Source organism: Hemiscyllium ocellatum, chromosome 27 (genome assembly GCF_020745735.1).
Source record: "Hemiscyllium ocellatum isolate sHemOce1 chromosome 27, sHemOce1.pat.X.cur, whole genome shotgun sequence".
NCBI classification, from domain to species: domain Eukaryota; kingdom Metazoa; phylum Chordata; class Chondrichthyes; order Orectolobiformes; family Hemiscylliidae; genus Hemiscyllium; species Hemiscyllium ocellatum.
The window spans coordinates 8,420,382-8,530,601 of NC_083427.1; the positions used below are offsets into that span (position 1 = coordinate 8,420,382).

The 110,220-nt window shown below is 46.1% G+C and overlaps 2 protein-coding genes, 1 long non-coding RNA gene, 1 other non-coding gene and 1 pseudogene across 4 annotated transcripts; 2 read left to right on the top strand and 3 right to left on the bottom strand.

Annotated features, from left to right (window-relative positions):
• Nucleotides 1-1,966: 1,966 nt before the first annotated feature.
• LOC132828659 (zinc finger protein 664-like) lies at nt 1,967-10,463 on the top strand. Its single transcript, XM_060845711.1, has 5 exons — nt 1,967-2,466; nt 2,583-2,685; nt 4,618-4,707; nt 8,047-8,098; nt 9,499-10,463. The coding sequence occupies exon 5, from the start codon at nt 9,600-9,602 to the stop codon at nt 10,260-10,262; it is 663 nt and encodes a 220-aa protein (XP_060701694.1). The 5' UTR covers nt 1,967-2,466; nt 2,583-2,685; nt 4,618-4,707; nt 8,047-8,098; nt 9,499-9,599; the 3' UTR covers nt 10,263-10,463.
• Nucleotides 10,464-23,941: 13,478 nt separating this feature from the next.
• Nucleotides 23,942-70,579, bottom strand: LOC132828645 (zinc finger protein 721-like). The gene is made up of 11 exons (XM_060845696.1): nt 70,507-70,579; nt 68,335-68,497; nt 61,296-62,687; nt 55,779-55,990; nt 51,435-52,541; nt 47,302-47,323; nt 42,299-42,491; nt 38,681-38,993; nt 38,255-38,474; nt 28,839-29,031; nt 23,942-25,606 (listed from the first exon to the last, which is right to left on the bottom strand). Exons 3-11 carry the CDS (start codon nt 62,585-62,587, stop codon nt 24,383-24,385), a joined length of 4,776 nt encoding a protein of 1,591 aa, XP_060701679.1. The 5' UTR covers nt 62,588-62,687; nt 68,335-68,497; nt 70,507-70,579; the 3' UTR covers nt 23,942-24,382.
• On the bottom strand, nt 35,089-42,571 carry LOC132828727 (uncharacterized). The gene is made up of 3 exons (XR_009646146.1): nt 42,436-42,571; nt 41,186-41,264; nt 35,089-37,700 (listed from the first exon to the last, which is right to left on the bottom strand). It is a non-coding gene; the product is annotated as an uncharacterized LOC132828727 (long non-coding RNA).
• On the top strand, nt 59,372-59,468 carry trnai-uau (transfer RNA isoleucine (anticodon UAU)). Its single transcript has 2 exons — nt 59,372-59,409; nt 59,433-59,468. It is a non-coding gene; the product is annotated as a tRNA-Ile (tRNA).
• Nucleotides 70,580-99,052: 28,473 nt separating the features above from the next.
• On the bottom strand, nt 99,053-99,161 carry LOC132828747 (5S ribosomal RNA; annotated as a pseudogene).
• Between the last annotated feature and the right edge of the window lie 11,059 nt (nt 99,162-110,220).

A 110,220-nucleotide genomic window follows, 5' to 3' on the forward strand; every position in this document is an offset into this window, starting at 1 on the left:
TGATGAAGGGCTCTGGCCCGAAACGTCGAATTTCCTGTCCCTTGGATGCTGCCTGACCTGCTGTGCTTTAACCAGCAACACATTTTCAGCACCCGTTTACACTCCCCTTGCCATTCCCTCTCTGACATGTCCATCCTCAGCCTCCTCCATTACCACATTGAATTAGACTGCAAACTGGAGGAACAACACCTTCTCTTCCGCCCGGGCAGCCGACCGCCCGGAGGGCTCAACATTGAGTTCTCCAATTTCAAATGACCTTCCTTCTCATCCGCCGAGTCCCTTTCCAGCCCCACCACCTCTTTTCCATTCCACCGATGGACCCTTCCTTCCAGCTACCGACCAGGTCATACCCACCACCTGTGTTCACCTATCACGACCCCACCATTGCACCCCTTTTGCCCTCTGCCCTTTACCTGCAGCTCCCCTCAACCCCCACCTCTATTCCTGAAGAAGGGGTTACACCTGAAACGTTGACCTCCACCACCTGATGCTGCCTTGGCTTGCTGTGTACTTCCAGCCTCAATTGGGTCTACTATAAAACAAAACACGGCGGTCACGAGCAGGGTTCCTCCGAAATCTACCCCGAAAGATGGCCTTCGGTCAGACAACTCATTGACCATTCCTCCCAACAAGACGGCGGTCACTCGTTCGTACCGTTGACCATTACTCTCAACAAAGGTGGCAGTCGCTCGTACGTCCCGTTGACCATTACTCCCAATAAGGAGGGCAGTCGCTCGTGCGTCCCGTTGACCATTACCCCCACCAAAGATGGCAGTCGCTAGTACGTACCATTGACCGTTACCCCCACCAAAGATGGCGGTCACACGTGCGTCCCGTTGACCGTTACCCCCACCAAAGATGGCGGTCACACGTGCGTCCCGTTGACCGTTACCCCCACCAAAGATGGCGGTCACACGTGCGTCCCGTTGACCGTTACCCCCACCAAAGATGGCGGTCACACGTGCGTACCATTGACCGTTACCCCCACCAAAGATGGCGGTCACACGTGCGTCCCGTTGACCGTTACCCCCACCAAAGATGGCGGTCACACGTGCGTCCCGTTGACCGTTACCCCCACCAAAGATGGCGGTCACACGTGCGTCCCGTTGACCGTTACCCCCACCAAAGATGGCGGTCACACGTGCGTCCCGTTGACCGTTACCCCCACCAAAGATGGCGGTCACACGTGCGTACCATTGACCGTTACCCCCACCAAAGATGGCGGTCACTCATGCGTCCCGTTGACCATTACCCCCACCAAAGATGGCGGTCATTCATGCGTCCCACTGACCGTTACCCCCACCAAAGATGGCGGTCATTCGTGTGTCCTATTGTCCGTTACCCCTAACAAAGATGGCAGCCGGTCGTACGTCCCGTTGAATATTACGCCTAACAAAGATGGCGATCGGTCGTACGTCCCGTTGAATATTACCCCTAACAAAGATGGCGGTCACTCGTACGTCCCGTTGAATATTACCCCTAACAAAGATGGCGATCGGTCGTCCGTCCCGTTGAATATTACCCCTAACAAAGATGGCGGTCGATCGTCCGTCCCGTTGAATATTACCCCTAACAAAGATGGCGGTCGGTCGTACGTCACGTTGATCGTTGCTCCGAACAAAGGAGTAACGTGGGCCTATCACGGCCTGGCGCCCACAACCGTTTGCGGCAAACGCGAGACGATGAGTTTCTAATTCGGGTAGTGGAGGGGAACAAATCTTTCCAATTCGTAACCAGTCTCCCGCCCTCCGCTGTTTTCCTTTTTCTCCTTTACCCTTACCTCCCGAATCCGTTCAGGCTTCAGTGCATTCGGCGGCATGACGTGTCCGACCTCTGACCCCAGCCCCTCCTTCGTTCCGATTGGTTGGAGGACCAGCTGCTCACGCTCGGTCCTCCAAGGCCGGGCGCCCTTCCTATTGGCGCAGCGCCGCCCTCAGTCACGTGGGGCCTCTGGGCGGGAACTGTGCTTCTCCTCCCTCCCCCTTTCCAAGACTTGTGTCCGCGCTGATCATCCAGCAGGCAGAAGTACAACGATGGTGGAGGGACCAGGCGATTGCACGGAGATGTGGCGGAAGGCACGGTGGCTGGAATGAGAATCTGTTGGCACGAGTCGGGGACGAGAAAGGACTCCGGATGTCTCCCGAGCTCGTGGTGCCGCCCGCCATCTTTGTTAGGGGCACTGAGGACCTTGTGGCTGCGTAGACGCCATATTTATGGGGGGCAATATGAAACATGGCGCATGCCTAGTGTGTTATTTTCTTCCTGTGCATTCATTGTTCATATCTACTAGTGCCCACCCTGATCAGTTTTCTGTCACTGTTTAACCCCCTCTGTCTCTCCTAATCAGTGCATTTTAACTCTGTTACTTCTCTGTACATTTTTCTTAGAGGTTTCTACTGCTGACCCTCCCCTGACCATGTAATGTTGCTAACCTACCCAGCAACATTACCTACAGCATTTTTCACAGTTAAGGCTGCTTTCCCTGTATACTTCTCTTTTGCTTCTGAGCATACACTGACCATCAAATTGACCACGATATTATTCATAGTTCATTCACTTTGTTTTGTTCTCTCTCCCCACAGATGTTTTGTCAACGCACAGTTGGCCAGGAGATGACCTTCCTGAATCAGCGCAGTTTGTGAGGTGAAGCTGCCCTCCCCCCCCCCACCACCACCATGCTGTTAGGTAAAGAAGTACAGGTTGCTCACACAGTGATGATGAAGGATTGTGATGCATGTTTAAATGAACAACAGTTTCACAATCACAGAATTGTTACCTCGCAAAGGAGGCCATTCAGCTCATCATTGAGTGCACTGGCTTTCTGAATGAATTTCACAACCTAATGCCATTGTCCTGCCTTTACCCCATAACCTCGAACATTGTTTCTATCTAAATAATGTTCCAAGATCATCTTGAATGCCTCAATTGAATCTGTGTCTAGATTAGAATGGTGCTGGACAAGCACAGCAGGTCAGGCAGCATCCCATGAGCAGGAAAATGGATGGCTTTTGCCTGAAGAGTGCTTGTCCAGCACCACTCTAATCTCGACTCTGATTTCCAGCATCTGCAGTCCTCACTTTTGCCCTCAATTGAATATGTGTTCAGGAAATGTCCCGACAGTGCATTGCATAGTCGAACTACTTGCCGTGTGAAATTGTTTGCTGTCATCTCGTTTTTGCTTCATGTGGAAACCACGTTAAGACTGTGGTTCTCAATCCTTTTATGAGTGGGAACAATTTGTCCCTTTGTTTCACTATAACTATATTTAATACAGTTTGTACTATATTCCACATAATAGAACCAGACAAGGCAAATCACCAAAATATAAAAAAAAAACCTTTTGGAGGAACATAAGAAATTTTAAGGCTGGGGCAACCAATCACTTTGCTGAAGAGGGAGTTGTAATGAGTATTTTATGTCAGTGAAATGATGTGGAGAGACAGAAAGGTTTAGCAACTGAAAGAAAAATCACCAATGAATAATCTGTTTAAATCTGGATTGTTTGTGACGCTGGAATTAGATCAGTACAGAAACCTCAAAGGTTCAGAGGCAAAAAGAAATTACCAAGGAGGATTGCAGCCATAAAGGAGTGTGACGTTGAGGGGTTTCAAATGTTTGGATCTCTCAAACTGAAGCCAGTTGCGGGTTAGTGAGCTATGGGGTGATGCGTAACAAGACTTCTTGCAAGTAAGCACAGGGACAGCAAAAGTTTGGATGACCTCAGGATTGCATAAAGGTTGAATGTGGGAGACCCAAGAAGTGCATTACGGTGGTTAAGTCTAGAGTAACAAACGAATTAACCACCTGTATCTCCTACATGTTCCTCTGTCTCTGTCTGCCTCACTCCTTGTATCAGTCCAGACCAGGTTGCAGTTTCCCTACAGTGAGGTACAGTCAGGAACTAATTGATTAAAACCTCCGGTATCTGGGGCCAGAATTAGATAAGTTGCAGAGATCTCAAAGGATCTGTGGTTTGAAGAGAATACAGAGATAGAGATGAACACAATCAGGATGGAAAACAGGTATGAGAAACTTAAAATGTTGTTGCTTTACAAACAGGAAACTTTGCAGGTTCGTAAGTACAAGGACAATGGGTGAACAAGATTTGCTGAGTGTCTTTAATGGCCAGAGTTCAGGATAATCTCGAGATGTATGAACAGGAGGGGCTGTTTGGCAGTGTGTTAGAATAGTTGAACCTAGAGTTGAGAGTAGGCTGGAATCGGGTGATGTTATCCAGGTGGAAATACGCAGCACAGAAGGGACAAAAGGAAGCAAATACTGCTTTCTGGTGGCCACCATCTCATGGGACGTACTGCCCCACGTCCAAAGCTCTGTGGCCCTGCTCAGTCGCATAAAAAGTCAAGGCAGAACCTCGTCAATCTGAGGAACTGCCAGCCATGACAACTTGCAGTGGCAACAGCTTATCTGCAGGATTATCCTGGGCCAGGAGTAGGGCACGTTGTGAATTTTTCTCCTGGGCTGACCGTGATGGATTTTGTAAACGGGTTTTACAGGACAGTTGAAAGGGGCAGCAAATGGAAAACAAGAGGAATGTATGGTTCTTCTGATTGCTGTCCTGGACTCTCCGTGCATAACTTCATAAACTTATTTTTACAGGGTATTCCACGCAGCTGTACAAAAAGAAAACTCAATCCAAACGCTGAGTAGGAGCAAGAACAGGCACGGAAACACTGCTGAAAAGAGCAGGTGAGGTGGTCTGAAATGCATGTGTTTCAGGGCGAGAGGTATAGTAGGCAAGGTCAATGAAATTAGAGCTTTGGGGAGTATTTGTAACTATGGCATTGCAATTATGGAGACTTGGCTGCAGGAAGGAGTGAGATGAAAAATGTGGTGCTGGAGAAAGCACAGCAGGCCTGACAGCATCTAAGGAGCAGGAAAGTCGACATTTCAGACATCAGCCCTTCATCAGGAAAGAGGGACAGGACTGGCAGCTGAATGACCCAGAAGTTAGAAGTTTCAGGTGTGAAAGAAGTGGATGTAAAAGGATTGAGGGGAGTGGAATTACTGGTAAAGGAGTATCTCACAGCTGTACTGAGGGAGGATACATCTGAGGACTCATGCAACAAGGCAGTATGGGAAGAATCCAGGAATAGGAAAGGTGAAATCGCAATGCTGAAGGTATATTACAGCCCTCCCAACAGTCAGTGGGAGATAGAGAAGATGGCGACAGATTTTGCAAAGAGTAAAAATGGCAGGGTCGTTGTGGTGTTTGATTCTAACTTACCCTATACTGACTGGCTCGATGGAAGGAAGCAGAAGATGATAGTTGGAGTTTGTTTCTTGGACTGGAGGCCTGTGACTAATGCAGTGCCACAGGAGTCGATGCTGGGACCTTTATTAATTATTTTTACTTGAATGACATCGATGTGAATGTACAAGGCATGATTAGGATGTTTGTGGATGATTCAAAATTAGGCGGTATCGTTGATGGCGAGGAAGGTTATCAAAAATTACAGAGGGATCTTGATCAGCTGGGGAAGTGGGCTGAGGATTGGCGAATGTAATTCAATACAGATCCGTGTGAGGTGTTGCACTTTAGGAAGTCAAGCCGAGGTAGGATTTATACAGTAGGTGGTAAGGTCCTGAGCAGTCATCATAGAATCCCTTCAGTGTGGAAACATACCCTTCAACCCAACAATGTGACTTCATAATGGTTTATACGATCATGAGGGGCATGGATAGGATAAATAGACAAAATTTTCCCTGGGTTGGGGGAGTCCAGAACTAGAGGGTTTCGGGTGAGAGGGGAAAGATATAAAAGGGAACTACGGGACAACTTTTTCATGCAGAGGGTGGTGCATGTGTGCAATGAGCTGCCAGGGGAAGTGCTGGAGGCCTGTACAATTGCAACATTTAGAAGGTATCTGGATGGGTGTATGATTAGAAAGGGTTTAGAGGGATAAGGTTGGCAAATGGGACTAGATTAGGTTTGGATATCTGATCGGCATGAACAAGTCGGACCGAAGGGCCTGTTTCAATGCTGAACGTCTCCATGATACTAAGTCCACACCAACCCTCCAAACAGCAATCCACCCAGATCCATTCTCCTACATTTACCCCTGACTAATGCGCCGAACCTACACATCCCTGAACACTATGGGCAGTTGAGCATGGCCAATTCACCCTAACCTGCACAGTTTTGAATTGTGGAAGGAAACTGGAGCACCCGGAGAAAATCCATGCAGACACGGGGGAAACGTGCAAACTCCGCACAGACAGTCGCCCCAAGGCTGGAATCGAACCCGCATTCCTGATGCTGTGAGGCAGCAGTGCTAACCACTGTGCTGCCTGTTCCACAGTGTCGTGGAACAGAGGAACCTGGGAGTACAAGTACATAGTTTGTTGAAAGTGGTGTCATAGGTAGACAGGGCGGTGAAGAAGGTATTTAGCATGCTGGCCTTGATTGGTCAAGGTATTGAGTAAAGGAGTTGGGACATTATGTTACAGTTGTATAAGTCATTGGTAAGACTGCACTTGAGTATTACGTACAGTTTGCTCACCCTGTTATATGGTTCAAAATCACACAACACCAGGTTAAAGTCCAAGGTTTATTTGGAAGCACACTAGCTTTCGGAGTGCTGCTCCTTCATCAGGTGGTTGTGGAACAGGATCATAAGACACAGAGTTTAAAGCAAAGGATTATAGTGTCATGCAACTGAAATGATATATTGAACAAACCTAGATTGTTGTTACGTCTTTCATCTTTTGGAATAGGTTGCAGGTTTTGGGTTCATTAATGCGTCAACCCCAGAACTTCTTTTAAGTCACATTCTCAAGATAACTTAAGGTTTTATAAAAAAGGTGACATCTCAGCTCAGACAATGCATTAAAGGTGTGAGGTTTGAGTCTGTATCCCAATCTTGAGTCAGACTGGTTCTACTTCCAAAGTGGAATTCATAAAATATTACATAAATCGACTACCTGCGGATTATGCAAATATAATTCTGCAAATGCAAATTCACCCCAGAGCCTTGTATGTGTGTGCATGCCTGAGAGAGAGAGCCTATTCAACCAGTGGGATCATCCTCCACCCTCCATCACCACCCACTGTCTTCTACTTTTGAGCCAGTTTTGTATCCAAATGGCTAGTTCTCCTTGTATATCCATGAGTTCTAACCTTGCTAACTAGTCTCCCATGAGGAACGTTGTCTTACTGAAGTTCATATAGATCTCGTCAACCACTTTGCCCTCATCAATCCTCTTTGTTACTTCTTCAGAAAACTCAATCAAGTTTGTGAGACATGATTTCCCATGCACAAAGCCATGTTGACTATTCCTAATCAGTCCTTGCCTTTCCAAATGCATGTACATCCTGTCCCTCAGATTCCCTCCACCGAACTTGCCCACCATCGAAGTCAGGCTCACTGGTCTGTAGTTCCCTGGCTTGGCCTTACCACCTTTTTTAAACAGTGGCACCACGTTAGCCAACCTCTAGTCCTCCGCCAACTCACCTGTGACTATTAATGATCCAAATACAACAGCAAGGGGCCCAGCGATCGCTTCCCACAGAGTTCTCAGGTACACCTGATCAAGTCCTGGGGATTTATCCACTTTCATGTGTTTCAAGACATCCAGCACTTCCTCCTCTATTATGGACGTGTTTGAAGATGTCACCATCTATTTCCCTACATTCTATATCTTCCATGTCCTTCTCCACAGTAAACGCTAATGTAAAATACTCATTTAGTATCTTCCCCCATCTCCTGTGGCTTTGCTGATCTTTGAGGTGCCCTATTCTCTCTCTAGTTACCCTTTTGTCCGTGATGTATTCATAATTTAATGGGAACACCTTTCCCTTTACCTGCCTTATCGAAAGTTACCATAAAATCAAAACGTCCTCTCTGGGATCCTCCCATCCTTCCCAATATGTGGTGATCTCTGGTTTGCACCGATGCAGATGCACTTTCTTCCTGTCGGTAATGTCTTCACGCGTTGACCGTTGCATGGTGACCTCACCCATTTGCTGGGGATTTCCTCAACTCTTCAGCTTTTCCTCTGACTCCAGTGTTTCTGTTATCTTTTCAGCTGTGAGTGCCAGCAGGAGATTTTACATTAAAACAGTAAGATTGTTTCAGAGGTGAGTATTTTAAGTAATTTACCCACACCTTTGAGCTTCTTATGCTGTACTCAATTATCTGGTTCCATTGGCTCTTCGGCTTGTGTATCACCTTGACTGTGGATCAGAATCCATGTCCACCTATTGCTCTGTTTCAACACTACCCTCCCTCCTTAATTACTTTCCTCTAATAATGGGTCCATTATTAGTATTTTACTGTTACTTAGATTAGATTCCCTATCGTGTGGAAACAGGCTCTTTGACCCAACCAATCCACACCGACCCTCTGAAGAGTAACTCACCCAGACCCATTTCCCTCTGACGAATGTACCTAACACTATGGGGATATTGAGCATGGCCAATTCACCCCATACCTGCACAGCTTTGGACTATCGGAGGAAACCCACGCAGATACACAGGGAGAATGTGCAAACTCCACACTGTCAGTGGCCCAAGGTTGGAATCGAACCTGGGAGCCTGGCGCTGTGAGGCAGCGGTGCTAACCACTGAGCCACCGTGCCGCCCCAAACAGCCTAAGGTTGTGAGTCTGAGCGAGATCCCGGAGGTAGGGAGGGGTTGTGAGGCTGGAGGAGATGACAGAGACTGGGAGGCTTTCGAGGTGAGAGGACTTGATGACAGAATGAGGCTGGAGGCTGAGTCTGGAGAAGGTTACGAGGCGACACAATATCACGAGGGACTTGAGAACGAGGACAGAAATTGTAAACGTCTCGTGCTGTTCACCCAAAAAATGTTAAGCTCAGGTGATCAAGGCTTGGTGTGAAGAAGCACTTGGGCTGAATGACCTGACGATTACAGGGAGTTTGAGTGTTGATTCGGTTAAGAGTGTGTTTGAATAGTAGAGTCAAGTATCTCCCACCTGTCCCTTTGTACAGAGACCAGAGTCTTCTATCAGTAAAGACCTGGCAGCAGTTTTCCCTTTGCAGAGTGAGAATGATGAACCAACTGAGTTGAAATCCCAGCATTATCCGTGATTACGTTTTGCCAAGTGCTGGCCACGTCCAGATTCATTCAGCTCCGTCTCACTGCTTTCACTTGTTTTCAGATTAGATTCCCTACAGTGTGGAAACAGGCCCTTCAGCCCAACAAGTCCACACCAACTCTCCGAAGACTAACCTACCCAGACCCATTTCCCTCTGACTAATGCACCTAACCCGATGGGGCAATTTAGCACGGCCAATCCACCTAATCTTCACATCTTTGGACTGTGGGAGGAAACCTACGCAGACACAAGGAGCACATGCAAACTCCACAAAGACAGTTGCCCAAGGCTGGAATCGAACCCGGGACCCTGGTGATGGGAAGCAGCAGTGCTAACCACTGAGTCACTGTGTTGCCCTGTGGCACTGTTTTCTTGTGTGTTGACTCTCACTCCATTTGTCTGTTTTATATCGGTTTCACAGGCTGTTCGATGGAGACGTTTAGCAGCCAGGGACAGGAAGCCAAACCAACAAAGCTGGGTCTGACAGAGTCACCCCACTGGTCATGACTTTGGAGCTTGGGCATGGAAGGGGAGAAACTGGACACGGGCTGTGTTTGTGAACACGGCTTCGGCCAGTCATCTGGGCTGTCCGAACATAAATGTAGTCGGAATGGAGAGATGTACGGGGAATGTGGGAGAGGATTCGGATCCCTGGAAACGCCTCAGCCCAGTCACGCCGAGGAGAGGCCGTTCGTTTGCTCAGACTGCGGGAAGCGATTCACTCAGTCGTCAGACCTTCTGAAACACCAGCGAATTCACACCGGGGAGAGGCCATTCACCTGCTCCACGTGTGGCAAGGGGTTCACAGAGTCCTCCACCCTGCTGAGGCACCGGCGGGTCCACACCGGCGAGAGACCTTTCAAGTGCCCGGACTGTGGGAAGTGCTTTAAATGTTCTGGGGACTTGATGCGCCATCAACGCATTCACTCTGACGAGAAGCCATTCAGGTGCTCCCACTGTGGCAACGAGTTCAGGCAGTTGTCAGGCCTCACGAAACACCAACGGGTTCACACCGGGGAGAGGCCGTTCACCTGCTCCGTGTGTGGGAGGGCATTCACTCAGTCATCCACTCTGTTGATACACCAGCGAATTCACACTGGGGAGGGACTGTTCACTTGCTCCGAGTGTGGTAAGAAATTCACTTGTTCGACTGCCCTGCTGAGACACCAACGGGTCCATGAGTAACCACAGTGATGGACTTTCCTATGAGTCCGATCCAGGACTGAACTGTTTACATTGGCGTCTGTTTCTACTGTTGTTATTAAACACCACCTCATTTGTAGGTATTAATATTTTGCAAAAACATTCATGACTTCAGTTTTGTGCTCATCACAATGTGTTGTATCTTTTCGACTTCTCAAACACATTTGTTCCTTTTGACAATCTGAAACGTTGGTCACTTTAGTTGTTCATATTAAAATGTTTGAGGAAAAAGGATATCAGTGTGAAAATTTGCAACTCGAGATTTTGATTTGAATTGAATTGAATTTATTGTCACATGTACCGAGGTACAGTGAAAAGCTTTGTCTTGTGAACAATACAGGCAGATCACAGAGTTAAGTAGTATAGATAGTAAATAATAGGGAAACAGCGGCAAAAACAGAAACACAGGTACGGGCGAGTGAGTTTGTGAGACCATTCAGCATTCTAACAACAGTAGGGTAGAAACTGTTTTGACACCGGCTGGTGCGTGTGTTCAGGCTTCTGTACCTTCTCCCCGATGGTAGAGGTTGTAGAAAAACATTGCCAGGGTGGGATGGATCTTTGAGAATGCTGGTGACCTTTCCTTGACAGCGGGCCTGGCAGATGGATTCTATAGATGGGAGGTTGGCCTTTGTGATTGTCCGGGCTGCGTTCACCACTCTCTGTAACCGTCTCCGACCTTGAATGGTGCAGTTAATACATCCACAGAATGCTTTCGATGGCGCACCTATAAAATTTGGTATTCGCCGTCATGCAAAATTTCCTCAGCTGCCTGAGGAAGAAGAGACGTTGTTGGGCCTTTGTAACCAGTGCATCCACATTTGTCCTCCTCTTTCTGTCTGACGACAATTCCTATTTATTTGACCTCATGAAATCTCTCAAGGTTCTTCTTAGGGACATATTAGGGAAAGTGAAAAAAGGATTGGGCAAAGATAAGGCTCAGGCAAAGACTGGGGTTTTAGGAACTGTTCTAAGGTGGGTGGGTGGGAGAGATGTCAGTATTGTATTCCAGCTCAAAGCAACGGATGTCATTGGCTGAAGGAGTTGCTTGCGTTCGACTTAAACATATCATTTTGTCAGAGAAACTTGCCTTTGGTGAAAATAATGGAAATAGAAAGGGTAAAGCTAAGCGTGAACATTTAGAGGCAGCTTCCCTGGTGCTCTCATGGTTACATTTGATGTAATTTGTCTTTGCTTGGGTTTGATTCCTGGTCTCAGTCGATGAAGATTATTTAATTTGTGCAAATGTTGACATTAACACACCTTTCTTACTGATTGAAAATTTAAGAGACAACAGTTTGAGGAGAATCGGTCGAGTCAATGTTGAGGCTCAACACCAGCCGCAAATTTGGAATCACTTTGCAGTCCTGGTGTTGCAGTTCCAGTGATTCAGTAAAGCAGCTCCCCCTCACTTTCTCCAGGGCAACGAGGGCTGAGCAAGAAAACACTGGCCTTGGCCAGTGATGATCATGTCCTGTGAAGGAATAACAGACTAGAGATGGAATGAAGAAGTGAAAGGAAAAGGGAAGGGTTGTGAAAGGTTGTGTGCACAGAATATAGGCGGCAGTGGGCACTGCAGATGCTGGAGATTAGAGTCGTACTGGAAAAGCACACTAGGTCAGGCAGCATCCGAGAAGCAGGAAAATCGACGTTTCGGGCAAAAGCCCTTCATCAGGAAGCCAATGACATCCATTGCTTTGAGCTGGAATATGATACCGACACTTTTCCCTCTTTAGGACAGTTCCTAAAACATAGTCTTTGCCTGAGCCCTTCCTGATGAAGGGCTTTTGCCCGAAACATCAATTTTCTTGCTGCCTGACCTGCTGTGCTCTTTTCCAGCACCACTCTAATCTGCACAGAATAAAGACTTACTGATGCAGGACAAACAATGGATGATGATGATGGGAAAGATTTAACTTCCAGTTGTTTACACTGCTACTACTATCACACCTGATCAACCAATCACAACTACTTTGTTCAAAACTTTGCTGAATGACTGCTTTCGGTGCTCGATCGCTTCAAGTTTCCCAGCAGCACGATGGTTTCACTCACAGCCATTCTGACATTCGTCATTCCCACTGCAATGAAATAAAACAAAACTTCTTAACTCCCACGTTCCGCTTTTGAAGTCATACCGCACAGAAACAGACCCTTCGGTTCAATCTGTCCATCGCCAACTTATAATTGCAACTAAACTAGTCCCAGCTATGTCTGCTTGGCCCCTATCCATCCAAATGTCTCTTATTCATCTATGGACAAGTAATACACTGAGTGTTCTTGACAGGAGATCGTCTTGGGAACATGCGCTTAACAGGATAGAAAGTGAGTTACAGACTGGAAGGTGGAGGTTTCCTTGTGTTCTGAAAGATGAGAGAGAAGTAAATAGATACACACACAGTGACCAACAGTCAGGAAGGGACTGAGGGAGATTTAGATCGGGCCGAGCACACACTCAGTCTGTGACAAATTCTGATCAAAGGCTGCAGATCTACAATGCAGTGGCGGAGCTATTTCAGGTTTTGTATATTCGAGTCTCCGATATTTGGAGCTTGGAAGGTAAGGCAGGCATTGCTGGAATCTGACATTGTCTCAGGCATTCACTGTAAACAGGTTCTGGAATTTGCACTGTAATCACCTTCAAAGAGCTGTCTCCCATTTTCAACCGCTGCAAGGATCGATGAATGGAAATGGCTTTTGACACATTACCCCCTCACCCTTGCTGGCAAATGAGTCAAGTCAGACATCTTAGATTTGTTCACAGCCACCATTTTATTTTAGGACAGCACTGACATTGACTTCATAAATAGTGAGAAGTAAGAGAGATTGGCAACACCTATACTCAATACACTTAGAGCACTGCGTACAGTTCTGGTCACCGCATTATGGGAAGGGTGTGGAAGCTTTGGAGAGGGTTCAGAGGAGATTTACCAGGGTGTTGCCTGGTCTGGAGGGAAGGTCTTACGAGGGATGGCTGAGGGATTTGAGGCAGTTTTCGTTAGAGAGAGGTGACTGAATTGAGACATGGAAGATAATTAGAGGGTAGGATAGGTTGGACAGTGACAGCCTTTTCCTCGGATGGCGATGGGTAGCAAGAGGGGGCATAGCTTTAAATTGAGGGGTGATAGATATAGGACAGATTGCAGGGGTAGTTTCTTTACTCAGAGAGTAGTAGGGGTGTGGAATGCACTGCCTGCAACAGTAGGAGACTCGCCAACTGTGAGGGCATTTAAATGGTCATTGGATAGGCGTATGGATCCAAATAGTGTAGGATAGATGGACTTCAGATTGGTTTTACAGGTTGGCGCAACATTGAGGGCCGAAGGGCCTGTACTGCTCTGTAATGTTCTATGGACATATCCAAGTGACATTTAAATGTAACTGTATCAATCTGTTCCTCTGGAAGATAATTCCATACACTAAACACTCTCTTGTGTAAAAATCGTCGCCCCACGTATGTCCTTTTTGAATTTCTTTCTCCTCTCAAATGACAAAATATGCTGCCATCTTGAAATCGCCCCACCCAGGGGAACGATTCCTGCCATTCACATGACAAAAATGAGGTCACGCCTCAACCTCCTGTGTTCCAGTTTTGTTTGTCAAGAAAACACATTTAGTAAGATTGCAGATGACCCCAGAATTGGTGATATAGTGGACGGTGAAGGTTATCAAAGATTACAGAGATCTTGATTGATTCAGTCAGCGGGTTCCAGTCAGAGAGGTCCCAGTTTATCCAATCTCTCCCTTCTGGGCAACGTGCTGCAAAGTCTTTTCCGAACCCTCTCCAAGCTTAATAATGTCCTACTCCGGAACTTCAACATGATTTCCCGATCCCCATACTCAAAGGTGTGAGCAATGAAGGCAAGCATGCCAAACACCTTCTTACCCACTCTGTCTACATGTGATGAGAGTTTCAATGAATTATGAACCTGAATCCCGATATCTTTGTTCTGCAATACTATCCAAGGTTAATTCTCGAAGCCCTGTCTTTGTTTATTTTACCAAACGGCAATTCCTTGCATTTATCCGAATTGAAGTCCATATGGCACTCCTCAGCCCGTTGACTGAATTGATCAAGGTGTTTGTAATCTTTGATAACCTTCTTCACTGTCCACTCTATCACCAATTCTGGTGTCATCTGCAAACTTACTAGCTGTGTTTTCTATGTTCTCATCCAAATTATTTATATAAATGACAAACAAAAGTGGACCGAGCACCAATCCCTGTGCTACACCACTGGTAGCAAGCCTTCAGTCCGAAAAACATCCCTCCACCATCCTCTCTGTCTCCAGCCGTTAAGACAATTTGTATTCAATTGGCAACCTCACCCCGAATCCCATGTGATCTAGATTAGGTTATATTCCCTATAGCGTGCAAACAGGCCATTCGGCCCAACAAGTGCACACCGACCCTCTGAAAGGTAACCCATCCAGACCCACTTCCCTCTGACGAATGCATCCAACGCTATGGGGCAATTTAGCATGGCCAATGCATCTGACCTTCAATCTTTGGGTTGTGGGAGGAAACCGGAGCACCCGGAGGAAACCCACGCAGACACGGGGAGAACGTGCAAACTCCACACAGGCAGTCGACTGAGGCTGGAATCAAACCCAGGTCCCTGGCTCTGTGAGGCAGCAGTGCTAACCACTGAGCAGCCCTCTAGCTTTACTAATTAGTCAAACGGCGAACGACGTTACTAAACTCCAACTAAACAAAAGTACACCACTCTGGTCTCATCAATCTTTTTGCTTGCTTCCTCAAAAAAACTCAATCAAGTTTGAGTGACATGATTTCCCTCACAGAAAACCATGCTGACTATCCCTAATCATTCCTTGCCTCTCCAAATGCCTAAAAGTCCTGTACAGAATCACTCCAACAACCTACCCACCACTAAAGTCAGACTCACGGGTCTATAGTTCTCAGACTTCTCCTTACTTCTCTTCTTTCCAGTCATCCGGTGCCTCAGATCATAGTTATAGATGGTACAAATATGTCTGCAAGGGGTCCTGCAATTTCCTCCCTAACTTTCCCCAATGACCTGAGATACACTAGATTAGGTCCCAGACATTTACCCAACTTTGTATTGACTAAGACATCCTGCACAGCCTTTTCTCTAATGGGAACTGTTTTCAAAACATCAACATTTGTTTTTCTCTGTTTTAAAGGCAAGAAGACAACTGAGTTCAGGGAAATGTGTCCCCATCATTTCTTGCATCCGATTTGGTATCAGACTAATTGAGTGATAGTTTTGCAAAGTTTTGAGGAGACTTGTAGCACAGGTTGAGGTTCTGGGTGTAAGTTTGCATGCTAAACTGTATTGCTGTCACTAGTATACTTACACACACACACACATGAGGAAGGACACCACTTCAATTAGGTCAAGCCAGAGACACGCATGAGAATTCCTCAAAGCATGGCATTCCAACCAGAATTCTACCAATAGACACATTGATTTCGACCCCATCTACCATCCTCTCAGAAAATGAACAGGAAATAACATCACCAATGCAGGAAATGACATCACCAATCCAAGGAACCTTCAACACACAAATAGCAAGTGGGACATAACACCAGCACTTCACCCCAGACTCCTTGATGATGTTCCTTCCAAAGCCGCCACAAATTCACCTGCACCTCCACACACATCATCTATTGCATCCACTGCACCCGATGTGGCCTCCGCTATATTGGGGAGACAGACCGCCTACTTGCGGAACGTCTCAGAGAACACCTCTGGGCCGCCCGGACCAACCAACCCAACCGCCCCGTGGCTCAACACTTCAACTGCCCCTCCCACCCCACCAAGGTCATGCAGGTCCTTGGACTCCTCCATCGCCAGACCATAACAACACGACGGTTGGAGGAAGAGCGCCTCATCTTCTGCCTGGGAACCCTCCAACCAGAAGGGATGAACTCAGATTTCTCCAGTTTCCTCATTTCCCCTCCCCCACCTTGTCTCAGTCAAATCCCTCGAACTCAGCACCGCCCTCCTAACCTGCAATCTTCTTCCTGACCTCTCCGCCCCCACCCCACTCCGGCCTATCACCCTCACCTTGACCTCCTTCCACCTATCACATCTCCATCACCCCTCCCCCAAGTCCCTCCTCCCTACCTTTATCTTAGCCTACTGGACATGCTTTCCTCATTCCTGATGAAGGGCTTATGCCCGAAACGTTGAATTTCCTGTTCCTTGGATGCTGCCTGACCTGCTGCGCTTTTCCAGCAACACATTTTCAGCAGCCCTGATGATGTTACCTAGTATGGTGATGAAACATCTGAAAAACAAACCTCCAGCTCAGCAAGCAAACTTACACCCTGAGTGATAGTTAAAACAATGCCAACACTTCACTGAAGCTCAGCACATCTATACAGGAACTATGCTGTAATGTCCTGCAGTACAGGGGCTGTGCAGTGTGAAGTTACTGCAGCTCTCCTTCACATTGAAGTCTTGTGTGAAAACTTGGCACCATTGCACAGCGCAGTAGTGTACACAAGAGAGGAAGAAGAGACTTCCTCTGGGAGTAATGGCCATGGTACACCTTTCTGGAACCAGTACAGGAGATCAGGAGTATGACATGCTCGTGTCTTTTTAACCCGTCATCTGCAAACACCTCACTTCTCAATGCCTTGCATTTTCGATATCTGCTCCCACATCTCAAGGAAAGTTTGGGATTAGGGCCTGTCTTGATTTATGGCAAGCAATTCATTGACCCAGAAACTGAACAGGAAGGAGGAGGGGAGGAGAAGTCAAAAGAGATGCAACGTGTAAATGGTTCGGATTTGCCACCTGTCAATTGTTTTTGGGGAGGAACGTCCATCAGGCAACGACTCAGGAGATTGACAGGAGCGACGGTAAGTTGCTTGTTTTACTGCATTTGTCTCTGCCATGTTCAAGCTCACAGCAACACATGGTGACGTTGGCTGCACAGGTCATTTGTGCGTTATTAACCAACATTATTTGACAGCAGAAGTTTGTCTCTGGTGCAAGTTATCTCAAGTGAAGACACGGTGGAAGTCGCAAGGTGAAGGCAAAGGCACAGCAGCACCACTGGTGGTGAAAGCAATGTCGATCAGGAAACCTACGAGATGGCACAGCAACGTGCCCGCTCAGAGCTCATCACGTGCATGGAGACCCAACATGTTTATCCATTTCAAACGCTAACCGTTCATTTGACTGTTTTCACTGGCATGAACTCAAATTTTCCTGTCCCTGGAATGATCAGACATACATCAGGAGGTGCGCATTACGACTCTGTGCAAGTCCTGACCAACACAAACACAAGTAAGCTGCACAGGAACGTCAAGCCTTAGGTGGAATGATCCCCTGCTGTCAAGGAACCTCTGCAAATGTCTCTGAGCCAAGGCCAGGTTAAAGACTATGATGTGACAGGCCAGACTAAACTGTGTGTTTACCAAGGAGGTGTTAGACTGTTTAATAAATGTTCAAATAGGTGGACAACTCAATTAAACACAGTAACAGACCCCGCACAGCAGGTCAGGCAGCATCCAAGGAGCAGGAGAATTAATGTTCCGGGCATAAGCCCTTCATCAGAAACGGCAGTTCTCCCACTCCTTGGATGCTGCTTGACCTGCTGCGCTTTTCCAGCAACACACTATTCGACCCTGATCTCCAGCATCTGCAGTGCTCACTTTCTCCACAGTGACTGACCCCACAACTGCACACCAGTTAACTCTTCCTGATCACGGAATAAGCCCACAGCGGACTATACCTAGAATACTCACTTCCCTGGAAACCCCACTTCCCACTCACCATTTACACATCCACTGATGTTGTGCTTTTAAAGGATTCCCTCAGGCAGAGAAGCTAATGTTATAAAAAGTGGAGCTTTACTGTCTTCTTTCATAACCCCACTTACCCAGGACTCACTGAGCTGCCCAGTTCTCCATTGGCTGGGACTGGGGCATCCTGGATCAAATGGATGGTGTCACTGGGTCAGTTAGACAAAACATATTGGCTGTGGCAATGAACTCAGCATTCTCCCTGATTGGACAATTTAGTCTGTGTTACGTCACAGGGTCAACCCTCCTGCTAAATTTAAAGCAGCAACACAAAAAAGATTTATCCCGTGCAGTAATCTGTGAAAATTCGAGAGGCCAAGAAGCTGTTCAAGTAAAACTTAACAACTTTATTTCTTAAATTATAACAGAGAATAATCAACTAACAACTGCTTACAACTCCTTCCTCTAACCTATCTTTCACTTTCCCTTCTGTAATACTCGTCCGATAAAACCCCCTGATTAAGATTAAGATTAGCCAAGAATTCAAATTTTCAAAACCAGCCAGATGTCGAATCTTCCCGTTATGTCTTCCTGTGTCTTCTTTTCTTCTTCTTAGGGATTTCTGCTTCACAGGTTATTGATCGATCAAGGCATCTTTAAGAGGGCTATTTTTCCCGGCAGTCTGCAGATGCCGATGGGTTAGCAGTTCATAGAACATAGAACAGTACAGCACAGAACAGGCCCTTCAGCCCACGGTGTTGTGCCGACCACTTATCCTCATGTGAGGTAAACCTAATGTATGAACCCTCAAATGTCTGCGACCATATGCATGTCCAGCAGTCTCTTAAATGTCCCCAATGACATCGCTTCCACAACTGCTGCTGGCAACGCATTCCATGCTCTCACAACTCTCTGTGTAAAGAACCCACCTCTGACATCCCCTCCATACTTTCCTCCAAACAGGTTAAAACTATGACCCCTCGTATTAACACTTTCTGCCCTGTGAAAAAGTCTCTGGATATCAACTCTATCTATGCCTCTCATTATCTTGTACACCTCAGTTAGGTCCCCTCTCTTCCTTCTTTTTTCCAATGAGAAAAGTCCGAACACAGTCAACCTCTCTTCATAAGATAAACCCTCCATTCCAGACAGCATCCTGGTAAACCTCCTCTGAGCCCTCTCCAAAGCACCCACGTTTTTCCTATAAAAGGGCGACCAGAACTGGACACAGTATTCCAAGTGCGGCCTAACCAAGTTTTATAGAGCTGCAACAAGATCACTTGACTCTTAAACTCAATCCCCCTGTTAATGAAAGCCAAAACACCATATGCTTTCTTAACAACCCTGTCCACTAGGGTGACTATTTTAAGGGATCTATGTACTTGCACACCAAGATCCCGCTGTTCCTCCATACTGCCAAGAATCCTGTCTTTAATCCTGTACTCAACTTTCAAATTCGACCTTCCAAAATGCATCACCTTGCATTTATCCAGATTGAACTCCATCTGCCACCTCTCAGCCCATCTCTGCATCCTGTCAATGTCCCGCTGCAGCCTACAACAGCCCTCTATACTGTCAACGACACCTCCAACCTTTGTGTCATCTGCAAACTTGCTAACCCATTCTTCAAACCCCTCATCCAAGTTATCAATAAAAATTACAAACAGTAGAGGCCCAAGGACAGAGCCCTGTGGAACACCATTCACCACTGACTTCCAGGCAGAATACTTTCCTTCCACTACCACTCACTGTCTTCTGTCGACCAGCCAATTCTTATCCAGACAGCTAAATTTCCCTGTATCCCATTCCTCCTGACCTTCTGAACGAGCCTACTATGGGACACCTTATCAAATGCCTTGCTGAAGTCCATATACACCACATCCACCGCTCGCCCCTCATCAACTTGTCTAGTAACATCCTCAAAGAACTCAATAAGATTTGTGAGGCATGACCCATCCCTCACAAAGCCGTGTGTTGACCGCAATCCTATCCCTCAGAATCCTTTCTAACACCTTGCAGACGACAGACATGAGACTGGTCTGTAATTGCTGGGGATTTCCCTATTTCCTTTCTTGAAGAGAGCAATTACATTTGCCTCCCTCCAGTCCTCAGGTACGACTCCGGTGGAGAGTGAGGATGCAAAGATCTTCGCAAGCGGTGAAGCAATCACATTTCTTGCTTCCCAAAGCAGCTGAGGACAAATCTGGTCTGGCCCTGGCGACTTGTCAACCTTAATGTTTGTCAAAATTTTCAGCACATCAGCTTCCTCAATCTCTATCCGTTCCAGCATGCTTACCTGCTCCTCAATGGTTTCATTCACTACAAGGTCCTTTTCTTTAATAAAGACAGAAGCAAAAAACTCATTTAGGGCTTCCCCTACCTCCTCAGACTCTATACACAAGTTCCCTATGCTATCCCTGATCGGCCCTACTCTTTCTTTGATCATTCTATTATTCCTCACATACGTGTAAAATGCCTTTGGATTCTTCCTAATTCTTCCTGCCAAGCCTTTTTTGTGCCCCCTCCTGGCTCTCCTCAGACCATTTTTGAGCTCCTTCCTCGCCTGCCTGTAATCCCCTAGAGCTGAGCAAGACCCTTGCTTCCCCCACCTTACGTAAGCTGCCTTCTTTCTTTTGACGAGAAGCTCCTCCACTCTTGTCATCCAAGGTTCCTTTACCTTACCCCTTCTTGCCTGTCTCAGAGAGACACATTTATTCATCACTCGCAACTGTTCCTTAAACAGTCTCCACATGTCTATAGTGCCTTTACCATGGAACAATTGCACCCAGTCCATGCTTCCCAACTCACGTCTGATAGCATCATAGTTTCCTCTTCCCCAATTAAATATCCTCCCATTGTGCTCCTCCCAACTGTTCAACTTTCCCCAGTCTTATACCCTCAAAGTATCGGATTGTGTCATTGGCTTTTAAGATTGTCAATATACTAAATTCAAACTTGATTGGAGTTTGGTATTTCTCAGGTTATACTTTGAACCGATTGGCCTAATTCGAATCTGTTTTAGCAACCCAGCTAATCGAGTTGTTAGACCAAATGTTACATTGTATCTTGTTCAGAACACTTGTTGCTGTCAGGTAGTTCTGCTAGCTTTTAACTCTCATACAGGTACAGTACACCCACATCTTCATAGCACTTGTCATTGACACTTCCCACTCAGTTAATAATTGCAGCAAAAGAGCATCCAAATCAGAAGCAGAGTGGACCAATCAGCTTCTTCAAGTCTGTTCTGTCATTCAACAAAATCACGGCTGATCGAGTTGTGACCTTGATCTCTCTTTCCGGTCTGCCCAAAACCTTGGACTCCCCAAACATCTGCCTAACTCAGCCTGGAATATATTCAATAATGCAGACCTCACACCTTCAATGTCTTGGGCTCGATTATGTGAAAAGACTGGTTTAGTCACAGACACTTGGGTTACCTCTGATTACAACGGGATCTTGATCGGATGGGCCAATGTGCTGAGAGTTGGCAGATTGAGTTTAATTTAGATAAATGCGAGGTGCTGTATTTTGGGAAAGCAAATCTTAGCAGGACTTTTTCATTTAATGGTAAGGTGCTGGGGAGTGTTGCTGAACAAAGACACCTTGGAGTGCAGGTTCATACCCCGTGAAAGTGGAGGTGCAGGAAGATAGGATAGTGAAGGCATTTGGTATGCTTTTCTTTATTGGTCAGTCTATTGAGTACAGGAGTTGGGAGGTCATGTTGCGGCTGTACAGGACATTGGTTAGGCCACTTTTGCCATACTGCATGGAATTCTGGTCTCCTTCCTATCGGAAGGATGATGTGAAACTTGAAAAGATTCAAAAAAGATTTCCAAGGAAGTTGCCAGGGTTGCAGAATTTGAGCTATACGGAGAGGCTGAATAGGCTGGGGCTGTTTTCCCTGGCGCGTCGGAGGCTGAGGGGTGACCTTATACAGGTTGATAAAAACATCAGGGGCATAGGTAAGGTTAATAGACAAAGTCTTTTCCCTACGGTGGGGGAGTCCAGAACTAGAGGGCATAAGTTTAGGGTGAGAGGGGAAAGATATAAAAGAAACCTAAGGGGCAACTTTTTCATACAGAGGGTGATGTGTGTACGGAATGAGCTGCCAGAGGAAGTGGTGGAGGCTGGTACAATTGCAACATTTAAGAGGCATTTGGATGGGTATATGAATAGGAAGGGTTTGGAGGGATATAGGCTGGGTGCTGACAGATGGGACTAGATTGGGTTGGGATACCTAGTCGGCATGGACGGGTTGGACTGAAGGGTCTGTTTCCATGCTAAACGTCTGTATGACTTGCCCATGAGAAGGATAAGGAGCTGAGGAGCAGAAGTTGGAAGAGGGGCCAGCAGCAGTGGCTTCAGCCTCCACAAGGTTGGGCTGGAGAAAAGTCCACAAGTGTACTCCTGGATGTGGGACGAAGACTCTCTGAGAATTGAGTAACAGTGGAAGAGTTGCAATGGCTGTTGGTGTCATCAGCCACATGTGAAATCTGACACTGTGTTTTTCAGACAATGTCCTTGAGCAGCAGACTGTGGATTAGGAATAGGAAGAGGCAGAGGACTGATCCTCTGGGACACCAGAAGTAAGGCCATGGAAGCAGGAAGGGAAGGCGTTGCACTGATACTCTGACCGTGACGTGACAGGTCAGCAATGAGTCAGAAAAGCGTAGGTCCATTCAGCAGGAGAACAGTGACGAGGGGCTGCAGGAGGATGGTGTGGTAGAAGGCTTCAGAACGGGGCAAGAAGGTCAAGGAGTAATTGCTTACTTTCAAAATCGGTGATTTGGACAAGAATTTGATTCTGGTGACGGGGATGAAATCTGACTGGAGGAATTGAAAGATGGAATTCTGGGAACAATAGACACAGATTTAGAAGGAGGCAAAGTGTTCACAGGAAGAGATTCGAGATGGGAGACAATGACGGCTGAGCCAAGTGTTGTTTTTTGAGGATGAGTAAATGGCGGCAGAGGGAAAGGGAAGTGGGATAGTCTTTGAAGAGAGAGAACCATGAACAATATTAGTGAGCAAGGACGGTTTGGTAAATGCTGTCACTAGTTCAGCATTGGTCAGAACCAAGTCAAGTGTAGCGCTGGAAAAGCACAGCAAGTCAGGCAGCATGAGGAGCAGGAGCATCAACATTCCAGACATAAACTCTTCATCAGCCCTCTCTCTGCCCCCAAACTCAGGTCCAGCCCTTCACCAGGTCCTAGCTCCCAGTCCGCCATTTCTTGACTATTACCCCAGGGCTCCCCCTCACTGAACATGAATGTTTAGTCCTCAGCAAAGGCCTCACCTTCATCCCCCTACATTCCCGGATTAATGTGTTCGACACATGTCATGACCGTAAACATTTCTTCCACCAATTTTTCTATCAAGACTTCCGCCCACCCATCGAGGACCCCTTCTCTCATCTCTAATACACCCCATCCACCTGGACAGCCCCCTACTGGCCTGTTATCCGCCCTTGATCTCTTCATGTCTCACTGCTGCCATTCCTGATGCAGGACTTATGCCCGTAACGTTGATTCTCCTGCACCTCGGATGCTGCCTGACCTGCTGTGCTTTTCCAGCACCACACTCTCGACTCTGATCTCCAGCATCTGCAGTCCTCACTTTCTCCTTGTTCAGACCAAGACTGAGGAGATGGATCTCATGGACAAGGTGAGCGCTGACAGGGAACAAGGGGACATGAGACGAAATGAAGAATGGATGATTTCACAGCTTTGACATGAATTTGCTCGATTCATCAGGGCAAGGAAGGGAAGCAGCAAGAAGCAGGTGATTATATTGTCTCAATCTCAGTGGCAAAGAAACTCTTGTGGGTTTGTCATCCCTGAGGTGAAGTTGAAGGAGAAATGGGGAAGGAGAATTCTTCAAAAGAAAATAACTTGTGTCAGACATATTAAAAAAGACTCAAAACGTAGTGTATGCAACACAAGTCGGATTTATTTGACCGTTAACCAGCATTTTAACACCTATGACTGAGCTCTAGATTATTAACATCAACAGAAACAGATCCACATCGGGTGGCATGGTGGCTCAGTGGTTAGCACTGCTGCCTCACAGCACCAGGGACCCAGGTTCAACTCTCGCCTCGGGCAACTGTCTGTGTGGAGTTTGCACATTCTCCCTGTGTCTGTGTGGCTTCCCTCCGGGTGCTCCAGTTTCCTCCCATAGTCCAAAGATGTGCAGGTCAGGTGAATTGACCACACTAAATTGTCTGTAGTGTTAGGTGCATTAGTCAGAGGGAAATGGGTCTGGGTGGGTTACTCTTTGGAGGGTCGGTTGGGCTAAAGGGCCTCTTTCCACACTGTAGGGAACCTAGTCTATGTGACCATAATAGCAAATTGCAAACAGTGCAGTTAGCTGTGAATCCGCTGGTGTGCCAGGAGGTTGGATGACTGAGCAAATCTCTTCCTGCACACGGGGCAGGCGAACGGCTTCTCTCCAGTGTGTGTTCTCTGGTGTGCCAGAAGGTTAGATGACTGAGTGAATGTCTTCCCACACACAGAGCAGGTAAACGGCCTCTCTCCAGTGTGAATACGCTGGTGCACAGTGAGATGAGATGATAACCTGAAGCCTGTTCCACAGTGAGAGCACCTGAATGGCCTCTCTCCAGTGTGAACACGTTGATGGCAGATTAGTTCCCCAGAACTCTTGAAGCATTTCCCACAGTTCAGACACTTAAAAGGTTTCTCTCCAGTGTGAACCTGCTGGTGTCTTAGCAGGTGGAATGAGCGAGTGAATCCCTTGCCACACTCGGAGCAGGTGAATGGCCTCTCTCCAGAATGGATCCGTTGGTGGACAGTCAGCTGGAATGATTTCTTGAACCCAGTCCCGCAGTGAGAACACATGAACGGTCTCACATCAGTGTGAACTAGTTGATGGGACACCAGTTCCTCAGAACTTGTGAAGCACATCCCGCAGTCCAGGCAATGGAACGGTCTCTCCCCAGTGTGAATTCGGTGGTGCCTCAGCAGGTGGGTTGACTGTGTGAACCCCTTCCCACACACAGAGCAGGTGAACGGCCTCTCCCCGGTATGAACCCGCTGGTGGGCAGTGAGGTGCGATGACCGCCCGAACCCAGTCCCGCACTGAGAGCACCTGAACAGTCTCTCATCCGTGTGAACACGTTGATGGGACGTCAGATTATCAGAACTCTTGTAGCACTTCCCACAGTCTGGGCACTGAAAAGGTCTCTTGTCGGTGTGAACGAGCTGGTGTTTCAGCAAGTGCGACAGCTGAGTGAAAGCCTTCCCACACTCGGTGCAGGTGAACGGCCTCTCTCCTGTGTGAACCCTCTGGTGGGTCAGCAGATGGGATAACAGAGTGAACCTCTTCCCACATTTGGAGCAGGTGAATGGCCTTTCTCCAGTGTGAGTGCGCCGATGAACCTCCAGCTCGGACGGGAATCGGAATCCCTTCGCACAGTCCCCACACTTCCAAGGTTTCTTCTCTTTCTGGTTGTGTTCCAACACACCAGAAGACTGGCTGAAATCCTGACGGCAACCAGGAGGCGTGTGCAGTGTCTCTCCGCTGTGAACAATGCTTTCTCCTTCCATATTCAAATCGGGATGATGTTCAGGTCACCAGAAACTTGGTAATTCTGACAGGTCCTGATTTGCCGTTCGCTTCTGTTACCCAATTACAAATCCACCCCTTCCAAGACTCTGTGAAATTTATTTTGAACAGAAAAATTGGAGTAAGAGAGAGCCCACAAAACACAAACGTAGATTCAATTAATGAAGGGCTAACAGAAACCAGTAAGTAGGAATAAATGGGTCTTCTCACATTGGCAGGCTGAGACTAGTGGGATGCTGCAAGGACCAGTACTTGGGCCCCAACTATCAACAGCACACATCAATAATTTGGAGGTGGGGATGAAATGTAAAATTTCCAATTTGCAATGGTACAAAATTAAGTGGGTCATGTGCGCTGTGAAGAAGATGTAAAGCGGTTTCAGGAAGACATGTGAATGGACAAGGACATGGCAATTGGAATATAATGCGAAATAATATGAATCATATCAGCATCGTGTAGTAGGGATCTACAACACAGAAACAGGTCCTTCAGACCATCGATTCTGAACTATTAAAAATCAAGCACCTGACTATTGTCAGTCCATTGAGCTTATATGCTTTGGCATCACAATTGCAGATCTCCAGCCTCGACGTTCCCCCTTTCCTCGGAGAAACAGATGTGCACATTATTTCTGAAATGGCAAAGGGTTGGAAAATCTAGAGTTACAAGGGAACCTAGACATCTTTGATGATAAGTCTCTTCAGAGAGTCGGTGTGGGCTTGGTGGGCCGAATGGCCTATTTCCACGTTGCAGGGATTGTATATTTCTATGATCAAAGTTAACATGCAAATGCGTCAAACTATTAGGGAGGCATGTGGAATGTTTGTGTTTCTCACAACAGGATTTGAGTACAGTAATGAAGCCTTGGTCCCATCGAACAGGAGCTTGGTTCTACCAACCCTGGAGTACTGCGTGTAGTTTTGGTCTCTCAATAAAGATGGAGTGGAACAAGTTTCACCAGATTTGTTCCTGGGATGGTGGGACTGTCCTCTGAAGAGAGACTGGATAAACTGGGACTACATTCTCTAGGGTTTCAAAGAATAACAGGTGATCTCACTGAAGCTTACTGAAAGTTAAGAGAAAGATAAAGTGAATACAGATTCGATTAGATTCCCTACAGTGTGGAAACAGGCCCTTCGGCCCAACAAGTCCACACTGATCCTCCGAAGAGCAACCCATCCAGGCCTATTTCCCTCTGGCTAACGGACCGAACACTTGGGCAATTTAGCATGGGCAGTTTACCTGACCTCCACAGGTTTAGACTGAAGGAGGAAACCGGAGCACCCGGAGGGAACCCACACAGACACGGGGAGAATGTGGAAACTCCACACAGAAAGTTGCCCAAGGCTGAAATCGAGCCTGGGACCCTGGTGCTGTGAGGCAGCAGTGCTAACCACTGAGCCACAGTGCTGCCTGAATACAGGTAAACCATTTCCCATTGCTGGGGAGTTTACATCAGGGGGTGAGGGGGCGCGGGGGGACAACAACCTAAAAGTGCCAAATAGATCTGAAATGAGAAGAATTTATTTTACTTCGAGGGTTGTGAACCTTTGAAATTTTCTACCACAGAGCGCTGTGGAAGCTCAGTCTTTGAGCATATTTAACATGGAGATTGACAGTCTTCTGATTACCAGCATGGGAGGTGATGGCTGACATGAATTATCGTTGGACTACGATCCAGCGTCTGGATGTGAATCCTGCCACAGCACACGATGGAATTTGCATTCAATAAAAATCTGGAAAATAAGTATCTGACGGTTGCTGATTATCAGGAAATGACCATCCAGTTCACTAACTCTGTTGAGCTAAGGAAACAGTTATTGTTACCAGGTCTGACCTACATTTGACTCCTGACCCACAGCATTGTAGGAATGAGCAATAATGCCACATCCTGACAATAAATAAAATGGGGAAGGGTTGGTAAAAGGCAATGAAGTGTTGGATCAGCAACGATTGTACGGAATTATGGGCAGGCTTGAAGGGCTGAATAACCTCCTCCCATTTCTATGAAGAAATGTTCAGAATCATAGTTGATGCATCACAGATTCCAGAATTTGGCCACAATATGTAGAGGGAAGAAATTTAATGCAGTGAGTGGTACTAACCTGGAATTTAATACTTACAATCAAAGGTAAATAATATCAAGATTCTGATGATCGGATCTTCACATCCAATAGAAGACATGAATGTTCTTCAAATATCCTGTGAATGAAGTTTACAAATGTCATTCCTTACTGTGCAGATTACACATTAAAAAAACACACTTGTATTAGTTTGAATTTGCAATGGTTAGGTTCTCCCCATCTAACACCCTTAGAATCAGAGGCTCCCTATAGTGTGGTAACAGGCCCTTCAGCTCAACAAGTCCACACTAACCCTCCGAAGAGTATCCCACCAAACCCACTCCCCAATCCTAATACTCTACATTTAGCCCTGACTAACACACCTAACCTACACGTTCCACACTATGGGCAACATTACACGGCCAATTCAGCCTAACTTGCACATCTTTGGATTGTGGAAGGAAACCAGAGCACCCGGAGGAAAGTGAGGCCTGCAGATGTTGGAGATCAGAGCTGAAAAATGTGTTGCTGGAAAAGCGCAGCAGGTCAGGCAGCATCCAAGGAGCAGGAGAATCAACGTTTCTGGCAATTGAAGATCCTATGCCTGAAATGTCAATTCTCCTGCTCCTTGGATGCTGCCTGACTTACTGTGCTTTTCCAGCAACACATTTTTCAACTGGAGGAAACCCACGCAGACAGGGGGAGGACGTACGAATTCCACTCAGACAGTCGCTTGAGGCTGAAATTGAACCCGGGTTCCTGGTGCTGTGTAGCAGCGGTGCGAACCACTGAGACAAATCCATTACTATTAGTGCAATATAGAAATTAAAAACACCCCTTCCTCCTGGCCCTGGATGACCATGCACTCCACCTGTTGGTGTGATTGGTCAGTCACTCAATTTGAGGATGACTCTGCACAGGGTCCTGAGTTTTGGGTCTGGAGGTGGACGTGTCTTTGAACACATGGAGCAAAGAGAGCCATGGCACAGTGAGATCTGGAAAGCAGGATTTGCTTCCTTTCCTTCTTTGAAGCCTCTCTGCCTCATCAATAAGACACTGGGTGTGAAGGGCTGATGCAGCTCGATGGACAAGTTGTCTCCATCCTGAACAATTGGCAGCAAGCTCCGCCCACTCATTCCAAACACTGCCCCCAACAAAGATGGCGGCCACGCACTCGTCTGAGCCACAGTGCCCCCAACAAAGATGGCGGCAGCGGCGAAGGGCCTTGCCGCCGGGAGGAAGCCCGGAGCCGTCGGTCATTTGGATGCAAACGGCGGCGCGGGGTAACTCTACTCGGTGTTTGCTGCTTACACGAGACCTTCACGAAATCTCTCAGCGTATTAGCGCGATCGGCCGGCTCCTCCTTCCTGCATCAGCACCGATATTCTCGGAGCTCATCGCCTTCGCCGTCTCCGCGCCTTTTCCAGTCGCTGCCGACTCTGCGCCTGCGCACTGCTCTCCTGCCGCTGGGTCTGCACCGCGGGGGATTATGGGTATGTTCACCCCCATGGAATGATGGGATTGGAGAGGACCTCAAGGACTGAAGGAGACCATTTGGCCCATCGGCTCTGCTATGTGCATGCAACCCAGGCCCAGCTATTACTTTATTACTGCAATTCCCTTGGTCAGTCCACCCAGTCTGTATATTTAGCATAGCCAAACCAGCTGACCTTCACATCTTTGGATTGCAGGAGGAAACCCAGACAGACACTGGGAGAATGTGCAAACTCCACATAGACAGGTGCCTGAGGGTGGAATCAAACCTGGGTCCGTGGTGTTATCAGGCAGCAGTGTTAGCCACTGAGCCGCCTCTTCAACCTCTCACTTTGCTTGAGTTATGGTGACCCTCGTTAAATTCACCAACAGCCCTTTTTCCCTAATGAGAGCAGTCCAATGGTCCTCTGAGACGATGGTGACGCTACTACTGCCACCCCTATTAATAATGCCTAGCATACTGTCTGCATCATTAATCACTTTTCAAGTTGTCCTTCCATTTAAAGTGTTATCCAAATGTAAATCCAGGTCCCTCGTCTGCTGCATCATTATTGCATTTATACTTCTTATTTTGTAGTTGTTTGGTAGTACAGATCTTAAATAATAAGGCAAATTCTGTCAAAAGGTTTCTCTTGCACTTATAGGGACATTTAGCAAGTAGTACCAACATAAAGAGAAAACAAAACCCCGCGTTGCCATCACCTATCCTGCCTGAAACCACTTCTCTCCTGTGATATTTCGCAACTGCATGGAATGCTAAGAGCATCTTCCTCCTTTGGCTTCAGTCATTGAGAGGTGGTTGTGTAGGGATACAAATCAATCACTCTGCACAGAATTCCAAGTGAAAAGACTCTATGTTATCAATGAGTGGAATGAGAATTGAAATGTCCATCTGGGACATTGTTTGTGGAGAACACTGTGCAGTCATTCCTGTGGTGAGTGTCCGCAGGTTAAAAAACTGAAGCTTGTGGGATCAAAAGCCAGGGGGAGGAAGTGGAACAGAATAAAGAGTTAAATGATCCGCCATCTTCATACTGAATGGAAGTGGCTAGGAGAACAACAGAATCCAATAACTCAGTCAGATGGGAATTCACTACTGTGTCTGCACGTTGAAGGACAGAGTGAATCCCTTTCCACACTCAACTCAAGTGACTGGTTTCCCTCCAGTGAGGACTGCAGATGCTGGAGATCAAGAGTCAAGAGTGTGGGGCTAGAAAATACTGCAGTTCCATCGATTTGGAACAATTAATCCCATTTGCACAGGACTGGAGAGTGGGGAAATAAAATGGGAGGTAAACTGCCATGAGAACATAGCTTCGAGGTAACGATTTGAATTACATGTGCACAGAAAAGTATGATGGCATCTGTGGCAAAACAAAACCATTCGCCAGATGCTGTTCCTCAGTTGCGAGGCAGAGTTGCGGGACAGCCTGTTTGCAGTTCCTAACGGATGTGCAACATGTGGTTTACCGTAGTTTCATAAGGTGGTTCAGAACCATCTGCACCATTTAAAGATGGAGGGTAAATCTTATTCCAAGTAGTGACAACAACATCTTGCAAATGGATGTAAGTCAGTAGCAAAGTGCTGGGTGCTGAAAGTTGATACATTTTAAAAGTATTCTTGAGAAGTTGGGTTTCGGGTAGATGATTGACACCTCTTTTCAGGCCGAGTACAAGGATGAAAATAGAGTCACCCGTTGAATATAATTGCAAAAACAAAATAATATTTTGAGGCTTCAACTCGTAACGCTAATCCAACTGACGCAGCTCCTTCAGATTACTCTGGGGGTAACCCTGTTGTGCAAGTTGCCATCAACAGTAAGCTACTGGAACAGTCCAAACAGCTACTGCATTTCAGAAGGAGTAACTGACAGAAGGACTTCATTTGGGACAACAATAGTTGAAATGGCGACATAGTATACTGCATTATTAACTGGCCCCTTGGCGGAAAGTGCATTTTCTCGGAGAAGTGGGTTTGTATCCCATACATACTTTGTTGGCCTGTGAAGCATCCATTATTGTACCTGACTGTGAACCCTTTAAAACCCAATCTGACAGCTGTTGTGACCAAGCGTTATGTTATTACCTTGTTCCAGACTCTCTGTGCTTCTCTAAGTCATTGCTAGCTTTTCATCTCTCTTAAAGGTACAAAACCCTTCACATCTTCATAACAATGACCACTTACATGAGGGCAACAGATAAATGGGAAAACCACCCCATGTAATGTTCCCCTCCAAGCCACTCACCAGTCCTGACTTGCAAATACCACCATTCCTTCATTTTGTTGAGTAAAATTCCTGAAATCCTCTCCATAATTGCATTGAGAGACAACTTCCAGCATGTGGACTCCAACAGTTGAAGGAGGCAGCTCACCACCACCTTTCCAGGGGCAACTAGCAATGTACAATAGAAAAATGCTTGCCAGCCAGCGATGTCCAAGTCTCACAAGGGAAAATGGAAGTCTCCATGTTGGCACAGCCTGGACCCCTTCAGGCCTTCAAATTCACATTCATATTAATTACACAAAATTCATCATTTCTTCTTTGATCCAATGAAGTAAATACCTTGTGCAACTTCCAGGATTCAGAACATCAAACTAAATTAGCTTAACCAGTGAAACAATAATCTCTTCTTTCAATGGTTAAAAACACAGTGTGTCCTTTTTTTTGAAAAAAGGAGTTGCAAAAAGTGATAAAGCGTTCTGTCTCCTGTGGTTCCCACGTCTCGCTAAAGCTGATTGGTACTGCCTTTCTTTCTTCTCTCACCGCGATTTATGAGAATCCATGCGATCCCCAGCACCCACATGATTGGGTTTACTGCCACATCTGCACGACAGCATCTCTGAAACAGCAGCAGTTCCTCAGTGCTGCACTGAACACTCAGCCGGGATGTTATACTCACATCTCTGTAGCCCATGTATGTGACTTGGGGTACCGAAACCACCCTGCATACCCCCACCTGGGAGAAATGCCGAAGGACTAAGGGGCGACACGGTGGCTCAGTGGGTGAGGGGGCGGCATGGTGGCTCTGTGGTTAGTGTGGTAAATATGAATACATAACTGCAAAGTAAAACATGTTGGGATGCTGCGTGAGTGTAAGGTCTGGGTTACGTGCTCGAGTCAGCCTTGCGTGACTGCGGCCTGTTAGGTGACAGAAGGTGAAGAAAGACAATCACAGCCCAACGTGATGAGCTGCAGCAATCCAATTGTGGCAGAGTCTGATTGGTTAAGGGGAAATAATGTAGGCTTAGTGTGATTGGTTATGCTAATGGAACAGGGATAGGGTTAGAACATCATAAACACTACAGGACTCTCACTGTCATACAGTCACACAGAAGAGCACAGAAACAGACCCTTTGATCCAACCTGCTTGTACAACCAGATATTCTAAATTAATCTTGTCATTTGCCAGCACGTGGCCCATTTCCCTCTAAACCCTTCCAATTCATATACCTATCCAGGTACTTTTTAAATGTTGTAATTGTACCAGCCTCCACCACATCCTCCAGACATGTACCACCCTCTGCGTGAGAAAGGTGCCCCGTAAGGTCGCTTTTAAATCTTTCCCATCTCACCTTAAACCTATGCCTCTAGTTTTGGACTCCTCCACCCTGGGGAAAAGACCTTGGCTATTCACCCTATCCATGCCCTTCATGATTTTATAAACTTCTGTGAAGGTCATCCCATCGCCTCTGACACTGCAGGGAAAATAGCCCTTGTCTATTCAGCCTCTCCCTGTAGCCCAAACCCTCCAGCCCTGGCAACACGCTCGTAAATCTTTTCTGAACCCTTTCAAGTTTCACAACATCCTTCTTACAGCAGGGAGGCCAGAATTGAACACAGTATTGCAAAAGTGGCCTCACCAATGTCCTGTAACCACCCAACCCTTATACTCAATGCACTGATCATGCATACCAAACACCACTTTTACTATCCTGTCCACTTGGAACCCCACTTTCAAGGAACTATGAACCTGTCCTCTAAGCTCGCTTTGCCCAGCAACACTCCCCAGGCCCCCAAACGTCTTGCCTAGCAAAATGTAGCACCTCACATTTATCTCAGTTAATCTCCATTTGTCATTCCTTGGCCCATCGGCCCACTTCATCAAGGTGCTGTATTCTGAGGTAATCTCCTTCAGTGTCCACTACACCACCAATTCTGGTGTCATCTGCAAATTTAGTAACCATATTCTTATATTCACATCCAAATCATTTATATAAATGACAAAAAGCAGCAAACTCAGCACCCATCCCTGTGAGACACCAGAGGTCACAGGCCTCCAGTCTGAAAAGCAACACTCCGCTGCACCTCTGGCTCCTACCTTTTAGCTCATTTCTTTGATCCAAAGAGCTACTTCTCCCTGTATTGCATGTGATCTAACCTTGTTAACCAGTCTACCATGTGGAACCTTGTTGAATGCTTTACTTGTCCAACAACACCTTCATCAATCCTCTTTGTCACCTTTTCAAAATCTCAAGCAAGTTAGTGAAACATGATTTCCCACACACAAAACCACGTTAACTATCCCCAACCATTCCTTGTCCTTCCCTCCTTAATTTTAAGGTGCATTATGAAGTAAGTTTCGGATCCACAATTGTACAGATAGATTGATGATGCTCCTCCTCCAGAAAATGTAAGAACAAAAGGGTGTAAAAGTTACTTTAAGTTTACCTTTCTGCAAGACTGAAGGTTACTTTAGGGCAAAACAAGTGAGATCAAGTTAGACTCAAATGCTGAAAAATGATAGTTACAATTGTCAAAACCAGTTCGCTCTCATGAGTATCTGTATCTAAAATTAGAATTTGCTGTTCTAACTATCTTTAACATTATACATTTTCACCAGAGGATGAAACTGTATTTATTACACCCTCAAATCCCATTCAGGTCATGGTTGAGGCAACTTGCATTATTCAAAATAACGTTCTGATGTTTGTATTAAACAACAAAGAAATAATGGATGCTGTCACTATTAGGAACAGCAAGTAGAAGTCAGAAAGGTAAAGTAAAGCATTCTTTGTGAATTAAAAAGTAGTGACTGCAGTAGTCAAAAATTAGGAGTACTTTCAAATTCTGGAAATTTACAACTCGCAGGCTTTTCAGGGCTGTCTGCACTGATGGCCACAGCTTTGATTTGCAAATAAAGGCTTATCATCTTGAGAAATTCTCTGTGTCCTGGCCATTCCTATCAACCATAACATTAGCACTGCTGCCTCACTGCACCAGGGACCCAGGTTCGATTCCAGCCTCGGGCAATTGTCTGTGTGTAGTGTATACATTCTCCCCATGTGTTGCATGGGTTTCCTCCGGGTGCTCCGGTTTCCTCCCACTGTCCAAAGCTGTGCGGGTCAGGTGAATTGACCAGGCTAAATTGCCTGTAGTGTTATGTAAGGGGTAAATGTAGCGATATGGGTGGGCGGTGGGTCAGTGTGGACTTGTTGGGCCGAAGGGCCTGTTTCCACACTGTAAATAATCTAATCTTAGGTTCATGTAACTTGCCATATTTATCCTTCATTTTCACAGGAACATACTGCTCCTGAACTCTTATCAATGGCTTTTTGAAATAGTCCAAAATAATCGATGTGGATTTACCCCCAAATCCTCCAGTTCCTGCCCAATATTGTAGTTCGCATTCCCCCAATTAAACTCCTTCAACCAAGGACAGCTGTTATTCCAATCCATGAGTATCTTAAAACTATGGTATGATGGTCACTCCTCCCTGAAATCCTCCCCACTGAAACATCACTCACTTGGCCTGGTTCATTTCCTAAAAGCAGGTCCAATGTAACAGCTTCCCTGGTTGGACTGTTGACATACTGAGTCTAGATTCAATGCATGTTCAATTCATACTCCACGGCTATTAGCTCCACGTGAAACAGCAGCCAACAGGTATCTCACTTTATTCCAATACAGAATGCTCAGAAAGAGCAATGTTAAAAAAAGAAAGTGAAGACTGAAATTTCCAAATAGTTGTCATGGGGGTGGGGGGTGGGAGATGACTTCACTGGTACCAATACCTTGAATGTCGAGGTAAGATCAACACCTAAGTAGCACTGATAGTATCCAGTTCTGTCACTGTGATTTAGCAACATCATAGGGATCACATAATGCAGATGCATGAATGTAATACAGATTTAATAGTATTTCTGAACAATATCAGCATTCACACTTTCTGAAAGATGAAAAATGAATACTGAGATTCCATCTAAAGACAATAAATAAAGCTAAAGATTATTGTTTCCTTCGATCGGTTGGAATCTTTAACTGAGGAGCTGAAATCACAGTTCAGGCAGCAAGCACACATCACCAAAACAAAACTGCACTCTCACCACTTGAAGACATATTTTCATTCTGCCTAAACTTGTCCTTGTATAATGTTTTCTTTCTTCTCCTTTCTGTTACGGGTGTAATTGAGTCCTCCTTTAATGAGAAGCCTTGTTAAGTACCTCATTTAGTCTGACAACTGCATAACTCAATTTATGGACTTTAATGTCAAATGCACAATATACAATTAATTAAGCTTATGTCAAAATGTAAGTTTAAATATTCTTGCCCAACAAAAGCACACCTGATCCTAGATAGGTGTTCAATCATTAAATCACTGAAATTTAAGCTAATTCATGGCAAAACTTTGTTTTCTTATTGAAGGTCAAGTTCATTAATATAACTGGAAATAAAGAATGGGGCAATTAACCAGTAGCAATGGAAGAATCTGTATTGCCGAGAGCAATCAAGAGGAGGGAAACAGACAAGGAAGGAAGGAAGAAGAACATATTAGTAATGACAACAGATGTAAAACAGGGTTGGAGGGTTTGAGCGATAGGGAAAGGCTGAACAGGCAGGGGCTGTTTTCCCTGGAGTGTTGGAGGCGAAGGGGTGACCTTACAGAGGTTTACAAAATTATGAGGGGCATGTATAGGATAAATAGACAAAGTCTTTCCACTGGGGTCAGGGAGTCCAGAACTAGAGGGCATAGGTTTAGGGTGACAGGGGAAAGATATAAAAGAGACCTAAGTGGCAACGTTTTCACACAGAGGGTGGTACGTGTATGGAATGAGCTGCCAGAGGATGTGGTGGAGGCTGGTACAATTGCAACATTTAAGAGGCATTTGGATGGGTATATGACTAGGAAGGGCTTGGAGGGATATGGGCCGGGTGCTGGCAGGTGGGACTAGATTGTGTTGGGATATCTGGTCAGCATGGACGGGTTGGACTGAAGGGTCTGTTTCCATGCTGGACATCTCAATGACCTGCCCATGAGAAGGATAAGAAGCTGAGGAGCAGAAGTTGAAAGAGTGGCTTCAGCCTCCACAAGGTTAGGCTGGAGGAAAGTCCACAAGTGTACTCCTGGATGTGGGACAAAGACTCTCTGAGAATTGAGTAACAGTGGAAGAGTTGCAATGGCTGCTGGTGTCATCAGCCACATGTGAAATCTGACACTGAGTTTTTCAGATGATGTCCCTGAGCAGCAGACTGTGGATTAGGAATAGGAAGAGGCAGAGGACTGATCCTCTGGGACACCAGAGGTAAGGCCATGGAAGCAGGAAGGGAAGGCGTTGCACTGATGCTCTGACCGTGACGTGACAGGTCAGCAATGAGTCAGAAAAGCGTAGGTCCATTCAGCAGGAGAACAGTGACGAGGGGCTGCAGGAGGATGGTGTGGTAGAAGGCTTCAGAACGGGGCAAGAAGGTCAAGGAGTAATTGCTTACTTTCAAAATCGGTGATTTGGACAAGAATTTGATTCTGGTGACGGGGATGAAATCTGACTGGAGGAATTGAAAGATGGAGTTCTGGGAACAATAGACACAGATTTAGAAGGAGGCAAAGTGTTCACAGGAAGAGATTCGGGATGGGATACAATGACGGCTGAGCCAAGTGTTGTTTTTTGAGGATGAGTAAATGGCGGCAGAGGGAAAGGGAAGTGGGATAGTCTTTGAAGAGAGAGAACCATGAACAATATTAGTGAGCAAGGACGGTTTGGTAAATGCTGTCACTAGTTCAGCATTGGTCAGAACCAAGTCGAGTGTAACGCTGGAAAAGCACAGCAAGTCAGGCAGCATGAGGAGCAGGAGCATCAACATTCCAGACATAAACTCTTCATCCGCCCTCTCTCTGCCCCCACACCCAGCTCCAGCCCTTCACCAGGTCCTAGCTCCCAGTCCGCCATTTCTTTACCATTACCCCATGGCTCCCCCTCACTGAAGATGAACGTTTAGTCCTCAGCAAAGGCCTCACCTTTTTTTTTTCAATCAAGACTTCCGCCCACCCATCGAGGACCCCTTCTCTCATCTCTAATACACCCCATCCACCTGGACACCCCCTACTGGCCTGTTATCCGCCCTCAATCTCTTCATGTCTCACTGCCGCCATTCCTGATGCAGGACTTATGCCCGTAACGTCGATTCTCCGGCACCTCGGAAGCTGCCTGACCTGCTGTGCTTTTCCAGCACCACACTCTCGACTCTGATCTCCAGCATCTGCAGTCCTCACTTTCTCCTTGTTCAGAACAAGACAGAGGAGGTGGATCTCATGGACAAGGTGAGCGCTGACAGGGAACAAGGGGACATAAGAAACAAAATGAAGAATGGATGATTTCACAGCTCTGACATGAATTTGCTCGATTCATCAGGGCAAGGAAGGGAAGCAGCAAGAAGCAGGTGATTACATTGTCTCAATCTCAGTGGCAAAGAGACTCTTGTGGGTTTGTCATCCCTGAGGTGAAGTTAAAGGAGAAACGGGGAAGGAGAATTCTTCAAAAGAAATTAACTTGTGTCAGACATAAAAGCAAATTCCAAACAGTGCACTTAGTTGTGAATCCGCTGGTGTGACAGGAGGGTGGATGAATTAGCAAATCTCTTCCCACACACAGAGCAGGGAAACGGCTTCTCTCCATTGTGTGTTCTCTGGTGTGACAGGAGGGAGGATCTTTGAGCAAATCTCTTCCCACACACAGAGCAGGGAAACGGCTTCTCTCCAGTGTGTGTTCTCTGGTGTGACAGGAGGGTGGATGATTGAGCAAATCTCTTCCCACACACAGAGCAGGGAAACGGCCTCTCGCCAGTGTGAACATGTTGATGGCGGATTAGTTCCCCAGAATACTTGAAGCATTTCCCACAGTTCAGACACTTAAAAGGTTTCTCTCCAGTGTGAACCTGCTGGTGCCTTCGCAGGTGGAATGAGCGAGTGAATCCCTTGCCACACTCGGAACAGGTGAATGGCCTCACACCAGAATGGATCCGTTGGTGGGCAATCAGCCGGGATGGTTTCTTGAACCCAGTCCCGCAGTGAGAACACACGAACGGTCTCTCATCAGTGTGAACTAGTTGATGGGACACCAGATCCTTAGAACTTATGAAGCACATCCAGCAGTCCGGGCAATGGAACGGTCTCTCCCCAGTGTGAATTCGCTGGTGCCCTCGCAGGTGCTGTGACCGTCTGAACCCCTTCCCACACACAGAGCAGGTGAACGGCCTCTCCCCGGTGTGAACCCTCTGGTGAGCAGTCAGTTGCGATGACCGCCCGAACACCTGAACAGTCTCTCATCTGTGTGAACACGTTGATGGGACGTCAGTTTATCAGAACTCTTGTAGCACTTCCCACAGTCTGGGCACTGAAAAGGTCTCTTGTCAGTGTGAACGAGCTGGTGTATCCGCAAGTGTGATAGCTGAGTGAAAGCCTTCCCACACTTGGAGCAGGTGAATGGCCTTTCTCCAGTGTGAGTGCGCCGATGAACCTCCAGTTTGGACGGGAATCGGAATCCCTTCGCACAGTCCCCACACTTCCAAGGTTTCTTCTCTTTCTGGCTGTGTTCCAACACACCAGAAGACTGGCTGAAATCCTGGCGGCAACCAGGAGGCGTGTGCAGCGTCTCTCCGTTGTGAACAGTGCTTTCTCCTTCCATATTCAAATCGTGATGATGTTCAGGTCACCAAAAACTTGGTAATTCTGACAGGTCCTGATTTGCCCTTCGCTTCTGTTACCCAATTACAAATCCACCCCTTCTAAGACTCTGTGAAATTTATTTTGAACAGAAAAATTGGAGTAAGAGAGAGCCCACAAAACACAAAAGTAGATTCAATTAATGAAGGGCTAACAGAAACCAGTAAGTAGCAATAAATGGGTCTTCTCACATTGGCAGGCTGTGACTAGTGGGATGCTGCAAGGACCAGTACTTGGGCCCCAACTATCAACAGCACACATCAATAATTTGGAGGTGGGGATGAAATGTAAAATTTCCAATTTGCAATGGTACAAAATTAAGTGGGTCATGTGCGCTGTGAAGAAGATGTAAAGCGGTTTCAGGAAGACATGTGAATGGACAAGGACATGGCAGTTGGAATATAATGCAAAATAATATGAATCATATCAGCATCGTGTAATAGAGATCTACAACACAGAAACAGGTCCTTCAGACCATCGATTCTGAACTATTAAAAATCAAGCACCTGACTATTGTCAGTCCATTGAGCTTATATGCTTTGGCATCACAATTGCAGATCTCCAGCCTTGACGTTCCCCCTTTCCTCGGAGAAACAGATGTGCACATTATTTCTGAAAAGGCAAAGGGTTGGAAAATCTAGAGTTACAAGGGAACCTCGACGTCTTTGATGATAAGGCTCTTCAGAGGGTCGGTGTGGGCTTGGTGGGCCGAATGGCCCATTTCCACATTGCAGGGATTGTATATTTTTATGATCAAAGTTAACATGCAAATGCGTCAAACTATTAGGGAGGCATGTGGAATGTTTGTGTTTCTCACAACAGGATTTGAGTACAGTAGTGAAACCTTGGTCCCCTCATACAGGAGCTTGGTTCTACCAACCCTGGAGTACTGCGTGTACTTTTGGTCTCTCAATAAAGATGGAGTGGAACAAGTTTCACAGAATTTGTTCCTGGGATGGTGGGACTGTCCTCTGAAGAGAGACTGGATAAACTGGGACTACATTCTCTAGGGTTTCAAAGAATAACAGGTGATCTCACTGAAGCTTACTGAATAGTTAAGAGAAAGATAAAGTGAATACAGATTCGATTAGATTCCCTACAGTGTGGAAACAGGCCCTTCGGCCCAACAAGTCCACACTGATCCTCCGAAGAGAAACCCACCCAGGCCTATTTCCCTCTGGCTAACGGACCTAACACTATGGGCAATTTACCTGACCTCCACATGTTTGGACTGAAGGAGGAAACCGGAGCACCCGGAGGGAACCCACACAGACACGGGGAGAATGTGGAAACTCCACACAGAAAGTTGCCCAAAGCTGAAATCGAGCCTGGCACCCTGGTGCTGTGAGGCAGCAGTGCTAACCACTGAGCCACAGTGCTGCCTGAATACAGGTAAACCATTTCCCATTGCTGGGGAGTCTACATCAGGGGGTGAGGGGGTGCTGGGGGACAACAATCTAAAAGTGCCAAATAGATCTGAAATGAGAAGAATTTATTTTACTTCGAGGGTTGTGAACCTTTGGAATTTCCTACCACAGAGGCTGTGGAAGCTCAGTCTTTGAGCATATTTAACATGGAGATTGACAGTCTTCTGATTACCAGCATGGGAGGTGATGGCTGACATGAATTATCGTTGGACTACGATCCAGCGTCTGGATTTCAATCCTGCCACAGCACATGATGGAATTTGCATTCAATAAAAATCTGGAAAATAAGTATCTGACGATTGCTGATTATCAGGAAATAACCATCCAGTTCACTAACTCTGTTGAGCTAAGGAAACAGTTATCGTTACCAGGTCTGACCTACATTTGACTCCTGTCCCACAGCATTGTAGGAATGAGCAATAATGCCACATCCTGACAATAAATAAAATGGGGAAGGGTTGGTAAAAGGCAATGAAGTGTTAGATCAGCCATGATTGTACGGAATTATGGGCAGGCTTGAAGGGGTGAATAACCTCCTCCCATTTCTATGAAGAAATGTTCAGAATCATAGGTGATGCATCACAGATTCCAGAATTTGGCCACAATATATAGAGGGAAGAAATTTAATGCAGTGAGTGGTACTAACCTGGAATTTAATACTTACAATCAAAGGTAAATAATATCAAGATTCTGATGATCGGATCTTCACATCCAATAGAAGACATGAATGTTCTTCAAATATCCTGTGAATGAAGTTTACAAATGTCATTCCTTACTGTGCAGATTACACATTAAAAAAAAACACTGTATTAGTTTGAATTTGCAATGGTTAGGTTCTCCCCATCTAACACCCTTAGAATCAGAGGCTCCCTATAGTGTGGTAACAGGCCCTTCAGCTCAACAAGTCCACACTAACCCTCCGAAGAGTATCCCACCAAACCCACTCCCTAATCCTAATACTCTACATTTACCCCTGACTAACACACCTAACCTACACTTTCCACACTATGGGCAACATTGCACGGCCAATTCAGCCTAACTTGCACATCCTTGGATTGTGGAAGGAAACCAGAGCACCCGGAGGAAAGTGAGGCCTGCAGATGTTGGAGATCAGAGCTGAAAAATGTGTTGCTGGAAAAGTGCAGCAGGTCAGGCAGCATCCAAGGAGCAGGAAAATCAACGTTTCTGGCAATTAAAGAGCTTATGCCTGAAATGTCAATTCTCCTGCTCCTTGGATGCTGCCTGACTTACTGTGCTTTTCCAGCAACACATTTTTCACCCGGAGGAAACCCACGCAGACAGGGGGAGGACGTACGAATTCCACTCAGACAGTCGCTTGAGGCTGAAATTGAACCCGGGTTCCTGGTGCTGTGAGGCAGCAGTGCGAACCACTGAGAGAAATCCATTACTATTAGTGCAATATAGAAATTAAAAACATCCCTTCCTCCTGGCCCTGGATGACCATGCACTCCACCTGTTGGTGTGATTGGTCTGTCACTCAATTTGAGGATGACTCTGCACAGGGTCCTGAGTTTTGGGTCTGGAGGTGGACGTGTCTTTGAACACATGGAGCAAAGAGAGCCATGGCACAGTGAGATCTGGAAAGCAGGATTTGCTTCCTTTCCTTCTTTGAAGCCTCTCTGCCTCATCAATAAGACATTGGGTGTGAAGGGCTGATGCAGCTCGATGGACAAGTTGTCTCCATCCTGAACAATGGGCAGCAAGCTCCGCCCACTCATTCCAAACACTGCCCCCAACAAAGATGGCGGCCACGCACTCGTCTGAGCCACAGTGCCCCCAACAAAGATGGCGGCAGCGGCGAAGGGCCTTGCCGCCGGGAGGAAGCCTGGAGCCGTCGGTCATTTGGATGCAAACGGCGGCGCGGGGTAACTCTACTCGGTGTTTGCTGCTTACACGAGACCTTCACGAAATCTCTCAGCGTATTAGCGCGATCGGCCGGCTCCTCCTTCCTGCATCAGCACCGATATTCTCGGAGCTCATCGCCTTCGCCGTCTCCGCGCCTTTTCCAGTCGCTGCCGACTCTGCGCCTGCGCACTGCTCTCCTGCCGCTGGGTCTGCACCGCGGGGGATTATGGGTATGTTCACCCCCATGGAATGATGGGATTGGAGAGGACCTCAAGGGCTGAAGGAGACCATTTGGCCCATCGGCTCTGCTATGTGCATGCAACCCAGGCCCAGCCATTACTTTATTACTGCAATTCCCTTGTTCAGTCCACCCAGTCTGCATGTTCCAGCACACACTTTAGCATGGCCCATTCGACTGACCTGCACATCTTTGGATTGCAGGAGGAAACCCAGACAGACACTGGGAGAATGTGCAAACTCCACATAGACAGGTGCCTGAGGGTGGAATCAAACCTGGGTCCGTGGTGTTATCAGGCAGCAGTGTTAGCCACTGAGCCGCCTCTTCAACCTCTCACTTTGCTTGAGTTATGGTGACCCTCGTTAAATTCACCACCAGCCCTTTTTCCCTAATGAGAGCAGTCCAATGGTCCTCTGAGACGATGGTGACGCTACTACTGCCACCCCTATTAATAATGCCTAGCATACTGTCTGCATCATGAATCACTTTTCAAGTTGTCCTTCCATTTAAAGTGTTATCCAAATGTAAATCCAGGTCCCTCGTCTGCTGCATCATTATTGCATTTATACTTCTTATTTTGTAGTTGTTTGGTAGTACAGATCTTAAATAATAAGGCAAATTCTGTCAAAAGGTTTCTCTTGCACTTATAGGGACATTTAGCAAGTAGTACCAACATAAAGAGAAAACAAAACCCCGCGTTGCCATCACCTATCCTGCCTGAAACCACTTCTCTCCTGTGATATTTCGCAACTGCATGGAATGCTAAGAGCATCTTCCTCCTTTGGCTTCAGTCATTGAGAGGTGGTTGTGTAGGGATACAAATCAATCACTCTGCACAGAATTCCAAGTGAAAAGACTCTATGTTATCAATGAGTGGAATGAGAATTGAAATGTCCATCTGGGACATTGTTTGTGGAGAACACTGTGCAGTCATTCCTGTGGTGAGTGTCCGCAGGTTAAAAAACTGAAGCTTGTGGGATCAAAAGCCAGGGGGAGGAAGTGGAACAGAATAAAGAGTTAAATGATCCGCCATCTTCATACTGAATGGAAGTGGCTAGGAGAACAACAGAATCCAATAACTCAGTCAGATGGGAATTCACTACTGTGTCTGCACGTTGAAGGACAGAGTGAATCCCTTTCCACACTCAACTCAAGTGACTGGTTTCCCTCCAGTGAGGACTGCAGATGCTGGAGATCAAGAGTCAAGAGTGTGGGGCTAGAAAATACTGCAGTTCCATCGATTTGGAACAATTAATCCCATTTGCACAGGACTGGAGAGTGGGGAAATAAAATGGGAGGTAAACTGCCATGAGAACATAGCTTCGAGGTAACGATTTGAATTACATGTGCACAGAAAAGTATGATGGCATCTGTGGCAAAACAAAACCATTCGCCAGATGCTGTTCCTCAGTTGCGAGGCAGAGTTGCGGGACAGCCTGTTTGCAGTTCCTAACGGATGTGCAACATGTGGTTTACCGTAGTTTCATAAGGTGGTTCAGAACCATCTGCACCATTTAAAGATGGAGGGTAAATCTTATTCCAAGTAGTGACAACAACATCTTGCAAATGGATGTAAGTCAGTAGCAAAGTGCTGGGTGCTGAAAGTTGATACATTTTAAAAGTATTCTTGAGAAGTTGGGTTTCGGGTAGATGATTGACACCTCTTTTCAGGCCGAGTACAAGGATGAAAATAGAGTCACCCGTTGAATATAATTGCAAAAACAAAATAATATTTTGAGGCTTCAACTCGTAACGCTAATCCAACTGACGCAGCTCCTTCAGATTACTCTGGGGGTAACCCTGTTGTGCAAGTTGCCATCAACAGTAAGCTACTGGAACAGTCCAAACAGCTACTGCATTTCAGAAGGAGTAACTGACAGAAGGACTTCATTTGGGACAACAATAGTTGAAATGGCGACATAGTATACTGCATTATTAACTGGCCCCTTGGCGGAAAGTGCATTTTCTCGGAGAAGTGGGTTTGTATCCCATACATACTTTGTTGGCCTGTGAAGCATCCATTATTGTACCTGACTGTGAACCCTTTAAAACCCAATCTGACAGCTGTTGTGACCAAGCGTTATGTTATTACCTTGTTCCAGACTCTCTGTGCTTCTCTAAGTCATTGCTAGCTTTTCATCTCTCTTAAAGGTACAAAACCCTTCACATCTTCATAACAATGACCACTTACATGAGGGCAACAGATAAATGGGAAAACCACCCCATGTAATGTTCCCCTCCAAGCCACTCACCAGTCCTGACTTGCAAATACCACCATTCCTTCATTTTGTTGAGTAAAATTCCTGAAATCCTCTCCATAATTGCATTGAGAGACAACTTCCAGCATGTGGACTCCAACAGTTGAAGGAGGCAGCTCACCACCACCTTTCCAGGGGCAACTAGCAATGTACAATAGAAAAATGCTTGCCAGCCAGCGATGTCCAAGTCTCACAAGGGAAAATGGAAGTCTCCATGTTGGCACAGCCTGGACCCCTTCAGGCCTTCAAATTCACATTCATATTAATTACACAAAATTCATCATTTCTTCTTTGATCCAATGAAGTAAATACCTTGTGCAACTTCCAGGATTCAGAACATCAAACTAAATTAGCTTAACCAGTGAAACAATAATCTCTTCTTTCAATGGTTAAAAACACAGTGTGTCCTTTTTTTTGAAAAAAGGAGTTGCAAAAAGTGATAAAGCGTTCTGTCTCCTGTGGTTCCCACGTCTCGCTAAAGCTGATTGGTACTGCCTTTCTTTCTTCTCTCACCGCGATTTATGAGAATCCATGCGATCCCCAGCACCCACATGATTGGGTTTACTGCCACATCTGCACGACAGCATCTCTGAAACAGCAGCAGTTCCTCAGTGCTGCACTGAACACTCAGCCGGGATGTTATACTCACATCTCTGTAGCCCATGTATGTGACTTGGGGTACCGAAACCACCCTGCATACCCCCACCTGGGAGAAATGCCGAAGGACTAAGGGGCGACACGGTGGCTCAGTGGGTGAGGGGGCGGCATGGTGGCTCTGTGGTTAGTGTGGTAAATATGAATACATAACTGCAAAGTAAAACATGTTGGGATGCTGCGTGAGTGTAAGGTCTGGGTTACGTGCTCGAGTCAGCCTTGCGTGACTGCGGCCTGTTAGGTGACAGAAGGTGAAGAAAGACAATCACAGCCCAACGTGATGAGCTGCAGCAATCCAATTGTGGCAGAGTCTGATTGGTTAAGGGGAAATAATGTAGGCTTAGTGTGATTGGTTATGCTAATGGAACAGGGATAGGGTTAGAACATCATAAACACTACAGGACTCTCACTGTCATACAGTCACACAGAAGAGCACAGAAACAGACCCTTTGATCCAACCTGCTTGTACAACCAGATATTCTAAATTAATCTTGTCATTTGCCAGCACGTGGCCCATTTCCCTCTAAACCCTTCCAATTCATATACCTATCCAGGTACTTTTTAAATGTTGTAATTGTACCAGCCTCCACCACATCCTCCAGACATGTACCACCCTCTGCGTGAGAAAGGTGCCCCGTAAGGTCGCTTTTAAATCTTTCCCATCTCACCTTAAACCTATGCCTCTAGTTTTGGACTCCTCCACCCTGGGGAAAAGACCTTGGCTATTCACCCTATCCATGCCCTTCATGATTTTATAAACTTCTGTGAAGGTCATCCCATCGCCTCTGACACTGCAGGGAAAATAGCCCTTGTCTATTCAGCCTCTCCCTGTAGCCCAAACCCTCCAGCCCTGGCAACACGCTCGTAAATCTTTTCTGAACCCTTTCAAGTTTCACAACATCCTTCTTACAGCAGGGAGGCCAGAATTGAACACAGTATTGCAAAAGTGGCCTCACCAATGTCCTGTAACCACCCAACCCTTATACTCAATGCACTGATCATGCATACCAAACACCACTTTTACTATCCTGTCCACTTGGAACCCCACTTTCAAGGAACTATGAACCTGTCCTCTAAGCTCGCTTTGCCCAGCAACACTCCCCAGGCCCCCAAACGTCTTGCCTAGCAAAATGTAGCACCTCACATTTATCTCAGTTAATCTCCATTTGTCATTCCTTGGCCCATCGGCCCACTTCATCAAGGTGCTGTATTCTGAGGTAATCTCCTTCAGTGTCCACTACACCACCAATTCTGGTGTCATCTGCAAATTTAGTAACCATATTCTTATATTCACATCCAAATCATTTATATAAATGACAAAAAGCAGCAAACTCAGCACCCATCCCTGTGAGACACCAGAGGTCACAGGCCTCCAGTCTGAAAAGCAACACTCCGCTGCACCTCTGGCTCCTACCTTTTAGCTCATTTCTTTGATCCAAAGAGCTACTTCTCCCTGTATTGCATGTGATCTAACCTTGTTAACCAGTCTACCATGTGGAACCTTGTTGAATGCTTTACTTGTCCAACAACACCTTCATCAATCCTCTTTGTCACCTTTTCAAAATCTCAAGCAAGTTAGTGAAACATGATTTCCCACACACAAAACCACGTTAACTATCCCCAACCATTCCTTGTCCTTCCCTCCTTAATTTTAAGGTGCATTATGAAGTAAGTTTCGGATCCACAATTGTACAGATAGATTGATGATGCTCCTCCTCCAGAAAATGTAAGAACAAAAGGGTGTAAAAGTTACTTTAAGTTTACCTTTCTGCAAGACTGAAGGTTACTTTAGGGCAAAACAAGTGAGATCAAGTTAGACTCAAATGCTGAAAAATGATAGTTACAATTGTCAAAACCAGTTCGCTCTCATGAGTATCTGTATCTAAAATTAGAATTTGCTGTTCTAACTATCTTTAACATTATACATTTTCACCAGAGGATGAAACTGTATTTATTACACCCTCAAATCCCATTCAGGTCATGGTTGAGGCAACTTGCATTATTCAAAATAACGTTCTGATGTTTGTATTAAACAACAAAGAAATAATGGATGCTGTCACTATTAGGAACAGCAAGTAGAAGTCAGAAAGGTAAAGTAAAGCATTCTTTGTGAATTAAAAAGTAGTGACTGCAGTAGTCAAAAATTAGGAGTACTTTCAAATTCTGGAAATTTACAACTCGCAGGCTTTTCAGGGCTGTCTGCACTGATGGCCACAGCTTTGATTTGCAAATAAAGGCTTATCATCTTGAGAAATTCTCTGTGTCCTGGCCATTCCTATCAACCATAACATTAGCACTGCTGCCTCACTGCACCAGGGACCCAGGTTCGATTCCAGCCTCGGGCAATTGTCTGTGTGTAGTGTATACATTCTCCCCATGTGTTGCATGGGTTTCCTCCGGGTGCTCCGGTTTCCTCCCACTGTCCAAAGCTGTGCGGGTCAGGTGAATTGACCAGGCTAAATTGCCTGTAGTGTTATGTAAGGGGTAAATGTAGCGATATGGGTGGGCGGTGGGTCGGTGTGGACTTGTTGGGCCGAAGGGCCTGTTTCCACACTGTAAATAATCTAATCTTAGGTTCATGTAACTTGCCATATTTATCCTTCATTTTCACAGGAACATACTGCTCCTGAACTCTTATCAATGGCTTTTTGAAATAGTCCAAAATAATCGATGTGGATTTACCCCCAAATCCTCCAGTTCCTGCCCAATATTGTAGTTCGCATTCCCCCAATTAAACTCCTTCAACCAAGGACAGCTGTTATTCCAATCCATGAGTATCTTAAAACTATGGTATGATGGTCACTCCTCCCTGAAATCCTCCCCACTGAAACATCACTCACTTGGCCTGGTTCATTTCCTAAAAGCAGGTCCAATGTAACAGCTTCCCTGGTTGGACTGTTGACATACTGAGTCTAGATTCAATGCATGTTCAATTCATACTCCACGGCTATTAGCTCCACGTGAAACAGCGGCCAACAGGTATCTCACTTTATTCCAATACAGAATGCTCAGAAAGAGCAATGTTAAAAAAAGAAAGTGAAGACTGAAATTTCCAAATAGTTGTCATGGGGGTGGGGGGTGGGAGATGACTTCACTGGTACCAATACCTTGAATGTCGAGGTAAGATCAACACCTAAGTAGCACTGATAGTATCCAGTTCTGTCACTGTGATTTAGCAACATCATAGGGATCACATAATGCAGATGCATGAATGTAATACAGATTTAATAGTATTTCTGAACAATATCAGCATTCACACTTTCTGAAAGATGAAAAATGAATACTGAGATTCCATCTAAAGACAATAAATAAAGCTAAAGATTATTGTTTCCTTCGATCGGTTGGAATCTTTAACTGAGGAGCTGAAATCACAGTTCAGGCAGCAAGCACACATCACCAAAACAAAACTGCACTCTCACCACTTGAAGACATATTTTCATTCTGCCTAAACTTGTCCTTGTATAATGTTTTCTTTCTTCTCCTTTCTGTTACGGGTGTAATCGAGTCCTCCTTTAATGAGAAGCCTTGTTAAGTACCTCATTTAGTCTGACAACTGCATAACTCAATTTATGGACTTTAATGTCAAATGCACAATATACAATTAATTAAGCTTATGTCAAAATGTAAGTTTAAATATTCTTGCCCAACAAAAGCACACCTGATCCTAGATAGGTGTTCAATCATTAAATCACTGAAATTTAAGCTAATTCATGGCAAAACTTTGTTTTCTTATTGAAGGTCAAGTTCATTAATATAACTGGAAATAAAGAATGGGGCAATTAACCAGTAGCAATGGAAGAATCTGTATTGCCGAGAGCAATCAAGAGGAGGGAAACAGACAAGGAAGGAAGGAAGAAGAACATATTAGTAATGACAACAGATGTAAAACAGGGTTGAAGGGTTTGAGCGATAGGGAAAGGCTGAACAGGCAGGGGCTGTTTTCCCTGGAGTGTTGGAGGCGAAGGGGTGACCTTACAGAGGTTTACAAAATTATGAGGGGCATGTATAGGATAAATAGACAAAGTCTTTCCACTGGGGTCAGGGAGTCCAGAACTAGAGGGCATAGGTTTAGGGTGACAGGGGAAAGATATAAAAGAGACCTAAGTGGCAACGTTTTCACACAGAGGGTGGTACGTGTGTGGAATGAGCTGCCAGAGGATGTGGTGGAGGCTGGTACAATTGCAACATTTAAGAGGCATTTGGATGGGTATATGACTAGGAAGGGCTTGGAGGGATATGGGCCGGGTGCTGGCAGGTGGGACTAGATTGTGTTGGGATATCTGGTCAGCATGGACGGGTTGGACTGAAGGGTCTGTTTCCATGCTGTACATCACAATGACCTGCCCATGAGAAGGATAAGAAGCTGAGGAGCAGAAGTTGAAAGAGTGGCTTCAGCCTCCACAAGGTTAGGCTGGAGGAAAGTCCACAAGTGTACTCCTGGATGTGGGACGAAGACTCTCTGAGAATTGAGTAACAGTGGAAGAGTTGCAATGGCTGTTGGTGTCATCAGCCACATGTGAAATCTGACACTGTGTTTTTCAGACAATGTCCTTGAGCAGCAGACTGTGGATTAGGAATAGGAAGAGGCAGAGGACTGATCCTCTGGGACACCAGAAGTAAGGCCATGGAAGCAGGAAGGGAAGGCGTTGCACTGATGCTCTGACCGTGATGTGACAGGTCAGCAATGAGTCAGAAAAGCGTAGGTCCATTCAGCAGGAGAACAGTGACGAGGGGCTGCAGGAGGATGGTGTGGTAGAAGGCTTCAGAACGGGGCAAGAAGGTCAAGGAGTAATTGCTTACTTTCAAAATCGGTGATTTGGACAAGAATTTGATTCTGGTGACGGGGATGAAATCTGACTGGAGGAATTGAAAGATGGAGTTCTGGGAACAATAGACACAGATTTAGAAGGAGGCAAAGTGTTCACAGGAAGAGATTCGGGATGGGATACAATGACGGCTGAGCCAAGTGTTGTTTTTTGAGGATGAGTAAATGGCGGCAGAGGGAAAGGGAAGTGGGATAGTCTTTGAAGAGAGAGAACGATGAACAATATTAGTGAGCAAGGACGGTTTGGTAAATGCTGTCACTAGTTCAGCATTGGTCAGAACCAAGTCGAGTGTAACGCTGGAAAAGCACAGCAAGTCAGGCAGCATGAGGAGCAGGAGCATCAACATTTCAGACATAAACTCTTCATCCGCCCTCTCTCTGCCCCCACACCCAGCTCCAGCCCTTCACCAGGTCCTAGCTCCCAGTCCGCCATTTCGTTACCATTACCCCATGGCTCCCCCTCACTGAAGATGAACGTTTAGTCCTCAGCAAAGGCCTCACCTTTTTTTTTTCAATCAAGACTTCCGCCCACCCATCGAGGACCCCTTCTCTCATCTCTAATACACCCCATCCACCTGGACACCCCCTACTGGCCTGTTATCCGCCCTCAATCTCTTCATGTCTCACTGCCGCCATTCCTGATGCAGGACTTATGCCCGTAACGTCGATTCTCCGGCACCTCGGAAGCTGCCTGACCTGCTGTGCTTTTCCAGCACCACACTCTCGACTCTGATCTCCAGCATCTGCAGTCCTCACTTTCTCCTTGTTCAGAACAAGACAGAGGAGGTGGATCTCATGGACAAGGTGAGCGCTGACAGGGAACAAGGGGACATAAGAAACAAAATGAAGAATGGATGATTTCACAGCTCTGACATGAATTTGCTCGATTCATCAGGGCAAGGAAGGGAAGCAGCAAGAAGCAGGTGATTACATTGTCTCAATCTCAGTGGCAAAGAGACTCTTGTGGGTTTGTCATCCCTGAGGTGAAGTTAAAGGAGAAACGGGGAAGGAGAATTCTTCAAAAGAAATTAACTTGTGTCAGACATAAAAGCAAATTCCAAACAGTGCACTTAGTTGTGAATCCGCTGGTGTGACAGGAGGGTGGATGAATTAGCAAATCTCTTCCCACACACAGAGCAGGGAAACGGCTTCTCTCCATTGTGTGTTCTCTGGTGTGACAGGAGGGAGGATCTTTGAGCAAATCTCTTCCCACACACAGAGCAGGGAAACGGCTTCTCTCCAGTGTGTGTTCTCTGGTGTGACAGGAGGGTGGATGATTGAGCAAATCTCTTCCCACACACAGAGCAGGGAAACGGCCTCTCGCCAGTGTGAACATGTTGATGGCGGATTAGTTCCCCAGAATACTTGAAGCATTTCCCACAGTTCAGACACTTAAAAGGTTTCTCTCCAGTGTGAACCTGCTGGTGCCTTCGCAGGTGGAATGAGCGAGTGAATCCCTTGCCACACTCGGAACAGGTGAATGGCCTCACACCAGAATGGATCCGTTGGTGGGCAATCAGCCGGGATGGTTTCTTGAACCCAGTCCCGCAGTGAGAACACACGAACGGTCTCTCATCAGTGTGAACTAGTTGATGGGACACCAGATCCTTAGAACTTATGAAGCACATCCAGCAGTCCGGGCAATGGAACGGTCTCTCCCCAGTGTGAATTCGCTGGTGCCCTCGCAGGTGCTGTGACCGTCTGAACCCCTTCCCACACACAGAGCAGGTGAACGGCCTCTCCCCGGTGTGAACCCTCTGGTGAGCAGTCAGTTGCGATGACCGCCCGAACCCAGTCCCGCACTGAGAACACCTGAACAGTCTCTCATCTGTGTGAACACGTTGATGGGACGTCAGTTTATCAGAACTCTTGTAGCACTTCCCACAGTCTGGGCACTGAAAAGGTCTCTTGTCAGTGTGAACGAGCTGGTGTATCCGCAAGTGTGATAGCTGAGTGAAAGCCTTCCCACACTTGGAGCAGGTGAATGGCCTTTCTCCAGTGTGAGTGCGACGATGAACCTCCAGTTTGGACGGGAATCGGAATCCCTTCGCACAGTCCCCACACTTCCAAGGTTTCTTCTCTTTCTGGTTGTGTTCCAACACACCAGAAGACTGGCTGAAATCCTGGCAGCAACCAGGAAGCGTGTGCAGCGTCTCTCCGTTGTGAACAGTGCTTTCTCCTTCCATATTCAAATCGTGATGATGTTCAGGTCACCAAAAACTTGGTAATTCTGACAGGTCCTGATTTGCCCTTCGCTTCTGTTACCCAATTACAAATCCACCCCTTCTAAGACTCTGTGAAATTTATTTTGAACAGAAAAATTGGAGTAAGAGAGAGCCCACAAAACACAAAAGTAGATTCAATTAATGAAGGGCTAACAGAAACCAGTAAGTAGCAGTAAATGGGTCTTCTCACATTGGAAGGCTGTAACTAGTGGGATGCTGCAAGGACCAGTACTTGGGCCCCAGCTATCAACAGCACACATCAATAATTTGGAGGTGGGGATGAAATGTAAAATTTCCAATTTGCAATGGTACAAAATTAAGTGGGTCATGTGCGCTATGAAGAAGATGTAAAGCGGTTTCAGGAAGACATGTGAATGGACAAGGACATGGCAGTTGGAATATAATGCGAAATAATATGAATCATATCAGCATCGTGTAATAGAGATCTACAACACAGAGACAGGTCCTTCAGACCATCGATTCTGAACTATTAAAAATCAAGCACCTGACTATTGTCATTCCATTGAGCTTATATGGCTTTGGCATCACAATTGCAGATCTCCAGCCTTGACGTTCCCCCTTTCCTCGGAGAAACAGATGTGCACATTATTTCTGAAATGGCAAAGGGTTGGAAAATCTAGAGTTACAAGGGAACCTCGACGTCTTTGATGATAAGGCTCTTCAGAGGTTCGGTGTGGGCTTGGTGGGCCGAATGGCCTATTTCCACGTTGCAGGGATTGTATATTTCTATGATCAAAGTTAACATGCAAATGCGTCAAACTATTAGGGAGGCGTGTGGAATGTTTGTGTTTCTCACAACAGGATTTGAGTATAGTAATGAAGCCTTGGTCCCGTCCTACAGGAGCTTGGTTCTACCAACCCTGGAGTACTGCGTGTAGTTTTGGTCTCTCAATAAAGATGGAGTGGAACAAGTTTCACCAGATTTGTTCCTGGGATGGTGGGACTGTCCTCTGAAGAGAGACTGGATAAACTGGGACTACATTCTCTAGGGTTTCAAAGAATAACAGGTGATCTCACTGAAGCTTACTGAAAGTTAAGAGAAAGATAAAGTGAATACAGATTCGATTAGATTCCCTACAGTGTGGAAACAGGCCCTTCGGCCCAACAAGTCCACACTGATCCTCCGAAGAGCAACCCATCCAGGCCTATTTCCCTCTGGCTAACGGACCGAACACTTGGGCAATTTAGCATGGGCAGTTTACCTGACCTCCACATGTTTAGACTGAAGGAGGAAACCGGAGCACCCGGAGGGAACCCACACAGACACGGGGAGAATGTGGAAACTCCACACAGAAAGTTGCCCAAGGCTGAAATCGAGCCTGGGACCCTGGTGCTGTGAGGCAGCAGTGCTAACCACTGAGCCACAGTGCTGCCTGAATACAGGTAAACCATTTCCCATTGCTGGGGAGTTTACATCAGGGGGTGAGGGGGCGCGGGGGGACAACAACCTAAAAGTGCCAAATAGATCTGAAATGAGAAGAATTTATTTTACTTCGAGGGTTGTGAACCTTTGAAATTTTCTACCACAGAGCGCTGTGGAAGCTCAGTCTTTGAGCATATTTAACATGGAGATTGACAGTCTTCTGATTACCAGCATGGGAGGTGATGGCCGACATGAATTATCGTTGGACTACGATCCAGCGTCTGGATGTGAATCCTGCCACAGCACACGATGGAATTTGCATTCAATAAAAATCTGGAAAATAAGTATCTGACGGTTGCTGATTATCAGGAAATGACCATCCAGTTCACTAACTCTGTTGAGCTAAGGAAACAGTTATTGTTACCAGGTCTGACCTACATTTGACTCCTGGCCCACAGCATTGTAGGAATGAGCAATAATGCCACATCCTGACAATAAATAAAATGGGGAAGGGTTGGTAAAAGGCAATGAAGTGTTAGATCAGCCACGATTGTACGGAATTATGGGCAGGCTTGAAGGGCTGAATAACCTCCTCCCATTTCTATGAAGAAATGTTCAGAATCATAGTTGATGCATCACAGATTCCAGAATTTGGCCACAATATGTAGAGGGAAGAAATTTAATGCAGTGAGTGGTACTAACCTGGAATTTAATACTTACAATCAAAGGTAAATAATATCAAGATTCTGATGATCGGATCTTCACATCCAATAGAAGACATGAATGTTCTTCAAATATCCTGTGAATGAAGTTTACAAATGTCATTCCTTACTGTGCAGATTACACATTAAAAAAAACACTTGTATTAGTTTGAATTTGCAATGGTTAGGTTCTCCCCATCTAACACCCTTAGAATCAGAGGCTCCCTATAGTGTGGTAACAGGCCCTTCAGCTCAACAAATCCACACTAACCCTCCGAAGAGTATCCCACCAAACCCACTCCCCAATCCTAATACTCTACATTTACCCCTGACTAACACACCTAACCTACACGTTCCACACTATGGGCAACATTACACGGCCAATTCAGCCTAACTTGCACATCTTTGGATTGTGGAAGGAAACCAGAGCACCCGGAGGAAAGTGAGGCCTGCAGATGTTGGAGATCAGAGCTGAAAAATGTGTTGCTGGAAAAGCGCAGCAGGTCAGGCAGCATCCAAGGAGCAGGAGAATCAACGTTTCTGGCAATTGAAGATCTTATGCCTGAAATGTCAATTCTCCTGCTCCTTGGATGCTGCCTGACTTACTGTGCTTTTCCAGCAACACATTTTTCAACTGGAGGAAACCCACGCAGACAGGGGGAGGACGTACGAATTCCACTCAGACAGTCGCTTGAGGCTGAAATTGAACCCGGGTTCCTGGTGCTGTGTAGCAGCGGTGCGAACCACTGAGACAAATCCATTACTATTAGTGCAATATAGAAATTAAAAACATCCCTTCCTCCTGGCCCTGGATGACCATGCACTCCACCTGTTGGTGTGATTGGTCAGTCGCTCAATTTGAGGATGACTCTGCACAGGGTCCTGAGGTTTGGGTCTGGAGGTGGACGTGTCTTTGAACACATGGAGCAAAGAGAGCCATGGCACAGTGAGATCTGGAAAGCAGGATTTGCTTCCTTTCCTTCTTTGAAGCCTCTCTGCCTCATCAATAAGACATTGGGTGTGAAGGGCTGATGCAGCTCGATGGACAAGTTGTCTCCATCCTGAACAATGGGCAGCAAGCTCCGCCCACTCATTCCAAACACTGCCCCCAACAAAGATGGCGGCCGCGCACTCGTCTGGGCCACAGTGCCCCCAACAAAGATGGCGGCAGCGGCCCTGCCGCCGGGAGGAAGCCCGGAGCCGTCGGTCATTTGGATGCAAACGGCGGCGCGGGGTAACTCTACTCGGTGTTTGCGGCTTACACGAGACCTTCACGAAATCTCTCAGCGTATTAGCGCGATCGGCCGGCTCCTCCTTCCTGCATCAGCACCGATATTCTCGGAGCTCATCGCCTTCGCCGTCTCCGCGCCTTTTCCAGTCGCTGCCGACTCTGCGCCTGCGCACTGCTCTCCTGCCGCTGGGTCTGCACCGCGGGGGATTATGGGTATGTTCACCCCCATGGAATGATGGGATTGGAGAGGACCTCAAGGGCTGAAGGAGACCATTTGGCCCATTGGCTCTGCTATGTGCATGCAACCCAGGCCCAGCCATTACTTTATTACTGCAATTCCCTTGGTCAATCCACCCAGTCTGTATATTTAGCATAGCCAAACCAGCTGACCTTCACATCTTTGGACCATGAGAGGAAACCAGAGCCACTGCCCACACAAACACTGGGAGAATGTGCACATTCTGCACAGGTAGTCTCCCCAGGCTGGACCATGCGGCCTCTGTCTGATTCTATCAAAGTTGTCTCCTGTTATGGGATGGACAGTGGAGCTGAAGAGTCAAGTAACACTGTCAGAAAATAAATTATACTGATTCTATCTCAACCAGATTCTGAGCAAGAATCTGAATGGATGACCCACACCCCCATCTTTGTTATTGTTGCAATGCAGAAAGAGTCCATTCTGCACATCTTCCACTAGCATGTCCAAATTAGCATTAATTAGTAAAAACCAAAAGGATTGTGGATGCTGGAAATCAGAACTGTAAACCGAAATTCCTGGAAATGCTCAGCAGGTCTGGCAGTATTTGTGGAGAAAAATCTGTGTTAATGTTTCAGATTTAGTGACCCTTCTTCAGAATTGTTCTGAGGAAGGATCATTGAACACAAAACATTATCTCTGATGATACCACACCTTCTGAACCTACGCAGCACTTTCTAGTTTTGCTTAGCATTAATTAGCACTATTTGCCAGTCTTCTTCCAGGAATCCAACACATTCTTCCATTTCAAATCGCCATCTAGATTATTTTGAATGCCTTGATTGAAACTACATTCTTGGGTACATTACAGACACGAACCACTGAAAGAGTTCTTTTTTTTCTTAGATAGCTTTTGATTCTTGTATTGATTACTTAAAATCTGTGCCATCTCATTCTCAATCCTGTCACCAGAATTCCTAGTTACTCTGTCCATTTCTCTCCTGAATTGAATGATCACTACATTGGTGCCAATACCTTGAATGTCGAGGTAAGAAATTGCTGTCATTTTTTTCTGTTGCATCATGGTTGACAATTGGATCCACTGTAATAAGGGTCCATAGCGCGTGTCTTTTATTGGGCGCAATGGTGGAAATGTAAGGGAAACAAAATCCAGTGGCAAAATACCAAGAAGTAGACACCTAATTACATGATCACCTTGAACTGAGAAGGCACTGTAGGCTGGGCAATATTGTGAGAGATTAAATGTATCGATGGTGAGAACAGTGCAGACCCCAGAAAGTAAAGAAGCAGAGGAATAAGGCAAAGGTGCATCCTGACTAAAAAATGCACCTGATTAGTGTGTGCACACGCCAAGAAATTGGGCCTGAAATGATGAAGCATCAGCTGAACATGTTTCCATTTCATTAATCTCTCCCTCTTACAGGATTGCAATGAGGGAATCCTCACAACGAGCTTACACAATTCCCTTCAGCTGCGAGGAGGGAACACGAATTGCTAAGATTGCATGATGCCCCACACCATCCACTAGCACCGATCCAATTAATCTACTGGCTGGTGTCATGCGTGTTGTTCGAGCTGACAACCCTGCAAGGACAGCACAGTCGCGCACACACAACAGACACAGGCAGTGAGAGTGGACGGTGAATCTTCAGACATCAGTAGCCTGGGGACTAAGGAGCATCATTTGGCATATTCAAAACAGACATCGACAGATTTTTTCTTAATGGTATTAATAGCAATGGATACTGGGATAGTGTGGAATCAGTGTTGGGTTTGATCGACCATCTAAGTTAAATTGAATACTGAGCCAGCTTTAATGCACAGAATGGCCATCTCCTATTTCCACTGTTCCGACATTATTATATTTACACTAACATTCAGATCCACTTTGGAAGTCAGCTATATGTGATACAGGCATGTGGATCACCAGATACAATGTAGCCTGAAGTTCACATTATATTGTCTGATTTCCAAAATGTAAATACTTTAAGGGCCGAGTGCATATATTATACAATTACTTAACTTGGCTCAGAAATTACTCTGGGTCCCTGCATAAATAAATGGGGCTGATGTAGGTAGTCACCAACTGAAGCATACATCCAGTTTTCCAAAGGATACAGATAGAATTAAGGGAATAAGTAATTTTCACAATTCAGACAGAGGTGCTCATCTTCAAAGACAGTAGTATTGCAGGATGAAACTGCCCGAGATGCCAAACAGTAAAATCCTTTTGTCCATCGCAGGACCACTCGGATTTGCCACATTCATTTGGGCACAGAGTCTGTTGCGGGCCTTTCTGGCAGTCAAAGCATCAAGCAGCAAAATGAGCATGATTGGGAGAAAAGTCGTTTGAAAGTTATGTTATATGCAATCCACCCCACTGTCATATAAACTCGTGTTTTAAGCCGCACAATCATGGTACATTGTCAACGATATAATTTGGCAACTGGCTCCCGAGAAAGCTCGAGAGCCCACTGCCCCCCGATAAACGTGGCAGTTGTTAATGCAACTATTGTCAAATTGGAGCCCAATCTGCATCTTGCTCGCTTGTGGCCTCCAGCGGACGTTTGGTAAGCCTTACCAACCACCACCCAGCTCCATTTCTCCTCCTGCTTTCTCACCCCATTCCTCTCAGGCTGGCCTCCCTGATCAGATCCCAGTGTACATGCTTCCGTCACGCACGACAGTGCGCCTGCGCAGTGTTTCCCACCACTGCCACACTGTCTTCTGGTGAGATAAGGCAATCTCTGGGCCTCCGGGAACTCTGGGTAGTCACCTAACCAGCAACTGTATTTACTCTTGATTAACAATATTTGTTTGAATAAGTATTTGCCAAAAGTGAACACATGACACGATGGAAGTCAATCGATATAGTGGTCAAATACATGCCAAGTACTACTGCACGATGTACAGATCATTTTAATTAGAGGACAGAGTTTGAGGGTGGAAGACTTTAAACATCTTACAACTCAACCACACAATTTATTAAGAAACTCTCCACATCAATACTGGTTACTAAAATAACAATTTTATTACGCTAAATGTTTATCGAACCAACTAATTTTCCCGAGAATCTAACAGGAAACACACTTCAATAGTCAAATTTCAAAATTCACATCAGAACTCGAGGTGACAGGCATACAAAATCTCGAGAACAATCAGAGCAGTGAGAAAAATAGTAGAGGCAACAAGAAGGGCAGAAATAGAAGCCAAATTGTTGGAGATAAACTAATTGCGGGCTGAGCGGAGCAGCTCCAGTGGCGCAACCGGTTAGCGCGCGGTACTTATAGAGCAGTATCAGGGCAGCGGGCAATGCCGAGGCTGTGAGTTCGAGCCTCACCTGGAGCAAGATTTGGGCGGCACGGTGGCACAGTGGTTAGCACTGCTGCCTCACAGCGCCAGGGACCTGGGTTCAATTCCCACCTCAGGCGGCTGACTGTGTGGAGTTTGCACGTTCTCCCCGTGTCTGCGTGGGTTTCCTCCGGGTGCTCCGGTTTCCTCCCACAGTCCAAAGATGTGCGGGTCAGGTGAATTGGCCATGCTAAATTGACCATAGTGTTAGGTGAGGGGTATATGTAGGGGTAGGGGTATGGGTGGGTTGCGCTTCGGCGGGTCGGTGTGGACTTGTTGGGCCGAAGGGCCTGTTTCCACACTGTAAGTAATCTAATTAAAACGGTATGGTACAGTGAAAATGTGGGCTCTAATAGGAAGGTTCTGCTGCCATCTGTTTAAACTAGTATTCCATTCAAGTAAAGATGCTTTTGAACAAGTGGTGCCTACTTAAAAAGTGACGACAGATGAAACATTGCAAAGGGAAGTAAGATCAGGAGGCAACTGCACTATTTTCCGGCCTTCCTTAGGCAAAGTGCTTTTGTCAGAAAATGAGAATTCTAAACACTTTGCCTTTGTAAAACGAAATAATGATAAGCTGAGCAACGACAAGCCAACCAGTTTAATCCTGATGGTTTGGAAGCCTCTCAAAATTATCATTTTGTACAGGTACACAATCCTTTATCTGAAATTCTGAAAAGCTCCAAAATGTTTTCTGTGGAATGTCATTTTGGGGTGTGAACAGGTGACCGGCACCACACCCATGCGAACCATATCACTCAGACATGATGCGGTGGCGTGGCCCATCATTGGTAGGCGTCCATTGTGTCTCAGCACTCAGTAATCACACGTGCGTCTGCTGTTCGGTAAAGATTTTTTAAAATGTTACCGTTGAAAGTGGCATTTATTCTGAAAAATTCCCAATTCCGAAAAACAACTGGCCCCAAGGATTTTGGATAACGGATTGTGTACCTGTACTTACGATGACAAATTGGGGGGGGGGGGGGGGGGGGGGGAAGAGGATGATTAATTAAAGAAAACAGATTTCATGAAAAAAAAATCAAGTTCAACTAAAATATTTGCTGTCTTCTTGAGGTAAAGGAAAGGGTAAATTATGATCATAGGGTCACGAGGACTTCCTGAAAGATCTGATCAAGTAGCACACAGCAGGCTTGTGAGCAATAGTGCAGTCATAGAGACATACAAGCACAGAAAGAGACTCTCCGGTCCAATTCATCTCCGCTGACCAGATATCCTAAATTAATCTAGTCCCACTTGCCAGCACTTGGCCCACAACCCTCTAAACCCTTCTTATTCATATACCCATCCAGATGCCTTTTAAATGTTGTAATTGTACCAGGCTCCATTACTTCCAGCAACAACATGGACACAAAATTGGCTAAGTGCCATTAAATGGATAGCAGCAGTGATTCTTTTTGGGTTTTTTAAAAAAAAAGGTGACGCCCAGCACAGAAAGGTGCAGGTTCTGCCCTTAGACAAGGAGCAAGATGGTGCGGCCCAATGGACGAGTGGGAGGGAGGGGGAGCAGCAAATGCAGCTGATCAGATTGTCACAGTCTTAGTGACAAAGAAGCTCCAATCAGCTCCTCAGGCTTGTTGTTTGAGGTCAGGATGGAGAGACAGGACAGAGGGAGACTACTTTCAGAAGAACTAGCTCGGGTGAGAGGTAAACAGAACTGACAAACTGTGTTGAGCACAACTGGTTTCTTTCATTTTTGTCCAGGTGTACTGAAACCTATTACTGGACTGAAGGTGATCCACTTGCACAGAAACAGACTGCAATGAATATAGTTCGGCCCTGGACGCAACTGAAAAACCCAATCACTGCAGGGACTTGTGAACTCCCCGGTGCCTCAGTAGGTTGGACGATCGGGTGAATCCCTTACCACAGATGGTGCAGGTGAATGGTCTCTCCCCAGTGTGAACCTGCTGGTGTGTCGCCAGGCCGGAGAGCTGAGTGAAGCCCTTCCCACACTCGGAGCAGGCGAAGGGCCACTCCCCGGTGTGAACACTTTGGTGGGATGTCAGCCCCTGGGAACTTTTGTAACACTTCCCACAATCGGGACATTTGAAAGGCCTCTCGCCGCTGTGAACCCGTTGGTGGGTCTGCAGGGCAGATAACTGAGTGAATCCAATCCCGCACTTGGTGCAGGTGAAAGGCCTCTCCCCAGTGTGTACGCGCTGGTGCGTCAGCAGGGTGGACGAGTGACTGAATCGCTTCCCACACACAGAGCAGGCGAATGGTTTCTCCCCGGTGTGGACTCGCTGGTGTGTCAGCAGGTGGGAAGAGTGAGTGAATCCCTTCCCACACTTGGGACAGCTGTACGGCCTCTCCCCGGTGTGGACTCGCTGGTGGGCAGTGAGTTGAGACGATTGCCTGAAGCCAGTCCCGCAGCGAGAGCACCTGAACGGCCTCTCGTCCGTGTGGATACGTTGGTGGGATATCAGTTCCCCGGAACTTTTAAAGCACTTGCCGCAGTCTGGGCATTTAAAAGGTCTGTCATCGGTGTGAACCCGACGGTGTTCCAGAAGGTGAGAAGACTGAGTGAAACCCTTTCCACACTCGGAGCAGGTGAATGGTCTCTCCCCAGTGTGGACCCGCTGGTGGATGAGCAGGCGGGATGTGTTAGTGAATCCCTTGCCACATTCCGGGCAGGGGAACGGCCTCTCCCCGTGAATGCGCTGGTGTCGGTGAAGGTAATCCAATTTTCTGAACCCGGTCCCACACTGAGAACATCTGAACGGCGTCTCGTCGGTGTGAACAAATCGATGGGAGGCCAGCTCCCCAGAGCTTTTGTAGAACTTTCCACAATCCGAGCATTTGAAAGGTCTCTCGTCAGTGTGAACCCGTTGATGCCTCAGCAGTTCGGAGGTCCGAGTGAATCCTTTCCCACACTCAGCGCAGGTGAACGGCCTCTCCCCGCTGTGACTGCGTTGGTGAGTTTCCAACTCAGACAGGTAATTGAATCCCTTCCCACAGTCTCCGCACTTGCACTGCTTCACTCCATCGCAGCTCCATTTGTGTCTTAACAGGCCAGCCGATTGGCCGAAACTTCGGAAACACACAGCGCAGGTGTATGGTTTCTCCCCACCGGGGTCCGTGTTAGGTTCATTCATGTTCCCAGTCAGATTATACTGAAGGCGCAATATCTCTATCAGGTCCCAGGGTGATTGTTGGTTTCAGTTTCAGAACCGCAAGTCTTCCCTTTCCAATACCCTGTCGATAAATTCAGAAGACAAAAAAAAACGTCAAGCAAAACACAAAAGCCGGTTTTGAAACGGTGCTGAGCAAAGGTGGAATTCTCCCTCCTTCCTGATGAAGGGCTCTTGCCCGAAACGTCGACTCTCCTGCTCCTCGGATGCTGCCTGAGCTGCTGTGCTTTTCCAGCACCACACTCTGGCCAGTGTCAATCAGTCTGGCCAGTACTAGAAAAATGCTTTTCTCGAAGTTTGAAAGATGTAAGCAGTGACTTTCACTATTTGGAGGGGGCGGAGTTGGACTGGGCTGGACAAAGTTAAAAAAAAAATCACACAACACCAAGTTATAGCCCACCAGGTTTAATTGGAAGCACACTAGCTTTCGGAGCGTCGCTCCTTCATCAGGTGGTTGTACCCCGATGAAAAAGGAGGAGCGCTCCAAAATCTAGTGCTCCCAAATAAACCTACTGGAAATTCCCCTGATATTAAGTGATTTTTAAGCGTGATTTTCACATACCTCTGGCAAATCAGTTACTATATTCACTGTGTTGTGATCTGCTTGACACTGTAACCAACAAACACAGACTGAATGGTCACAACCTCTGTTCAGTCCATAAGCTGCACCCTGATCTTACAGCGACTTGTTATTTCAATTCTCCACTCTCTCCCTTTCAGTTGGAGCATTCCACCTGAAGGTGTGGTGAACCCGGAATCCATAAGGAATTTTCCCTGGGAGTTGATAAGTGAGATATTCTGGTGTGTTCGAAGAAGGGAGCACATGACGAACACTATGACTGTGGGAGGTATGGCGGTTCAGAGAGATAGAGTGTCTGTGTCCATAGAGCCTTGAAGACAGCAGGATAGATCGATAAGGTGATTCAGAAGGCAACTGCGGTATTTGATTTTTCTTCAGTCAAGGTATCTAATACATGACCAAGGTTATGACTGTACAGAAAATAATGCTAGTTCAGCGAGCTACTGTATTGCGTGCAGTCCTGGTTGTCACACCCCAAGAATGTAACTGCATCTGAGAGGGTGCACATATGATTCGCCAGAATGTTGTCCGAGCTGGAGCGGTTTGGCTTCGAAGAGAGAACACACAGACTGGGGTGGTTTGAGCAGACGAAGCGGATGGGGTATCTGACTGGGGTGTGAAACGTTATGAGGCTCATGAACAGGAGAGATAAGGGGAATCTATTCTAATTAGTGGAGGGGTCAGTCACCCAGGCAGACAGTTTTAAATGTAAAAAAAAAATGTACAAGAGGCTTAGATGTGAATTAGGACATAGAACAGTACAGCACAGGACAGGCCCTTCGCCCCTCAATGTGGTGCTGACCTTTTATCCACCTCTAAAATAATACGCTTCATTTCACTACCATCCATGTGTCGCTTAAATGTCCCTAATGTAACGGAGGAGAAAATGAGGACTACAGATGCAGATGAAGAGCTTTTGCTTGAAACGTCAGCTCTCCAGCTCCTCGGATGCTGCCTGACTGGCTGTGCTTTTCCAGCACCGCACTTTTTGACCCTAATGTATCTGACGCTACAACAACTGCTAGCAGTTCATTCCACACATCCGCCACTCACTAATTAAAAAAACCTCCCTCTGACATCTCCGCTAAACCTTCCTTCAAATCACCTTAAAATTATGTCCCCTCGTGAAAGCCATTTCTGTCCTGGGGAAAAGTCTCTGGCCATCCACTCTATCTATGCCTCCAATCACCTTGTACACTTCTATCAAGTCATCCTTCTTCACTCCAATGAGAAAAACCCTAGCTCCCTTCATCTGTCTTCATAAGACATGCCCCTCAGTCCAGGCAGTATCCTGGTAAATGTCCTCTACACCCTCTCTGAAGCTTCCACATCCTTCCTATAAACGAGGCCACCAGAACTAACAATTTCTAAGTGTAGTCTAATCAGGGATTTATACAGCTGCAGCATAACCTCATGGCTCTTAAACTCAATCCTCCCGTTAATGAAAGCCAAAACACCATACGCCAGCATAACAACCCTATCAACTTGGGTGACGACTTTGAGGGATTTGGAAACATGGACTCCAAGGTCCCTCTGTTCCTCCACACTGCCAAGAATCCTGGTTTAAGCCTGTATTCTGCATTCAAACCCTACCTTCCAAAATGAAACACTTCACACTGTTCCAGGTTGAACCCCGTCTGCCACTTCACACCCCAGCTCTGCATCCTGTCAACGTCCCGCTGCAACCTACAACAGCCCTCCACACTATCCGTAGCTCCATCAAACTATGCATCTGCAAACCTACTAACCCACCCTTCCATTCCTCATCCAAGTCATTTATAAAAAATCACTAAGAGCAGAAGTCTGAGAACAGATCCCTGTAGAACACCACTGGTCACCGATCTCCAGGCTGAATACTTCCCATCTACTATCATCCGCTGTCTTCTCTGGGCCAGCCAATTCTGTATCCAGGCAGCCAAATTTCCCTGTATCCCATGCCTCCTTACTTTCTGAATGAGCCTATCATGGTGAATGCAATCAAACGATGGCACAGTGGGTGGTACGGTTAACACTGCTGCCTCACAGTGCCAGAGACCCAGGTTCAATCCCCGCCTCTGGCAACTGTCTGTGTGGAGTTTGCACATTCTCCCTGTGCCTGTGTGGCTTCCCTCCGGGTGCTCCGGTTTCCTCCCATAGTCCAAAAATGTGCAGGTTAGGGTGAATTGGCCATTCTAAATTGCCCGTAGTGCTGGGTGAAGGGATAAATGTAGGGGAACGGGTCTGAGTGGGTTGCTCCTCTTCGGAGGGTCGGTGTGGACTTGTTGGGCCAAAGGGCCTATTTCCAAACTGTAAGTAATCTAATCAAATTCTTTGCTAAAATCCGTATCCACCGCACCCACTGCTCTATCTTTAATGAATTCATTAAGGTTTGTAAGGCATGACCTGCCCCTCACAAAGCCATTCTAACTATCTCTTGATCAAACTATGCTTTTCCAAATAACCATAAATCCTATCTCTCACAATCCTCTCCAATAATGTGCCCACTTACCCCCCTCCCCCAAGGTAAGACTGACTAATTCCCAGGGTTATCCCTATTGCCTTTCTTGAACAAGGGAATAACATTTGCCACCCTCCAATCATCTGGCACTACTCCAGAGAACAGTGAGGACGCAAAGGTCATCGCCAAAGGTGCAGCATCTCTTCCCTCACCTCCTGCAGTAACCTTGGGTTTATCCTGTCTGGCCCCGGGGATTTATCTATCCTCCTGTTTTTCAAAATTTTCCAGGACATTTTCCTTCTTAACATCGACCTGTTTGAGCACGTCAGCATGCTTCAAGCTGTCCTCACAAAGGATAAAGGTCCCTCTCACTTTTGAGCATGGAAGCAAATTATTCATTCAGGACCTCCTCCACCTCCAGACACAAACCACTATCCCTGATCAGTCCTACCCTCAATCTGGACATGCTCATGCCTTTGGGTTTTCCTTTATCCTTCCTCAACATTAAGTAAGCTTCCTTCTTCCTCTTGACTACGTTTCACATCTAAGGTTCCTTCACCCTACTATCCCTTCCTTGCCTCAGTGGGACAAGTCTATCCAGCACTCACAGCAGGTGCTCCCGACACCCACATTTCTGTCAATGATTTCCTTGAGAAATTGTGCTCCACAGTTCCTGACTCATAGAATTGTAATACCCCCACCCCCAATTAAATACTTTCCCATACCGTCTGCTTCTATCCCTTTCCACAACTATAGTAAAGACCAGCGAGTTGTGATCACTATCGCCGAAATGCTCTCCCACCGAGAGACCTGACAGCTGACCTGGCTCACTGCCTAGCACCAAGTCCAATATGAACTCCCCTCTGGTTGGCCCATCTACATATTGAGGAGGAGAAAGTGAGGACTGCAGATGCTGGAGATCAGAGCTTAAAAACGTGTTGCTGGAAAAGTGCAGCAGGGCAGGCAGCATCAAAAGAACAGGAGAATCGGCGTTTCGGGCATAAGCCCTTCCTCAGGAATGAGAAGGGCTTATGCCTGAAACGTCGATTCTCCTGTTCCTTTGATGCTGTCTGTCTGTCTACATATTGAGTCAGGAATCCTTTCTGGATACCTCACAAAATCTACTCCATCCAAACTATTTGCATGAAGGAGTTTCCACTTAATAATAGGGAATTTAAAGGCACCCATGATAACAACCCCTGCTACTTCTGCACCTTCCCAAAATCTGCCTCCCAATATGCTTCTCCTTGCCTCTGTTGCTATTGAGGGGTCTGTAGAAAATTGAGCAACTTATTTTCACCCAGAGGATGATGGGTGCCTGGAATGCACTACCTGGGATGGCAGCTGAGGCTAATAACCTCACTATCTTTAAAAAGTACTTGAATGAGCACTTGAAATGTTATAACATTCAAGGCTATGGGCCTAGTGCTGGAAAAGTGGCTACATGCATTTTTTTGTATTATTAGCAGCACAGACCTGTCGGTTTGAAGGCTGATTTCTGGATGATATGTTCTATGATGGCACCATGATTAGGTGAGACAGGGTGCTAAGGTGTTCGGAAGGAAATAGATTTTTCTTCAAGCGGTGACTGGTCATGTGCAGAACAAGAGTGCAAGGTCGTGGTGAAAACGGAGATTATACGGAGTGTGGGTGGCACGGTGGCACAGTGGTTAGCACTGCTGCCTCACAGCCCAGGTTCAATTCCCGATTCAGGCGACTTACTGTGTGGAGTTTGCACGTTCTCCCCGTGTCTGCGTGGGTTTCCTCCGGGTGCTCCGGTTTCCTTCCACAGTCCAAAGATGTGCGGGTCAGGTGAATTGGCCATGCTAAATTGTCCGTAGTGTTAGGTAAGGGATATATGTGGGGGTATGGGTGGGTTGCGCTTCGGCGGGTCGGTGTGGACTTGTTGGGCCGAAGGGCCTGTTTCCACACTGTAAGTAATCTAATCTAATCTAATCTAAAAATAAATGATTTTTAAAGAAAAGCACAAGACAAATAAAGTTGCATGGTGTTGGAGCTGGAGTAGGAAATGAAACAGACTGGATCATTCTATAGAGAGCCAGCGTGTATTTAATGGGCTGTACTGCCTAAATACTGTTCTAACTGTTACAAAAATATATGTAATGTCTTTTTTTTAAAACATACTTCGATAAGTAAACCCTTAGAAAACAGAGCTTCTGCTCTACACTCACCTTTAAGGGCAATACAATCAATCCTGCCTCAGGTGTGAAAGCCAGAGCTGAATATATACTTTCAGAGTGACCTGATCAGGTTTTGAATATCGGCTTTCTCACAACAGATACTGACAGACCGGAATTTCTTCAGAAAATTTCTGTTTTTGTTTCTGATCTCCGGTATTTGCAATTCTTTGCATTATATTGGATGTAGAGTCATGGAGATGTACCGCACAAAGACAGACCCTTCAGCCCAACTCGTCCATGCCGACCAGATAGCCTAACCTAAACTAGTCCCATTTCCCAACACTTGGCCCACATCGCTCTAAACCCTTCCTGTTCATATACTCTGATTCCTGATGCCCAAAACGTCAATTCTCCTGCTCCTCAGATGCTTCCTGACCTGCTGTGTTTTTCCAGCACCACACTCTCAACTCTGATCCCCAGCATCTGCAGTCCTTACTTTCTCCAATTCACATACCCATCCACATGACTTAAAAATGCTGCAATTGTACCACACCTCAGTGCTTTTACAGTCACATCCATAACTGTATACTCTTCCCAGGAGGCAGAGCCTGGATCATTCCACGGTCAAAGACTGATGATCTTTAGATCCTTGTGAATCCAGAGGCAGTGTCAGGTCTTGAATCCATTGACCGTTTCGAGCTCCCCCTCTGAGAATCCTGTAAAATTAATTCACAAAATTTATCAATGATGCCCTGGGATAGAAATCCAGAAGACACAACGATTTGGAGATGCCGGTGTTGGACTGGGGTGTACAAAGTTAAAAACCACTCAACACCAGGTTATAGTCCAACAGGTTTAATTGGAAGCACACTAGCTTTCGGAGCGACGCTCCTTCATCAGGTGATAGCGGAGGGCTCGATCGTAACACAGAATTTATAGCAAAAATTTGCAGTGTGATGTAACTGAAATCATACATTGAAAAATTGATTGTCTGTTAAGCCTTTCACCTGTTAGAATACCGTGATCGTTTCACTTCTTTCATGTGTAAATCACAAAACTTTTTTTTTAAAGTTGCATTCTCGGGTTAGCTGTTAACAACGGTGATAGCTGGACAATATGTTGAAGGTGTTAGCCCCCTGTGTTCTCTGTCTATGACCTGATTGATTCTAATCTAGAAAGTGAGACAACAGAGTTTTACATAAATTCATGCAGTTTTTGAGCAAAGAAGTGAAACTATCACGGTATTCTACCAGATGAAAGGCTTAACAATCAATTTTTCAATGTATAATTTCAGTTACATCACACTGTAAGTTTTTGCTATAAATTCTGTGTGTTAGGATGGAGCCCTCCACCACCACCTGAAGGAGCAACGCTTCGAAAGCTAGTGTGTTTCTAATTAAACATGTTGGACTCTAACCTGGTGGTGTGTGATTTTTAACTCAGAAGAAACAAACACTTCTTACAGTTCCAATTTATTGTGGATAATGCTCCCTTTGAATGAAGGGCTCCTGGTGATCAGTGCCCCGAACAAAGATGGCGGCCGCGCGCACATCACGCAGCACTGCATCCCCCAACAAAGATGGCGGCGACGCGCACATCACGCAGCACCGCATCCCCCAACAAAGATGGCGGCGACGCGCACATCACGCAGCACCGCATCCCCCAACAAAGATGGCGGCGACGCGCACATCACGCAGCACCGCATCCCCCAACAAAGATGGCGGCGACGCGCACATCACGCAGCACCGCATCCCCCAACAAAGATGGCGGCGACGCGCACATCACGCAGCACCGCATCCCCCAACAAAGATGGCGGCGACGCGCACATCACGCAGCACCGCATCCCCCAACAAAGATGGCGGCGACGCGCACATCACGCAGCACCGCATCCCCCAACAAAGATGGCGGCGACGCGCACATCACGCAGCACCGCATCCCCCAACAAAGATGGCGGCGACGCGCACATCACGCAGCACCGCATCCCCCAACAAAGATGGCGGCGACGCGCACATCACGCAGCACCGCATCCCCCAACAAAGATGGCGGCGACGCGCACATCACGCAGCACCGCATCCCCCAACAAAGATGGCGGCGACGCGCACATCACGCAGCACCGCATCCCCCAACAAAGATGGCGGCGACGCGCACATCACGCAGCACTGCATCCCCCAACAAAGATGGCGGCGACGCACACATAACGCAGCACCGCATCCCCCAACAAAGATGGCGGCGACGCGCACATCACGCAGCACTGCATCCCCCAACAAAGATGGCGGCGACGCGCACATCACGCAGCACCGCATCCCCCAACAAAGATGGCGGCGACGCGCACATCACGCAGCACCGCATCCCCCAACAAAGATGGCGGCGACGCGCACATCACGCAGCACTGCATCCCCCAACAAAGATGGCGGCGACGCACACATAACGCAGCACCGCATCCCCCAACAAAGATGGCGGCGACGCGCACATCACGCAGCACCGCATCCCCCAACAAAGATGGCGGCGACGCGCACATCACGCAGCACTCCGTCCCCCAACAAAGATGGCGGCGGAAACCTCGGCCTGTCCCTGCAGCCATTTTTTCCGTTTGCTGCAAACCCAGGACTAGGAGTTTCTAATCCGGGTTTAGGGCATACAGCCGAGGTTCATACAACCTCATATTCAACAGTGTCCATTTCGCTCCTCCTCGCCGCCGTGATTCGCCATCAGCCCACTCACTCACCGCCGTCTCAGAAGGCGACCACTCTTGCAGCAACACTGCCCCTGCGCACAGCTGTGCGCGCGGGGCGACCACGTGGTCCCACCTTAGCCCCGCCTCTCGATCGCGTCCATTGGTTGGAGGACCGCCGCAGCCGATTGGTCCCTCAGCCCCACCCAATCCTGCTCACCCATTGGCTGGAGGAATAATGGGTGCAACAACTCAACTCATCTCATTTCAACTCAACCCCAAATGGTGTGAAATTGTGATGGTCAATCCAAAACAAAAGATTAAAAATGGTGTGAAATTGTGATGGTCAATCCAAAACAAAAGATTAAAAATGGTGTGAAATTGTGATAGTCAATCCAAAACAAAAGATTAAAATTAATACTACTAAAGTAGGAAAACGTGTAAGTGATCAAAAAGATATCAGACTGGTCATAAGACAGAAAGCATGGTACCACCGAGGACTCAGAGTAGACTTTATTCTCACGTGCACATGAACTCTCGGTGCCATCTTCGGTACAGGGTACCTAGGTACAGGCACTTGCAGTATTGTTGCAGAATTTTAGGGTGAGAGGGGAAAGATATAAAAGAGACCTAAGGGGCAACTTTTTCTTGCAGAGGGTGGTACATTTATGGAATGAGCTGCCAGAAGAACTGGTGGAGGCTGGTACAATTGCTCAGCATGGCTGCTGAGCAAGGTGAGGGCCCATGGTGTTCGTGGTGAGCTACTGGCATGGATTGAGGATTGGCTGTCTGACAGAAGGCAGAGAGTCGGGATAAAAGGTTATTTTTTGGAATGGCAGCCGGTGACAAGCGGTGTCCCGCAGGGTTCAGTGTTGGAGCCGCAGCTGTTCACTTTATATATTAATGATCTGGATGAAGGGACTGGGGGCATTCTGGCGAAGTTTGCTGATGATACAAAGTTAGGTGGACAGGCAGGTAATACTGAGGAAGTGGGGAGGCTGCAGAAGGATCTAGACAGGTTGGGAGAGTGGTCCAGGACATGGCTGATAGAATTCAATGTGAGCAAATGAGAGGTTTGCACTTTGGAAAAAAGAATACAAGCATGGACTACTTTCTAAACGGGGAGAAAATTCGTAAAGCCAAAGTACAAAGGGATCTGGGAGTGCTAGTTGAGGATTCTCTAAAGTAAACATGCAGGTTCAGTCCGTGATTAAGAAAGCGAATGCAATGTTGTCACTTATCTCAAGTGGGTTAGAATATAAAAGCATCGTTGTGCTGCTGAGACTTTATAAAGCTCTGGTTGGTCCCCATTTGGAGTACTGTGTCTAGTTTTGGTCCCCACACCTCAGGAAGGACATACTGGCACTGGAACATGTCCAGCAGAGATTCACATGGATGATCCCTGGAATGGTTGGTCTAACATATGAGGAACGGCTGAGCATCCTGGGATTGTATTCATTGGAGTTTAGAAGATTAAGGGGAGATCTAATAGAAACTTACAAGATAATACATGTCTTGGAGAGGGTGGACGCTCGGAAATTGTTTCCGTTAGGTGAGGAGACTAGGACCCGTGGACACAGCCTTAGAATTAGAGGGGGTCAATTCAGAACAGAAATGCGGAGACATTTCTTCAGCCAGAGAGTAGTGGGCCTGTGGAATTCATTGCTGCAGAGTGCAGTGGAGGCCGGGACACTAAATATCTTCAAGGCAGAGATTGATAAATTCTTGATGTCACATGGAATTAAGGGCTATGGGGAGAATGCAGGTAAGTGGAGTTGAAATGCCCATCAGCCATGATTGAATGGCAGAGTGGACTCGATGGGCCTTACTTCCGTTCCTATGTCTTATGGTCTTATTTAAAAGTTATCTGGATGTGTGTATGAATAGGAAGGGTTTGGAGGGATATGGGCCGGGTGCTGGCAGGTGGGACTAGATTGGGTTGGGACATCTGGTTGGCATGGACGGGTTGGACCAAAGGGTCTGTTTCCAATCTGTACATCTCTATAACTCTATGACTCTATAATTGAAATAGTAAAGAAAAAGACTAGCATGGAGTCCAGAAAAATCCAGATTGCTAATTAAATGTATAGTTAAAGTGTTGAAATTATAGTCCTTTGTGACCGAGTCAGAACATGAGACCTCACCACTGTCACACGCTGGCATCTGTCCAGGACTCGCCACACTGATCCATCCTCTGGCTAGCCTTGGCTCACTGTGCTCCCGCCCTGGGCTCCATCCACCACTCAGCTCCCCCACCTCAGCCCGCGCTTGCTCTGCTTCCGCTCAAGGTTCCAGCCACCGTTGGTTTCCCAGCTCAGCCTGCACTCCGTCTGCTCCCATTCCAGGCTGCATACGCGACTCGCTTCAGGGACTCAGCCTATGCTTGCTCTGCTCCCTGCTCCGAGCTCCAGCCTCCACTTCCAGCCTCCATTCTCCATTCCCTCCAGGTAAGGCAGGTAGGGGAGCTGAGAAGTTAAAAGGTGTGTGAGGGGTGGGGGCCAGAAAGACTGCAGCAACAGGGGGAGAAAGGAAAAGGAAAAAGGGGCAGACAAGCAGAGAAGCTCCAGCTGGAGCACCTTACCTTGCCACCATGTTGTACCCTGAACTACCAGTTTCATACCACTTCAACACATTGCCGACCTGTCTCGCCACGGGTCGAGCTTTCTGCTATGCTCCAGCGAAGCTCAGTGCAAGCTTGAAGAACAGCACCTCATTTAAAATCAAAGTTCAACAAAGTTTAGTGCGTGAGCACTTTCTCCATGTCCTGACCCCACCTTCCACACACCAGGCTTGTTGCCCACTCAACCCCTTTTCACTTTCCCCCCGCCCCCAACCTATTAGTGGAAAGACAATGGTAACGTGGAGATGTGAGGTTTGAAAATGGGAGGTCAAACACCAGTAAACAATTCCCCATTCAGCCCCTATCTATCACAGTATTTTACCTGGAACTCCGATCACTGCAAAAATGGAACAGCAAATGACCACCATTCAATATTTGTATCACTACGCACTTCAGTTGGATACTCTGAGTCGGTTCGGCAAATCAGTAGACAAATGTCATATATACATTTATTTTGGACTTTGTGGTGTAGTGAGATGGTTAGTTGATTAAAATTCTTGAGCTTGTTGCCAGACACCTATCAGGCAGCTATTGTATGTCTGCTGTTTTTCTTTTGCTAATGAAATGCTGTTCTTTTTCAGAGGATGTGACCCATTTGTAATATGGAGGACCAAAGACTGAAGAGTGACCCCATTTGTATTTCTTCTTAAAACTGTTAATGCCTGGCTATGCTGCCAGTTATAGGTTTCACCACTGACCATTCGGAGAAATACGAATGCTAGGAAAATGCAGTCAAGTTCTCAGAAGTGATCATTGTAGATGGGTAGAAAAACATACCTTTACTTTCTCAGTGCACAAGTCAAGTTCTACATGATAATCTTCGTGGGGACATTCTCAGTTCATTGTTCATTATATTCATTGTGGACAGATCCAGTTCACTGTGATTACGTTCAGTTTAGTACAGGAACATTCGGTGTGAAAATGTTCCACTCATCATCTGTAAATTCAATGTACATCGTTCGAGTTCAGCATAGTTATTTTCCTCTTGTGTAGTCTATGCACTGATAGGCTTGGCTCCTATCACTATTGGACTTTTATGCAAATATGTTTCTCTATTATCCAGGACAGGTCACCTTCAGGATGATCGATCCAGTTTGGCTTAAGATTACATTCAGCACAGCCAGATACAGGTTCACTTTAGGCATATATAGTACGGTAGTGAGGTTTGACACATTACAGACAAGCATGGTCCAGTCAGTGTGGACTTCAGTGATCACTGTGGTTATACCTATAGCAGAAATTGACAAGTTCAATAAATATGGATTCAACTTTTGATGAACTGATCGATGCAGTTGCATTCGATGTGGTCTGACTCAGTTACATTTGGTACTGAGAAGTCCATCCTAAACTGATTTTATTTAATTTACACAGATCCCATTCTCCACATGACAGTTTTAGTTGGCAAAGTCTGATTCTGCATGATTTTTTCTCATGTTGACTCTAACAACTGACTTCGAGGACTATTGCATGTTGCTGAGGATATATTTGTTCTAAAACAAAACGGATTAATTTGGAAATTTGCCTGGCATGGCTGATTCTATCTGTTCCATAGGTTCTACCAGAGCTATGTTTTTGAATTTTAAGGTTGTTAAAATCCCCCTTTATTTCGATTTGCTTTTGGAGTTGATGCCCCGTTCAAGAAGTCTTCATTAATTGGACACTTTTAATAAGTCTATAAAGACTCACCCCAAACTGTTCCAAGCCGAGTTCACTTCTATCCTGGCCCTTCAAAGTGAATGAAGGTTGGAAATTTTGGAGACATTTGTCAGAATTCTACTAGATTTGCAGGTAAAATAAATTCTTCTGCTTCATTCCTTACCAGTCTTTCACCAGAGTCTTGTGTGTGCCCAGACCAGGTGGCAGCCTCTCTTACCTGATCGATATTATTGAACCAGCTAATAATTGATCACCATTCAGCAGATTTCAGGGTCACAATTTCCCCCCAAGTTCCTGCCCAACAAATTACCTGCTTCGATTTAGTTTGATTTACTTATTGTCCTGTGTACCTAAGTACAGTGACACACTTTGTTTACAAGCAGTACAGGCAGATCATAGTGAGCAAGGACATTTGGATCATCGGGTGAACAGAAAAAAAACGTAGACAGAGGCATCAGGTTACATCGTACAGGGTGTGCATGAGGCAAAATAAACATTAACAAGATCAGTATTATTTCAAGTTAGAGAGTCCATTCATCAGGCTAGCAACAGCCGGGAAGAAACTGTTCCTGAACATGATGGTGCACATGTTCATGCATCATGGCACGGTGGCTCAGTGGTTAGCACTGCTGCCTCACAGCACTAGGGACCTGGGTTTGATTCCAGCCTTGGGCGACTGTCTGTGTGGAGTTTGCACATTTCTCCGGTGGCTGTGTGGGATTTCTATCGGTGCTCGGATTTCCTCCCACAGTCCAAATGATTACAGGTTAGGTGAATTGGCCACACTAAATTGCCCATAGTGTTTGGTGCATTAGTCAAGGGGAAATGGGTTACTCTTTGGAGGGTTGGTGTGGACTTCTTAGGCTGAATGGCCTGTTTCCACATTGTAAGGAATCTAATTTCTGATTAAAAGAATTCTAATTTCTATATCTTCTGCCTCACAGAAGCGTTTGTAGGAGAGCTTTACCAAGGTCTGATGGTCTTTGATGATATTGGCAGCCTTTCTGTGGCAATGAGACATGTTAATGGAGACAATGGATTGAAGGCTGACTTCTGCAATGGTCTGGCTATGCACACAACCTTCTCTAGTAATTTCTTTCATAGCTCTAGGCAACATAGTTGCCAAATCAGGCCATGATGCGCCCTGACAGTATGTTTTCAAACGTGTATCTGTAAAGATTTTGGTGATGGTTCTTCTGGGTCCTCATGATTCATTCAACTCAGTTTCACAACCTGACTTGGTGTGTTTTTTTATTCTCTTTCATACCACAATTTGTCTTCTTTTTAATATCAATTTCAAAGGGTTGTGATATTACAGTCTCCTGAATTTTAATAATGGTTCAGGGATTGAAATAATCAACAAAGATAAAGTGTTACACATGGAAAGGATAACTCTGGAATAAGCTGTTAAGGGACAAAGACATGCTGTTACGTAGAACTTGAAAGCAATTAGCCATGTCCAGGAAAAATAAGGAGTTGAGATTACATAAACAAAGTGCTCTGTCACCCTGTTTGATAACTGGTGTCTACAATCAAACAGTTGAGGCCAAGTGTAACAAGGAATAAAATAAGTTACTTCTGAAAAGAATCCAAGCTGCAATCTCATGGACTCCAAAAGAATAATCAATACTTTGGATGAAGTGACTCCAAAAATTCATCATTAATATTGCATCGTCAACCTGAAGGACGCAAATCTATATGAGAATCCGACACCAGAATGCCCCCTTTAGCAGAACTTCAAAGAACAGCACTGCCATAAGAATTGAACCCCGGGTACTTCCAGAGGTAGACACTGTTGGTTGGAATCATGGCTAAATTCCACCATTACACAGGCAACAACCAAGCTCAGTTGAAAGGCGTAACTTTCTTACTTATGGGTTCTTATTTCGATTGCAACGTGCAATAAAGTACAAAAAATTATTTCAGTACTTGATTGTGTATGATTCCTTGATAAGTAGCCAAATTAAAGGAAGATTGGGGTGAATTGCCCACAACAGGTCTTCCAGGGGGAAGATTTTCAGTCATGGAAACTGAAACTAATATCAGGATCTGACACAGTTGTCCAATTTATTGCAACCTGACTACAGTTGTATTTTGGTCATGGACGATATGTTGACAATGGAAAGAAAAAAAAAATCCTGTATTCTTTTTATGGGAATCAGTATTCAGTTAGATTGCTTGGCAACATCCAAATCAGAACCAATCAAATGACTGGTTAAGTGGTCACCCAGTTCTAACTGAGGTCCTCAGCAGCGTGGCTGTATTGCGGAACCATCATTTCCCAACAATTTTGTAATCCAACCCCTAAATTTGCCTCAGAGCTCAGTCGGGTTGAAAACTGACAGTGGGGAACCCCTACAGATTCAGGGTACAACGTCACTTCCGGTTTCATACGACAAGCAGATCAGCTCAGTTATAGCTGATTGTAGGAAAGGTTTGGGCCCGAGCTTGATGGAGCAAAATTGATTGAGAAAGATTCAAGTTTATCGATTCAATTAGAAACTTGGCTGCCTGAGTGAATTCCTAATTAAATATCTTGAGGCTTTTCAGGAAGACCTCGGATTGTCAAGGGAGCCGAAGCCACCTTACATGTTGACCAAGGAACAGTTCCATGATTCTGTAAAGCCCATCCAATGCCATGTGCCTGCGGTGTAAGAGTAGAAGCAGGCGCCAGAAGACTAAGTTAAAAAATCACACAACACCAGGTTATAGTCCAACAGGTTTAATTGGAAGCACACTAGCTTTCGGAGCGACGCTCCTTCATCAGGTGATAGCGGAGGGCTCGATCGTAACACAGAATTTGTAGCAAAAATTTGCAGTGTGATGTAACTGAAATTATACATTGACAAATTGATTGTCTGTTAAGCCTTTCATCTGTTAGAATACAGTGATAGTCTCACTTCTTTCATGTGTAAATCACAAAACCTTTTTTTTAAAGTTGCATTCTCCGGTTAGCTGTTAACAATGGCTGATAGCTAGACAATATGTTGAAGGTGTTAGCCCCCTGTATTCTCTGTCTATGACCTTATGTTTTGATTGATTCTCATCTAAAAAGTGAGATAACAGAGTTTTACATAAATTCATGCAGTTTTTGAGCTCAGAGTTCTACATGCCACAGGGAGTGGAGTGCATTATTTCCCTCTCCAACTCTATTATGATTTAGTCCCTGCCCTCCCCTTCATTATTTGATCACACAGCATTGCCCTTTGATGTGAAGGGCACTGCTTGTCACTGGCCACCCGGGTGTTTTCCTATCTTCCTGGTGGCGGAAATTGAATAAAGATTCATGTACTTTGTGTCTCTCACTGTGTCTCACACCTGCACACACAACATGGATGCTAGGGAATAAAAAAAAAGCACTACCGCAGTAGTGTGGGGAAGAAATAAAAAAAGGAAAAAAAAAACAATAAATAACTAAATAGGAATGTCACGGTTTCTGCTCATTCCAGCTGCCTATTCTGTGCTTTCTGGGGCTGTGTCATGTACGAAGCAAGTATAAATGAAGAGCAACGTGCTAATGGGGCACCAACCTTCTTAGAGTAATTGGACAGCTCGCACTTATCAGGATTAAATTCCGTCTGCCATTGATCTTGGCAATTTTCGAGCTGATCAACATTAGATTGTAGCTGAGACCAATCTCCTCATTATCAGCAACAATAGCACCCTTTCTTGTGATTTTTTTTGGCAAATTTACTAATTTTGCATTCACATCTGAGTTCTTAACTTACATAACAAATGGTTACAAGCTTCTAGTCACAAACATAATCTCCTACCCTCGCCCTTTCCTCCTATTTCAAACCCAGTTGGGTCCAGTTTGCCAATTGACTTTAAATCCCCTGGCTTTTACCTTTTGGACCAGCTGATCTCATCTAAGTGATGCATGGGACTTGTTTCAAAGAGTCATCCAGCACGGAAACAGACCCTTTAATCCAACCAGTCCATCCCAAACTAAACTAGTCCCACCTGCCTGCTCTCCAACCATTCCTATTCATACACTTAACTGAGTGCCTTTTAAACTTTGTAACTGTGGCCCATCCAAGGCTTCCTCAGGAATTTCATTCCATATGTTATGGACCACGTTATTTTCCCCTCCAATTTAGACCCTTTTTTTTCTTATTTTAAAGATTGATGCGAAGTGTACATTCCAGATTCAACTGCTTCAGCCAAACATAAATCATGTAAACACTATAGTTAAAAACAAAAAAAAAAGAAAGAGGGATTTAGAATAACCTAACTATTGGAAAACGTAATCGAACAATACATACAGCACCTATTACAATTAACTATTCTAATACAATAACATCCCATAAACACACCCCTTGGCAAAAAACAAAACGTAAATTCCAACACTGATTCTTACAGGGAATTGTCCAATCCAGGGAGAAACAAGATGAAGGGAGATGTCAGAGAATGTAGCAGCTAGGAATCATTTTACTGAAGCTGCAAGTTTTCTGGGGTCCAAAAAGATTCTGACTGCTACAGCTAAAACAACGAGAAAGCTTGATCAGTGAGCACTGGCCGCTCCCCTTCCATTGTTACAACAGCTTAAAAAAAGCCTCAAGGCCTCCTCTGATTGTTGACTTACACCATCTCCCGTAGACCCTTCAGCACCTTTGCCGATACAACCTCTCTTCAAAAGATCCCAGGAAAAAAATAAACTTTTCAAAGTGGCAACAGCATCACATAAACTTGAACCACTTTGTGTAAAAAAAAATGCACCTCATGTCTTTATTTTAAGTCTCTGTCCTCTCACCTTAAAATAATATGCCCCAGTCTTGAAATTCCCCACCCAGGGAAAATGCACCTATCGTTCAGCCCACCTGTAGCCCTCGTGATTTTAAAAACATCTACAAGGTCACCTCTCAACTTTCTATGCTCTGGTGAAAATAATGCTAGTTTATTCGGCCTTTCTTTACAATTCAAACCTTCAAAAAACACACTAACGTGCTGGCAAATCTTTTCTGAATCCTCTCGAGCTGAATTGTACTCTGCCTATAACAGGGTAACCAGAAGAAGACGCAGTACTGTAGAAGAGACATCACTAATGTCCTGCACAATCTCAACATGGCTTTGCAACCCCTATACTCAAAGGGTTCAGCAAGGAAGGCAAGTGTGCTAAATGCTTTTTTAAACTTCTGATAAATGAAAAGATCTTTCTATTTCTCAATAACGCGTTAAAGCTGCTCATACTGGACCCTTGAAACTGTTAATTAACACGAGGTTTCAGCTAAAACATTTCATCTTATGCCTGTTCTGTTCCTTTTGACTGCCTTATCCTCTGTCAACATATATTTTACTTCTTTCCGTTTAGGAAATCTAGCAGCTTTTTACTTTTCTGTGTTCAATTTCCATGGATATCTCAATGTCCTATTTGAATTGTAGAATGATGACTAAGACTTAGTGTGAGTCTGCACATGGGCAGCAGCGGTTTGAATAACCTCAAGACCTTAAGAGATTCAATATGGGAGGCCGGGCCGGACTATGTTCGAATAGTTTATACTTGAGTTACCAAAGGGATGTGTGAGAGTTTCAGCAACAGATAAGCTGAGATTTGCTGGATTTGAGTAATGTTACTGAGTTGGAAATCGGGGATCTTGGTGATGGTGGGGATATGAGGGTTGGAAATGTTGGGCGAAATGTTTCATCATGGTGAAACAAAGAACAAAGAAAATTTACGGCCCAGGAATAGGCCCTTCGGCCCTTCAAGCCTGAGCCGATCCAAATCTACTGTCTAAACCTGTCTGTCAATTCCTAGGCATTCATAACCCTCTGCTCCCCACCTACTCATGCATCTGTCCAGATGCATCTTAATGAACCTACCGTACCTGCCTCTACCACCTCTGCTGGCGATGTGTTCCAAACGCCCACCACCCTCTGTGTGAATTACTTGCCGCGTGTATCCCCCTTAAACTCTCCACCTCTCATCTGGAAAGCGTGACCTCTCGTTATAGAATCCCTGACCCTGGGAAAAAGCTTGTCTCTATCCACCCTGTTTATACCCTTCATGATTTATAAACGTCAATCAGGTCCCCCCTCAATCTCCGTTTTTCTAATGAAAAATAAATCTAACCTAGTCAACCTGTCTTCATAGCTAGTACCTTCCAAACCAGGCAACATCCTCATAAACCTTCGTTGTTCTTTGTTCTTTGTTTAACCATGATGAAACATTTCACCCAACATTTCGAACCAATGTTTTGTAGAATGTTAACATGACTTGCCAGCTCTTATACTCAATACCCCGTCCAATAAAGGCAGGCATACTATATGCCTTCTTGACCACTCTATCCACCTGTGCAGCAACCTTCAGGGTAAAATGGACCTGCACTCCCAGATCTCCCTGCCCATCAACTTTTCCCAAGGCTCTTCCCTTCATTGTATAATTTGCTCTAGAATTACTCTTGCTTAAATGCATCACCTCACATTTGTCTGGATTGAAAACCGTCTGCCAATTTTCCGCCCAGCTCTCCAGTCGATCTATATCCTCCTGTATTCTCTGACAGTCCCTTATGCCTTCTGCTACTCTGTCAACAGAGAACAGTCTCAGCTAGTTGTCAGGGAAAGAGATGATGTTGGTGCTGAGGCACTGCCTCCATCACTTGATTGTACCTCATGGGTCAGTCCCGGAGAAATGATGGATTTTGGATGCAAGATTAAATTGATGCAAGGTACCAACAACTCTACATTTTAATCAGCTGCAAATTCCACATATTGCTGTCTGTGGAACTCTGTTTTGCACAGATCAGTCATGGTGAAAGAGGAATAACAAAAGCACATTTAACATCCTAAAAGATCCCAAAGTACTTGCAGAAGTTTCATGATAATGTTTTGGTAGGTGGAGGCAGATTTAACATGCATTTGGGGAGGGGGAGGGGGCGGGGCGAGGTAAGTTTTAGAGCTTTACACAAACGCACATCTGTTAATTTTGGAGTAATTAAAATCAGAGAACCAAGAGAGGAATGGAACAATGTTGTTACACTTGAAAGAGTTCAGAAACGATTTACAAGCATGTTGAGTGGGATTGGAGGGTTTGAGCTATATGGAGAGGCTGCATAGGCCGGGGCTGTTTTCCCTGGAGCGTCGGAGGCTGGGGTGGGGTGGTGGTGACATGATAGAGTTTACAAAACCATGAGGGGCATGGAAAGGTGAAGAACCAACATCTTTTTTTTCCCCCCAGGATAAGGGAGTCCAAAACTTGAGAGCATGGGTTTAAAGTGAGAGAGGAAAGTTTTGAAAGGGGCCTGCGAAGCACCTTTTTTCCTGTAGAGCGCGGTACATGTATGGAACGAGTTGCCAGAGGACGTGATGGAAAGAGGTACGATAACAACAGGTAAAAGGCATTTATTTGGGTATATGAATAGGAAAGGTCAGAGGGACATGGGCCAAATGCTGACAAGTTAGACTAGATCAGTTTTTTGATTATTCATCCGTGCAAATTATTTGGACCAAATGATCTCTTTCTATGTTGTATAAATTTATGACTCGATGTAAATATTTGAATAGTTTGGATGTGTGGAAACTACAAAGATGGGGATAGTGTCATAGAAGGGTTGGAAAATAAAAACAAGATCGACTTCAAAATCGATGTGTTGTTTGATGAGGGGCTAGTGTAGGTCAGAGAGCACAGAGGTGACTGTGAACGGGACTAAGTGAACTCACACAGAGGCAGCAGACTCTTGGGCCATCTAACATTTCTAGATTGTGATGACATGAATGTGAGGAGGCTGGCCAGAAATCGATTGGAATCATAGAATCCCTACAGTGTGGAAGCCCATCGTGGCAACACCAAGCCCCTGAAGAACACCTTTCCATGCCCCTCATGGTTTTGTAACCCTCCATTTTCCCACCTATGTGCACATTCCTGGACACTGTGGGCAATTTAGCAAAACCAATCCACCTAACCTTCACATAGTCATAGATTCATTGAGTTATACAGCACGGAGACCGGCCCTTTGGCCCAAGGTAGCAAAATATCCCACCACGCTAACCCCATTTCCCTGCACTCGGCCAATATCCTTCTAATCCTTCCCTATCCATATATTTGCTCAAATTGCTTTGCAATGTTGTTAATGTACCCACCTCAACCATTTCCGCTGGCAGCTCGTTCCATATGTGTACCACCCTCCCTAGAAAGAAGTTGCCCCTCAGGTCCCCTTTTAATCTTTCCCCTCTAACCTTTAACATCTTTGGGCTGTGGGAGGAACTAGCCTGTGTTAGAGATTTTAAATTGGTTTGACATTCCGTTTAGCATAAATCAGATTTATTTAATATCGATAATATTAAAGCATATAACTGTAATTGTGACTTTTAACATCAGCACAAACAGACCTCAGTGGACATGGTTCAGTTCTGGATATGATTAACACCAAACTCCAATCATTGTATTTACTTGTGAACTGGCTGTGGTCTCCAGTTGGGATGACCGAGTGTATCCCTTTCCATGTTGAAACTGATAAACTGTTACTCCCCGTTGGGAATTTGCTCGTGGACACTGAGCTGGGGTGATTGTTTGAACCTTGTCCTGCAATGACAGAATCTGAATGATTTTTCATCACAGCGTACACGCTTGGTGTCTGAGAAGGTTAGTCAACTGAGTGAATGCCTTTCCTTACTCAGAGCAGGAGAACCATCACTGGCCAGTGATAACTCACTTCTGTACAGTGAGTTATCAGATCGCCTGAAACCCAATACCGAAGTGAGTGCATCTAACCAGTCCCTCGTCAGTGTAACCACATTGATGGAACACCAAGTCCTTGAGACTTTTAGAGCACTTCCCACAAAGTCGACATTTAATTACGTCTGTCACTGGTGTGAACTTTCCAGTGAGTCAGAAGGTTCTATAACTGGGTGAATGCCATCCACATTCAGAGCAGAGGAATGACCTGTCCCCTGTGTGATGCCACCGGTGCCTCAGCAGGATCACGGACTGAGTCAATCCTTTTCCAGACTTGGAGCAATTCTATGGCCTCAATCTGGTTTGGGTGCATTGATGAGTTCCAAGCTCCGTCTGAGATCTGTACCCCTTCCTAAAAGATGGCGAGTATACTACTAGTGCAGGCAGTGTGTTCTATGCCCCTACTACTCTCTGAGTAAAGAAACTAGCTCTGACATCTGTCCTATATCTATCACCCCTCAATTTAAAGCTATGTCCCCTCATGTTAGCCATCAGCATCTGACACAAAAGGCTCTCCCTGTCCACCCTCTGATTATCTTATATGTCTCAATTAATTCACCTCTCAACCTTCCTCTCTCTAAGGAAAACAGCCTCAAGTCCCTCAGCCTTTCCTCATAAGACCTTCCCTCCATACCCAGGTAACATCCTAGTTAATCTCCTCAGAACCCTTTCCAAAGATTCCACATTATAGTGTGGTGACCAGAACTGTATGCAATATTCCAAGTGCGGCCGCACCAGAGTTTTGTACAGCCACTTCGTGGCTTCGAAACTCAATCCCTCTCCCAAAAAAGCTAGCACATCGTATGCCTTCTTAGCAATCCTCTCAACCTGGGTGCTAACTTTCCGGGATCTATGTGCATGGACACTGAGATCTCTCTGCTCATCTACAAATTTATAAACCCATAATTCTATGCCCTGGTCTAGGTCATTTCTAAAGGTGACAAACAGCAGTGACCTCAAAACCGATCCTTCACCAGTAACTGAACTTCAGGATGCACATTTCCCATCAAGCACCACCCTCTGTCTTCTTTCAGCGAGCCAATTTCTGATCCAAACCGCTAAATCACTCTCAATCCCATGCCTCCACATTTTGTGCATAGCCTACTGTGGGGAACCTTCCCAAACGCCTTACTGTAATCCGTATGCACCACATCAACCACTTTACCTATATCCACCTGTTTGGTCACATTCTCAAAGAACTCAGTAAGGTTTGTGAGGGATAACCTGCCCTTCACAAAACCGTATCGACTATCCCTAATCAACTTATTCCTTTCTCAATGATTATAAATCCTATCCATTATAACCATGTCTAACATTTTACCCAGAACTGAAGTAAGGCTCATTGGTCTATAATTACCAGCATCGCCTCTACTCCCTTTCTTAAAGAAAGGGACAACATTTGCTAGCCTCCAGTCATCTGGCAATAATCCTGTAGAAAGTGACGACATAAATATCAAAGCCAAAGACTCTGCAATCTTCTCCCTGGCTTCCCAGCGAATCCTAGATAAATCTCATCCCAGGGAACTTATCTATTTTCACACTTTCCAGAATTGATAATACCTCCTCCTTGCGACCCTCAATCCCAATTAGTCTAGTAGCCTGTATTTTAGTATTCTCGTTGACAACATTGTCTTTTTTCAGTGTGAATACTGGCGAAAAATATTTACTTCGCGCTTCCCCTATCTCCTTGGACTCCACGTACAACTTCCCACTAATATCCTTAACTGGCCCTAATCTTTCTCTAGTCATTCCTTTATTCCTGACATACCTATGCAAAGTTTTAGGGATTTCTTTAACCGTATCATCCAATGACCTCTCATGTTCCATCCTCCGCCGGCTCTTCTTAGCTCTCTCCTTAAGTCTTTCCTGGCTAACTTGTAACTGTTAATTTCCCTAACTGAGCCTTCACTTCTCATCCTAACACAACCCTTCCTCTTTCTCTTGACAAGAGATTCAACTTCTTAGTAAACCACGGGTCCCTCCTCGACCACATTCCCCCCTGCCGGACAGGTACATATTTATCAAGGACACACTATAGCAGTTGCTGGAATAAGCTGCACATTTCAATTGTGTCCATCCCTTGCAGTTTTCTTCCCTAGCCGATGCATTCTCAATCTTGCCAAATCGCTTTGTAACTGCCTTTCCCCCCAGCAATAACTCTTGCCCTGCATTATATTAGCATTCCTTTCCATCGATAAAATAAACATAACCAAATTGTGGTCACTACCACTAAATTGCTTACCTACTTCCAAATCTAACACCTTGTTCATTACCCAGTATAAATCCAATATGGCCTGGCCCCTTGATGGCTTATCTACTTACTATGTCTGGAAACCATCTTGCACACATTGGACGAAAACTGACCCATCTTAAGTACTCAAAATATAGTATTTCCAGTCAATATTTGGAAAGCTAAAGGCTATCATAACAACTACCCTGTTATTCTCGCTCCTATTGTAAATATATATATAAAAAACTTAACTTACCTGGAAAACTAAATAGTCGGGCCTGGGGGGCGTGTCCTCGACTCGGAGGTCATGTGGTCCTCCAATAGTCGGGCATGGGGGTGCGTCCTCTGATTGTCGGGCTTGGGGGCGGGTCCTCTGATTGTCGGGCTTGGGAGCGGGTCCTCGGCTCGGAGGTCACGTGATCGGCCGTTTCGCGCCCCGGAAGTGGGCGAGACTGCCGTTTCGTGCGCGAAAGGAGGCCGCGTGGTGGTCCTTTGTCTTCGAAAAAGGGAAGGTCCGGTGAGGTCAAACAGCCGGAAATGCGAGGAGGCGGGGAATGGAATCATAGCAACAGCCAATGAGAAGACAGTTTCACTTGAGTGATTGTATGATGTTTTGTATAGTATAAAGGACTGTGTTAGGGAGAGAGAGGGGTCTTTGTCTTTGTGAACTGACTGACTTAGTAGTTTGTCAGGGACAGAAAGGTTTAGACCCAGAGCTCTGTATACTTTATCCACTTATTGTTAGAATAAAACTAAAAGTGCAAGATCAAATATTTTTCCTTATTGCTTTATTTTAAAAGAGCACGCAGGACTTGGCTCATACATAAAAGATAATAAGTTTGTAGGTTGAGCCTTAAAGTCCATCACTATCCAGAATTATCTTTGCTGTCCTTTCCTCTACATCTCTGAAACTAATCAGAGGCCTATAGAAAACTCGCAGCAGAGGTGACCTCTCCTTTCCTGTTTCTAACGTCAGCCCATACTACCTCAGTAGATGAGTCCTCAAACATCCTTTCTGCTACTGCAATACTGTCCTTGACTAACAATGCCACACCTCCCCCTCTTTTACCATCTTCTCTGTCCTTACTGAAACATCTAAACCCTGGGACCTGCAACAACGATTCCTGTCCCTACTCTATCCATGTCTCCGAAATGGCCGCAACATCGAAGTCCCAGGTACCAACCCATGCTGCAAGTTCACCCACCTTATTCTGGATGCTCCTGGACATTGAAGTAGACATACTTCAAACTACCTTTCTACTTGCCGGTGAACTCTTGCGACCTTGAAACCATATTTCTGACCTCATTACTCTGAACATCCTGGAACTATAATTTAGGTTCCCATCCCCCCGCTGAATGAGTTTTAAAACCCAGCTGCCCGCTTTGAACCACTCCCCTCTTTCAGCAGTACCTTTTTCTTCCATGTTCAAAATCTAATGATATTCAGGTTACAATAATTAGATTAAAAACTGAACCAACTGTGGATGCTTTAAATCAGACAGAATAAAACAGAAATTGCCAGAAAAGCTCAGCATCTTGGATTGAAACCAGAGCTCACTTTTCGGGTGTGGTGACCCTTCCTCAGAACTCAGGGTAACTCTGAGTCCTCTGCACGGATGCTTCCAGATCTGCTGAGCTTTCTAATAATTACAATAAACTGTGTGACTCCTTCAGATTCTGATGCGATGTTTGGTTGCAGGTTCCTGAATGCAAAGCTTTCTGTTCTAAAACCCCGTGATGCTGACGTCAAAGAGAAATAAAAGTAAGAGAAAATTCACTAAAACCCAGTGACTAGTTATGACGTGGCGCTAAATGCATTTGCTAATCGGTGGGATTAGCATTATGAAAGAAAAAAAGTACCATTCACTGATGTTTTTCCGGGACGGGAACTTGCCACCCTGTCTGGGTGCACAACATTGTGGTCTTTACTGGAGGAAAGAAGGATTTTATGCATCTACAACTTGATCAGAACTTTGGCAGAATCACTCACTCAATCTCCATCACCTCGAAGGACCAGGGTAGCAAGGGTATGCAATCAACTCCCAGTCCTGATCTGTCTGACATCCAATACTTGGTGAACATTTTTTTCCTTGTAAGTACTGAACAGAGGGAAGTCACAGTCCCAACTAGAAGATCCATGTAAAAAAAAGTTGCTGGTTTGGAATCACATAGTCATGGATATAGTCCACCAAGTCCGTGCCTGTCAATAACGACCAGCTAACAATTCCAATTGCATTTATAATCCCATTGCTTGGCATTGCAAGTATACCACAACATATGTGCCCCCCACCACCACCACGTGGGCGGCACGGTGGCACAGTGGTTAGCACTGCTGCCTCACAGCACCTGAGACCCGGGTTCAATTCCCGCCTCAGGGGACAGACTGTGTGGAGTTTGCACGTTCTCCCCGTGTCTGCGTGGGTTTCCTCCGGGTGCTCCGGTTTCCTCCCACAGTCCAAAGATGTGCAGGTCAGGTGAATTGGCCATGCTAAATTGCCCATAGTGTTAGGTAAGGGGTAAATGTAGGGGTATGGGTGGGTTTCGCTTCGGCGGGTTGGTGTGGACTTGTTGGGCCGAAGGGCCTGTTTCCACACTGTAAGTCTAATCTAATCTAATGTCTTAAATGTTATCAGCTTCTTTTTGCCTCTACCACGCTTTGAGTCCCAAATTCCCAATAGCTTCCAGGCGAAAATGATATTCCTCGCTTCTTCCTTCCCTTCCCTGAAACCCATGACGCCTGATGTTTGATCTCTCCATCAAAGAGAAATGTCCCTTCCAGTCTGCCCCTCCCATATCCATGATAATTTTATCACGCATCTCAATCAGGTCCACGCCTCTGTTCCTCAGCTCTGAGTGACGCAATCGGGACACAGGTTCAGCTGTAGGTCACTCAGCCCCTCCAACCTGTTCCTACATTCAATAATTCCTAGCTATTATGCGATCTAACTCCAGATATCGCCTTTCAATCATATACAATAATAATGTTGATCAACAATAATCTAGCTCAGCCATAAATTTACGAACTGGTCTGGCATCAAATGTCTTTTTGGGAATCATAATTCTAAACCGTGCACAATTTCCATTCTTCAAATTTCCTGAACGGTCTTGCATTACTTCTAAGTATATGCGCCCCCTCCAGGGCTAAAATTGTCCAAACAATTTAGTTAGTTTATCTTTAATAATCCTGTCTTACCCATTTAATATCTTGAACAATTCGATCGGAAGTGTTTAACTATTTAAATATTTCCAATATGCCATTGGAAGAAAATTACTCCAATGTTGCTGGTTTCAGTTGTGATCAGCTTGCATTCTTTTCTAGTTTCTCTCCTAGCCCCCACTGAGGTCAATTCTCGGAGTCATTTAATTACCCGTTGTGAGAGAACTGTCCTCAAAGATATGGCATTCACCACACCGCCAACTAAGCTACTGCATCTCCAAATGACATTGGAGCAGAACTTAGGTAATACAGCTCATCGAGTCTGCTCTGTAATTCAGTCATGGGTAATACGTTTCTCATCCCCATTCTCCCTCCTTCTCGCGGTAATCCTTTCTCTCCTTGACAATCCAGAAACCATTCAACGACCTCACCTCCACAGCCTTGTGTGGCAGTGAATTCCATAGATTCACCGCTCTCTGGCTGAAGAAGCTTCTCCTTATCTCCATTCTAAAAGCTCTTCCCTTTACTCTAATGTTGTGCCCTCGAGTACTGATCCCTCCTACCAATGGAAATAGCTTTTCAATATGTACTCTGTCCAGGCCTTTCGGTATTCGATAAGTTTCAGTCTGATCTCCACTTGTTCTTCTTAACAACATGAAGGATAGACCCAGAGCTCTTCAGATGTTATTGCTATTACAAATATTTGGTTGAGTGAAGGGCATGATTGGCAACTAAATATCACAATACATCAGGTGGAATAGAGAGGGAGGTAAAGATGAGTTGCACTATGTGTCAGAGAGGGTATCACAGCTGTGCTGAAGGAGGGCACTCCGGAGGACTCGAGCAGTGAGGCAATATGGGCAGAGCTCCGAAATAGGAAGGGTGCAGGAACAATGTTGGGGCTGTGCTACAGGCCTCCCTACAGCGAGCAGGAGATAGTGGTACAAACATACGAACAGATGATGGAAAAAGTTAGGAGCAACAAGGTGATGGTAATTGGCGCTATTAATTTTCCCAACATTGACTGGGACTCACTTAGCGTTAGAATTCGAGATGGAGCAGAAGTTGTAACGAGGATCCCGGAGGGTTTTCTAGAGCAGTATGTAAATACTGTTACTCGGGAAGGGACCATACTGGAGCTGGAGCTGGGGAATGAGTCCGGCCAGGTGGTTGAACTTTCAGTAGGGGGAATTAATGTGGGAATAGTGATCACAATTCTGTTAGTATTTAAATACAAAACGCTGGTGCGGCCACACTTGGAATATTGTGTACAGTTCCGGTCGCCCCCCATTACAGAAAGGATGTGGAAACATTGGAAAAGGTGCAGGAGATTTACCAGGATGTTGCCTGGTCTGGAGGGAAGGTCTTATGAGGAAAGGCTGAGAGATTTGGATCTTTTCTCATCAGAAAGAAGAAGGCTGGTGGGGGTGGGGGGTTGGGGGGGGGGGAGTTGATAGAGACGTACAAGATGATCAGAGGATTAGAGAGGGTAGACAGTGAAAGACATTTTCCTAAGATGATGACGTCAGCTTGTACTAGAGGGCATAACTACAAATTGAGGGGTGATAGATTTCAGACTAATGTCAGAGACACGTTCTTTACACAGAGTGGTAAGGGCGTGGAATGCCCTACCTGCTAAGGTAGTCAGCTCAGCGACATTAGGGAGATTTAAACAATCCGTAGATAAGCACATGGATGATTTTGGGATTGTGTAGGGGGACAAGCTGAGAATAGTTCACAGGTTGGCGCAACATCAAGGGCCGAAGGGCCTGTTCTAGACAGTAATGTTCTATGTTCTATACTCATGGGCAAAAATGAGAGTGGTCCTAAAGGAAGAATGCTAAATCTGGGGAAGGCCAACGATATCAAAATTCAGCAGTAGCTGGGGAATGTGGATTGGGAGCAACTGTTTGAAGGCAAATCCATATTTGATATGTGGGAGGCTTCTAAAAAGAAGTTGATGAGAGTGCAGGAGATATGTTCCTACGAAATTGGGGATAGCAATGGGAAGATTAGGGAACCATGGATGACAGGTGAAATGGTCAGACTAACTAACAGGAAAAAGGAAGCAATCATAAGGTCTAGGCAACTGAAGATAGACGAACCTTTGGGAATTATGGGAATGTAGGACCAAACAGGAAAGAGGAATTAAGAGGACTAAAAAGGGTCAAGAGGTATTGTTAATGAACAGAGTTTAGGAAAATCCCAAAGCCTTTTATTCATATATAAGGAGCAAGAGGGTAACGAGAGAAAGGGTTGGTCAACTCAAGGACAAAGGAAGAACGTTATGCATGGAGTCTGGGAAAATGAGTGAGAGTCTTAATGAGTGCTTTGCATTGGTACTCACCGAGGAGAGGGACATGATGGATACTGAGGTTAGGAATAGATGTTTGATTAGTCTAAGCCAAGCCTACATAAGGAGGGAGGGCATTCCAAAAGGCCTTAAAGTGAAGAAGTCCCCAGGTTCGGATCGGATATATCTCAGGTTGGTGAGGGAAGCGAGATAGTAAATAGCTGGGGCCTTAACAGATATCACGGGTGAGGTCCTCGCATTGCTAATGCTGTCCCCTTGTTTAAGAATGGTCGCAGGGATAATCCAGTTAATTCTAGATTAGTGAGCCTGACGTCAGTGGTAGGGAAGTTGACGGTCTAGATACTGAGGAATAGGGCCTATTCCCATTTGGAAGAAAATGGGTTTATGAGTGATAGGTTTTGTGTGGGGAAGGTCAGTCTTACCAACTTCAAAGAACTCTTTGAGGAAGTGATAAAGTCGATTAATGAGGGAAGGGCTGTCGATATTATAGACATGGACTTCAGTCAGGCGTTTGATAAGATTCCCCATGATAGGCTGATGGAGAAAGTGAGGTCGCATGGTTCCCGTGGTGTATGAGCTAGATGAATAAAGAACTGGCAGAGTAACAGGATACAGAGAGTACTAACGGAAGGGAGTTTCACAAAATGGAGAACTGTGACCAGTGGTGTTCCTAAGAATCCGTGCTGGGACCATTGTTGTTTGTGATGTACATACATGATTTGGAAGAATGTAGAGATGGTCTGATTAACAAGTTTGTAGATGACACTAAGATTGGCAGAGCACCAGACAGTGAAGGGACTGCCAGAGAATGCAGCAGACTATAGATAGATTGGAGACTTGGCAGAGAAATGGCAGATGGAGTTAAATCTGAGCAAATGCGAGGTGATGTATTTGTGAAGATCCAATTCGAGAGCGAACTATCCAGTAAATAGAAAAAGGCCTGGGGAAAATTGGTGTACAGAGAGATCGGTGTGTTTAGGTCCATTGTTCCCTGAAGGTGGCAATGCAGATCGATAGAGTGGCCAGGAAGGGAGACGGCATGCTTTCCATCATCGGATGGGGTATGGAGTACATCAGTTGGCTGGTCATGTTACAGTTGTATAAGACTTTGGTTCGGCCATATTGGAATACTGCGCGCAGTTCTTGTCACCACATGACCAAAAGGATGCAGAAGCTTTGGAGAGGGTGCGGAGGAAGTTCACCAGGACGTGGCCTGGTATAGACGTCGCTAGCTATGAAGAGAGGTTGAGTAGACAAGGATTATTTTCATTAGAAAGACCGAGGTTGGTGGGTGGTGGTGGGGGACCTGATCGAGGTCGACAAAATGATGTGAGGTGTAGAGAAGGTTGGTAGCAGGAAGCTTTTTCCCCAGAGTGGAGGACTCATTTTCTAGTGGACACGAGTTCAAAGTGAGAGGGGAAAAGTATAGGGGATGCACTCATAGAAAGTGCTTTACACAGAGGGTGGTGGGTGCCTGGGACACTTTACCAGCAGAGGTGATAGAAGCGGGCACAATAGCACCATTTAAGATCAAGGCCTAAACATGAATGGACAGGGCGTAGAGGGATACAGCCCCTTAAAAATTAGGCGACAAGTTTAGATAGAGGATCTGGATCAGTGCAGGATTGGACAGTCGAAGAGCTTGTTCCTGTGGGTTAATTTTCATTGTTCTTTGAAGCTTTTAACGCCTGGCACCATTCTCATGTACCTCTTCTGAACATGCTTCATGGCCAGTACATCCCTCATGAGATATGGGGCTCAAAACTGCGAACAATTCTCCAAATGTGGTCTGGCAGGAGCCTTATAGGACATCAGAAGTGCATCGCTGCTTTTCTATTTAATTCCTCTCAAAATGAATGCCATCATTGCATTTGCCTTCCTAGCTCCTAGGCTTAACCTGCAAGTTTACTTCGAGGGAATGTTGAACTAGAACTCCCAAGTGTCTTTGCACTTCAGACTTCTGAATTTTCTCCCCATTTTGAAAATAGTCCTTGCTTAAAAGTGCATGATCTCACACTTTACACGTTGTACTCATATTGTACCCTGCCATTGTTTTGCCCACTCAGCTAACCCGTCTAACTCCTTCTGCAGCTTCCCCGTCTCCTCAATGATACCTATCCCTCTGTCTATGTTTGTTTCATATGAAAATTTCGTCAGAATGCCCTCAGTTCCTTCATCTAGATCATTAGTTGTGGTCCCAACACTGACCATGACAGAAGGCCACATCTCACCAGCTGCCATCCAGAGAAGGACCCTTTTATACCCGCTCTCTGCTTCCCAACAGGTAGCCAAGCTTCTATCCATACTAGTACCTTGCCCCTACATCATAAACCTTATTTTACTCAGGAGCCTTCTGTGCGGCACCTTGTTAAAGGCCTTCCTGAAATTCATGTAGATGACATCCATCGGCTCTCCTTGGTCTAACCTGCTCGTTACTCCCTCAAAGAATGTTAGCAGATTTGTCAGACATGCCTCCCCTTGATGAAACTATGCTGACTTTGCCCTATTTTGCCATACACTTCCAAGTATTCAGAAGTCTCATCCTTCATAATGGATTCCAGGGTCTTACCCATTAGCGAGGGTCTGCGAGTTGGTCCATAATTTTCCACCTTTTGCTTTACTCACATTTTAAAACAGGGGTATCACGGTTGCGATTTTCCAGTCCTCGGGGACCCTCCCTGATACAAGTGATTCCTGAAATTTCACCACAACCGCCTCCACTATCGCATCAGCTATCTTCCTTAGAACTCTGGCATGTGGACCATCTGATCAAGGTGGTCTACCTTGAGGCCATTCAGTTTTTCTAGCACCTTCGCCTTGGTGATGGCTACCATTCTCAGCTCTGCATCCTCACTGTCTTGAATTTTTGGGATATTACTCGTGTCTTCCACTGTGAAGACTGATGCAAAGTAATTATTTAGTTGCTCAGCAATTTCCTTGTTCCCCATGACTATCTCTCCTGGGTCACATTCCAGCAGCCCAGTGTCAACTTTAGTCTCTCTTTTGCTCTTTATATATTTAAAGAAACTTTTACAGTCTTCCTTTACATTACTGGCGAGTTTACCCACATATTTAATTTTCCCTCTGCTTATTGCTTTTCTCTGTTGTCCTCTGTTGGTCTTTGCAAGTTTCCCATTCCTCTTGTTTACCATGGCCCTTCGCCACATTGTATGCTTTTATGGTATCCCTGACTTCCCAAGACAGCTATGATTGCCTCATCTTTTCATGCTTCTTTTGCCTCGGGATGAATCTCTACGGTGTCTCCTGAAACTCCTGCCCCTGCTGATCCACCGTCTTTCCTGCTCGGCTCGTCTCCCAGTCAATTCTACCCAGCTCTCCCTCGTGCTTCTTCAGGTGTCCTTATACAGTTGTAATGTTGTTGCTTCTGATTCTATCCTCTCCCTGTCAAATTGCAGAGTGAATTTAATCATATTATTATCACCGCCTCCTAAAATTTCCTGCACCTTACGCCTCTTTATCAAGTCTGTCTTTTTTGCACACCATTAAATCTAGTATTGGCTGTTCCCCTATTAGGCTCCACCACAAGTTGCTCAAAAATACATCTCTCAGGCAATACAAACATCAGCTTCTTCCCAGTCCACGAGCATAGTGAAGTCCTCCGTGATTACTGTATCTTTGCCTTGACCTTTCTATCTCCTGGTGTGTCTTGTGCCCCAGCTCCTGACAACTGTTTGCAAGCCTGTACTTAACTCCAACTATGGTTTGTTTTACCTTTGTGGTCCCTCAGTCGTACCCACACTGATTCTACACCATCTACACTGACTCTACTTCATTTCTTACTATTGATCTAATTTAATTTCTTACTAATAAGACAACCCCGCCCTCTCTGCTGATCTGCTGCTCTTTTCAGTAGGATGTATATCCTTAAATATTCACCTCCTGATCCTGATCCCTTTGCAGCCATTTCACCACCACAACCTACCTGCCAAATTTGATCCACCCCATGAGCCCATTTACCTTATACCTCATACTGCCCGCAATCAGACCGTCCCTCTCCTCATTGTCACTCGTTTGTCCGGTGTGTTTGAAGGTTGATTGCCATCCCTTTCCAAACAGTCTGTCCTATTTGCGTCTGTGCCAGAGCTTTTAATAACCTCTCATGAGTTCTGCATTCTTATGTCCTCCTTCAATTCAGGCTTTCTAATTTCCCCGCAAATTGATTCCCCCACCCCTTCGCCCCTATTTCGTTTAAAGCCTTGTCTACAGCTATAGTTTACCAGGACACTGGCCACAGCACGGTTCAGATGAAGGCCATCGCATTAGAACAAGTCCCTTCTTTCCAATACTGATCCCATGAATTCAAACGCATTTCTCCCACACTAACCTTTGACCCATGCATTTACCTGCTTAATGTTATTGACTCTGTGCCAATTAACTCCTGGCTCAGATAGTAATCCAGAGATTATTACCTTTTTAGTTGTTTTTCTTGATTTAGCTCATAACTGTTCATTCTCCCCTCGTAGAATCTATGCCCTAGTTTTATCTTCGCCGTAGACAAAGACCACTGGATCTTTACCCTCCCACCTCAGGTTCATCCACAGCCCAAATCCTGTGCCCAGGCACCGGCAGGCAACACACCCTGTGGAATTCTTGATCCTGGTCGTAGAGAACAGCGTCTATGCCTCTAACTACACTATCCCCAATTGCAATATCTGTCTTCTCTCCCTCCACTTGAAGGGTTCCCTCCATCAGTTAGTACTGCGTTCAGTTGGCTCATCCTCTCCGCAGTCCCCGTTCCTGTCCACACAGGATGCAAAACCTTTGAATCTTTTGGACAAGGACAGGGGCTGAAGCTCGAGCAGCTCTACCTCCTGGATCCTTCTATCTGCCTCACTCAAGGCCTGTCCCTGATCACTGGCCACATTTCAGTTAACTAGTCTAAGGGGTGTGCTTCCAGGTAACTACTCCCCTCCCTGATGTACCACAATGTTTGAAGCTCAGACTCGAGCTCATCCGATCTGAGCTGGAGTTCTTCCAGCAACCAACATTTGCCAGAGACATGGCCACTGGGAAACATAATGGAGGATCCTTGGGCCCGTAGCGTTCACTCTGTTTTCTCTCCATAGTTGTTGCCTGTCCTACTAAGTTGCGCGGCAATTTCTGTTTTTCTTTCGGATTGCCAGGATCTGCACTTCTTTTGGTTTGTTGCGTCTCCTTTACCAAATTTCCATCGTTAAAGCCACTATCTTTAAGCTCTCCAGCTAAACCCCGATTAAACATGAAATATCATGGTGCACTTCAATTCCTCCAGTTGCAGCTCCCAAATGTTGCAATACGTGGACCTCACTGATCAAAGGGACAAATAAAAGTCTAGGTTATTATGACAATGATTAATAATCGTCGCTCATCGTTATTAGCCTGACAAGAGGGTCAATAACAAGGGGCATAGGTTGACAGGAGTTTAGAGGGGATTTCCTCGAGGCTGGTGTGTGTCTGTAGTGCACTGGCTGTGAGGGTAGATGAAGCAGAGAGCCTCAGAACATTTAAAAAACGCTTGCATGGATGTTGAAGAGTCATAACATTCAAGGCTTTGTGTAAAAATGTGAGACTATAACAGGTAATAGCATATTTTTGACTCAGCTGACCTCTTCTGTACTATACGCCTTTGTGCCCATTCCACTGCTACAGTTTGAGATCGATTCCCGACTGTTATTTGCATCCAGCTGGACATGCAGATAGAGACACATTTCAAAGTCCCCTTTGTAATATGGCCCTTCATCAGGCTAATATTGCAGAGGCGGACTTAGCCTTTTGCGCCAATTCCTGGAGCGAGATGTTTCAGCTGGGGATTGACAAAAGCACGTGGTGTAAATGCAGTCACAGTTGACCTGACCTTAGGTGGATCCAAACTACTTTATTAATCGTTTCAGAGACAGGAGGATGCAAGACATCACTAATTGCAGAAAGTCGAATAAAATTCACAATGCCTCCCTCCAAAACGCTTCAGAAAAATGAATGAGCAACGAGCAGAGGGATACAGGTTTTTAGAAAATAGGTGACAGGTATAGATAGAAGGTCTGGATCAGTGCAGGCTTAGAGGGCCAAAGGGCATGTTTCCCTGCGGTAATTTTCTCTGTTCGTCGTTCCCTCAGAGGTGCCGGGACACAGTTGGAGTGGAAATCCTCTATTTGATGCATTTCATGTCAGCACTCCTGCGCAAAGACAAATCATATTCAAATTCCACTGGGATCATACCTTGCTGAGCATATTTCATCCTCAGGGATCTCTTTAGACAAATGCTATCTTCGCCACCCCAGCATAATGCTTGTGTGGGTTTATATCTCTATGGTGCCCGTGTTTATACCTGGGTGGTGTGTGTGTGTGTGTGTGTGTGTGTGTGTGTGTGTGTGTGTGTGTGTGTGTGTGTGTGTTTATGTCTCTGGTGTGCCTGTGTCTGTGTGATATGTCTGTCTGTGTCTGTTGATGCTATTGTGATCTACTCTTCCCTCTATCCCATTTCTCTCTACTACTCTCTCTCCCTCGATCTCTGCCTCTATCTCTGTCCCTCTCCATCTATCTGTCACACTCTCCTTCTCATTGCTTTGCTCTCTCCCTCTCTATCTCTCCCGTTGTCTCTCACTAACTCTCCGTCCCTCTCACCCTTCCATTTCTCTCTCCCCCACTCTCTGTCTCTCAATTTATCTCTCTCTCTCTCGTAGCTCTAACATTCGGTCTCTCCTTCTCTCCCACACAGTCACCTCCCTCGTCGCCCCTACACTTCCGTTGTCTCTCCCTCTGTCTTTCACGCTGTCTCCCCCTCCCTCGCCCGCGCTCTCCATTTCTCACCCTCTCTCCCTTTCGCTCCCTTTCTCTCTCTCTCTCAGTCTGTCACTCTCATTGTCTGGATGTCTCCCTCTCTCGCCCACTCTCTCTGTCTCGCACTCTTCCTCTCACTGTCTCTATCTATTCCACTCCCCTACTCTCCCTTCGTCTTTTCCTTTATTTCTCCCTTTATCTCTGTCTCTCTCTCTCTTCCTCTATCTCTCAACCTCTCCCTCTCTCTCCCCTCCTCACGCTGTTTCTGATGCTCTCTTTCGTTATCTCTCTGTTTCTCTCTGTCGCTCTGTATCCCAACCTGGAAACACCAGATACTTGGCTGGGCAAATGAAACGCAACCTTCAGCCACCAGGAACCACGGAGTACCGGGATAATATAGCTGTGGGTAACCGGGAACAGTGACTCTCCGAATCAGGAGAAGAGAATAACAGTCTCCCTTTCGGACTCGGAATAGGCTCTTCCTGGTTTCATACTCGTTCCGACGGCATGGAATCAGGGCAATCCCACCAGCGAAGAACAGGGTGACTGACCTCGGTCTGGAGACCGTCCTACCTTTCGCCAACACTACAGGGCTGCAGGAAGTCGCCTAAGAAACGGACCACGGGTGAATAGGCCAGACACCTGGAATTCCCTTGCTCAGGGCATTGCGGGTCAACCTACATCCCGTGGACAACAGCCACTTCAGAATGTTGTCAAGGAAAACAGCGTACCTCGATCAGTTCCAGACATGGGTGGGGAAACAGCAGATGGTGTTTAAAACGGGCAAGTGTGAGCAAGCGTTCTTTGAGGATGTGACGGGACAAGTTAGCAAAGGGTCCGGCCATGGATGTGATTCCGCAGGGGAGTGAATCCCTGCCCACACTCGGAGCAGGTGAACGGCCTCTCCCCCGCTCAGTGTGAACCCGCTGGTATACAGTCAGGGTGTAGGATTTTGTGAACCCAGGCCGTGCAGTGAGAATGGTCAGTGGGAGGATGTTGATGGTGCATCCGGCCCGGTGTGTGGATGGGCTGGTGTGCAATGAGCTGGGATGACCCCGGTCCCACAGTGAGCGCATCTGAACGGTCAGTGTGGACTTGTTGGTGGGACCTCAGTTGCTCAGAACTTTTATAGCTCTTCCCACTTTCTGGACATTTTAAAAGGCCTTAGGCTTAATAGCCTACTGCACCTGGTATTCCCAGGCGGTCTCCCATCCAAGTACTAACCAGGCCTGAGTCTGCTTAGCTTCCGAGATCAGACGTTTTCAGACTAGTATGGCCGTAGGCATGATGAAGGGCTTATGCCCGAAACGTCGAATTTCCTATTCCTTGGATGCTGCCTAACCTGCTGTGCTTTAACCAGCAACACATTCTCAACTGTGATCTCCAGCATCTGCAGTCTTCATTTTTTTACCCATTTTAAAAGGCCTCTCAATCGGTGTGAACGCGCTGGTGCATGGTGAGGTCAGCCGATCTCTCGAACCCCGTCCTGCCCTGTGAGCACCTCAACGGCCTCTCGTCGGCGTGAACCTGCTGGGGTTTGAGCAGGTTACACCACCGAATGAATCCCTTCCCACAGCTGGAGCAACTGCACGGCCTCTTCCCCTCCCCGCCCCGTGTGACTGCGTTCGTGAACTGAATTCCTTCCCACCGTCCTCACACACTTCCACAGTTCCTGCCCGCTGTGGCAGCACCCATGTGCCAACAGATCCGTCGATCGGCAGAAATCTTGCCCACATGCAGAACATGTGTTCTGTATCTCCCCCCTGGGAACAGTACCCTTATCTTCCATGTTGAAAATCTGATAATATTCAGGTCACTGGTGTGGTGATGTCAGATCCTGATGCAATGTTTTGTTTGAGGTTTCCAGATGCACATCTGCCAGTTCAAAGGGATGGCACGGTGGCTCAGTGGTTAGCACTGTAGCCTCACAGCGCCAGGGACCCAGGTTCGGTTCCAGCCTCGGATGACTGTGTGGAGTTTGCACGTTCTCCCCGTGTCTGCGTGGGTTTCCTCCAGGTGCTCTGGTTTCCCCCCACAGTCCAAAGATGTGCAGGTTAGAGTGAACTGGCTGTGCTAAATTGCCCAAGAGTGTTAGGTGCATTAGTCAGGGGTAAATATAGGGGAGTGGGTCTGGGTGGGTTACTTGTCGGAGGATCGGTGTGGACTGAAGGGCCTGATTCCACACTGTAGGGAGTTTAATCTAAATGCCCTGTGAAATTGATTTGGACTGGGGAAAAAAAAAGAGGAATGAGTGAAAAACATAATCAATTCTGAAATGGAGCTGAATGATTGAGAGAGAGTGGGGGAGAGAGATGTTATGCATTTACAACTGGATCAGAACTTTCAGAGAACCCCAAAAGCACCAGGGTTGCAGTTTGATTGATTTATGTCCCGAAGTACAGTGAAAAGTTTTGTTTACAATCAGTACAGATCAGACCTGCTGCTGCGTGTGTTCAGGCTTGTGTGTGTGTAAATGAACAATATCACCTCCATGTCATACACCGCCCTGAACTTTTCTGAACTCCCAGTATCATTTAAGCCAAAATTTCTTCCTCTTAAATCCTGGGAAGACTGAAGGCATCATCCACACGATAAACTCCACTACCCCACTGACACTAGCCTTCTCCCAGCTATAACTGCCTCAGGCTGAACCAGACAGTCCACAACCATGGGGTGGGGGAGGGGGGCGGCGGAGCTTTTCCTTTTATTGCCTATGCTCCTCCTACCCATCTACCCTCAGCTCCCATTCTGCTGTCAATTCTGTTATTCTTTTTGACAGTTTCACAATTATGAATATGAACATCAGCTTCTAATTTACTCACTCACTCACTCTCTGGGTTCAGTTTATATTAGAGTTAATAACAAACAAAACCCTGGGTTGAGTTGGGGTTCCAATGAGGTGATTTCCGTGCGATGGAGGGTTGTTGGACTCAAACTCTTAATGCTGTTTTTCCTTCTGGAGATGCTGCCAAACCGACAAAAGTTAGAACATGGAAAAGTACAGCACAGAACAGGCCCTCCGGCCCACGATGTTGTGCTGAAGTTTAATCCTAATGTAAAATATAATAACTGAACCTACGCACCCCTCAACTCACTGCTATCCATGGGCATGTCCAGCAGTCGCTTAAATGTCCCCAATGACTCTGCTTCCACCACCACCACTGGGAACACATTCCATACATTCACAACCCTCTGCGTAAAGAACCTACCTCTGCCGTCTCCTTTATACCTTCCTCCTAATATCTTCAAACTGTGACCTCTCGTACCAGTCGATCCTGCCCTGGGGGAAATGTCTCTGCCTATTGACTCTACCCATGCCTCTCATTACCTTGTACACCTCGATCAGGTCTCCTTTCTCCCTCCTTCTCTCCAGAGAGAAAAGTCTGAGCTTATTCAACCTTTCTTCATAATGCAAGCCCTCCAGTCCAGGCAGCATCCTGGTAAACCTCCTTTGCACCCTCTCCAAAGCCTCCAAATCTTTCCTATAGTAGGGCAAGCAGAACTGGACACAATATTCCAAGTGTGGTCTCACCAGGGACTTGTAGAGCTGCAGCAAAACCTCACGGCTCTTAAACTCAACCCCCCTGTTAATGAAAGCTAAAACACCATATGCTTTCTTTACAATCCTATCCACTTGGGTGGCCACTTCGTGGGATCTATGTACTTGCACACCCAGATCCCTCTGTTCCTCCACACTGTCCTTAATCCTTTATTCAGCATTCTAGTTCGACTTCCAAAATGCATCACTTCGTATTTATCCAGAGGGTTGAATTCCAATTGCCATTTCTCCAGCACTTCCTGTTTTCATAGTAAGGGACAAACGTGGGACGAGGAGGACATTTTCAGGTTGGTACCCTGTAACTAGTGGAGTGCAAGACAGATCAATGCTGGGGTTGAAAGATGTGGTGCTGGAAAAACACAGCAGGCCAGGCTGCATCCGAGGAGCAGGCGAATCGACATTAAGAGCGCCTCATCTTCCGCCTAGGAACCCTCCAACTACACGGGAGGAATGTAGATTCCTCCAGCTTCCTCATTCCTCCCCCCGCCCCCCACCTTATCTCAGTCCCAACCCCCAAATTCGGCACCACCCTCTTGACCTGCAATCATCTTCCCGACATCCCCGCCCTCACCCCCTCTCCGGCCTATCACCCTCACCCTCACCTCCTTCCACCTATCGTATTCCCTACCCCCTACCTTTTATCTCAGCCCGCTTGGCACACCTTCCTCATTCCTGAAGAAGGGCTAATGCCCAAAACGTCGATTCTCCTGCTCCTCGGATGCTGCCTGACCTGCTGTGCTTTTCCAGCACCACATTTTTCAACTCTGGTCTCCAGCATCTGCAGTCCTCACTTTCTCCTAGATCAATGCTGGGACCACAATTATATATAATATATATATATATTCATGACATGGATGAGGAAAGCACATGGGTCATAACAGGAAGTCAGAAATTAGCTAGGTGAAAGACGACAGAGGGTGGTGGTTGATAGGAAATGTTCATCCTGGAGCTCTGTTACTGGTGGGGTACTGCAAGGATCCGTGTTGGGTCCACTGCTGTTTGTCAGTTTTATTCATGACCTGGATGAGGGCGTAGAAGGATGGGTTAGTAAATTTGCGGATGACACTAAGGTCGGTGGAGTTGTGGTTAGTGCTGAAGGATGTTACAGGTTACAGAGGGACACAGATAAGCTGCAGGGCTAGGCTGAGAGGTGGCAAATGGAGTTTAATGCAGAAAAGTGTGAGGTGATTCACTTTGGAAGGAGTAATAGGAATAAAGAGAACTGGGCTAATGGTAAGATTCTTGGTCGTGTAGATGAGCAGAGGGATCTCGGTGTCCATGTACATAGATCCCGGAAAGTTGCCACCCAGGTTGATAGGATTGTTCAGAAGAAATATGGTGTGTTAGAGTTTATTGGGATAGGGATTGAGTTTCGGAGCCATGAGGTCATGTTGCAGCTGTACAAAACTCTGGTGCAGCCACACTTGGAGCATTGGGTACAGTTCTGGTCACTGCATTATAGGAAGATGGGGAAGCTTTGGAAAGGGTTCAGAGGAGATTTACCAGGATGTTGCCTGGGATGGAGGGAAGGTCTTATGAGGAAAGACTGAGGGACTTGAGGCAGGTTTTGTTTGAGAGAAGGAGATTGAGAGGTGAATTAATTGAGACACATAAAATAATCAGAGGGTTAGATAGGGTGGACAGGGAGAGCTTTTATTCCCTCGGATGGTGATGGCTAGCACAAGGGGATATAGCTTTAAACTGAGGGGTGATAGATATAGGACAGAGGTCAGGGGTAGTTTCTTTACTCAGTAGTAGGGCTGTGGAACACCCTGTCTGCAACAGTAGAAGACTCCCCAACCTAAGGGCATTTATGGGATGAAAATGGAATATAGTGTAGGTTAGAGGGGCTTCAGATTAGTTTCACAGATCGGCACAACATGGAGGGCCGAAGGGCCTGTACTGCACTGTAACGTTCTAAGCTTTGTAGCAACGCAAAGTAATTTGGAAAGCAAGTGGTGAGGATAATAGATTCTACAGAAGGGTATGGATAGGGTGAGAGAGGGACAAACACTTGTAAGAGGAATTTGGGGACCCTCATCTGGGGCATGTTAGCCTGCAACTCAGATGGCCTGTAAAAATACAAAAGTATAACTGAAACACAAGGTGCTGGTTAGATCATGCCGAGAATACATGGCATGGTGCCTCAGTGGTTAGCACTGCTGCCTCACAGCGCCAGAGACCCGGGTTCAATTCCAGCCCCGGGTGACTGTCTGTGTGGAGTTTGCACATTCTCTCTGTGTCTGCGTGGGGTTCCTCCGGGTGCTCCGGTTTCCTCCCACAGTCCAAAGATGTGCAGGTATGGGGTGAATTGGCCATGCTAACTTGCCCGTAGTGATAGGTGAAAAGGGAAATGCGTCTGGGTGGGTTGCACTTCGGCAGGTCGGTGTGGACTTGTTGGGCCATACTATAAGTAATCTAATCTCATCTAAGGAAAAATATGCTGCAATGGCAGATCAGATTCACTCGGTTGCTCCTGGATATGGAGGGACTGTCTGATGAGAAGTGATTGAGTAGGTTGGGCCTGTACTCACTGGCGTTCACAAGATCAAGAGGCAACCTTATTGAAACGGGTCAGAATCTTCGGAGGCTTGACAGGGTAGACTTTGAAAGGCTGTTTCTCTTCGTCAGAGAGAATCAAAGGGCATATTCTCACAGAGGTGTTACCCAGTTAGATAAAATGGTGAGGAGATATTTATTTTCAGAGTGGAGTGGGTCTGTGCAGTTCTTCACTGGAGAGCCCTACTGATGCTCAGACTCCAAGTACAATCAAGGTTGAGATAGACAGACTGAGTTTTTAATCATTAAGAAGGATCAAGAGTCTGGGGAAAGGGAAGTTGAAGGTTATCAGCTCCAACATAATTGAATAACAAAGCAGATTCAATGGGCCCAATGGCCTATTTCTGTCATTACGTCTTATCGAATCAGAGAATGGAATCATAGCACCCCTACAGTGCAAATAGAGGCCATCTCTGTCACCCCACATTTACCATAGTTTGCCCACCTAGCCTGCACACCAAGGGTCAATTTAGCACAGCCACTCACCTAACCTGTACAACTTTGGACTGTAGGAGGAAACCCACATAGACATGGGGAGAATGTACAAACTCCACACAGACAGTCCCCCGAGGCTGGAATCGAACCCAGGTTCCTGGAGCTATGAGCCACTGTGCAGCCCCATCTACGGACAAATAGAAAAGAAAATTCTTCCCTCTAAATGCAGGATAGAAATTCAACAGACGAAACTGATTTGTATGTTTCTCCAAAGCTCTAACTTTCAGTTTTGCTTTCTTCTGGGAACAGGGAGGAAGATGATGAACCTGAGTGGTGTTTATTCTAATGCAAGTCATCTTGCAAGTGAGGGAGATGAATTGAATGTTGATCAACACCCAGGGATGTGAGATCATTGATACATTGCTACCAGAGAGAGATGGTCGAGGGAGGGACAGGACAGGAGGGAGTGATCAAGTCTTTCCCAACATTTAGGGGTGGGGAGATGTGAAAGGGAAGGTGGTGTTGCAATCAAGAACTCAATGACTGCAATGAAGAGGAATGATAAACTAAAAAGGTTGTTTAACTCAGACTGTGCGCGGAGAACTTAAAAACAAAAAGGGGCAATTCACAATGTTGGAGATGTACTATCGCTTCCCCCCACCCACACTACCCAGTCAGGAAGAAATGAAAACCCAGATATTGCATGTAAGCAAATTTCAGAGCGGTAAAAACAATAGATTAATTCAGGTAAGGGGTTTCATATTCCCAATATTTCCTGAAATAGACAACCTGAAAAGCCCAGAGAGACCAGAATTCTGAAATCATGTGCAGCAGAGCCAACATGTAGAAAGCCCTTCAAAACAGAGTGTAGTGCTGGATCGGATTTCAGGGAATAAAGCTGGGAAAGCGGGAGATGAGGCAGTGGGGGAGCATTTCAGTAACATGACCAAAGTTCGGTAAGATTTGACTTAATTGTGTATAAGAACCAAGAGGAGAGAAACGAAGCTCACTGTTCAATAATTTCAGTCTGAGTCAAATTCCGAAGCGGTCTTTATTCATACGGTCTTGCAAGCCGGGTGACCACAAAAGTAGGCACCCCTATTAGGAGGTTACTTACAATTTATACAGTTCAGTTGAGTCTCTCGTTCCTCCCCTTTCACTTCGTATCTGATAGTTGTATTGCTCTGTGTAGTTGCTAATCTAATTGGCTTACCACATCTGTCTGTGGCCTGTTGTTGCCGTGGACCACCCCCCCACCTTGATAGCTGGGTCTCATTACTTTTACTGATGCAACACTGGGTCTTATTTGGTTATTTTGTTCATACTAACTCCATATATGCATGACAATTGCAACTCTCATGTCAATGCATCTGTCTTTACCAGCCGATCACCTCCCTTTTCAGTTAGGTATTTCTTGGTCTACACCCTCGTGATCCCGCCTTGCGATTTTTGCAGAAACAACAACCTTCGCAAGTGCCTCTCACAAAGATGAAACAGAAGTAAAGGTTGTGAATTGACGACATGGGGTGGGGGGCTGATATTTAAAAAAGACAGGACTGAACCAAAATGGCCTTGACTCCTCCTTTGGTCGCTCCACCATCCCCCCCCCCCCCCACCCCAATCTTTCCATCCAGTGTTCCAGTTCATCAATCGTCTTGTTGGTTTCACTGCTGACATCTTGGAAGAATTTGCAGAGTCTCGTTCATCTGATGAATTCTTCTGTGTCTGTCGCGAGACCAGTGGGGGCCATTTTGGTGGTGGGGCAGAGATTGAGCCCCCTGCTGAGAACTTCAATCTGGTCTGGTTCCAGGGTGTTGTCCCATAAGTTGACAAGTGATTTCACTAGGGTGGTACCGTTTTCAGTTGTGCTGTGAGGGAGAGGGGGTGACTGCTTGTGGTGATACCAAGTTGCTCGAGGGAAAGGCAAGTTTTGCTCCTTCTCTCATAGAAATACTAATATTTTGATAAAGATTCAGGGTGGCACGGTGGCTCAGTGGTTAGCACTGCTGCCTCACGGCGCCAGGGACCTGGATTCAATTCCTGCCTCAGGTGACAGACTGTGTGGAGTTTGCACATTCTCCCCGTGTCTGCGTGGGTTTCCTCCGGGTGCTCCGGTTTCCTCCCACGGTCCAAAGATGTGCGGGTCAGGTGAATTGACCATGCTAAATTGCCCGTAGTGTTAGGTAAGGGGTAAATGTAGGGGTATGGGTGGGTTGCGCTTCGGCGGGTAGGTGTGGACTTGTTGGGCCGAAGGGCCTGTTTCCACACTGTAAGTAATCTTAATCTTAAAAAAAACTTTCTCAAATACTTCTAACAAATCCTCCACCATCCAATCGTTTGAATGGCTCTCCCATAGTGTTAATGTTTGGAAATTTAAATTATCTTACCATCAGAACCTTAATTATTTGTATATAGATTTGAGCTCTATATAGTGTTTGTATATATTATATATATTATATACAAACACACTTACATATATATTTGGTTTTCACTTTCCCTGTGACTATTGCCAGAGTAGTGGGAGGCATTCAAGACAGTGACAGTGCAGGGCCAATGTGTTCCCATGAAGGTGAACAGTAGGAGCAGCAAGTCCCACACAAACAATGAAAATAAGATGTGTAGGCCAAATGAAGGGCGGCGCTGAATGGCTAATAGAGGGGGCGGAGCTGGTCCTCCAGCCAATAGGAGTGAATGAGGGGCGGGGCCGGGAGACGGCGGCGGGAGACAGCTGGTTCTCCGACCAATAGAATCGACCGAGGGGCGGGGCTGCACGGATGAATGAATGAGGGGAGGGGCTGGAGGACTGAACCGGAGCTGGTCCTCCGACCAATAGGATTGAATGAGCGGGCGGGTCTGGAGGACTGAGCCGGAGCTGGTGCTCCGACCAATAGGATTGAATGAGCGGGCGGGGCTGGAGGACTGAGCCGGAGCTGGTCCTCCGACCAATAGGATTGAATGAGCGGGCGGGGCTGGAGGACTGAGCCGGAGCTGGTCCTCCGAGCAATAGGATTGAATGAGGGGCGGGGCTGAAGAACGACGCGTGAGGCAGCACGTTCTCCAACCGAGGGGGCGGGGCTGCACGGATGCGCGCCGGGCAGCTGGTCCGTCAAGCAGTGCGATTGAATGAGAGGCGGGGCTGGAGGACTGAGCCGGAGCGGGTCCTCCGACCAATAGGATTGAACGAGGGGCGGGGCTGGAGGACTGAGCCGGAGCTGGTCCTCCGATCAAGAGAGAGATGTACAACGTGGAAACAGACCCTTCGGTCCAACCCGTCCATGCTGACCAGATATCCCAACCCAATCTAGTCCCACCTACCAGCACCCGGCCCATATCCCTCCAAACCCTTCCTAGTCATATACCCATCCAAATGCCTCTTAAATGTTGCAATTGTACCAGCCTCCACCACTTCCTCTGGCAGCTCATTCCATACACGTACCACCCTCTGGTAAATTCAATGAATTGAACAATGTTATATTAAAGAGCTTGCATTAGTTGTGGTGACCATGAATCTAATGCAAAATCCCATCCTCTTCTCTAATATTAATTAAGGGAGGATATCTGCCATCCTTTCCCAATCTGACCCATACGGGACTCCAGATTCACACCAATGTGGTTGACACTTAACTGCCTTCTGAATTGGCCTAGGAAGCCACTCAGTTATATTTAGTGTGGCTCATGACTCCCTTCTCAAGGGCAATCAGGGATGTACAATAAATGCTAGCCTTGTCACAGATGGCTACCTCTTGTGAATGAATGAAAGAAAATGTTCCAGACTGGGTTTTGTATTCATTTTCACCCATTCCTTCGACGGTTGTCCCATTGTCTCCCGATGGATGTCACTGAGTTGGCTCCTTTTACTTGCAGCCAAGTCCACAATACCTTGGCTATCCTCCCAGTGTAAGTCCAGAGAGTAATGATAGGCAGTCTGTTTTAGCTTGGAAAATTCCACTGCCCGCCCCGGTGCAGGTTTCACTGGGTGTTGATTAAGAGATGGACAATGGTTGAATCCCCTTTCATCAAGTGTCAAAGTTAACAGGCACCATTTACAACCAGGAGAAAGTGAGGACTGCAGATGCTGGAGATCAGAGCTGAAAATGTGTTGCTGGAAATGCGCAGCAGGTCAGACAGCATCCAAGGAGCAGGGGAGTCGATATTTCGGGCATGAGCCCTTCTTCAGGAACCACTTACAACCACCCCAATAAGATGAAATGTTAACCTTTCTTTTGTAACGACGTTCTCCAATGGCTTCAGTGATCCTGAGTAAGAAAAGAATAATCAACCTCAATCCTGACCAGTGATTGATATTGCCTGTCTTTGGACGCCAGCTGAAGAAAGTGTTGGCTGTGAGGCCTGCCCTAGCAGAAACAGCCTCTGGTCACTTGCTATAGGCTCAAAAAAAGAGTGACCAGCCTAAAGGGGATGTGGCTAGACAGAATGGCACCCAATGAACAATACCCCAGCAAGCAGCCAATTCTTTGGGACAATTTCAGGATGGTAATTGCACTTTAATGATGTGATGGTCTCATTGTGGTAACATCACCAGACTGGCATTCCAGAGGCTGAGACTAATTGTCTCGAGGACATAGGTTCAAAGCCCACCATGGCAACTAGTGGAATTTAAATTCAGCTAAATCGGGTGGCACGATGGCACAGTGGTTAGCACTGTTGTCTCACAGCGCCAGAGACCTGGGTTCAATTCCCGCCTCAGGCGACTGACTATGTGGAGTTTGCACGTTCTCCCCGTGTCTGCGTGGGTTTCCTCCGGGTGCTCCGGTTCCCTCCCACACTCCAAAAATGTGCAGGTTAGGTGAATTGGCCACGCTAAATTGCCCATAGTGTTAGGTGCAGAGGTAAATGTAGGGGAATGGGTCTGGGTGGGCGCGCTTTGGCGGTTCGATGTGGACTTGTTGGGCCGAAGGGCCTGTTTCCACACTGTAAGTAATCTAATAAATCTTGAATATAAAGTTAGTCTGATGGCATGATACCTATTGATTCCCATGTCGTTCACTGAAGCCTTTCAGGGAAGGATATCTGCTATCTATGCCTGGTCAGGCCTACATGTAATTCCAGACCCACTGCAACATGACTGACTTTTTCCTGCCCTCTGAAATGGCCCGAGCAAGTCATTTGATTCAAGGGCACTTTAGGGATAGTCACCAAATGCTGGCCTTGCCACTGATACCCATATCTCATGAAAGAGTTAAAGAGTGGATGGCCATTCAGATTGAATTAGGTAGGAGCAGAACTACGCAATTCGGTCCCTCTCGCCAAGAAGGATGCAGCTAGGTAACAGGCTTCTCAGTGAACTCTAGCCCAGAGAACAACCCGCATCTTTGGTGACATATTTAAGATGGTAATTTTAATACTATGACGAGGAAAGTGCCTTGGTTCTTGGTTGTGGGTTTGGTTGAGGTGGGGTAGGGGGAGGTTTGGCTTTAATAGGGAAAGTAAAAACAATGACTGCAGATGCTGAAAACCAGATTCTTGACTAGAGTGGTGCTGGAAAAACACAGCAGTTCAGGCAGCATCCGAGGAGCAGGAAAATAGAGGTTTGCCCTTCCTCAGGAATAGAGGGGAAGGCTTGTTGAAAAGCTTTAGGAACATTGAAATGTTCTTATCCTTTCTGTCTGGTTCCCTCTAATGCCATACCATTTCCTTCTTTCCAGAGGGATTTCTGGAGTTTTCCTCGTGTTTTCCCAGCCTGTGTGAAGGGAAGTCAACCAATTCACTGCCCAGCAGCTTCTCACAGCCGTGTCTCTCCATGTGTGACTTGGGACCCACTCAGATTCT

What these genes read in the sequence shown, in the direction of transcription:
- LOC132828659 (XM_060845711.1), top strand. Translation starts at nt 9,600, where the DNA reads ATGGAAGGGGAGAAACTGGACACGGGCTGTGTTTGTGAACACGGCTTC.
- LOC132828645 (XM_060845696.1), bottom strand. Translation starts at nt 62,587, where the DNA reads ATGAATGAACCTAACACGGACCCCGGTGGGGAGAAACCATACACCTGC. An exon ending in GGCCGCCATCTTTGTTGGGG is followed by an intron (nt 52,542 to 55,778) that starts GCAGTGTTTGGA and finishes TGAATATGGAAG; the next exon opens with GAGAAAGCACTGTTCACAAC. An exon ending in ACCTTCAGTCTTGCAGAAAG is followed by an intron (nt 42,492 to 47,301) that starts GTAAACTTAAAG and finishes GTGCTGATGCAG; the next exon opens with GAAGGAGGAGCCGGCCGATC.